At 37.2% G+C, this 144,179-nt stretch overlaps 2 protein-coding genes and 1 long non-coding RNA gene across 3 annotated transcripts; 2 read left to right on the top strand and 1 right to left on the bottom strand.

Moving 5' to 3' along the window:
* The first annotated feature begins 37,158 nt into the window (after positions 1-37,158).
* On the top strand, positions 37,159-120,065 carry ZDHHC17 (zDHHC palmitoyltransferase 17). The gene is made up of 17 exons (XM_072973376.1): positions 37,159-37,358; positions 60,240-60,343; positions 65,453-65,575; positions 73,038-73,115; positions 73,704-73,848; positions 78,885-78,949; positions 79,629-79,791; positions 87,979-88,104; positions 100,464-100,606; positions 101,942-102,042; positions 108,417-108,541; positions 109,185-109,247; positions 111,562-111,655; positions 112,530-112,613; positions 113,792-113,949; positions 114,626-114,720; positions 117,212-120,065. Exons 1-17 carry the CDS (start codon positions 37,266-37,268, stop codon positions 117,348-117,350), a joined length of 1,899 nt encoding a protein of 632 aa, XP_072829477.1. The 5' UTR covers positions 37,159-37,265; the 3' UTR covers positions 117,351-120,065.
* Positions 120,066-123,328: 3,263 nt separating this feature from the next.
* On the top strand, positions 123,329-138,080 carry LOC140700244 (uncharacterized). Its single transcript, XR_012078609.1, has 4 exons — positions 123,329-123,484; positions 131,072-131,148; positions 137,553-137,623; positions 137,990-138,080. It is a non-coding gene; the product is annotated as an uncharacterized lncRNA (long non-coding RNA).
* CSRP2 (cysteine and glycine rich protein 2) lies at positions 124,100-140,796 on the bottom strand. Its single transcript, XM_006197848.3, has 6 exons — positions 140,698-140,796; positions 132,071-132,183; positions 129,165-129,333; positions 125,736-125,865; positions 124,971-125,064; positions 124,100-124,404 (listed from the first exon to the last, which is right to left on the bottom strand). The coding sequence occupies exons 2-6, from the start codon at positions 132,180-132,182 to the stop codon at positions 124,328-124,330; spliced, it is 582 nt and encodes a 193-aa protein (XP_006197910.1). The 5' UTR covers position 132,183; positions 140,698-140,796; the 3' UTR covers positions 124,100-124,327.
* Between the last annotated feature and the right edge of the window lie 3,383 nt (positions 140,797-144,179).

Below are 144,179 nucleotides of genomic sequence, written 5' to 3'. Positions count from 1 at the left end.
ATAATATATATCATATATATGCTACAGTCCCAGTTTTGTCAAGAAAAAGCTATACATATAATACACAGAAAAATGAATGATAAAAAATACAGGAAACTGTTAACAGTACTTACGCCTGAGTGGTTGGAACTTTATTTTTTTCTTTGTTTTTATCCTTATTTTGTTAGTTACCTACCATACAATAAAAACATATTATTTTGATAGTCAGGAAAGGAGAGAAAACAGAACAAAAAAATAAATTTAAGGGATTGAATTTAATCTTTAACTGTAGATTGTAAAGCATCAAGCAGCAGGTTGGAACATGCCACAAACCATGTCCAAGTCCTGCTCTCACTGTGACTGCTTCACCGTGCATCTTTCTGTGAGAAGGCAACTGGTTTCTGATATCACTGAGTCCAAGGCAAGATGAGAAAGGCAAGAGTGCTGTCGGAGTGCATGCTGGCTTCTTCCAGGCTCACACCCCCAGCAGAACCATTCCCTACCCTGCACACCCGACTGAACGGTCTGTGTGCACATCTTCTTCTATAGACCAAATGTTCGTGGTCCCCCCAAATTCATATGTTGAAAACTAACCTCCAATGTGAAGTATTAGGAGGTGGAGCCTTTGGGAGGTGATTAGGTCAGGAAGGGCAGAGCCTCCATGAATGAGATCAGAGCTCTTGAGAAAGAGACCTCAGCCAGCTCCCTTGCCCCTTTCCCCACATGAGGACGCAGAGGGAAGATGGCCGTCTGTGAACCAGGCAGCGGGCCCTCACCAGACACCACATCAGCCAGCACCTTGATCTTGGACTTCTAGCCTCTAGAACTGTGGAATAGACTTTCTGTAGTTTATAAGCTACCCAGTCTGTGGAATTCTTTTCTAGGAGCCCTAGTGATGGGCTAAGACATCTTCACTCATTCTTTCCTGATGCCTTCAATTTCCCTGAGCTTCACCAGTGTCAGGCAACTGTACTAGGCCCTGGAAATATGAAGGTAGAGTTGTTGCTTTCCTGGAGCTCTGTGGGGAGAAACAGAAGAAAGAGTAAAATGACGTCCTAACTGCCACAAAGAGGCAGATTCAGATGCTGCAAGGACTTAGAGGACACCTTAGCCCAGCCTGTAATTACCAGGGAAGGTTTCTTGGAGGAATTGATTTATATTCCAGATTTACTCCAAATGCACATGTCTTTAACCCCTGCAGTCCCACAGCATAGCTTAAAAATTATTTTACTTGTCCGTAGTGAATTCCATCTCCCATTCTGCTTAGGGAATTCCATACCTTCCCCCTCTTTCCTCACATAGCTCACAACCTCCTTATTCTCAGCAGTCAAACTATCTTTGCAGAAAAACTTGTATTCTTCTTCTTGTGTGCCAATCAGAATTACATAATTACCACCTTTCCATGTTTGCCTTTGCTACCAGGAAACTCAGTGTTAAAAGTAGCATTCAATTGCTGTTTTATACCAAATTCTCTGCCTTCTAGATGATTTATGACTTTTAATAACAATGATGTCATGATTTCAATAAGACTGAGGCCACCATATGTCAACTACATATTTTCCAAAACCACTGCTTGCCTATATCTGTATTCTCCTGCCTTCCTATCCCTCAGCCTCAGGGGGAAACATTCAAATTTATAAGTACTTCAGGTGAATCCTGATGGAGTTTCTTGACTTGGCTTCCCAGGCTCTCTATAACCTTGCCATGTGACTAATTCTTGTCTATAGATGTACAAATAACTTCTCTCTGGTGGGCAGACAACCCCTCTTGTCCCAACTACCCAACCTCCTCAACCTTCCCATCCCTATGGAAAAAGTCAGTTTTTCAATCACTTGTTAAATTCTCTTCAGTATTCTTTTACTCTTCATAAATTTGTTGTTCTCTGACTTCAAAATAATTTTTTTCATACATGTATTTTTTCCGATTCTTTTCCATTGCAGCTCATTATAAGAAATTGAATATAGTTTCCTGTGCTCAACAGTAGGTCCTTGTTATTTATCTATTTTACATAATCTTGGACATGCCTTCACTTTGTATCTATTAGAGAGTCTTGATTTTGTCTTTTTTTTGAAAATTATTCTTAACACTTAGATAAGCTTTCAACAGATGAAGTCTATATTTTCTAGTTCTACTTTCTCACTAATTACCCATGTAAATCTATCTTCTGCACCTCACCCCACAACAAAAAGAAGATATATATATACGTATCTTGCACTCATCAACCCTATCCTGAAACCATTCTAAAAAAGATTATACAGAGTGAACACTTTTTAGTCTCATTGTGCTGTAACTTGCTGCATTGATAATGTGATAAGTCTGATGATATTTACTTGTGGGAAAGACAAAGACTATCTCATGGCCTTATTTACACAACCAAATCTGTTCCAGCCACAGATGTTCCTGACCATGCTTTCAGTATTTTACATGAATTCCTTCTTTCTTCTTTTTTAAATTGTGGAGGAGGAAGCTGGAATAAAACAGTGCAGATGTCTATGTAGCCATAATGGTCTCGGTTTCTGTGTTTATAGAAGTACCTCATCCTGGCAGGGAAAACTGCCCCAGCTATGCAGGTATCAGCCCTGAAGCTTTATACCTTTGGCAAATAATGTGGTCTTTCCCCATAATATCTTGCAATGTTTTTAAACTCTCTCAGTTTTAATGCCCTCTTTCAGATGAAGTACCCCAGAGCTCAGTTCTCAGATTTCTTCTCTGTCTATGCTTACTCTTAGTGTAAGCAGATAAGGTAGGGGGTTCCTGGGGACGGGAGAACCAGGCATGACTTTCTTGACATAAGAGAAGCCATTTTTGGCATAAGCCATTTTGTGATCTAAGCCTGGCCGCAATGCTTGCCCTTGAACAGGTCTCAGTAGTAATCATCTTAAGGGAATAAAAGGACAAATGACTGTTTCCAGGGAAGGGAAGTAACAATACCAAAGATAATAAACTAGTTGTAAGCTCAGTTCTGTTTCAGTACTACGATTAGCCTGAAGCACTTGGGCACTCAACCACCAGGTCAACTGGAACCCAAGGGATGATGATGTTAACCTTTTCTGACTCTTCAGGCTTCAATCAACTAAAGCTTGGACTCTGCTGGCCTTTGCCCCAGTTCTCTGCTGAATTCTCCTTTGCTCAAGCGCCTCGTGAATATGCTTAAAACTTCCCCAGCTTTGCTGTTTGGGGACGCACGGTTTTGGGAAACATCCCCGGTGTTCTTCTTACTTACTCCTTCCTTCTCCTGATCTTTGGCTTGATTGTGCCTTTTGGCTCAACACACATGAAGAGGCAAATCCAATTTTCAGGTAGCATTAGGTGATTTGATCTAGTCCTAAGGCTTTATGTAGAGTCCCTTCACTGAGGACTCCAAAACTTATCTATACAGCCTAGGCTGCTCCCTTGAACTCCAGATTTGCATGTCTAACTGCCTCTTTGATATGTCCCGTTGGAAATCTAAATGGCACATTGAACTTACCATGTCCAAAATTGAACTCCTCATCTTCAACTGCCTTCTAAACCTATTCCTCCCACAGATTAACCCATTTTAGCAAAAGAAAGCTTCGCCTTTCTTATCGCTCAGGTCAAAACCAGAGTCATCCTTTATCCTCACCCACATTCAACCTGTTAGGTAGTTTAGATAGAAATAAGCACTGGGCAAGGGGAGAGGGAAGGGAAAGGAACAACCCAGAAAATGGCAATGTGTCTGCATTCAGGAATAGGGACTCCAGAAACTTGTACTTTCTCTAAATAAGGGCCCATAAAAGAAGCCAGTTAAAATCAAAGCACTGCAGCTGCATATGGGAGGGGGCGCTGGTATACCTAGACTCAATGAACCTGCCCAAAAGGGGATGGGCGTGCCAGAGCACAGGGAACCTGAGTTGTCAATCAATCAATCATGAAACCAGGCTCTAAAAACAGGAAAAACAAAGGCACGGCGCCATCTGCCCTCTCCTGGAGAGGCTCGCTCCCAGTTCTTGGGGGTGGACTATCTTTCACTATTTTTTTTAACGTCACTAATAAAAATCTTGCTTATATCACGCTTTCTGTCTCTCGTCAAAAATTCTCTTTTTAGGGGTGACTAAGAACCAAGGCAATTCTTATTTTCCTTTTTCCAGTAACAAACCCATCAACAAATCTTGTTGGCTCTACTTTCAAAGTGTAACAGGACTCCCACCCCTTCTCACCACTGCCATGCCACCACCTGGCTTCAAGCTGCCATTATCTCTTGCCTGGATTATGGATGTCTAACTAATCTCTGTACCTTTGTGCTTGCTCCATACAGTCTATTCTCAATACAGCAGCCAGGACAATCTCTAGAGAACACAAGTCAGATCATATGACTCTCTTGCTCAAATGACTGCAATGACTGTCCATCTCTTTCAGAGTTAAAGCCAAAGCCTTTAGAGTGGCTCTCAGGCCCCTACATGATTTGCCCCTGATTCCCCACCAGAATCTGGACCTCCTCTCCCACTTCCACTTCCTGACCACTCCTGCCACCTTGTTCCTCTTTAAACATACTAAGCACAGTCTCATGTAGAGGTCTTTGCACTCCTGATCGCCCTGCCTGGAGGCTCTTTGCCCCATCATCTGCAGGGCATGCCCTCTGCCTTCTTTCAGGCCTTCATTCAAATATCATTTCCCATTGAAGACTTCCCTGGCTCCATTTTTTTTTCCTAAGGTCCTCCCAACTTCAAAAATCTCATTTTGTTAATTGTGAGTTCAAGCAGGTGAGTAAACAGTTACTTATAGGATTAATACTTACTATAAAGGCAGGAGAGCAAAAATAGCAAAGAATCTTGAACTCTCCAAAATATGACTAAACTGTTAACAAAGCAAAACCCAGTTTATTTGAAGTCACTGTGGTCAGGGAGAACAGTGCCTTAACAGAATCAAGAGGGAAGAGTCAGAGAAGGATTATAGGGGATTTGAGAGGTATAGGTTCAAGGGGATTATGGCAGGTATTTCAAAGTGGGGAACAGATTGACACTGGGCAAGTCTGTGAAATAGTACTTTAGGGATGGTGGTGAGATTCTTGAAGTGAGTCTTGGTTTGATGAGGGAGACTGTTGTCTCAGATAAACTGATTTGCAGTGATTTCCTAAATCAAACAGTGGAGTTGTTTATTGTTGTATGGTTTTATCTTCTCTGGACAAAGTTTCCTGGAACAAATTACTAAGTCATGTTGACACAGGTGGTCTCAGTTCTTCGGCTTTCCAGCTCTATCATATTGATGCAGGTGGTCACAGTTTTCATGAACTTTAGGTTGATACAGAACAAAATAGCTGACAGCAGAGAAATGTTTGATGAAAACTCTACTCCTGGCCTCTCTTGAGTTCCATATTCATATATTCAACCTCCTACCTGAAAATTCTTCTTGAATATATTGTACATTTCTCAGATTCCAAATACAACAAATAACAAATTCCAAAGAGAACTCTTCTTGATAGTCTCCATTTCAGTAGGTGGCGCCACCATCTACTCAGGTATTCAAGTCAAAAACCTTGGCGCCTCTCTTTTCTTCATACCCTCACATGTCTTTTTGGGTGGACTTCCAGAATATATACCAAATTCAACCACTTAACCTCTTCAGTGTTAAATCTCTAGTTCAAGTCATCATTACCTCTTGCCCAGGCACAGATTCATTACATAAAATGTCATACTGATCTTTCCTTTTTCTAGAATATGCATGTTTATTCCTATGTCAGGCTCCTGTTCTTACCTCTCTGTAGACCACTGTTCCTCCAGATCTTCCCATAGCTCCTTCTTATTGTTGAGATTTCATCATTGAGAGCCTTTATTTCCTTAGAGAGGACTTTTCTAAATCACCCCAACTAAAGTTGGCCTCTCTCCCACTATCATTCTATCCCATTGCCAAATTTTATTTATTCTATAGTAGTTAGCAGTTTCTGAAACTACACTATTCCATACTTTGTTTACTTGTTTCCTGTCTGTCTCTACCCATTGAATCTAAATACCCTCAGGGTAGAGATCCCACCTACTATTTTCCAGGCCCTTTATCCCCACTGCTTTGAACAGAACCTGGTACATAGTAGATTCTCAAGAAATAATTTGAAATGATTCAAGAAGAAATTTTCAACAAAAAATAGACGAATAGACAGATAGAAATATGTATTAGTACATTAATTATTTAAAAGGTAATAACCATTTGGTGATAATATAGTCAAAGATGCTAAGTATATAATCTCTCTATTCTCTTTAATGCTTTAACATGCTTATCTCATCATTTAAATTATGTTAATTATACCTTTTATCCAGTGAATCCCAATATTAAATAATGAAATTTGTTTCATGACTGAATTGAGTACTATCAGATCCATAACTGATATTTTTATAGGACTATTTAAAGAGGCAGGAAAAGGAGAATGGTTAGTGATGAGAGGTTCAGGGACCATCAGAATGGTTAACTAAGTAGCTCAGAGCTAAAACCAAATTCACTAGGAAAGCTTGGCTTAAAACTTAAAAACCTCTCTGACTTAATAGCATTTATTTGTTTATTTATACAGAAGCTAACTGTTACAATAACTTTCTGGGGTTTTTCAAATATACTTAAGATACTATTTATTTACATCAGAGTAGTAAAATTGAATTAAATAGCAAAATTGATTAAAATAAAATAGACTCATTTTTTGTATATGCGCTACTCATGCAACGTTAAGAAAGTTGGTTTTCAGTTGATGATGAGGAGGGGCTTCCCCATGCTGTACTCTGGGAAGTAACCCCTGGCTATGGTCTAGTGTTACTGAGTTATGTAAGTCAAGAAAGTGTTGTGCCATAGTGTGAGGAAGTGAATGCCTATGAAGGTTTGGGAAATAAGAATAAAGATGGGTCAGAAAGAGCTGATGGAGAACTCAGGAAAGTTGTCTACTTCATATAAGCTGCAATAGACTGAGAAAGTATTTTTTAAACCACAGAATCGGGCCAGAAACTCCTTAACAAATATTATTTGAACATCTACTGTCTTCCAGGCACCAAGCTGGCAATGAGAATACAAAGATTAAGGGGAAAGGGGAACAAGCGACAGTCCTTGCCCTTCAAATTCTTTTTTAAATTTTTATTTATTTATCTTTTGTTAAAGTATGGTTGATTTACATTATTGTGTTAGTTCCTGGTATACAGCATACTGATTCAGTCATACATATATATGCATACATATTCTTTTTTATTATAAGTTATTACAAGATATTGAATACAGTTCCCTGTGCTATACAGTAGGACCTTGTTTATCTCCTTCAAGTTGTTATTGTTAAGTTACTTTAGAGGCGGAGACCTAAAAAGAGTCCAAATTACATCAGACTTCGTGTCCCAACCTTTGAGGTTTGAAATTTATTCTGAAAACAACAAAAAGCCATTGAAGGATTTAAGCAGCAGAGTAGCACAATTAGCTTTTCATTTTACAAAGAATAATTGGTCTGTCGAAATTTTAGAGGATGATTGTGGATGGGAGGTTGTTGTGGAGGTTAGAGGCAAAGAAACTGAGAAACCCTTTGAAGGCTGCAGCAGTAAACCAAGCAAAGAGATGATGGTGGCCAGGACTAAGAAAGCTGCGCTAGAGATGGAGACACACAGATGGACATACTAAGGATATGGAATTGACAGTGTTTCTAATCCCCAACCTGTCGGAGCCAGCCGACAATCGATCAGGTCCAGAAACCTGTGCTGCAGGACTGAGAAAAGGAAAGACGTAACAAAGAGACGTCAAGACAAGACAAGTTGGGTGAGAGGGTCTCACTCTAGCCCGCAAGACGCTAGGTCAAGAGTGGACCTCGAGTTTATTTCAGGCGGTTCTTTTATATGATTTTAACCCATTAGTTCCTACATTCCTGCACGTAGGCAGGGTTATTGTTTTAGGGTACGTTACAATGTATACTAAGATCATTAACTTAAAGACATCATTATTATTTACTGTTCCCAAAAAACCAGATCAACTGTTCCCAAAACCAGGATCATAAACCCAAAATCATAAACTTAGGTATTGTTCCTCTAGGCTAACATTGTGACTTAAAAACTAGCATCGTGACTCGTGTATATTTAACTCAGGTAATTGTTCTTTAAGTAAAGATCACTAACTTGTGTGCCGATTGTATCTCTCTTTCCAAAGGTCTCTTGTGACTTAATGGCTCAGGATGTTCCTCAGGCACTTAGTGCACCTGGTGCATTCTTCAAAGGGGTGGCGGAACAGAGATTGTTCTGACTCAATTGACCTTTGAGCCGGGCGCCCTGCACTGTGGGAGTTTAGGCCCAACCTTTGTGCTCGGCAGCCTCAATCTCAGAGCCTGGCGCCCTGCACTTTGGGGTTTTACGCCCAGTTTCTGTGCTCGGCAGCCCTCAGTCACGAGCGGCTCCCCGCACCAACCGGTCACTGACCCCTCAGTGAGTCCTTTGCCCAGAGTTGCAAATGCCAATCAAAAGAAGCCAGACTCAGTATAGCCCAGCAGAAATGTTATTCATTGGCTGATGAATGAAAAAGGGAGAGCTCAAAATCTAAAAACACCTTTTACCCAAGAGGAGGGGAGTAAGGGAATTTTAAAGGGTAGGAGGCAGAAAAGCTATCAGGGTTCTGGCAAAGGGGCACAGGTCCCAGGGGCAGCTGGGGCATGGGCAGTCTTCCACGCCTCTGTGCACAGCAGGAATTGTGCCTAGCAGAGGATACAAATCCCTTCCCACTGCCCTACTGTGGCCAGGATCTTAGCATGGTAATGAAGCAAAGGTAACTTTCGGACACCTCCAGGTCCCATCAGCCCAGGTGTTCCTGTGGTCAAATCAGAGCCAGTTCAGGGCAGTTGACTACAGCATATCTCTTAAAACACAGCTGCAAAACATCTCTGTCGAATACCAGGTGCCAATTTTGAAGCAAACACAGATAAATCAAGACAGAGATCCTTTATCTCTTAGGGGCTGGAATGGATGACAAAATAACCCAGTGAATGGTTTCATAAAAGGAAATGCAAAATTAGGGGAAAGGAGGAATCAAGATTGAAGACTGGTTTGGCAGAGAGAAAATGAAAAGCTCATCAAAAGGATTTCAGCTTTTTTTTTTTTAAGTTTTACACCCTGTGGGTTTTTGATGTAAAGTTTACTCCAAACAGGCATTTTAAAGAAGTCACTACTGTATTAATTTCTTCCAAAAACTTTACTACTGTAAGTTGTATTTGTGATTAGAAGTCAGCAAATAGTAAGAAGGTAATTTCCTTAATTACAATCTTCCTGATCATTTAACTTAAGATTTTGGAGCAAATTAATTAACATGTATAAAAATACCTGTATTTTATTTATGTACATTAAATAAACTCTGTGTGTGACTGGCAAATATTTAATTTTCAGATTTTTTTAAAATGTGAAAAAATTTGAAGTCATAGCCATGCACAGTGGTTTATACAGACTCTAAATTATTCATATTAGAAATGTTCTATCCATATTAAAAGTCTTTTCTAATGATCATGTTCCAAAAAATAACCTTCAATTAGACAAATAATTACAGTCAATTCTTTCATATGTCAGCCATAAAACAATTTTAATAGTCTCTAAAATTTTTTTTAAAAGTTTGACTTCTCTTAAACAAAGAAAGGAAACAGAGCTCTCAATTTTATCCTTAAGTATAGAAAAGTAATCACTATTATTGTGTTAAATATTTCCCAGTGCTTTTCTATACCAAGACATGATACCTCAAAATAAGTCTGGGGTTGCATTTATTTATATTTTTAGAAAAGTTTCTAAAGTTTACGAATTATTTCAACTGGTATTTTAAAATGCAAGGACTTTGTAGGTCCTTGCTCATTAAAAAGATTTTCTAAATAAATGTGTACTGACATTAATGTTCACTGTATTCTTAGTATGTAGGCAATATATTGGGGCAATGGTGAGGTAAAGCTCATTAACTTGGAAATAGTTTCAGTTAATCGTAAATTTATAAAATCTGTAAGAAATGAATGCACTTATGGATATGCAAATTCATCCTGAAAAATGGGTTTATTGCCTGAGGGAGTCCTGATTAGGGTAAACTTGATTGCACTAAAATTTTCAAAAGATAGGAATTAATAAGCAGACAAAAAAGGCAAGCCCAGTCCCCAGTATTTAGTTTGTCTCAATCCATGGAGAGTGGGAGCCTACATACAGGACTCAATCTGTGGACAGACTGTTGAGCAGCTCCAAAGTTTCCTATGGGAGAGACTTTTGAAAAGCAATCCCTCCACTGTGAGAAGGAAAGAAACCTGTCTCAAAATTCCATTTGCAAATAAGCACACTTGTTTTCACTTCAGTTTCACTCTTTAAGTTCCTTTAGGGATGCTGAAGCAGATTGGGGGAGGCTAAAGGGATGTCATGGGAGCCCTGGGATTTAGAGAAATGTGCCTTGATTTCCCAAACATTTGTATCAGTTACTGGCATGGTACTTTTATAAAATTATTCAATCTTTCTGAACTTTGCTTTGCTTATCTGTAAATAGGTATAATAATAATATCTTGATCTTAGTTTGGTTATTTGGATCAGGGTTGAATGTGTTACCCCAAAAGAAAATGGGAAAAGACCCCAGTTCTTGTCATACGCAAGAGATAAGATTACACTGAGAGACAGTGCGTTGTGTAGTGAAAGATTTTGAAGGATTTATTTTAAAAAGGAAAAGTACACCTCCAAGAACAGGAGGTGGACTGACCCAGAGAAGGAAAAGCGGTGGTCTCTGCCGGTTCTCTTAGACCCTCGCTTAGAGGTGGTTTGTTTTGATTGTTTGACGGCTCTTACCCCTGGAATGCTCAGTCACTTTGGCCCCTTTGTGTATGTCCTTACCTATGGTAAGGGTACTCACAAAAAACCCGTGGGTGGAGGGGGCTGCTAAACCGCAATGTTAGTTATTTTACAGTGAGCACTGGGTCCTGTCCGGTCAAGTCCTTCTCGCTATGGAGCAGTTGTGGCTGTCGAGTTTTAACCTGTTTGGGTTTTTTTGGGTTTTTTGTTTTTTGTTTTTTTTGCTGGCACTCATTTAGAAGAAGTGCCAGCAAAAAGTGGAGGCAAGCATAACACCATCTTCTGGACCATCCTCCCTCTCCTCCACCTATCTGCCCAGTGCCCCACTTATCTGACTACCTAACAAATGTGTAAAAATGTCTAGAATATAGCAAGCAATGATTAAATGCTATTTATTACTATAATATTTTAATGTCTTAAATACTTAAGTCATTTTGTCACCTCCCCCCAATTTTTACCACTGTATCAATTTCCTATGTTGCTGTAACAGATTACTACGAACTTACTGATTTAAAACAGCAAAAATTTATTATCCTACAGCTATAGAGATCAGAAGTCCAAAATTGATCTCGCTGGGCTAAAATCAAGGTGTTGACAGAGCTGTGTTCTTTCTGAAGCTCTAGGGAAGGACTATTTTTTTGTTTTGTTTTGTTTTTATCCCCCAGCTTCTAAAGACTATCCTTGGTTTGCGGACTTCTGCTTCTGTCACTGCATCTTCTCTGACTCTGACACTTCTGCTTCTCTCTTAAAAAGACCCTTGTGGTAACATTGAGCCTACTGGACAATCCCAGATAATCTATAATCCCATCTCAGGATCCTTAATTTAATCACATTTGCAAACTCCCTTTTGCCATATAAGGTAATATATTCAATTAGTCAAGTTTCTCCACAGAAACAGAACCAACATGAGATTGATAGCTATAGATATAGACCTTATGATAAGGAGTAAGGAGTTAGCTCATGTGATTATAGAGGCTAGCTGGTCCAAAATCTGCACTATGGGCCAGCAGGTCCATGACTCAGGAGAGCAGATGGTACAGATAAACTCTGACGGCAGTCTACTGGAAAATTTTCTCTTGCTCAGGGAGGCTAGTCTTTTTGTTCTAGTCAGGCCTTCAACTGACTGAACGAGACCCACCCACATTATGGAAGGCAATTTGTGTTTTTTTGTTTGTTTTGAAAGATATTTTTTTTTAACATTGTAAATTGATTTATAATCATTTTACAATGTTGTGTCAAATTCCAGAGTTCAGCACAATTTTTCAGTCATGCATGGACATATACACACTCATTGTCACATTTTTTTCTCTGTGAGTTATCATAACATTTTGTGTATATTTCCCTGTGCTATACAGTGTAATCTTGTTTATCTATTCTACAATTTTGAAATCCCAGTCTATCCCTTCCCACCCTCCATCCTGCTGGCAACCACAAGTCTGTATTCTCTGTCTATGAGTCTATTTCTGTCCTGTATTTACGCCTTGTTTTTGTTTGTTTGTTTGTTTGTTTTTGGTTTTGTTTTTTAGATTCCACATATGAGCGATCTCATATGGTATGAAAGGCAATTTGTGTTGATGCATGTAATTGGAAACACTCTCCAATATGACACATAAAATTAACCATCACAACAGATTTCAGGGATTAGGATTTGGACATTTTTGGGGGTAGTAATTACTACCACAAATCTCTCTCTCTTGATACGCATATACTGAGCTCTGTGCTAAGCACTAAATCTATAAAAACAAGCTAGCCCAGCTTCTGCTTTTAAGGAACTCACATTTAGTGAAGAAGACACATAAATTGATAAGTACAATACTCTAGAGTAGGTGTAATGATACAGCTATGCACAGTATGCCATGGTAATATAGAAGAGAGGCACGCAGTTCAGGGGGTGGGAAGTGCAGGTGGAGAAGGTGCGGTTGACAGAGAAAGCTTTCTAAAGGGGATGATGCTTAAGCTGAATTTAAAAAAAAATGTGGGAGTTAGAGAAAGGGAAAAGGCATTGCAGGCAGAGGACTCAACCTGAACACAGAGAAATAACTCTTCCTTTACTTCTGATTCTGCATTCACCTAGTAGCTTTATTATAATTTAACTTCCTTTGAATTTTTTTTCTGTAAGGAAAGAATACATTGGCCAGAGAATTCAAGTGTCTTGTTCTCTTGGTAATAATATTTCTAAGTGTAAATGAATAAATTGGCATTCAGGTGTATATACTGGTCTCTGTGGTGTGGTGAGCGCTATCTATGGGTTACTGACTAAATGACTTCTTATCCTTATTCCTTCCTAACAAACGTACAATTTTGTTCAGAGATTCGGTAGCAGTATACTGAGGGAATGTGGGTCTCTTAGCCTCAGGGGACAAACTGTGAGTGTTCTAACCCATTAGAAATATTCATTCCTTTCTGCTGTGATTGGTTTAAGGAAGGCATGTGACACAGTTGTGGTCACTGAGAAAAAAGAGAAAAGAGAAGTTGGGAAGCATCTGGAAAATATTTTCCTTCTTGATAAAAAGAAAGATACATAGGAGAAGCTCTCAGCTCTTCATTCTTGCTTGCTTTTTTGACTTTATTGTTTGAGAATGGGGTGTTTGGAGCTAAGGCAGCTATTTTGTTATAATGAGGAAAACATTGTTACATACCAAACACAAGAACCAGGAGACTTAGTGAAATCATTGAGCAACTGGACCAAAGGTGCTGGGTGGAGGCCAGAGAAGATGTCACGCTGGGTGCCTTGAGAGGTTATCTGCAGAACAATCCAACTGGGTTAACCCCCTCTCCATTATTTATAAAAGAGAATTTGTCTTTTTATCTTTTCATAGTCTAATATGCCAGATTCCAGGATGATGTAGGGAAAAGAAAGGAAGAGTCCATCCTAAGAAAATATTTTCTAAACCCTTTCTATAGATTACTAAGCTTTGGACTTAAACATCAAGAAAAATCACTTCACCTGACATTTTGTCTCCTTTCCCCCTCCAATTTTTGGAACTCTCTTGTTCTTATCAGGTCTTAGATATTAAGGGAACTCTTTTACTTATAGTATTTTTGCACTTGACCTTTATATTAGGAAGATTTCAACTGTGTATAAAATTGTTGTTTTTTTTAAAGACATACAGAGATGTTTACATTTAGAAACAATATGGTTTAGTCTTCCTTTTGATTCCTTTTGATCATAAATTTTGATTCATGTTACTACATATGAAATCATATCTTCCCTGAGATTGTCTTAAAAATGTGAAGCTTATAATACACATCTTTAAAACCATGAGTTTCACTGGTTTGAGTTAACAGATTAATTAATTCATTAACAAATAGTTAATGAGTAAAAGAACTAGACAATATACCTAAAATGAGTATTCCATTCAGCACCTCCTGGTGTTTTTGAAATGATTTTATCCCCATTAAAGCACAGTAAATGGTCTGAGCTGTTACTGTGCATCCTTGCATTACATATTGATTTATAGCACATTTAAGTAGCAATTATTCTCACTGCTGTGAAGTGCTTGTGCTCTGCTCGCTCAACATGCAAACATTTCAAATTATAGTACATTAAGATGTCAATGACAAAAGAGAACATTCTAAAAATAAAGTGATTTTTAAGCATTTTATAAAATGACTAACTCCTCCTTTACCAGTGAGCACATACTCTACAGTCCTTCAAATGCTTCTTAGAAACTCTTGCAAAATGAAGAGACATATTTTTAATTCTACATTGGTGGGTTAGTTTCAAGAAATAGTGTCTCCCTAATTCTTTAGCATTTGTTATCACAGAATTAGACTTGCTTTTCAGGCAAGGATGAACCTTGCTACACACAAAGATAAACTAATACACACTTTGTTAATCTTCCTGATGATCTTTTCATTTCCATTTTTGGTTAAAGCAATACATTGATCTGATATCTTTAAGCAAGAATTTAGTGATTCTCAGTTATCATTCATGGAATGAAGAAAATGTTCAAAAAGTACCTCTTCTATGTGTCAATAAAATCAATTTGCCACCTCTTTGCCCCCATGACAACCTTGAAAATATTCTCTGAAGTGCCTATGTATGCATCAGGAATTTCACTACCATTTTTGGAGTCTTCCGAACCCTAATAGATTTGATAAAACACTTTCTTTTCTGGATGGCTTATGAAAATATTGTTTAAGGCAAGTCTGGTCGCTGGTGAGCCCAACGTTTTGGATTACCTTACTCAGAGAAAAGCTTTATTAATTTGTTCTTTCAACAAATATTTATTGAGTGCCTGTTAAGGGATGAATGCTAGAGGTATATCAGTGACCAAGACAAAACTGGTGCTCTGTTTTTCTGTGTTTCAGCCTGGAGGGGAGAGGGTGGGGATGAGGCAACTGTCGGGGAAAGAAAACAGCTCGAGTTAACTGAGGGCTTCTCTGGGCTGGCTCCTGGACTGATGACTGTCCACGTATGATCACTTTTAAGCCTCACAGAAATTCTATGAGGAAGATATTCTTATAATTACCCACATTTTACAGATGATAAACTGGGACTTAGAGGAATTTCTAACTTGCTCAAGACTGAAGAGCTGATAATCACCAGAGTCAGGAACTCAATCCCAGTTTGCCTGAATTTAAACTCTATCCATGTAAACACTATGCCAAAATGCCTCTCTATTATCTCGTGGTAACATTTACCAATAAAAGAAAGCACATTTTGTGTTTTCCTTGTAGGGGGAGGTAATTAGGTTTATTTATTTATTTTTAATGGCGGTACCAGGAATTGAACCCAGGACCCTGTGCTTGCTAAGCATGTGCTCTACCGCTGAGCAGTATCCTCCCCCTGTGTTTTTCTTATTTGAGAATAAGATATTTCCTTCATATTTGAGTTGAAGCACTTTCTCTGTGCTTGTGTGATCCATTTGGATGTCTTTGGGCCAAAGTGCTATTCTTTCTCACTGGTAGCAAGTGGGTTGTCATTTTAAAATAAGCCAACCAGAGAGGCCTCTGGTACACAGATTAGATACATACATATATACAAGATTATACATACACACATATATATTGTGCATAATTATATATATAAAATGGAAAAAGTCAACAACGTGTGTGAACAAATGGAGAGTTTCCACAAAGAAATGGAAACTTTTAAGCAATCTGGACACAGTAGAGAAGAGTCACTGCACTTGAAGACATTTGGGTCAATAAACATTATCCAAACCAAAACACAAAGAGAAAGGAGGGATTAAAATAAAAATACATTACAACATCTAAGCCCTTTAGAATAATACCAATGATCTGAAACATGCAATTGGAGCCCAAGGAGGAGAGATGAGAGAGTGGAGGAATTTCTAATAATTTTCCAAAAAAATTTTAAAGACATGAACTCACAGAACCAAGAAGCTCAGCAAACTACAAGCAAGATAAATATAAAGAAAACACACATAGGTATATGATAGTCAAAGCACACCTTTACAGTGCTGAAAGAAAAAAAGTCAACCTACATTAAACCCAATGATTCCTTAAAAAAGAAATACAAAATAAAGACATTTCTGGATAGAGAAAAGATGAGAGAATTTGTTGACAGCTGACCTAAACTACAAGAAAATGGTAAAAGAAATTCTTTGGTCTAAAGGGCAATGATATCAGATAAAAACCAGATCAACAGGAAAGGCATGACTTTTTAAAAAAATTTTTTCTTTATTTCATATATATATAAAATATGTTACATATACTTTATGTATTCTTAGATAGATAGATAGATGGATAGATAGGGACGGATAGATTATGGTAACCTGAAAAAACTAGCAGGAAAATATTATGGAAAATAGAGTCCCATTTGTAAGGGCAAGAAATAATCAGAAAGTAATTTACAGAATGCTAGTAAGAGTGGTATCAAGTCATTATGAATGCAATTTAGGTGTCAGCATGAGTGCCCTCACCCTGGAATCCTGAGTTCCAGATCTGACTGACTCCACTGCCCCCCTTTCCATGTCCTAAATTCTTCTATTCTCTGCATGTTTGTGTCCATTTCTTTATCTCTGCTATGACAATGGCACAAGATGGTCATAGCACATGCTTTCTGTTCCCCTCTCCCATCCCCAGATTATCTTGTACACAAAGATTGTATCAAGTAGCAGAAATTTCACTGTAGACAGGAGCCTGCATATCCCATTTCAGACAACTGAAAATTGATTGTACACCATTCCTGTTCTAAAATGTCTCTTGTTCACCCTGCTGCCAAGGTTTTCCCACTGGCTTCTTCACCCACGTGCCTCTCATCCTTCCACTATTACATAAGCTTCTCTCTGTGTCCTGCCACTTTTCTGATCCTTTTTTTCCCTTCTTTTCTGTTCTCTCTTAAGAGCTAAACCAAAATTTTCTCATGTTCTCATGCAGAGAAGCTTAACCACTCTTCTCATTGCTTTGGCGCTTGTCAACAGTCTTAACATTCATCCCAGATCCGCTTCATTGCATAACTCTAGGGGCCTTGCTTACATTGTAGTCCATATAAACAAGGTTCCCTGGAGCTGTGCAGTGTACAGACAGAGCAGCAGTATGTGGCAGCCCTACTTTTACTTTATCAAGGTATTTTCCTAATCAAAGACTGTTCTGGTGTCAGCTGTTATGCTACTAATCTTACACCTACACTACATAAAAGACCTATAACATTTCTTTCAGAAGACTGAATAATTGGAAAACAATGCTGTATACCTGGGTGGGAAGTCAAATGTAAAAAGGTCTGGGTGTCACCAATTCTAACTGAGTTATAGATAGAGTTTTCTTTTCTTTTCTTTGGTATATGACAATAATTTTATAGTATATTTGAATAATTGAAAGGGAAGGAATAACAAAAATAAATAAATCATTTGGGAAAAATGAGAACAAATAGTAGACCCTGTAATGATCACTAACACATGTTAACTGTCATCTATATAGTCATCGAATTAGCTAGTTTCCCATTTAGCTAGCCAGCTAGCTGGTTAGCTTTGACTTATCTTTTGTGGACATCTGAAGCATCTCTTTTTTCTTTGTTCAGTAACATCTTCCCCTTCTTTAGGTAGAGGGCATCACCACCCCCCCCCCACTATGCATCCCATATGGTTTTTGTGAAGCTGCCAATCATAGGACCCCACACCCTCACCTAAAGGTGGGCATGCAACACAGTCAGTACCAATCAGAGTAAACTGTCCTCTTGACCATGACGATTGGCCTAGTGTTAGGCAAGTGACTCAAATCACTCAGCGTTTTCCCTAGGAATAGTCAAAATGAAGCTGGAAAAAAAAATCCCCTTCTGGAAAAGATAACTGGGATGATACACACCCAAGACTGCTGGCAGCTATGTTCTTCTGCCAGTGGAAAAGGCCCATCTGTCATAGGAGAGAAAGAAGCCAAGCAGAAGTAAGTAAACGTAAGAGATGGGGTGATCAAGAAAAAAAATCCTAGAGGTATTGAGTCCCAGTTTGAATTTCAGAAGCTCCAGAACCTGTCTGGTTCCTGAAGGTCTTCTCTCAAATCTCAGAGTTTTTCTGGTGTATTTCTGGTAATATAGGCATAGCTATAGAGATAGAGTTAGAGATAGAGATAGAGATAGAGATAGAGATCGAGATCGAGATCGAGATCGAGATCGAGATCGAGCTACAGGGAATATTTAGCCTTTCACTGCCTACCCCTTTCCTGGTTACCCCACCCAAAAGAGGAAAGGAAGAGATGCCACCCTGATTGTTCAGGATCCCAGACATGTTGTAGGGCTACGATTTATTGTTGGATGACTTCACTCTTAGCTAATGATGGCGGTTATGGGGAGGTGGTAATGGTGGTGATAAGAATATTAATATTTGTAATAATAGCACAGCAGTTAACACTGCTCCTGTGTGTGCCAAAAGATGCCTAGATGTTCTGAAATTTCTCCCATATGATTTACCTCTGGGGTTGAAGTGGGGCTCAGTGGCTTGGGAAACTAGATGATACAGAAATCATAACTGATATAGAATAAAAGAATCTGAACAGACAAATTGCATGAGTTATTTTAGCCAAATGCTAGGGCATTTTGCCAATGGTGGAACTCTCCAAAGTTCTCTTTTACTGGGAACACTAGGATCCTTCTTATTTGGGGGAAATCTGGGCATTCTATCTTAGTAATAAGCTATCTGAGTTCAATTGTGCACTTCTCAGGGTTATCCTAGGTTACTCAGGGATGATAAGGCCTCTCAGGTGTACCATACTATTGAGACAGCTTCCCATTCTAATTCTTCCTAGCATGCTTTTCTGCCATCCCCTCTCATTCATGTCACCTGTTTTCCCCTCCCTCTTATTCAGGGAGTTTGTGAGTTTTTCTCTAATGAGTTTTTCTTCTGTCTTGGTCATTTATTTACTGATCCATCCATTTATTCAAATCTACATTTAATAAGAACCTACTATATGCCAATTATTGTTCCAGTTGTACACAGGTGCTTTTAGCCTGATAGGAAGACAGACAATTCGTAATTGTTAATCCCAGTCTTCATTTAGCAAGGCCATGGTATGGTGAGCATAGCAATCTTGTCTCAGTATCTCAGTCTTTCCTGTGTTACCTACCTGCTTCCCTCTTGGAGGTATAGCTGGAGACACATTTACTTCAGTCTTCTAGTCATGGGCAAACTCTTGCAACTCCAAACCGTCTCAAATCTCTGCTTATAAAGCAGAGGGAGAACAACTACCCCCAACTACAGGATGCCTTCCTCTCAAGGCACACCATAGTACCCTGGCCGTAATTCCAAAGAAGCTGGCTTTCTCTAGGGCAAGGATAGGAAATAGGGAGAATTACATATTCCTGACTCTGCAAAATAATTCCTACTGCCCTACCAAAGACGGCAGTGGAAGGGCAGTAGATGGAGATATGGACTTGAAGACAAGAGATAGAAATGACTTCACTGTTGGCTATTGAAAATATAATTCCACACATTAAAGTTGCTCTCTTAACATAAAACAGAATTCAGTAGTTTATTTATATTAGTACTTGTATTATCCATGTAGATTTAAAAATGACTAACGTTTACATTTCAGGTTTTTATACACTTGTATGTACTTTCCTCTCATACTTAATCATCATCCTAAAATACCACCTACTATGACAGTGACACCGAGGCATGTAAGGTTTAATTACTGTTTAGTTTTGTAGCAGAATTTAATTGTATTTTCTATTGTTTTGTGGATTGTGTGGTAATGCAAAATTGTGACTGAATTTTAAAATATATTTTACTATAAAAGTAGTGTTTGCTTGCACAAATAGAAAGAATTGAGAAATAAAATTACCCTATTCTTTGCTCTCAAATTCCGCTTCCCAGAAGTCACACCATTTAGTATGTGTCATTCCAGATATTTAAGCATGTACAGTTGTTTCTCACAAATGAGCTTATGGCCACCCACACTCAAACACATATACACATGTACACTCGTACTTGGCTTTCTCCACTTAACAAACTGTCCATGTCATACAGATATTTCATAGTGTGGATGTACTATAATACATTAAACTGTTTATCTATTGAAATACAATTTAAATGATTTTAGATATCCACTATTACAAACATTGCTACAATAAATAATTTGGTAACATGTATCCTTGCAAGCTTATGTGATGTGTCTTAGAAAAAAAATTCTAGAAATGGAGTGGCGAGGTTAAAGAGTGAATGTACTCAATATTTAGATAGATACTATGAAAATGCCATCTGTAAACATGCCAGCCTGTGCTCTTACCAACTGCAAGTGTCTGGGAATGTCTGTTTTAAATCTTTGCCAATCTGGTAGTGAAACACGGTATAGCGTTGTTATTTAAATACGCATTTCTTTAATCATGGATGAGACCTACCACCTTCTCATATATTTATGAGCCATTTGTATTTCTTTTTCTCTGAATTATATTCTTTTTGTGTCTGGATTTTTTTATATTGATGATAATTTCCAAGAAAGGGTGTACATGTTTTTGAGTTTCATATTAAAAAAAACTCTGAAGTTTGTAAAGCATACAGTTAAAATTAGAATTAGATTAATCTGAGGGTTATAGATAAAGAAACAATGATTTTTGATTTGAGGAAAAGCTATCCAGTCCATCTGGGTCCCCGCATTGCAAAGCTGCAGTCTACTTGCCTTTGCTCCATCATTCTTATATACCCAGGAATGATAATCTCAGACATTCACATACTCTTAAAGGCTGCACAATGATATGGTTTATTGTAACCATAAAGCTCATAAATATAAAAATCATAGAGGATGGGTTGACTCAATGCCAACAGAACAGAAAACAGCTTTTCAGAGGTTATGTAAGAAGGAGGTAAGAAACAACATGATTATGCCATGTGTAAAACTGAAAAGCTGGGATTGGCCCTGATCTCAAGTGCATCTGTGAAAGAAACAGGAGGCAATAGTCAAATGCAAAAGAGAAAATCACCAGCACTGGCGTGAGTTCAAATACTGAACCATCACACAGTGACTAAGCAAAGGACCTATTTATCTTTGCTTCAATTCAAGATAAGTAGATTGCCAATACAGGGAACCCCTGAGTAGGACAAACCAGCTGCTTTAGTTTTTGTTTATTTGTTTGGTGATTTTTGGTTGCAAGTGCAGGAGCCTGACTCAAACTAGTTCAGGCTAAATTAGAATTCACAAGTTTACATAAAAGAAAGTTGAGGGATTAACAGTTTTCAAGCACCAGTGAATTCAGGCTGACTCTGAAGGGCTGTGCCTGCTTCTCTCTGCGTGGGATCCTTCTCAGGTGAGCTCTCCCTACAAGGCAGAAGAGATGGTGCCAGCAGTATTAAGGCTTTACTACAGAGCATCTAACAGATGCCAGGTGACTTCCTAAGTACTGAGGATATAAACATAAATAAGACATCATCCCTTTTTTTTTTGATAAAATTTTATAAAAATGTATTATTAGGGTCATTTCCAGAGAATCCATCTCTATCCCCTTTACTTAAACAACTGATTCCTTTTTTTTCTTGGACTATTTTTGTTCTGTTTCTGCATATAGCCGTTATAGTAAATGCCAGAATATATGTCATTTATTTCATTTGCCCTTGCCCAAGAATGTAATCTTTACATTTTTATTAATGGTTGCCTAATTATCTATTGATTCAATGTACATTTTTTCCATATTTAAAGACTACTTTTTTAGAGCAATTTTAGGTTCACAGAAAATTGAGGGGAAGGTGCAGAGATTTTCCATATATCCCATAACCTCACACATGCATAGCCTCCCCCATTACCAACATGCCCCACAACCAATTGATGAATCTACATTCATACATCATTATCAGCCAAAGTCCATAGTTTACGTTACCGTTCATTCTCAGTGTTGTACATTCTGTGGGTTTGGACAAATGCACAATGACATGTATCCTCCATTACAGTATCGTACAGAGTATTTTCAGTGCCCTAAAAATTCTCTGTGCTTTGCCTGGTCATTCCTCACCAGTGCCCCTTCCCTAACCCCAGACAACCCCAGACAACCCCTGATCTTTTTACTGTCTCCATAGTTTTGCCTTTTCCAGAATCACATAGTTAGAATCTTACAGTATGTACTTTTCAAATTGGCTTCTTTCACTTAGTAATAAGCATTTAAGTTTCTTCCATGTCTTTTAATGGCCTAATAGCTCATTTCTTTTTAGCACTGAATAATATTCCATCATCTATATGTACCACAATTTATCGATTCACCTACTGAGGGACATCTTGGTTGCTTCCAAGTTTGGCAGTTATGAGTAAAGCTTTTACAAACATCCATGTGCAAGTTTGTGTGTGTGAACATACATTTTCAACTCCTTTGGGTAACTACCAAGCAGTATGGTTGCTGGATCATACAGTAAGAGTGTGATTCATTTCGGAAGAAACTGCCAAACTGCTTTCCAATGTGGCTGTACCATTTTGTATTCCTACCAGTAACACATCAGAGTTCCTGGTCCTCCACACCATTGGCAGCATTTGGTGTTGTTAGTGTTCCAGATTTTGACCATTCTAATGGGTATGTAGTAGAATCTCATTGTTTTAATTTGTATTTCCCTGATGACATATGTTGTGGAACAGCTTTTCATAAGCTTATTTGCCATCTGCATATCTTCTTTGGTAATGTGTTTAGATCTGTGCACTATTTTTTAAATCAAGTTGTTTGTTTTCTTATTGTTGAATTTTAAGAATTCTTTGTATATTTTGGATAACATTTCTTTAACAGATGTGTCTTGCAAATATTTTCCTCCAGCCTGTGGCTTGTATTCTCATGCTCGTGACATTGTTTTTCGCAGAGCAGCAGTTTTTAATTTTAGTAAGTCTAGTTTATCCATTATTTCTTTCATGGATCATTCTTCAGTATTGTATCTAAAAAGTCATCACCATCACCATAAGCAAGGTCATCTAAGTTTTCTCCTGTGTTATCATCTAGAAGTTTTTATAGTTTTGCATTTTACATTTAGATCTGTCATCCGTTTTGAGTTAATTTTTGTGAAGGATGTGTCTAGATTCACTTTTTGACATGTGGATGTCCAGTTGTTCTAGTGCGATTTGTTGAAAAGCCTATCTTTGCTCTATTGTAATGCTTTTCATCCTTTGTCAAAGATAAGTTAACTATATATCTGGGTCCATTTTGGGGCTATTTTGTTCCATTGATCTATTTGTCTAGTCTTTCACCAATAACACACTGTCTTGATTACTACAGCTTTATAGTAAGTCTTAAATTGGGTAGTGTCATCCTTGACCTTTGTTGTTTTCTTTCAATATTGTGTTATCTATTGTATCTTTTGTCTCTCCATATATATTTTAGACTCATTTTTGTCAATATTCACAAAATAACTGTGATTTGCTGGGATTTTGATTGGAATTGTGTTGTATTTATCTATCAAGTTGGGAAGAACTGACATCTTGACAATACTGAGTCTTCCTATCTATGAACATGGAATATCTTTCTATTTATTTCATTCTTCTTTAATTTTGTTCTTCAGAGTTTTGCAGTTTTCCCCATACAACTCTTGTACATATTTTGTTAGACTATAGCCAGTTATTTCACTTTTTGAGGGGTGCTAATATAAATTGCATTGTGTTTTTAATCTCAAATTCCATTTGTTCATTGATAGTATACAGGAAAGCAATTGACATACATATATTAATCTTGTATCTTGCAATCATGCTACAATCAATTATTAGTTCCAGGAGTTGGGTTTTTTTTTTTTTTGTCAAATCTCTTGTATTTTCTACATAGATGTAATGCCATCTATAAACAAAGACAGTTTAATTTTTTCCTTCCCAATCTGCATGCCTTTTATTTCCTTTTCCTGTCCTATGGCATTAGCAAGTACTTTCAGTGTGATGTTGAAATGGGGCAATGAGAGGTAATATCCTTGCCTAATTCCTGATCTCAGTAGGAAAGCTTCTAGTATCTCATCATTGAGTATGATGTTAGCTATACATTTTTTTGTAGTTTTTTTAAAATCAAATTGAGGCAGTTCCCCTTTACTCCTAATTTACTGAGAGTTTTTATGATGAACAGGTGTTAGATTTTGTCAAATGCCTTTTCTGCATCGCTTGATATTATTGTGTGATTTTTCTTTTGTAGCCTGTTAACATGATGGATTATGTTAATTGATTTTTGTTAAGCCAGACTGACTAGGATAAATCCCACTTGGTTGTAGTGTGTAATTCTTTTTCTACATTGTTGGATTCAACTTACTAATATTTTGGTGAGGATTTTTGCATCTGTGTTCATGAGAGATATTTGTCTGTAGCTTTCTTTTCTTGTAACATCTCTGGTTTTGATATGAGTAATGCTAGTGAGTTAGCATTAGAATGAATTAGGAAGTATTCTTTCTGCTTCTGTCTTCTAAAAGAGATTATAGAGAATCAGTATAACTTCTTCCTAAATGTTAGACCAAGGTACATCATAAAAGTGCAGTTTTCACTTGGAAGTTATATGGTAGTTTAGGGTGAGAGCGCAAATCCTAAGCACAGTGTCCTGAAATTATCATCCAGGGAAAAGGAAGTGCTATCATCAAGGGAAAAGAAACCTGCCCTTGATTTGTTTCAGAGCATTCCTCTTCTGATTTCTACAACATTTACTGAAAAACTACTGTATGACAATAGGCATTGTTCTAGGTGCTAGATAATTAATCAATTACACATGCACATATACACATACACACATATATATGAATAAATAAGAATACATCCATTTATTTCGTTTAAAATTAAAATTTTTTGACATAATTTCAGAACTTTTTTGCAATAACTGAATAAAGAATTTCCATATACCCTTCACCAGATTCCTCAAACATGAACATTTTATTATCATTTCCTCTTTGAGTCTTTCAGCCGTGATGCTCCATTATCCTTAAATATTTCAGCATATATTTCCTAAAAACAAGGACACTCTAATCATTGTTTAGATTAAAATAGGGGAATGATTAAAATAAGTAAATCAGCATTGATGCAAAAGTACTGTCTACTATCAGTTCATATTCAAATTTTGCTAATTATTCCAATTATGTCTACTATAGCAAAACAGAATTCTGGGTCATATGTGGCATACAATTTTTATTTAATTTGGAATATTCCTCACTCTTCCATTGTCGTTCATGACACTGACATTTTTTTAGGCATACAGACCTTAAATTTTGCAGAATGTCTCTCAGTTTGGGTTTGTCACGTTTCTTGATCATTAGATTCAGAATATGATTTTTGGTGGAATTATCATAGAAGTGATGTTGTCTTTTTCTCAGTGCATCATTTCAGAAGACACATAATGCCAATTTATCCCATGTCCCGATTTTTAAAGTACTTAGCACCTAGGACCGATGACAGGCACACAGAGAAATAACTGTGAGGTAGTCTGATTATTACAATATACATGATTATTACAATGTACATGTGTAAACATCTTTTATTCATCGTTCATATTTTCATGGCTTACCTTTTTGCTCCAGCCTTTGCTGCTGCAGCCAGCTATGCTCTGTCATGGTCTTCCCTCAAGTGCACAGAGAATCTCCTGCTTTCGCAGTAGGAATACTCTGCCGGTGCCACCACCCGGTATGCCTGCAGACACCCATTCAGCTATTTTGGCACAGGCACAGACTGGGAAGAGTGAAGGAGTTGCCACTTACTGGAGCAACCTTTTATCACTGAGGGATAGAGCCAGTGACTCAATCATCAACTCTTTCGTGTCGGGTAATTCTGACAATTCTGAGGCACAATTTACACAGCTCTCTAAAAACTCTCAACAGGACAAAGCTCCAGGTGCCCATAGTGGTGACCAGCTCAAAAAACGCGTGCTTGGCTTGGCTTTCTTTCCTTCTATTTACCATTCTTCTCCATGCTCACACTCCTGTCCTCTGGAATTACTTTCACAACAAACTAATTGCATCCAAACCCTTGTATCAGACTCTAGTTTTTGAGGGAACCCAAGATAAGACATTTGATCTCAAGAGCAGACTTAGAAGGAAGAAGTCCAGAAAATGATTCTGAAACTGAATTTTTTGCCAGTCAGACATTTCCACTTTTGGTGGAAAGTATGGGTGGTGATAACCCCTGGCCTGAATCAGCATTACTAAGATTTTTACTGGTAAATGACTGGGATGAATTATAGGTAGAAAATCAAGTATTTGCATATGGATTAAGGATGGTCCCTGAACAGTTTGAAGCCAGTGGTAGTTATAAGGCCTGTAGATTGGCTCATTTTTGTTAAGGGCTCCTGAAAATTTTTTAAAAAAGAGAAAAGGGAAAAAGAAAAAAGGGACAGGCTCAAGTTAGTAGCTTTCAATTCTAGGCAGGCTGTGAAAATCAGGAAGCCTCCAAGGCAGCATTTAAAGAGATGCTTACCCTTTGTGTCCACAGAGCAAACTGTGTTGATAATCAGACCCAGGACTGAGTTGTAAGCTCACATAGCTACAAAGGAGACTGAATATACTGTCTTGACAAGTCTTCTATTTCAAAGTTAGGGCCCTGGAAGGGAAAGAATGGAATCCTGAGACTTGCAACAGTAGCATTTAGTGGACAAGCCTGAGAAATGTCAACCCCCAGATTCTTATGAAATCTGTGTTGGCACAAGCAGCTCCTCCTGCTCTGCTTGAGAATAGCTTCCTTTTCTGTAGACCCTGCAAAAGCCTTGTATGAAGCAACAGGCACATAAATAATGATCTATAAGGCCTGGTTGATATTTATTTATCTGGAGGAACTGAGGAGTGAATCTTGAAAGTGCTGGACCAGGGAAAGCAGAATACAGAAGTGGACAGGAGAGAATTTGCTGACATGAAAAACAGCTGGATTTTCATGACGTAGCAAGGACACCTGGAACTAGTTCTAATATATTGCTGGGATGGCTCCTTGATGCCTGGATAGGATGAAGGCCTATAGCAAATAAAGGAGAGATTCTAGAAGTGCCTTGACTGCCTTGAAGAAGATGTCAAAAGGCTTTGGTTAGAATGTTAGAACAAATTTAAACATTATACCTGAGAACCCACCATCTTACTATGTTCCTTGTAAGGGCCCAGTAGACACACCCATCTCCAAGGCAGTAGGAAATACAGTGGTGAGGGTACCACTGGCATCTTTGAGAAGCTCAGTGGTAGTTGTCCACTGTAGCTGACAGTAAGAGAAGCTGCTCTGGAACTGGGCTCCTTCCTATTAACTAGATTGATAAGAATCCAAAATAGCAGAGGTCAGGTGGTAGCACTTGACTGGCAGAAGGAAAGTATACACAATTGTGATAATGTGCTCCAAGGCCAGAGTGGCAGCTGGGATATCTTCACCCACAGGGCTCTGCGATAATAACTAATAGGCCATGGTGTGTCTCAGGGCAAGTTAAATGAGCATCCACGAGGGTGTTGCTTGATCTGTATGTATAACCAGAAAAAATCAACAGCTGGTTAACAGAACACTGATGACAGTTGTCTCCACAGAAAATTGCAACCCCTCATCCAGTTTACAGATCTAAGTAGGTTCTCAGACCCAATGCCCATCGTTTGCAGGGAAGGCTGAGTAAAGACTCAGCAACACTAGCAGGAGCGTATACATACTCTCCTCATTGTTCTCCGAAAGTACCTTTGCCCATTTACAGAGAAGCTGTACGTGGAGCACAGGGAAACAAAGGCATTTTAAGGCTTGTTGGATACAGGGTCTGAGCCAACACTTATACTAGGAAACCGGCAGCGCTATCATAGCCCCCAGGTAAACTGAGAGTTCCTGGAAACCTGCTGGCCCAAGTCCTCTCAGTGGTCCAGGGGAGTCACAGACCTGCCTTTGCTTATATGCTTCGTTCCCAGTGAACAATTGGAATGGATATAGTTATAACTGGCAGAACCCTCACTGTGTTTTCTTGACCTGTGCAGTAAGAGTTACTACGATAGAAAGGACCAGTAGAAGCCCCCGAAACTGTATACCTTCACTGATTACAGTAATGAATCAGAAGGAATGTAATATCCTCAGAAGAAATAGACTTAGTGCCATTATCAAAGGCTTAAAGGATGCACAAATTTTGCTACCCAGCATATTGCTCACCTACTTAGCCGGTTTGGCCATGGCAAAATCCCAGATCCAACACAGCAGCTGATGGTGAACTATTGTCAACTTAACCTAAGAATAGCCCAAATCACAGTTGCTGTGCCAGGGCTGTTATCTTTACTAGAATATAACCACACAGCCTTTGGCACCTAGTATGTGGTTGTTGCTCCAATGAATACTTTCTTCTCAATCCCTGTCAGTGAAAAGGAGCAACAACCACATTGTAGGTGCCACAGGGACATCGATCAGTTTAATAGTCTGCAGAACATTGTGCTACACGGATGATGTCATGCCAGTTGGATCTGCTAAACAGTGAGTAGCAAGGTGTTTCCACACCCAGTTCTTTGTGCTCCATACCCACTGATTACCATTAAGTGGACAAATGCCAACAACCCTGACCCAGTCAGGCTAAAGCAACCAAGGGCTCCAGCCACCCCAAGATGAAGAACTGGGTAACTCTCCAGGCAAACAGCCTACAACAAGCAGTGAAAAGACGAATATCAGTTATGGCCTTGGCACCATTTACAGTTTCAGGAGCGTTGCTTGTTCCTCTTTGTAGGCATGGCTGTTAAGCTACCACCTTGAAAGCTCTGTGACAGACTACACGTAATGCGGGCTACTAGCAGATCTGAGTAATACACATCCTGGAGTGTGTCAGACATCTCTTATGCCCATTTCATACCCAGAGCTACCAGCTGAGACAAGGTGGCACCTAATGATATCTGCACAAAGTATCTCTTACTTTCTGCCCTGGGGCTTCTCTGCTCTGCAAACATGGAAGTACGAGAGAATGAACACCCCTTGGGGACAAGATGCTTCCTTCTTCTGTGTCTCAGCAAACAATTCTGAATTCAGGGCTCTCAGAAGCTCTCTAGCAGAACAGAGCCCCCAGTGTAAAGGTACAGGTAACCAGCTCAATAATGTACTGTACTGGTTTTCTCCTTGTCCTGTTCTACTCCTAGTCCTATCCGCCGGACTCTTGTTCCCTGGGATCATGTCCCCAGATAAATGACTGTGAGGAAGCCCTCGCCTCCAGTTATTCTTCTTAGGGAACTCAAGCAAAGACAACAAAGTAAGACAGCCTCAAATGTGGTGCTATAGGGTTTCTCAGAAGAAATAACAAGTTCTGTCTTAATGGCTCACCTTAGAAATTTTCCATGTAGACAAAGAGGGAAGAGTGCTCCAGGAAAAGGTAACAGGATGGACAAAAACAAAAAGGCTTGGTAAATTCAGGAACTTTTACGTGTTTCATGATGGGAGGAGCAGTAGGTCCTGCTGGAGGTGGCAGGGAAGCTGGTGAGGCAAGCGAGAGTTAGGGTCAGAAGATTTTGTGTGCCATGCTAGTTAGGACTTCTTTTTGTAAACCATGGTAAAGCAGTTACATTAATCCTTACACCAAACCTTCTGCCTAGCCTGAAGCAATGTGAGAACCAGCTCACCTTCCAACAATAATTTGTGAGTTGTTGTTACCTATGAACATTTAAACATGGATCTGTTCTGAGAGAGCTGATTGAAATTTCTAAGAAAATGGGAGGTGATAAAAAACAGACGTTGTCTCCCTCCCCAAATCCATTTCTTCTCTCCCTCTCTTTCCTTGTTGAGAAGAGCTCTCATTTTGTTTGTGCTTTCTGACCGCATAGTATTGTGTTTTGGGGAGGGGCTTCCTGGACCCAGGCGAAGTCTAAGCCAGGAGCTGGCAAATGTTTCCTCTAAAGGACTAGACAGTAAATATTTCAGGCTTTATGAGCCATATGATGTCTGTTTCAACTACTCAACTCTGCTGTTGTAGTGTGAAGGGCAGTCTTAAAGAATACCTAAACTTTATTTATAGACACTGAACTTTGAATTTCACATACTTTTTCTACATCACAAAGTATTATTTTTCCTTTGATTTTTTTTTTTTTTGCAGCCATTCAAGAATGTAAAACCCATAGCTCACAGGTCCTATAAAAACAAGCAATGGGCCAGATTTGCCATAAGCCATAATTTGCCAATCCCTTGTATAAGCTAATCAGAGTGGTCTCATTTCCTTTGCCAAAGATTGGCTTTAGCATAGACAGACAGGTAAATCCTGACCAATGCAACCTGAAGGGTGGTATTCTGCAAGCTTTCCATGATTTAAAAAAGAAGCACGTGAGAAGGTACAATGCTTTTATTGCCCATTTGTACTGCTATGTGAGCTGCAGCAGCCATGTTGAGATCATGAGGTTTCTTGCCTCTTTACCAAGAATAACAGAGCAGAAGAAAAGAATCTAATTGAATCTTCATAATATTACTGAGCTGTTAAATCAACCTGGGAAATACTAGAATCTTCATGAAATTACTGAAGTTGAATTAACCTGACTTTAGACTTCTTGTTGTAAGAAATAATAAGTCTTTACCATATAAACCACTTTTAGTCAAGTTTTCCATTATTTAAAGCCAAAATTATTCTGATATATAAGGTCCCAAGAGAATAATGCACAAGACATTAAACTGAATAAAATAAAAATTATAAATGCTGCAATGGGCAGAATTTCAAGACAAATTCTTAAGTGAAAAAAACACAGACAAGGTGTGGAACAGTTTGTACAGCTCAAACATCATCTTTTAAGGATATGTATGTATATACCGTAAAATTCTGGGACGACAACGGTTAACCATGATTAACTCTGGGAAGTGTTATTGGAATGAATGGTGAGGGGAAAGAGACAATTTTAACTGTAGGTATTACCTAACTATTTAAATTTTTAAAAGGATGTACAATTGTTACTTTTAAAATTGAAACACTGCTTTAAAAAAGAGAGAAAATTGTTAATTTCTAATTAGGGAGGTATTTTGAATAGGACTCTTCAAGAGTCTGGAGATGGCAGACAGCAATTCAATGCTGATGCCTAAAGTGGAGTAAGGCCCCAGATTCAGATAAAAGCTTTCACTTCTATTTTTCTCTCTTAATGTGATATCTTTAGCTATGGCGCCTTCCCTCTGAGTGAAGCTTAGAGGGTATAATCTAGGAGACAAGAGCTGGGAATACCAGATATCACAACTACAACAGTTTAGCTCCTCTTATCTAAGAGACAGAATATCTAATAAACTGACTTTGGGTGTTAGGACTGTGTCTCATCTCATTCACCACGTGCATTAATGATTTAGAAGTTGGAAGTCCTTCCTTAGGTTTCACTAATAAGACTTTACCTCTCTCGGAATGATTTAGGTCAGGAAGATAAAAGAGAATATTAAGAAAATTGAGAAGAAAAGAAAATAAAACAAAGTATATGGCCTGAGGGACTTAGGATAGAAATCAGGAAGAAATTCCTGACAGTAAAAACTATCACAGACAGAACAGAACAGAGGTTAATTACAGACATGGTGGACTTTTCATTATGAGCATTTAAAAGGAATTATCATCTGTCCAAGATGGTGTTATTATAATCAGAATCATAAAGATGAAAGCGACTTTCCAAGCACACCTATTCTAAGCCTCCTCATTTTATAGATGACAAAACGAAGGCTGAGAAATTAAAGTGACAAAGAGCATACAATACTCAGGGCTTTCCTCCAGTGAAAATTGTCCGTGGGTGTGTGAGTGTGTGTGTGATGGTTTTAAATACTTCAGACAGTTAATGCACATGCAAATACTGCTGGATGGTCATAATTTTGTTCACTATATTATTGGGAGAAAAACAAGTTCTTTGTTTCCAGTAGTAAGTGCTGGTGAGGCTCTGTCAGCTGCACAGTAACAGAACTGAAGAGCATCTTCCTAACAAATCCCTGTATTACCAGTTCTCAGTGTGAGCCTGAGCCTTGCCAGCACCAGTTAAAGAGATTTAGTTGGAGATATGTTTTGGGGGGCTGATGATACCAGTTTGCTTGATGGACATATCAGCACACGTGCTGGGCATGAGGGAAACGAACAACGCATTTTCAAATATTTCCCATGAATGTTTAGCATAGTTGTCTCGGGAAATATTTCTTTCTTAATGATGAAAAAATACATGTCTGTCAGATACTTATAACTGTACCTGCCAAACCCAGCTTAGGGAACAAAGGTAGCCAATAGAAAAAGATTTGCCTGTCACCAGGATTCCAGCAGTAGGGGCTGAAGTCATGCCCTCAGTCCCATGAGATGATGAATAAATGCCACTAAGGGACTCGGATGCAGAGTATGCAGGGACTTTCAGAGCTAAAAGAATCCTGTAACACTTAAAAGTAACTTACTGAAATCTATGCAAACATCACCTTAAAAGATATCCAAATTAACAGGTTATTCTTATTTCTGCATTTGAAGAACATTCACAAAATATAAACACTAGGATAAATTTACATCCTTAGCTACCTAGGAATAATTCTGAAAAGAATTCTTATTCACTGTTAATTGAAAAAGAAACAAACTGGAATGTAGACTAGCTTCTGCTTTCTCATCTCAAGTATTAAGAGGGGATAGATGATAGGGGTGACTTTGTGAAGGCATGGGCTGAGGGGTGCAGAGAGTATTTGTTTAGGATGCTGAAGAGGGAGAAATTATGTTAAGCATTAAAAGAAAATACAGTTAGTTAGCTGGAAAATCAGGACCAGTGTTCAGTTTCTTTTAATAGTCTTTCTTCCATACCACACTTACATCAGGGTAAGCTAGATGACTTCTCAAAGTTCTTTATAGATTAAGACACTAGTCAAGAACTAAAGCCATGATTTATCACAATCAGGGATTTTTTTCACGTGGGGTCCATGGACTATGCTCAGTGAGTCCTTAACCCACTGATATTGATGCCAGATTGTGTGTCTGTATGTTTGGAAATTTGTAGTTCCCAGTGCCTTCTCATAATGGACTAATCTAACAGCAAGCATCCCAAAAGTTGAATTTGAGATTAATTTCAGAGAAAGAAATTAGGAAAAATCATGCAATGAACGAGGTAGCCAGTTATAGGAAGAACAGGGGATTCTCAGGTTCAACAATTTGAGAATAGTCACTAGAGAACCTGATTATATCAGCATATCAAAACCCGAGTGGGTATACAGGAAAACTCTCAAGCGTTGGGGATTTCTGAGATGCCCAGGTGATCAACTAAAACTTCATCACAAATTTTTCTCTCCCTTAATACCTATTCAAAAAAAAAATCTAGAAAATTCACCAATTCAGCAACCAAAAAATGAAAGGGCCATATCCCCAAACTAAAAAGAGAAGTTAAAAAATAGACAGGGACACAAAGGAACATAATATTCTGAAACAGAGCAGAGAAGAATGAATGAGCTTACTTCTTAACTTTACCCTTTCACCCACCTACCTATCTCAAGCTATATGAATAAAGATACCAAGTATCTGAGATTCACACTAATACCCCCAAATTTGCAGAGAAACAAGCCTAATTCATCACCTTCCATTTTTCATTTACAGTTCATATATATATATATGTGTGTATATATATATATATGTTTTTTTTAGTATAAACTGTTAATATTTTATTCACCATGAACACCCCAGGCAAATACTTGTTATATTTGACCAACTGGTGTCAAAAATGCTATGCAGGGTTTGGAGGATTTTTGCCCTAGCTTTACTCTCCAAGTCACCCACGAGCTTTCTGGTTTGTACGTTTCAAAGATGCTTTCACAGCATTTATGAACCCCTCAAACTTTCTCACTGTCCATGACTGGAAATAGCTTCGAGAAAGGCTGGGGATGTGGAGAAAGTGAACTATGCAGCTGACTCTTTATAATGAAAGGGAAAGCTCCAGGGCTACTCACTAAGATGGGAGACGATCTGACATCTGAGATATTTCCCTGTGGGAATGAGATATGAGATATGAGCTAGAATAAACCCTTAGCAAAGATAACATGACTCAGGTTTTCTCATGCAGGCTGTATCTTGCCTCAACAGAGCATATGTCTCCCCGACCATGTACTCAAGATACGGAAAAAGTAAATAGAAGATGAAATGCTCTGTCCTCAAACAGAAACTAAGAGTGGAATCCAAACTGGACTCAGATATGGGGGAAAGAAAGTAAAGACTTGACCCACACTGTATCACAGCAAATGGAAGGTCGGCTAGAGCTACTGAAGCCTGAGCAAGAGAAGACACGGCATGGCAACCATGCAAGCATGTCAGAGCCAGAGAACATATGTAACTTTCCTCAGGTCATAGAAGATGACAGAAATGGGATTCAAACCCAGGTGGCCTGATGTGCCTGGGAAATCTGGATGGAAGAGTGTTTTGTTTACTAAACTCTATGTTGGGGTTACCTATTCTAACTTTTACACAAAACAAATGTTTGATACATAATTATTAAATGGACCAAACAAGAATTCATTTCAATAAATACAACAGAAGAAATGTGAGGTAGAGGCAAGAGTAGTAGATGGGGAAGTCAGAAGGCTTCTAGACAGAGTTCTGTTACTACCTAGTTTTGTGACTTTAACTGGGTTTCTTAAATTCCCCAACCATCATTTCTCATTTGTGAACTGTTGGAGGTGGACTACAAATGGATGATCGCCAGTGCTGTCTTTACTCCAGTAGTCTCTGAAGTTACATATGAAGGCTATATCCCTATGATCTTTCCCTATTCCCTTCAATCTGTCTGGTTTTCACATTTCTTATTCACAATTCTTTTCTAACAAAGTCGATTTTCTTTGTATTTTGTTCTCTTTCAGCAACGATTCTGTATTCCTTCATAATGTTAAGCTAGTCTTTTGCTAATCTATCCACCTACATGTCCATTTCTTGAATATATTCTCTTAAATCTGGGTGTAGGTAAGTACATGGACTCTAGTTGTACTTACAGGGTTTGTTTTGGTCTTACTCAACCTAGCTGAAGCCTCAACTTCAAGATATTTTCCCAAGACTGGCTGCTCTTGCTCCTGATTTCTTTCTTTCTTCTTTTGATAACTATTATTTCAATCCTATAGCAGTGAGCAAGGCAATTTCTTTCCATCTGTTTTCAGTATTTCCTCTACGTTTAAGTTGTAGAATTCTCAGAAGTCACAGACACAAAATATGTCTATAGCCAGGCAGGTAATGAAAAAGTATATTTTCTGGATAATCTAGAAATACAGATTTTAAAGTGAAGTCTCTTGATTCATTGAATTTTGGTATCTGTTTGAAATATATTTGATATGAAACTTGTTTGCTGGCTGAAGTTGGCCTTTATCCTTCCATTTAGGACCTCTGCGAGTCTAGGATCACTGGGAAGGCTAAACATCTTCGTTTTTTGAAAAGTCACCGTCATCCTCCTGCCCCAGTGTTCCTGATACACGCGCATCCACGAAACATTCCTTTCTGTTCTGCATGCCTAGTTTTCTTCACTCCTCTACAATTCAATACTTTCTTTACCTCATCTCCCGACTTTTTCACTGTTTCCTTTTTTTTTTTACTTCGGTCTTTTCTCCATTCCCAGTAAATGCATGGCATAAGGGTAAGGAGGGGCAAGAAGAAAAGTGAAGATTTTATCCATGTTAAAATGTTTCTGAAAGCAGTGGAGCGCCAAAGGCAGAACTCTAATTCTGTCTAGTTCTGCATGCTGGGTGAAAGAGTCAAAACCAAAATTCTCAGTTTGGGCCAGGACCAAAAGAATGAAAATCAGCTCAGACTGAAGTGAGAAAAAGCAACGATGCTGGGAAAAGAGACACAGTTAACAGAGCAGCTTGTTTTTTCCCACTCCCATGCAGCAGCTGTAAAATGCCATGTCTTGGAATAATACTGCTCGCTTGCCAATGATGCCCAGACCCACTTCGCTATTTTATGACTAGGCTACCCAATTACTGAAGGATCCTCTCCTCATGACAGCATCCAATCCTCGGTTAAGCTTCGCTTTTCCTAATACCGCCTCAGAAACAGCGTCCAATCCAGAACTGATCCCCGGTCTCCCTAGACCCTACTGACTCCTTTGGCGGGAACCTAAACCTTACAAAAGACGCTTCAATCTCCCTTTTCCAGGGGTATCCACGTTTCCTCTGGAATGCTCTTCCTCTTGACTTACAAATAAATCTGATGTTATCGAATTGCAGGCTTCCCTGCTGGTGGTCTTTGGCTGATTTGGCTTTAACACGAAACAGGTTAGTATCAGGATCTCTATTGATCATGTTTCGTAATCTTTGCTAAATCGTCCTCTGAGCAGTTTAGGTTTTCACTTTTTAATAGATAAAACCCAAAATAAATGCTTTCTATAATAGTCCAATCAGCACATTTCTAGAGCGCAATCCCCCATCCCTCATGCAGCCCTAGAGTCCGTTTAGAAATGGCTTTAGTCATTTTATCTGGTTCTGATTGCAGCGAATTCAGTTTAAATGACTTCAGTTCTGAATTCCTGAGTTACATGAAAATGTAGCAGATGCGGGTGTGTGGGCTTTGAATGTGTACATTTTTAATGTGGTTACTCTTAATTCAAGATCACTGAGGACAGGTTGGGATCGTTTTTAAAAGGCTCTTCTCTAGGAGATGGAAATTCCAAGCTTTATCCATGTTCTCCTGGGCGCCCCCCGGAGGCATAAATTACAGGATGACCTTATTGAGTGCGGAGGAAACTGCGTCTTTCATCGTCATGAGCGATGCACACCTGGAATCAAGACCGAGCGCCCCAAATCTACTACCTGGAGCTGGGTTGGGTCTCATAGAAGGGGTCCCGGGGTCTCGGAGCGGGACAGTGGGGCTTGCGAGCGTGGGCCACCTCTACTGCGTGGGGGGCGGGGGGAGGGAAACCCTCGGCTGCGCGGCTCAAGAGCCGGGTCCTTGCTCCCGCACCGCCGCTTGGTTGCCCGCGTTAACTACTCGGTAGCCCAGCAGCTGCCTCCTCCCCGCGACCAGAGGCGCAAACTGCCAGGGGCCCGGGTCCGCCCACAAGCGGCGGCACCCACGCCCAGAGCCTTGGGCCTGCGGGCCCCGGTGCAGTGCAGCAGAGCGCGCTCCCGCCCGGGACGGCCCAGCTAGCGCGCACGCGCGCAGGGACCCGCGCCCTCCGAGGTGGGAGGGGGCAGAGGGGGCGTCGCTGGGGTAAGGGGAGGAGGAGGAGGCCGCGTCGCCTCCGGCGGGGCTCGCGCTCGCCCTCGCGCTTGCCCTCCGCCTTGCCCGAGCCCCGCGAGGGTGAAACGCTTTCTCCCAGCATGCAGCGGGAGGAGGGATTTAACACCAAGATGGCGGACGGCCCGGATGAGTACGAGGCCGAAGCGGGCTGCGTGCCCCTTCTCCATCCAGAGGTGAGGAACGGCGCCCAGCGCATTCCTCGCCCTGCAGCCCCCCGACCTTTCTCCGCCGGACTCGTGGTGGGGCGGTGGCCTACGTGTTTGGGGTAGTGGAACGTGCCAAAGTTGGGGAGGGCGGGAGGCAAACCCAGGCCCGAGCGCGGCAGTGAGCGGATAACGGGGGAGGAGATAGCGGGGCGGGCCCGGCCGGGGCGGGCTCTGGGACGCAGTCCCTGGCTGTGCTTGGAGGACAGAGGTGGAGATGTTGATGGTTCTCTGACGCCTCGCTGCTCGCGGGTGCACTGGCGACCGGGGCCTGGTGCTGGTTTGTAACCGCACCTTAAGCCCCTAGTCCTGCTCCAAGCCTCTCGGGGGCGAGGAGGAAGCCAGTCTGGTTTTGATTTTTTCTCTTTTCCTTCACCAGAGTGAATGACGGTATCTCTTTCTCCCATTTAGTTCATTGTTGGGGAGTGTGAAGTGAGAACACAGTTTGTTGGACAAAGTGATGTCCTTCCAGGTTATGCCATAGGCAGCACCGTTGGGCACCTGGTGTCGAATGTCCTTATTTGAGCGTTTGTCCTTAAGCGTTTAAAAAGAGAGGTCAAAACTTTTGGGAGTAGACCCACTCTCACATTAGCTTGTCAAAGTGCGGCGTTTTGGGGGGGAGCCAGCGGAGGACAGTGCAACACGTTTCCCATCACAACATGAGTATCTTTCCATGTAAGTAAACAGTGCCCCGCTCCAGGATCGGCAGCATTCTGCACTTGTTTACAGCTGAGCTAGTGCTAGTTCAGGCCTGGCGGCAATTCTTGATGCATTCCGGATTTTAATGACCCACAGTGATCTGCGGAGAGGCAGCGGCAAAGCTTCCTGAAGAACTCCCGTAGTTTTTATGAGCTTAAGGGATGAAGACAATCTTCGTGTTTTAGTAGGCTGAACAAACATGGAAGTCTCTATCCGGTTACTTTGCATTAGAATGATTCTATTTATTTCTGTATTGGGGGTTATAGCATGCTTGTATTATTTAGTAAAATGTAAATACAAGCACTTATCCTGTATATGTTAATATTCATCACCTTCTCATTCATCACTTTGATTTATCAAAACCAGTGTGGGACAGTTCTTTAGGAATATACCTGGGCCACTCTGAATAGAAAAAACTACTCTGGATTTTTGACAAACAGGGCTGTACAGTAAAACTAAATTTCTTTTTCTTTTTTGGCCAAAGTGGTAATATTTTCAGAATTGGCAATGGAGATATCTTTTAGTTCACATATAGGTCCTAAAAATAGATCAAGAAATAGACAAAGTTTTCAGATTATGCACTGAAAATGTTGCTAAGGAATATTTCTCTTCATGTATTCCTATGGAAGTATTTTAAGTCCTTAAATGTTGATTCTGTGTGTTTTAACATAACTGTTCTCTCTTCATGCTGTGTGAAATAGTACTTTGATACTTTGAGAGTGATTTCAACAGGCAATAAATCCAGTAATTGCTTTGTATAATAGAATGGCCTGTAGACTTGAAATTTAGAGGCCGGTCTTCAGGTTGCCATTTAATAAGACTATTACTAAAAAATCAGCTTCCTCATCATTGAAAGTGGAAGTAGTTACAAATGATATCTACCATTCCTTTTACTTGACAAGTACAAAGTCTGCTTAGTTTGGGTGTTTTGAGTCTTAAGCTCATAACTACCAGGGCTAAGGTCTTTCTGTACTTTTCCTGTGGTTAGTTTTGCATTCACACCTGGTGTAGACCTGGTATAGTTCTACATCCTTGCAGTGTGTTCTTGGGCAAGCTACTTCTCTGAGTTCTAGATTCATCATTTATAATAAATGGGATGAAATAATAACAAATAAGCTATAATGAGGAATAAGTGAGATAATGTATTCTTCTTTGTTGTTGAAATAAGCAATCTTCAGTCTCCCTTGGGAAGAAATCCATTCTCTGCTTTGGTAAACAAATAAAAGAAAAGTACTTTTAACCCCTTTTTGGAGAGAACATAAGACTTTTGGATTCCAATTCTGGATTTGTAGTAATTTGCTAAGTGACTTGAGACAAGTTCTTAATCTCTTAAAGCCTCAGTTTGTTCATCAGAAAGTGGAGATGTTGCCTCATTCATTTGGCTTTAAGGGATTAAGTGAGACTCTACATTGAGGTTCAAAACTGGAACATTGTAGATGCTCAGTTAGTGTTATTCCTTTCTCTTCCACCAGAAGGAGGTCGGTGTTACACATTTATTTCTGTTTGATGAATGGTTTAGAAACTTGTGTGGGTTTTAATTTAGTGGAATATTGCAGGAACAAATTTTATTTTACTTTTTATCTTCAAATTTAACGCTGTGTCATGGAAATAGTTTTTCACTATTCGTTGAACACTTGAATTATTTGTGGGCTAAAGATATTAGGCATTCCTTAAATCTCCTTTTAGTATGCAGACCGCTCACTGTTAAACCCTTTCTTAGGGGATTATGTAATTAGATTAACAATGAAGTCTTCTTTTTAGAGGTGTTTGCTGTGAGAGAAGCTTACCTTTTAATTAATTAAATAATACATTCATTTAGTCAGTCATTTTAACATTTGTTTACTTTGTTTGGGTCAGGCACTGTGCTGGACTCTTGAGACTTCAAGATATTTGTGGTGAATTCTACGAGAAGCAGTATAGGATACTGGGTAAGAGCCAAGATTCTGATGACAAATGGAGAATCTAGGTTCTGCCACTTACTGTCATCATGGTCAAATTACATTTTCCACATTTGTGAAATTAGGTTACTAGTACCTACCTCTTAGAGTCATTGAGAGTACTAAGTAGAATGTTTATAAAGCGGTCATCACAGACCTAGGCACATGGACTGCCACGTGGATCTAACCTTCTCAGGTCTCTGGTATGTGTATAGTGAGTACTGCTGCTGCTACTTTGTTTTCTGACGAAATAGATTATTTTGGTATAATGGAAGAAATTAGAGGCTGTTTAGAAAAAGTTAAACTGATTATCAGGGGATTAGGGTGCTAATTCCAGCTCTTCTACTTGTTAGGTTAGTGGACATTTAAACTACTCTTAGTTTCTTTGCTTTTAACGTAAAGAGAACAGACTCAATAATCTCAAGATTTCTTCAAACTCTTAATGGTCTGATATAGGTTGTGATTTTTCAATATCATTAGATTTGAGCAGCCATCTACTAAATGGATAGAACTATGTTAGGTTATATGAGCGAAAATAGAATAAACAGGATGGCTTCTGCTCTCCACAAGTTAATGGTCCAATTGTGAAGATATTATGCATATGAAACCCGTAACAGAATCCAGATAGCATTGAAATGAGAAGGGCATGTATAGTCTGTAAGTAGGGGTGGATTGCTGTTATCCAGACTGGTTAGAAGTAAAACTTCAGCAGAGAGAGAGAGACTGTATGTTGGTCTACAGATCCAACTGACTTGCTGTCACCAACCTTCCGTTTCGCTTACTAGAAGATCCTCAGTAAGCCTTGTCTGCTCTTTCATAGAACAAGGACACAATATTCCCTTCAGCCAGAGTATTATTATAAAGGTTCTCTGTTTGAGCAAGATCTGACTCACAGCTTTGAGCTGGATTGCCTAGATTATCTAGGGCTTTTATCTCTTGCTCTCTTCCTTACTTTCCTCAATTTCAAAACTTCTATTACTGCCTTTTCTGTAGTGTCTCATTTTTTTTTAAATGGTAACATTTTTTGCTTCAAGTTAAATTTGTCCATATTCATGTCTCATTTTTTGTTTGTTTAGAATATTAAACTGAAATAATACTGTGTCTTCTGTCTCCACAGATTTTACAAAATTATTTTTTGAAGCTTTTCTTTAGTGAAAGTGATTTTACCTTTTTCCATTACTATTTTTTGTGCCCTATTATGTAGTTAGAGATGTATAAGTGTACTCATCTATAAGTTAGCTCATTTGCTTTTAGAAAGCAAATAGAAATTACTTTGAAAATTGTTTTTCTTTTTCTAATTTGTTACTGGCACACTCTCCCTTCAGAGCATGCCTGTCTGGCAGTCTTCAGGATCTGATGCCTTTTTAAATTTAGCAAAAATGTTATACGCCATGTAACTGTAGTTTAGATTTAAAAATACTATACCTCAGGCATAGTAACTACTGAGTCAATGTATATAAAATGAAAATGCAACTAATTGGTGTCCTCCTGAACTGTGGCAAAGTCAAAGTTGAAAATTACTGACGTGTAGAACCAAAAAGATATATTTGGTTGTGAGAAATGTCATTTTACTGTTTTGACTTCTTTGTTTTATTTTGCTCATTGCTTTTATTTAATTTGAGAGACTTATCCCTGAAGTATTAATTAAGAGTGGACTGTGGAGTGGGTAAATATAAGAGGATTTAGGTTAAAAGTGTGTATACTAGTGTCTGGTTGCTTAAGTTAAAATTGTAGTTTTGCCACTTGCTAGCTGTGTGACCCTGGGCAGGTTGTTGAACTGTGTTCCAATTTTCCAGACTAAAACAGGAATATATACTAGCTCCTACTTCATGAAGCTGTTGTGACAATTAAATGTAATAATATATAGAGAGTTCTGTGTCTGACACTTAGTAACAGAATACACCTTAGCTGTTAATATTGCGGTAAGAAGTTAGTAACAGCTCAAGCAATAATAGTATACGTACCTTTAATATTGAGGCAAGTGACTAGGCAGCAATTGGTTGTCTGGGATTTGAGGAGAGGCCAGGCAGAGTACTCTTCATTATAAGACCTTTTTTTAAAAAATATTATTTAATTTTCTTAAAGATATGTGCTTTGATAGGAGGAGTGTTTATTGAGCATCCAGGTATTGTCTTGACACTTTGATATGGCACAAAGTAATGAGGAATACAAAATAAGGCATTGTAATATAATGAAAGATGAACTAGAAGCCTTCAGATCCCTTAGGATAGGTGAAGGTGAGTGAGTGAGTGTGTGTGTGTGTGTGTGTGTGTGTGTGTGTTGTTAAAAATTAAAAATGCATTGTGTACCTCCTTTCCTCTAGAGAATATCCCAAGGGTACGTTAGGGTAGTTAGGGTTGGTTAGTCAGTTAAAGTTTCTTGATGTAGTGTGTTTTTAATAGAACTCCCAACAACCACGTAATCCAAAAAGGTGCTATTTCAAAATCAGGGTTATATGAAATTCTCTTTCAAGGCATTGTCTAATTCTAATATTATTTTATTATCAGATTCTATTAAATAGGTAATTCAAGAATAAAATATCAAATAGTTTAAACTTTGCAGTTAAAAAAAACTGATTCATGGCAATATTATATTTATAAAATATTCAAGTAAAAGTCTCACCCAATGTATTAATTATACATTTGTAGGATGATTGCTTCTGTAAAATTCTCCTTAGGATAGAGCTACTGGCAGCTGATTTGAAAGTAGAGTGAAACTTGAGCTTTCTGTAGTTGAGATATTATAAAGAACTTAATTTAATGAATCATAGACGGGTAACAGAACATTTTTGGGTTTTGTTTCAGTTGTTGTTGAAAACTTGCCAAATGAATTACTCCACTTTCTCGGATTAATAATACTAGATATGATAGAATCTTTCTTAGGTAAATCAGAGGGTTATAGTATCTTAGGCTCATCTTTCTGATTATCAGTAATTGTTGTTGAGGAGATGGAGATGATAGGGCTAAATGTACCTGAATTTTTTTTTTTGTCAAATATCTTGTGTTTTTTCAATCAATTCTTTTACACTAGGAACAAAGTGAAAAATAATTACTAACTGCGATGTTACTGTGCCCTTTTTCAGTTTTTAAAAATAAATTTCTGATTATGAACATTTGTTAATTTATGAAGGTTTTAATGAAGGGTGAACAAAACTGGTGACCAAAACTACCCCCATTCTCATTCAAACAAACAAACAAACAAACCAAACAAACAAACTCTCTGTGAGCTGAGGAAGTTGCTTGTGTTAGTGAGAATCCTTGGATTGTAGATATCATGACCTTTTAAAAATCTTCTTGGGCAAAAGTGGGAGTTGGCACTGGCTCACATAGCCCAGACTCAGGATGGCCAGGGTACAATTGGTTGGACTCCAAGATAACTGGAACCTGAGGTGAGAATGTCACCAAGACAATCCTCTCTCTCCTCATCTCTGCCTTTCAGCTTTATTTTATCCTAATGTAGAGCCTCTTTCTTCTGTGTGATGGGGGCATGGATGCCAGTACTGATATCTCAGATCTCAACAAACCCTTAGAGAGGGACTGCATGTCTTTCCTTATTCCACATTGGAAATGGCTTCGGGTTGTCCTGCTGTAGGTTATGTGCCCACTCCTATGACTGCGGTTGAGGGCCTATAATTGGCCAAGGTCTCTTGGTTGGAGTTGGAGGAGGAAGTTTCCTTAAGGAAGGAATGCTAGCAGGCAAAACTATTTCTGTCCTCTGAACTCCTAATGTGAAGAACTGCTTATTTGCTTTGTTCCAGTCTTCTAGTTTTTTATGTATTTTAAGAGATGCTGTAATTATATTGAGCTCATTGTTAACACTAAATGTTCTACTTGAGCTACTGAATAGCATTCTGTATGAATAATCTAGACCAAGGGTTGGGAAACTCTCTCTGTAAAGACCAGCTGGTAAATATTTTCAAGTTTGTAGGCTATATAGTCTCTGTAGCAACTGCTCAGTTCTGTGGTGGTTGTATGAAAGTAGCCACAGACAGTATGGAAATGGATGGGTATGTTGTGTTTCAAGAAAACTTTATATATAAAACCAGGTGGTGGGCCAGAGTTGACCTGTGGGCCATATTTGCTAGCCCCTGATCAAGGCAATACATAGGAGCTCCAAGAAATTTATGTGAAAATATATGATATTTCAGTGCATTGAACATCATTAATCACTGGTGTGCAGTAACTTCATCAGAACTCGATTTGTGTGGGTTGGGTGGAATACAAATGTGTGTGTGTATTAGAACCTTGTGGAGAACTTTACTAGAATACACATGCTTCCATAGACACCTCTCAAAGTTTCCAATTTATTATGTGGGTTTGTGGTATATATATTTTGAAAAAACTCCAGAGGGGATTCTGACAAACAGTTCCATCCCTTGTCCCCCTCTCTCTGATATGCGCTTGACATGTGGGAGAAGTTTTATTACAGGAGGAGGAAGGAAGCTAATTTGACATTTAAGGTATTGTACTGTGTTTTTCATATTATCTCCTCAATCTGGTAGATAATCACAATGGTAATTGCTAACAGTTATCAAATTATAACTATGAGCTAGCCACTGTCCTAAACAGTTTTCCATATATATTCACTCATTTACTTTTCACACCTTTTTTATACTTCTTTCACACATGAGGGGATCGAGGCATAGAGAGGGTAAGTAACTTGCTGATAAGTATCAGAACTGAATTTGAATACAGGTTCAAACTGCTTGGATCCGTTTGCCCCTTTTGTATAGTGCAGCGCAATGTAATAGTGATGGAATGGAGTTGATGAAATATTATTGGACAGACACTGCCTGGCTCTGATGGCAAATGTCCACATTTACTTGCAAAAATATTTTAAAAGACTTCAATTTTTCGAATAGCTTTAGGTTCACAGCAAAACTAAGCAGAAAGTACAGAGAATTCCCATATATATACCCGCTGGCCCCCCACCTCCAATCTCCCTCCCCCACTGTGAACAGCCTGCACTGGAGGTGGCACATTTGCTATGGTCTATGAACCTACATCAACACGTCATTATTAGAGTCTGTACTTTACCTTAGGGTCCACTTTTGGGTTTTAATAAGAGTTTTGACAAATGTATAGACATGTATCCACTATTACAGTACCATACAGAATAGTTTCACTACCCTAAAAATCTTCTGTGTTCTACCCATTCATCTCTCCCTCCCTGGTAAATCTGGCAACCACTGATCTTTTTATTATCTCCATAGTTCTTCCTTTACAGTAATGTCATGTACAGTTGTCCCTGGAACAACATGGGTTTGAACTGTACAAATCCACTTGTACACAGATTTTTTTCAGTAGTAAATACGATAGTACAATGTGCATCTTACAGTCAACGGCATGTTTGATTCTATGGAATCCTGCCTCTAAATAAAGTTTAGAATAGCACTTGGAACATAGTTAGAGTTAACTATTATTTGTTTTATATTCTTTCCATTCTTTCTGCAGTTTAAGATTATGAGAGAGAATGTACACCATTGTTAAACCTGTTTCTACCTTGGAGATTTTCTCTCCCTTTACTGTAATTATAAATACTCATTAGTCTTCATTCATAATTCTGTAACTTTAATCATGAATAAACTGTAGACATTATTTTCTAAAGAAATTTTGCTTTCTGACCAAACACTGAATATAAATATCCAGGGTCCTCCAGCTGTTTATGTAAGAAGCTAATTAACTTGATTTCATAAGTTCCCATTATTTGTACTTGTTTTTCCCTTATTTGTCTCCTTTTTTTCTGTGGGTAATTGGATGAAGTCCATAAAAAAGGCCACACTTGGGGAAAAAAAATTGCCAAACTAGAATCTAGCCAACCAGACAAAAACTTTAACTTTCTGAAATATTATCCTAACAGCCAGTTTTTTTTGTATTGTTGAATAGTGTATGAATTTTCAAGGAATCAAAAAGCTAAGTTTCAGCATGGGGTTTTGGCTTTTAAACAAAAAGCGACACGTGATTATTGTCAAAAATTTAAAATTTATGCAGAAGAGTAGAAGATGAAAGCATATGTAACTATATTTTATATATGTTTTTATTTACATTTATTTCCTTATTTTTGTTACATAAGTGGTATCATATCGTATAAAAGTTACATTTTTTCTGAGTACACTTTGGATATAGTTTCATCTTAGCATATAATGATCTTTCCAATTCTTTGTAATGTCTAGACTTGTCCATTATGGTAGCCACCAATGATGGGCTATTAAATTTTTAAAAATTTATTTATTTATTATTTTATTTGTGTTTATCTTTTGCTGAATTTATTCCCAGGCCATAAGTCTTTGTTTCTTCTGAGATATCTTTTTCTTCTGTGCAACTTCCTCTTGTGGTTTAGGAACAATCTGCTCTTTTTCAGTGAGGATCATCTCAGTGTGGCAGGGAGAGCTCGTGTAAGGGTTGATCCGACTGTGAGCTCTGTAAGTCTGGTGCCACTTCTTGGGGGCTCTGTTCACCTGGATGTACTCAGTGACCAGAGAATCTGCTTCTAAGCCCTTAAGTTCAGCATTACTCTCTGCAGTTTTGCGCATGTGCCATAAAAATTGAGCACTCTTTTTGGGCCATGGACCTTGCATTCAGCCCCACTGTTTTGCCTGGGCACACCTACCAGCTCCACCATTGTAACGGTGGCATGGTATGCATTGCTGTGTAAAATGACATCCTTCAGATATTTGGTGACTTTTCGGATATACATACCCTCAATGGGCTGGGCAGTTTCACAAGTGTTCTTAAAGTTAAAATGAAGATTTGAACCTCTTGATTTGTATGATTTTGTGGGGTTTTCTGGGTCAAGTAAATAGCGAACCATTTTTTGAGGTTATCACAGGTTGCTTACAAAAAAAATAGCTGTTTAAATTTAACAACTTAAAATAGATAAAATAAAAAATTGAGCTTTTCAGTCACATTACTCACATTTCAAGTGTATGTTAGCCATGTGTGGCTAGTGGCTACCATTTTGGAGAGCACAGAAACATAGAATATATCAGTAATTGCAGAAAGTTCAGTGCAACAGTACTGGTCTGAGTAGTTTTTTAAAAATTTCCTTGACTTTTAAAAATATTTTTTACTGTATAACTTTTTATTGAGACATGTTTTATTTATAAATTGCACGCATTTAAAATGTTTAAGTTGGTGATTTTTCTTTAACTTTTTATTTGGAGATAATTGTAGATTCACATCTACAATTGTAAGAAAAAAATGCAGAGAGATCTTGTGTACCTTTACCCAATTTGCCCCAATGGCAACACCTTGCAGAATTAGGATTTAATACCACAACCAGGAGATGAATATTGAATCAGTGAAAATACGAAATATTTCGATCACCACAAAGATCTTTTGTATTGCCTTTGTATACCCATACCAATCTATCCTCCACTTCTATAATTTTGTAATTTTAAGAATGCTATTTAAATGGAATCATGTAGTATGTAACCCTAAGGGACTGGCTCTTTCATTCAGCACAATACTCTGGAGATTTATCCAGGTTTTCGCATGTATAAGTAATTCATTCCTTTCTGTGACTGGGTAGTATGTGGATGTACCACAGTGTGTTTAACTATTTACTCATTGATGACGTCTGTGTTGCTTCCATTTTTTGCTTATTATAAATAAGGCTGCTTTAACTACTTGTGTACAGGTCTTTGTGTAAATATAAATTTTCATTTCTCTAGGATCAATGCCCAGGAGTGCAATTACTGGGTCATATGGGTTGTATGTTAATGTTTTTAAGAAACTTTCAAGCTGTTTTCTAGAGTGGCTGTACATTTTACATTCCAACCAGCAATACATGAGCAGTCTGTTCTCTCTGCATCCTTACCAGCATTTGGTGTTGGCACTTTCTAGTTTTAGCCCGTTTTAGTAGGTTTGTGATGGTAAGTTATTGTGGAATAATTTGTATTTCCCTAATGGCTAATGATCCTGACAGTGTTTTCATGTGCTTATTTGCCATCTATATATCCTCCTAGGTGAAATGTCTCTTCATGTCTGTATCAGTTTGCTAGGGCTACCATAACAAAGTATCACGTAGGGAGTGGCTTAAATAATGGAAATTAATTTTTTCACAATTCTGGAGCCTAGGAATCCAAGGTTAAGGTATTTGCAGACTTGGTTTCTTCTGAGGTCTCATTCTTTGCTTAACAGATGGCAGCCTTCTTGCTGTGTCCTCAACATGGTTTTTCCTCTGTGCACATGTGTCTCTGTTGTCTGTGTATCCAGATTTTCTCTTCCTATAAGGATATCAGTCCGGCTGGATTAGGGCCTACCCTAATTTTAACTTGATCCTCTTAATAAAGGGCCTAGCTCCAAATACAGTCACATTCTGAGGAATAAGAGTTTAGTGCTTCAACAGATGGATTTGGGGGGACACAATTCACCCTGTAACAGTGCCTTTTGCCAATTTAAAAAAATTTGATTGTTTATTTTACTGGTGAGTTTTGAGAGGTGGTTGTTGTTGTTTTTCAATATCCTAGACACTAGTCTTTTGCTGCTGTTTGCAAATATTTTTTTCCCAGTCTATAGCTTGTCTATTCATCCTCATAACAGGGTCTTTCTCAGAGCATAAGTAAATTTTGATGAAATCCAGTTTATAAATGTTTTCTCTTTATAGATGTACTTTTAATGTCAAGTCTAAGATCTCTTTGCTTAGCTGTAGATCCCAGAGATTTTTGCCTTTTTTTTTTAATAGTTTATGGTTTTAGATGTAACATTTATGTTCAGGATCAGTTTCTCTTTTTGTGAGAATTAAGTTGAGCTTCATCTTTTTTCCCTGTAAATGTCCACCTGCTCCAGTACCATTTGTTGAAAAGCTCATCTTTCCTCTGTTGAATTATTTTTACATTATTGTCAAAAATAATTTGAGCATATTTGTATCTTTTTATTTCTGGGTTCTGTGTTCTGTTTCATTGACCTATGTGTCTATCCCTCAGCCAATACTATGTGGTCTTGATTGTTGGAGCTATATAATAGGTCTTGAAATTGAGTAAACTACTTCTTTCTACTTTATTCATCTTTTCCAAAGTTATTTTAAGTATTTTAGTTGCCTTCTCATATAAATTTTAGAATACCGTTGTCTATATATCCAAAAAGTCTTGCTGGAATTTTTATAGGAATTGTGTTAAACCTGTGTGTTAGTAAAAATTGATATCTTAACCGTTTTGAGTCTTCCAGTCTGTGAATATGATATGTCTGTCTATTTAGATCTTCTTTGATTTCTTTTATCAGTGTTTTGTGGTTTTAGCATTAAAGTACTATATATGTTTGGTTATGCTAGTTTCTGTATTCTCGTGCCCACTTGAGGCATCTCGTCAGAAGTTGTCTACTCATACTTATATTTCTACCTCTTCAGTTTTTGGCTCTACCAGATAATTTCTGCTAGCAAGCATTTCTCCCATCCGAAAAAAAATCCCAGAACCCAAACCATGTTTCCCTTTGATCCCGTTTCTCTTCTACTGCCCTATTTCTTTGCTCTTTTTTGTAGCAAAACTCCTCAAAAGGTGTGCCTGTATTTGCTGTTCCCATTTCCTTGCCTTCCATCTTTTCTTTAATCAGTTCCAGTGTAGCATGTGTGCCCACCTTGTCAATATAACATGAAATCTGTATTGCTAAATACAGTGGTTGGAGAGCTTGTGGTCCTCATCCTTGTTAACTTTTCAGCAGCATGCTATAGTTAATCTTTCCTAGATAAACTTTTTTCGCATTGCTTCAGGGAAATGCAGATCAAAACAAGATATGATTTAGTACTCATCAGATTCCTCCAAAATTAAGAAACCTAGTACATCTAAGTATAATGAAAGGAAAACTCATACTTTGCTAGTGAGAGTGTAAGTTGGTACTGCCGCCTTGGAAAGTTATTTTAATGACAGTAAAGCAGAAGATACTCAAATTCTCTTTATCTAGAAGTTCCATTACTAGGTACTTACCCCAGAGAAACTTGTACAAGTGAGACCTATATGAAATTGTTCATAGCAGTATGGTTTATAGTAGTAAAAAAGTCACTTAATAGAAGAATGTATGTGGTTTTTTCACGTAATGGAATACTATATAATAATTGCATTAACTAAACCAGAACTTTGTGTTTCAGCACAGGTAAATCTGAAAAACATAATGTTAGATGAAAAATACTAAGTACTTAGGTATATTTTTGTATAGTAATTTGTATAGTATTAAGTGGGATTTTTCTTGTCATCTAAGCATTTTTCCTGGAGCTCGAAGCTGAGGACAGTGGCTGCCAAAGGAGCCCTGCAGTATAAACAGAGGTGCTGAACTTGCCGGGAAATGGCTGTGATCTGTACTGGAACTCTGTTACCTCCAGTCTATACAAAATAAAGAGAAACTTTAGAGGGAGCAAGGGATTCTTTGAAGAGGTATCAACCCAAGAGGGAGTGCTGGAGTGTTCATTGTCTTCCATGTGGGTTGCAAACAACTCCTCTGAAAGACGGGAGAACTTTTCAGGAGGGAAACTATTTCTCTGGCTGGATGTCCTCTGGGTTGCAGAAAATAGTTAGGTCTTCCTTTGATGACGTCTGAGTGGAATGTTAGAGAATTCTTGGAAAAGTGTGGTTTGAGTCCCCTGGAGTTATTGAAGGTCCAGAGACTGGGGGCTGCTGCTGCTGCTTTGCTGGGGAAGCGTAAGGGTAAGAGATATGTAAAACAGCCTTACAGCAGTAGAGCCAGAGGAGAGAGCTTCTTCTTTGTGTCCAGTGATACTGAGTTAAAGATATTTCCTTTGGACCAACCAGACATTTTAGAGGCTAAGCTAGGAGAGGAGAGAGCCATTTTGAAAGAAACTTACCAAAGAGAATTGCCTACTGGGTAGAAGCAACTCCAAGGTTATACCACTGCAGAGGAGCTGAGGAGTTTTTAGAGGTGAGCTGAAGAATGTCTCTTCTGCACCAGAGACTGTTACAGAGGGAGGTTCTGTCAAGGAAAACCAGAGCTAGATAGTAGTTTAAATGGTAAAAATGGATTCCATTTAGAAACTATTACAAGAGAAGGTTAGAAGCCCTCAGGATAGAACTGGGTCAGTTCTGCATACAACAAGGACAATTGGAGATTTATAGCCAACAGGCAGATTGAGGGGGTCAGTGGAAGGAAGATACTAAGAGGAGACATCAAGAGTAGGGGGTTCTTGTTAAACCAACTTAACAGGATTCTTGCTGAAAAGATGCCAGGGTGACTATATATCAAGAATAGGAAACTAAACTTAGCAGGATTCTTGCTAAAGCTGGACTGTACAGTCCCAGTAAGGATGGGGGCCAATGTCAAAGACTAGTTGAAAAGGATGTTTAGAAGAGTTTGATTGCAGTTTGTTCAAGGAGAGAGTGTTTCAAAATTCTCAAAATGCTCCATGCGAGAGAGCCAGCAGTTGAATCTATCAATGATTGAGGAAATTTATAACCAAGAGAAAACTACAAACGGCACCTAGTCTGTGTAATATTAACTTTGCCTCTTTAACTTCTCACTTTTTCACCTTTATTCCCATTCTCTCTAAGCAGTATAATGGCTTCCCAAATATATCAAATCTCAAACCCTGAAACTTGTTCTGTAAGTGTTCCCTTATAAGGGAAAAAGATGATTTGCAAAGGTGATTTAAATTAAGGATCTTGAGATGGGGGGAATTACCATGGATATCCAAGTGGCCCCTAATTGCAATTACATGGATCCTTTTAAGAGGGAGGCAGAAGGAGATTTGAACACACACACAGGAGAAACCTACATGAAGCAGACTAGAGAGATTTAAGGATGCTGGCCTCAAATATTGGAGTGATGTCACCACAACCCAAGGAATGCCAGAAGCCACCAGAGCTAGAAGAGGCCAAGAATGACTTCTCCCCTAGAGCCTCCTGAGGGAGCCTTGCCCTGCTGACTCCTTGCGATATTGATACTTGATTTTAATCTTCTGACCTACAGAAATATAAGATAATAAATTTGTGTTGTTTTAAGCCACAGAGTTTGTGGTAATCCATTTCAGGATCAGTAGGAAACTAACACATATACCATCACACAGGACTATAATCATTTGTTTGCATTGTAGTGAGAACATAGTTAACAGGGCAGTTAACTCTACTTGAGGGAAACAAGGAAGGCTGTGGTGACATTTGAATTGTGAATCAAAGGATTTGCAAAAGTTTGCCAAACCTAAAGTGGGATGTGCCTTCTGAGTAGAATAGCTAACATGAACAAAATGATACTGAGGTTTTTAAAGTACATGACTTCTTGGAATGGCTGGTACACAGAAGTATGTGGAAAGCGTAGAAGGGAATGGTGAATATTAAAGCTGGAAAAAGTAAGTTGGGGCAGATCGAATGGTTTTGTATGATTCCTGAAATGTTCTCGATTTATTCTATACACATGATCGTAAGGATTTTAAGCAGGAGAGTGATTGGAACAACAATGTGGACAGATCATTTGAGAAGATATTGTAGAGGCAAAACAGAAAAGGACTGATAAGGATTTGTTTTAAGAAAAGAAGTAGTAAGACTTGATAAATACTTACAGCTGAAGTTTTGGGAGATTAAGTCAAAGTTGAATGAATTTTTAGCTTGGACATTTTGATAGTTAGAAATGCCTTTTAATAAATGGGACAGGAAGGAAGAAGAATATATTATGGAAGAGAAAAAAATCATTAAATGATCTTTTAAAATTAAATACCTAATCTTGTTTTCTTACTTGCTCAGAACTCCCTGGTTGATTCTTTATTTTTAATTTAATTTAATTATTTATTTATTTTTCTTAATTGAAGTATAATCAGTTATGATGTATCAATTTCTGGTGTACAGCATAATGTCCCAGTCATGCATATATATACATATATTCATTTTCATATTCTTTTTCATTAAAGGTTATTACAAGGTATTGAATATAGTTTCTTGAGCTATACAGAAGAAATTTGTTTTCATCTGTTTTTATATATAGCAAACTCGCAAATTTATCCCTTCCCACGCTGTTTCCCCCGGTAACCATGAGGTTGTTTACTGTATCTGTGAGTCTGTTTCTGTTTTATGGATGAGTTCATTGGTGTCCTCATTTTGCTTTTTTTAGATTCCACATATAAGTGATATCATGGTTTTTGTTTGTTTTTTTCCCTCTTTCTGGCCTGGTTCACTTAGAATGACCCTCTAGGTCCATCCATGTTGCTGCAAATGGCATTATTTTATTCTTTTTATGGCTAAGTGGTATTCTATTGTGTAAATATACCACAACTTCTTTATCCAGTCATCCGTTGTTGGACATTTAGGTTGCTTCCATGTTTTGGCTATTGTATATAGTGCTGCTCTGAACATTGGGGTGTATCTTTTTGAATTAAGGATTCCCTCTGGATATATGCCCAGGAGTGGAATTGCTAGATCTTATGTTAAGTCTATTTTTACTTTTTGAGGACTCTCCATACTGTTTTCCATAATGGCTGCTACAAACTACATTCCTACTGGCAGTGTAGGAGAGTTCCTTTTTCTCCACACCCTCTCCAGCATTTATCATTTGTGGACTTTTGAACGATGGCCATTCTGACTGGTATGACATGAAACTTCATTGTAGTTTTGATTTGCATTTTTCTGATCATTGGTGATATTGAGCATTTTTTCATGTGCCTGTTGGCCATTTTGTATGCCTTCATTGGAAATTGCTTATTTAGGTCTTCTGCCCATTTTTGGATTGGATTTTTTGTTGTTGTTGTTATTAAGTTGTATGAGCTGTTTATATATTTTGGAAATTAAGCCTTTGTGTTGCATCATTTGCAAATATTTCCTCCCATTCCGTAGGTGGTTGTTTTGTTTTGCTTATGGTTTCCTTTGCTGTCCAAAACTTTATAAGTTTAATTAGGTCCCATTTGTTTATTTTTGCTTTTGTTTCTATTGCTTGGATAGACAGCCCTAGGAGAACATTGCTAAGATTTATGTCAGAATGTTTTGCCTATGTTTTCTTCCAGGAGGTTTGTAGTATCTTGTCTTACAGTCTCTAAGCCATTTTGAGTTTATTTTTTGTGTGTGGTGTGAGGGAATGTTCTGACTTCATTGATTTACATGTGGCTGTCCCGTTTTCCCAATACCACTTGCTGAAGAGACTGTCTTTTCTCCATTGTATATTTCTTGCCTCCTTTGTCAAAGATTAATTGACCGTAGGTCTGTGGGTTTATTTCTGGGCTTTCTATTCTTTTCCATTGATCTGTATGTCTGTTTTTGTGCCAATACCATGCTGTTTTGATTACTGTAGCTCTGTAGTATTGTCTGAAGTCTGGGACGGTTATTCCTCCAGCTTTCTTCTTCTTCAGTATTGCTTTGGCAATTCTGGGTCTTTTGTGATTCCATCTAAATTTTAGGGTTATTTGTTCTAGTTCTGTGAAAAATGTCATGAGTAATTTGATAGGAATTGCATTAAATCTGTAGATTGCCTTGGACGGTATGTCCATTTTAACAATATTGATTCTTTCAATCCAAGAGCATAGGATATCTTTCCATTTCTTTAAGTCATCTGTAATTTCCTTAATCAGTGTTTTCTAGTTCTCCATGTATAAGTTTTTCATCTCCTTGGTCAGATTTATTCCTAAGTATTTTATTTTTTTGGATGTGATTTTAAAAGGAATTGTTTCTTTACTCTTTTTCTGATTATTTCATCGTTAGTGTAAAGAAATGCAACTAATTTCTGTATTTTAATCTTGTATCCTGCTACATTGTTAAATTCTTTTATCAGCTTTAGTATTTGTGTGCAGCTTTTAGGGTTTTCATGTAGTATGTCATCTACATGTAGTGACAGTTTTACCTCTTCTCTTCCAATTTGGATCCCTTTTATTTCTTTTTCTTGCTTGATTGCTATGGCTAGGACTTCCAAGACTGTTAAATAGAAGTGGTGAGAGTAAGCATCCTTGTATATTCCAGGTTTTAGTGAGAAGTCTTTAAGTTTTCCACTGTTGAGTATTATGCTGGCTGTGGGTTTGTCATACACAGCTTTTTTATTATGTTGAGATATGTTCCCTCTATACCCACATTGGTATGAGTTTTTCTCATAAATGAGTGTTGAACTGGTTGATTCTTTATTGCCTACTGAACTAGATGCCTGAGTGCCTTTGTCTGCTTTCAGCTGAAGATGGGATTTATGCATTTCCTCTTTTGAGATTTATGATTTCTTTACCATACATATTAGCATTTTGGTAATTAAATTTAAATAACTTCTTAAATAACATCTGCCATTAAAGAAACTATATCCTTGAGTGTATTTATTGGCATCTTTCTGTCTAGCACATCAACCTTCTATGTTGGAGCCTGACGATTTTTTTTTAATCCCAAATGGCTAGCCAGTTGTCTATTTATACAATGAATAACAGTGTTTCCCTCCTGGTTCTAATTCTCATTCTTCAAGTTCTCTTCCATTGCTCTGCTTATTACTACAATACTCCTTTTTTTTTTAAATTAATTTGCTTTCTAATATATTGTAATTACTAACAGGCAAGTCCCTACCCTTACCCTTCTTTCTGAATATTCCTGAATTTACTCTTGCATATTTATTCTTTCAGATATACTCTACCACAGAACTGATTCTTGGAGCACCTTTTCTTAATAGAGTACTTACAAAACATCTGTATTTGATTGGTAATACATACAAGCTAGTGTTTGCCTGTATCTTCTGTATAAGTTGGAGTTTTGTCGTGTTGATTTCTTTCAGCAGCAGCTTATGGCAGCTGAGCTTATCCCAGCTCTTGTTCCAGTCTGCTACTTCAGCAGCAGATTTTGGAGGTGCTCTCTTCTCTCCTTTCTCTTCAATAACTCCCAGAGCTATAAAAACCTTTGACTGTCAGTTAGGTACCTTAAGGATCTTTCTAGTGGTATCCTTATTCCAATCAAATCATTGTACGATCCTTAGAAGGGATCTTGGAGGACTTCTAATCTAGTAGTTTTTAAGCTTTTTAAAAAAGGCAGCTGATTTTTTAAAATTAAAGAAATATTATCTAAAGCCCCAGTATCTAAAAAGAGTATAAATAAAGTGCTTTGTTTAAGAAGAGAGTGAATTGAGTGGAGATTAAACCATCAAGCTCTTTGATGCCCTGATTTTGGTCCTTGAGGCACCTCAGTGGAACTCTACTCCAATTTTATTCATCCTCCTCTTTTTACAAATGAGAGACCTGCCTTCCTGTGTTGTTAATTGCCTTCCTGGGTTGTAGCTGAGATAGAGAGTGGCAGACCTTCAATTCAATAGCTTCTCAGTTACAAACTTTTTCTGTTACACCATGCTGCTTCTAATGGAATTACTGCATTCTTTTTTTTTTCTTTCTTTCATTTTTTTTTCTTTTTTTGGAGGATGGGTGGAGAATTAGGTTTGTTTATTTATTTATTTATTTACTTACTTACTTACTTTTAGAGGAGATACTGGGATTTGAACTGAGGACCTTGTGCATGCTAACCACGCACTATACCCTTGAGCTATACCTACCCCCTCTGCATTCTTAAAAGTTGTAATGACCTACATCTGTATTTTAAAATCAGCATTACTTTCCCTTACAGAGATATCAATTAAATTGCTTCTTGGTTCCCATTAAAGTAAGGAAAAATAAGTGTCATTAAATATTTGTATGTTGAAAATTTATCTGATATAGAATAGTAAATTTATAATTAAAAATTAATTCATCTATACATTTATGACTTATTTACATTAACACAATACTTTCTTATTTTATATTTTTTAAAAGTTAAAAACTTTTAAAAGTTGATTATTCCAAGGCCTATTGATAGTGGTGGTTATCTTGATAGTGTTGTCATTTGTCAGATTGTCAAAGTACTAGTTCTAGAGATGTATCAATTTCCAATATGATTGGAAGTAAGAAACATAAGATTCGTATTATCAATTTTTTAAAAATAATAAAACAGATTGGAGATTTGCTTAAACACCATTTTTTTCTGTCTTTTAGTGGGAATACCTCTACCTCCCTAGAATTATTCTAGGGACATAAGTAAGGGCATCTTCTAAAAAATTAGATTTCCTTTGCTAAAAAGTAGAAACAAATAAAAACCTTATAATTGGGATAAAATAAATACTGACATAGGTTTAATTTTTAAATGTTATTGGGAGAAAAAGTCTGCTTTCTAGTACATTTGGAAGATCACACTTGGCAATGTCAGTGTTACAAAATGGACTGTAGATAAACTAAGAATACAGTTGAACCATTATATATATAATAACAGATCTCTGGATATAAAAATGAAATTAAGGTGACATGAAAACATTATAAGAGTAAAGCTTAAAAAGATACTTATTTTTTATTTTATGAATATTTGTTATTTGCCTGTAAAAGCAATATATTTGTCCTTAGTTAAAAAAAAAAAAAAAGAGTAGCAATTTGCCCTAACAGATTTTCCAGCTGAAATAATTTTTAAAGTTATGTTAGTACTTTTTGCATCTTATTTGTCCTTATTTAGATTTTAACCTAGCTCTTGGTTCTGATCTTTGACTTATGTTTCTTACCTATTTTGTCCTTCCACTTTGGATTATAAAGGCCTGAAGAGCAAGAAACTGTATTTGGTATTTGCATTTCGATTTGCAATACTTCTCCAAGCCATAGTGGAGCCTGGCATAGAAGGAAAAGTGAGCGATACTAGTGCTGTCTGTATTTAAAATGTTGAAGTTTGGTGATGAATGCTGGAGAGGGTGTGGAGAAAGGAGAACCCTCCTACACTGCTAGTAGAAATGTAGTTTGGTGCAGCCATTATGGAAAACAGTATGGAGCGTCCTCAGAAAAGTAAACATAGACTTACCATTTGATCCAGCAATCCCACTCCTGGCTATATATCGTGAGGGAACTTTAATTTGAAAAGCTACATGCACTGTAATGTTCATAGCAGTACTATATACAGTAGCCAAGACATGGAAACAACTTAAGTGTCCATTGACAGATGACTAGATAAAAGAAGCAGTGGTATAGTTATACAACGGAATACTTCTCAGCCATAAAAAAGAATAAAGTAATGCCATTTGCAGCAACATGGTTGGACCTAGAAATCATCATTCTAAGTGAAGTAAGCCAGAAACAAAGAAAAATACCATATGATATCACTCATATGCAGAATCTTTAAAAAAAAGCAAAAAGAGGATACTAATGAACTCATCTACAAAACAGAAACAGACTCACAGACATAGTAAACAATCTTATGGTTACTGGGGAGAAGGGGGTGGAAAGAAATAAATTTTGGGAGTTTGAGATTTGCAAATTTGAGCTTCAGATTTGCAAATATTAGTTACTATATATAAAAATAGATTTAAAAAATTTCTGTATAGTAGAGGGAACTATATTCAATAACCTTTAATGAAAAAGAATATAAAAAATATGTATATGTATGGCTGGGACATTGTGCTGTACACCAGAAATTGACACATTATAACTGAGTACTTCAATTTAAAAAAAAAAAATTGATGTTTGGGTTTTCTTTCCTTCTTTCTTTCTTTTTTTTTTTTTTTGCATTGGTTTTGATTTTTAAAAGGTAATTCATTAAGATTTTTTAAAATCTTGGTTAGGGAGTTTTTTGGCACCCTTTTAAACTTTGCACTGGCCTTACCCTCCTTGCTTAAGGTCCTAAGTACATTGTAGACTGCTTTGTTTGTAGCAGGCTCTCAATACATATTTTGTTGGATGTATTATTCCATTCTGCTTGTAGACTGTGACCATTTACTGTCTTTCAGATATCTTATAGTCCTATAGGAAAATAAGAATCAAAAAAGTTATTTTCCCTATGGTAGGGGAGAATAAAATCAGAAAAAAAAATAGAAAGAAGAAAGTGTTACTGATCTGAAAGGTGTCTTTTCTTCACTTTGCACTACTTAGAGCATAGAGAAGTTGAGAATTGGATTTCAGTGGGGAAATTAAATAGAAAAAGTTTAAAAAAGTTAAATGGGTAAATCTTATGTATTGGTTTGCTTTGTCAATTATTTAGAATCTTGCATAAACCCAGAATACTATACCTGTCCATGTTCAAATTTAACCAGTTCTTTTTTAATGGAGCTCAAGAACAATCTCTCAAAAAATTACTTGGTAAACTGTATGCATTATGTGTGTTGTGTTGTGAATCTTGATTTTATCTATTTTCTTCTGCTAATGTAGATTTATGATTATTACAGTAGTATTTTAATGTTGACTATGGCATTTTCATAAGGAACTTAGCATCTAATTTGTTCAAAGATTAGGTACTAAGCAGAATTTGATATTGTGAAACTTTTAGTTCCCTGTCATTTGAAATTCTCAGATTGGCAGTCTAAATGTATGGCTCAAACAAATCACTTTTGGAATTTCCACACAAATTAAATGGCTAATCCTCCAATGAAATATCATTAAATTTGTTTTATTAAATATCAGTGATCAAGAGACCATGAATTATTCTAAGGATTTAATTCTTTCCAAATACCATGCTATGCCCTGTCCTTCTATTTGTATGTGTGTGTGTGCATTCGCGCGCGTGCATGCGTAAGAGAAAACTATCAGAATTAGAGAAATTTGAGTGGATAATAGTAGAGTGAAATATGCTCAATTTTTCTGTTTTCATATCAAAGAAACAATTGTATCTTAGTGCTGTGGTATATTGAGGAAACTGACTATGCATAGTAGATTTTGATTTTAAGTAGAAAAATTGCACACAGCATATAAGCTTTAAGTGGATGTAATCTATGAAACTTTTATATAACAATTAGTTTCTTTAAGGGTGTTGACATCTTTAGAACTACTCAAGCTGGTTTACATTTTATAGAGCTGCCCCATTGTTCTTTAGTCACCCTAAAGATACTTAACAAGCCCTCAGTATGAAGGAGTGTAAGAAACGGTAATATATGAGAATAATAGAAGAATAATATCTCTGAATTCTTTTCTTTAGGACCTTAGTTGTTATTTGGCATGTGACGAAATTTTTGATATAGAGTGTAAGAGCTAGGGATTATGTGGGAATAATAGAAAAGTTAGTCTGAGGGAATGAGAGTTGATTGATGAAGTAGGACAGTTCTGTGGCGCTAAAGATGAATTTCAGTTACTAATTTGTCAGTAATTTATAGTCTTCAAACTTGTCCGTTTTGAGAGTGTAAGGGGTAGATCTATTTGAACATGCTTTTTCTCTAAAGAGTACAGACTTCAGCAAAAAAATCATTTAAATAACTAGCATTTTTCAAACAGCAAAAAAAATAGTAAAATACTAATGTTTCTGTACCTCTTTTCTCAATTCTTACTTCTGCGTGATTTTTTTCTTTAATAGGAAATCAAACCTCAAAGCCATTACAACCATGGGTATGGTGAACCCCTCGGACGGAAAGCTCACATTGACGATTACAGCACATGGGACATAGTTAAGGCTACACAGTAAGTTTTTTGTTATAGTTGTTTTCTTCTTTGACATCTATATTTTAAGTGAAATGTGAATACTTCTGTTTCTTCCTCCTTTTGATGTTCTCTCTCTGTTGAACATGTGTGTGGCCTTCTAGCTTCCCAAGAAAACATCTGAGCTTTCCAAAGCCCCTGTGGGTATCTCACTCCTCAGCTTTTGCTTGAGCTTTTTGATTTGTTTCTTGTGTGTCACAACTGTTATCCATCCTCTCAAACTACTATGATGTTAAACTATTCGACAACCCCCACCCCTCAGCCCCACCAGAGTGAAGCTTTTAATGAGTCTGGGTGAGGTCCAATAGATAAGCCTTTCAGATGGACTCTTCCAGTGGGAATGAAGCTTTGAGAGAACTCCATCCCTATTCTGCTCACTCTGGTATCAGTACCAGGAATACAGATTTACTTTTCAAGGCTGCTGGGGAGCAGAGAATGGGACTATGATACTTTACAACACCACAGAGTCCTCTGTGCTTCCTGAAATTCAGCTGATTTCTTGGCTAAATGTTCTTTGGGTTGCTGAAAGCCTTTCCAGAGTTCTGAAAAAAGTTGATTCTGCCAGTTTTTCATAATCTTTTTGGAAAAGCAAACTTTTGGAAGTCCTTAGTCCACTGATGTCACCCTACTTTCTTGAATGTTACGTATAATAAAAAATCAAAGCACATTGTGTCAACTGTATTTAGCAAAGTATACTGTTCTACATTCATTTTTCCTTTTGAAACTTTGCTCCTTCTGTCATCTCCTTTCTCTTCTTTGTTATTAATCTGTCTCACCCTAATGCATCATTTCCATCAGCACATATATACTCCAACATCTTTCATCTTAAGAAAAAAACAACCATCTTACTTTATTCCTCATATATGCTTCTAACTATTCTGTTTCTTGAAAAGTATCTATGAATGCTGTCTATCATTTCTACTTTTTAAAAAAATTTTTTTTATTGAGTTATAGTCAGTTTACAATCTTGTGTCAATTTCTGGTGTACAGCACAGTTTTTCAGTCATACCATGAGTATACTTATATTCATTTTCATATTCTTTTTCACCGTGAGTATCATTTTTATCTTTTAAAACATTTATTTAAATTTTGAAGCATTTCAATCCTACAGGTAAATATATAGAAGAACATAACTGTCAGATTAAGCAGATGCTAACATTTTGCTGTAATTGCTACAGGTTGCTCAAATTACTTTCCCTTATCTCCCCAAGGAAACCTCTCTTGAAATTGCTGTAAATCATTCTCATGAACATTCCTATACATTTCTACAGACATCTATAGGCAAAATATGCTATTATAATGTATGCTTAAAATTTACATAAATTATATTCTACTCTACAGATCCTTTTGCAACTTGCTTTTTAAAATAAAAACAAAACTATATAGCTTTCGTGATGTATCAGTGTTGGTAAATGAGAGCCTAATTTGTCCTGTGTAACTGCTTTGTTGTATTCTATCATTCTTTACTGAGATATACTTAAAATTGTTTCTACTTTTCCTTTATTTCAAACATTGCATCAGTGAATGTCTTTCTCCCTGTTCCCCCAAGTACATAAGCAGGTGTTCTTCTAGGGTGAGCAACTCAGTTGGAATTTCTGGCTTGTTCGCTGTGTTCTTTTTCAACTTTACCAATTATTGCCAAATTGATTTCCAAAGTGGCTATGCCAGTTTATAGTTTCATCTGCAGGAAATGAGTTCTTTTTTCATCGCATTTTTGCTAAATCCTAGTTTTGTCACACTTGATAATTGTTACCAGTTTGCTGGTTGTGAAATGTTTTTTCTCTCTTTTGATTGGCCTTTTTCTGATTATAAAAGGTGTTGAATATATTTTCTATGTTTATTGGCCATTTGGGTTTCTTCCTTTGTGAATTACCATTTTAAATTTACTGATTTTGAGTTCTTTTGTCTTTCTGTAATTGGTTTGTATGTATTATGTATTTTGATGGTGTCTGTGAAGAAGTTAGTGGGATCTGTGTTCCTTTAATGCCTTCTAAGAGTCCTGTCTACTATTCTCCCAGCCCCTTCCCACCCCGAGTCAAGTCATGCAGCTCATGATTCAGCACTCCTCTCCAGTGTGTCCAAACCCATTTTTTTCTGCAGCAATGTGCTGGAAATTCTGTGGAAACCTGGACTTCCACAAAGGCTCTCTCATCTGTGGGTGACTGTCTAAGACAGTGTTGTCTGGAGCTCCCAGACAATGGCTAAGAGGGGCTAGAGTCAGTGCTTGAGTTACTGCAAGGCTCACAGCTGGGACTAGATCTGAATGCCTGTTACCCAAAGCATGGGTGGGTGAGACTCCTTCCAGCTCCCTTGGCCTATGGTGCTAGATCCCATAGCTCCCACCGTGGTCCGTGGATAGGTGCTGAGTTATTGTTGGAAGGGGACAAAATGATGGATGTCTTATTCTATCATGATGCTGATGTCACTCTGAGGCCCATTTGTAAATACTCTTCTTTTCTCTCCCATTTGTTTAATCTTGTATAGTGCCACATTGTTTTACTTATTTCTTAGTTTTCGAAATTGTCTCAGATATTCTTTTTTTAATTTATTTTTTTCTTATATCTTTTTTCTTAATTTATATATTAATTTTTTTAATGGAGGTACTGGGGATTGAACCCAGGACAATGCATGCTAAGTGTGCACTTTACCACTGAGCTACACCCTCCCCCCATCTCAGCTATTCTCGACCTGTTACTCTCACAAATGAATTTTAGGGTTCTACTTGGAAAGTTCATGTGATATTCATTTGGGATTTTAATTAGGCTTTCATTAAATTTACAGATTAATTTGGGGAAATTGGGGTATGTATTTCTTTAGGTCTTACTTTAATATCTTTCATTAACCTTTCTTGTAGTGGGAGTAGTATAACTGAATACGCTTCTTCATTATGATTTTAGATGGTTTAATATTTTATGTTACAATGATATGGAAATCTGGCTCTAAATTAATTTCATTTGGATACTTGGTTTTAATGACTTTTGGCTGAAAGAAAGACAAATCTCACAAAGATGCATAATTCCCAAATGGAAGAATTACAACATATGCTGTATTTATTAAGTCATAGTAATTATTTTTTTAGGGCTATACACTAAGTAAAGATTTTACTGAGCTTTACCTTGTAAATATACATTTTCTGATTCTAGGCTTGCAAACTAATCAGGTTTTGGCATTTTTGTAATTATAGCAAATGGGTTCACATATGTTAGAAAATTGTTTCAAAATTTTTCAGTGTGTTCGCATAAGAAAATTTTTACAGTTGTAGTGTAAGCTTTTTCAGAAACTATATTATATAATGATGGAAACATTTCCAAGCATAAAACTGTTAAAAAAAGTTCTCATTATAGTAGATGTTTTACTGAAATAAGAGTCGTTACTTTCTCACTGTGTCTGAAGTATTCCCCTTGCCTTGAAGGGGAACAGACTAAACATCTTTATGCTTCTTAAGAATACAATGGACCATTGAACAACACAAGTTTGAACTGCTTGGATCCACTTAAATGCAGATTTTTTTCCAATAAATGAGCACTTGTTTAATCCACAGATGTGGAAACATGGATATGGAGGGCCAACTGTGGGTAAAGTTATATGTGGATTTTTGACTGGAGGAGGGTTGTTGCCTATAACCCCCATGTTGTTCAAGGGTCAGCTGAATATGGTTGGTAGCATACTAGTCACAGTTATTTGCCATCACTGCCTCTGCCCTCCTCCCCAGAAAAGAAACACTTGTCTTTTTTGTTAAAAGGAAAATGCGTACTCACTTTTAAATGTTAGAAAAATAATCAACAACTCTTTGTATATAGTTAGGATTTTTATCATCACTTATTCTAAGTGTGAGGTAGAGTTTGCTCTTTGAGGTAACAGGCCTCGTCACTTAACTGGGTACATGTAAACAATTTTCTGAAAAAGAACGAAGAACTGAAGGTACTGCTGTCATCTCCTGTGAATTGTGGAACTCTTGCTCTTCCTTTAGGTGGATTACCTTGTGCACGTTTGAGTGTGTGTGTGTGTGTGTGTGTGTGTGAATATGTGTACACATGCAGGACAGAGAGAGTATAGTGCAGCAGTGAGACACTGCAGGCTGTATGAAATACTAGTGAAGCTTCACTTCTTTCTCTGTTAGCTAAAACATGAGTATAGGTAGTTTTAGTATTTGCTTTTAGTGTCCCATTATTGTGCCACCTTTCTCCCAGCCTCTCCCTGTGGTGTACCTTCCCATTTTGGAGACCACTCTGATAAAGAGATTACAAGTATAGTCAAAGCCCATTTGTTCTTGTGTCTCATATTTCTGAGGATCCAATATTTTGTTTAGGATGAAGTTGATGGTTTCTGAGGCTCCATGATAGATTCGTGATGGTTTATTGTACTATTTTCTCTACTTTTGCTTATGCTTGAAAATTTACATAATACAGAGTTTTAAAAAAAATGTACGCTGCTACACAATAACTGAAAACAAAGGGAGGAAAAGGTCAGGCTCTCTGCACGTACCTTTCTTCTTTATCACATATGGACATCTTTCCTCAAACTCTCCCAGTAGACTTTCTCTTATATCTCATTGGCTTGAACTCAGAAGACTCTTCCCCCACTTTCCCTATTTCCCACCCACAGACTCACTTTTTTATTTACCTTCAGGATATCAAAGCTAAATTTGTAAATAAAGAATCCTGAGATTGTAAAACATCCTTTCTTCTTGGCATTTTTCTAAATCATTTATAAATTCTGTGTTGCTGCTGCTTTATGATTTAATATTTTTAACGTAATTGTATGTATTATTATAAGCTACCTTAAGTGTTCTGTGAATAAGTGGTGATATTAATAAAAACAAGCAATGGGTAAACATTTTATTTATGGTATCCTTTTCTCTTCCACTTTATGAGATATTGCATTCTTATAGATGAGAAATTTAAAATTGTGAAATGGATTAGTAAGAACTATTGGAATATTGGTATTTTTAAAGTAACACTTTTTGTTGAGAAAGCCATCTTAATTTCCACGTATCAAAATGGAGCATTAATTTCTTTTGGAAATGTTACTTTCACCTTCAAATATCTTGTCAAATAGTAGTAACTATCTCATATTGTCTTTCTTTTTAAGATACGGAATATATGAACGCTGCCGAGAACTAGTGGAAGCAGGTTATGATGTACGGCAACCAGACAAAGAAAATGTTACACTCCTCCATTGGGCTGCCATCAATAACAGAATAGATTTAGTCAAGTAAGTATTTCTGTATTTTTAAGTAATTAGTTATTATAAAATTATTAGAAATAATTATAAAGTATATAATTTCTAAAATTCATTATTTTTAAAATGTAGATTCTATGTGCCTTTTTTCCTGAAAAAAAATTGTTTTTAACATTTAGTGAATGCTTATTATTTGCCAGGTACTGTTCTGAGTGCTTTTTCATGAATATTTTCTTAAATCTTAGTTCTTGAAACAACCCTATGTGAAAAATAACAGTTTTTACTGCTGTCCTAATGATGTAAAAACTGAGGCATAAAGAGGTTAAATATGCTACCAGTGATACACAGCTGATGTTGGAGTCAGGACTTTAACTCAGACAGTCTAACTTGCAGCTCACATTTTAAATATGAATTCTAGGGGGAAAAGCTACAAAAGGAAAGAGAGGGGTTACAAAGATAATATAGGTAATAATAATCTCACACCAGCTTAAATGAAGAATATTTTACATACTCAGTAAAAATTACTTTTATTAGTTACTGTTAATCTGCTTATTTAACAATAGTAGGTAGTAATTAAATAAGCAAGAGTCAGAATGATAAAATCTTTCTTAGTAAATCCAGTTTAGTAGTCTCTGACAATTTGGAAGTAAGATCTTTAGATAAAGACATGAGTCTGATATGAACTGCTTGCAGATGTGCTGTGAGTACAGCATATAGAGTTTAGAGACAAATGGGATGTTAATGTCAGGTAAAAGAATTTGCCCTTAGAGTACTAAAGAAAGATTAAGCAAGTAATAACTAAAGCATTGAACTCCATGAATCACTTTCTTCCAGAGAATGTATTTCCTTTTATTTGTTCTTTGTGTCCTTTTTGTATTTCTAACCTTCCTTCTGCATTCAGTATGGGTCTCCTAACATCTGAATTCTGTTTTTGTTTGTCAGAAAATGTTTTTACTTCCACCTATATTTGTGAAGGAAATTTTCGCATGGTATGGAAATCTAGGTTGGCAGTTTTTGTTTGTTTTATTTTTGTTTACCCATTGAAAATAACGTTCCACTGTCTTCCGGCTTCTGTTACTTTGAGAAATCAGTCTAAGTGTTGCACTTTTAAAGGCTTTTTCTTTTTCTTTTTTCTGGCTGCTTTTAAGATTTTTTCTTTGTTTCTGGTTTTCTGCAGTTTCATGATGATGTTTCTAGGTGTGGGTTTCTTTTTATTTATCCTGAATGAGACTGCAAGAAATTCTTGATTCTGTGGATTGATGTTTTCATCAGTTCTGGAAAATCTCAGAGCTATTACTTCTTCAAATATTGCTTCTGCCCCATTCTCTTTTTGCTCTCCTCCTGGAACACCAGTTAAACGTATGTTTGACCTGTTCATTGTGTGGTCTTTATCTCTTACTCTTTTCTCTGCTTCATTCTGGAAACTTCTTCTAATTTATCTTCCAGTTCATTTATTCTCTATGTGTAATCTGCTGTTAAATCTATTCAACATGTTCTTCATTTTGTTTATTTTTTAGTTCTAGAATTTCAATTATGTTTTTCAAACTTCTGTTTTTTGATTCATTTGTAGCTGAAATTTTCCATCTTGTCTTGTATACTTGAACATATAATTATTATATAATCTTTGTCTAAGAAGACAGCATTTGGAATCTGTGTGGGTCTGTATCTGTTATGTTGATCCTTTGTGTGCCTGATAATCTTCGAATGTATACTAGACATTGTGTTTGAAAACTTATTTGTTGAATAATTTGAGGCCTAAGATGAGAAGATCCCATTTGTTTCTGCGACGTGCAACTTTAATTTAAAGCTTTAGATTGTCTGGATCACTCAGATGGCTAAAGACCATGCTACAGCCAGGGTTACTTCTGGTTCTTCATTACTCCTGCAGTGCAGCTTTTTGGGGTCCCAACCTTTATTTTGCTTTTGTCTGCGTAGCTTGCCTCTTGGCCAACTCTTCTGCATCAGCAGTTGTCTCTAGGGCAGATGGGGCCCAAGCGGTTTTCTAACTTCTCCCAGTTTTAACCTTCTCCTGAATCTTTGCCAGGTAAATGCTCTTAATCTTCTTAGGCTTTGCTTTTTAGGAAATGTTTCTTTTACTTCATTGAGCTTTTTAAAGTTTTCTTTAATGAAAGGGTTGGCTCAAATTATCTAGCCTTCTATAAGCCTCTGTATTTTTTCAGTTAGTGTTATTTTAATCAAAATAGTATATAAACAATTTTAAAAATCAAATAGTATTTAAAGGCTTACAATGGGAAACAGCAATCCCTTCCTACCCCCTGGGTTCTGTACCCCAAAAGTAATTATTTTTAATACTTTGGCTGTTTCTTTTAGTATTTACTCTTGTATTTTATATTTTATGTTGCTACTTTTATCTACAAAGCTGTCTATACAAATGATAGCAAATGATTTTCTGCTTTTTTCATTTAATTTATGTATCTTCAAGATTTCTCATATCAGTGCACCTAGAGCCACATCATTCTTTTTAAAAAGCTGTATAATATCCAATTGTATGGACGTAATTTTTTTAATGGTTTACCTACTGATGAACATTTAGATTGATTCTAGTGTTTTTACTACTTCAGTGTTGTAATTAATACCTTGTTCACATACCATTTTGCTTATATTCATGTATGTTTGTAGGAGTCTCAGAAGTAAGAAAGTTGGAAGGATGAATTTTGAATCTTAATAAATGCTGCCAATTTTTATGCTATTTCTTAATTTATATTTGACTTTATATTTTGGATAACTAGGTATTCTAAGTCACCTACCCCACTAATACTTCTCCCCTCCTCTGTTACAATTTTACTTAAATTACTATGCAACGTTTAAATTGTTGGAAGTGTGTAAATTTGTACTGATAAGCCCAAAAGTGTTCCATGATTATCTGTTTTTTTCTGTAGAATTGTAATTTTTATCCGAAGTAATAGTTGTTTCATTTTTTTTCTATTTGTTTAACTTTCTATGTATTATAATTAATTATTCCCATACTTTTAGACAGAACTGTAAAACCCATCTCTGTATGCAAACAGTATTTGATAATTTATCGGTTCCTTTTTTGGTGGAGGAGGGAGTATGAAGTCATTCTTGGCTTTCTCCATCTTTCTGTTCCAGCCCAGACTGTTGCTCTTTAGAGCGACATATAGTCATTGTCTTGAGACTTACCTTTGCATTCATTCTGGGAAATCCCTTTGTTCCAGTGTTAGTCTCAGTTTCCTGGATCTCACGTTTTTGTCTCTGTTGGTTTACTCCTTGTTTTAGTAGCACACATTTTCTGATAACTTTCCACGAGAAAGAACTTGGGAGGTAAATGTTTTGAATTTACTTTCTCTTCTGCCCTCACACCTTATTTGTTGTTTGGCTGAGCATACACTCTAGATTAAAATTGATTTTCTCGGAATTTTAAAGCATTTGTTTTTGTTGTTGTTTCAAGTGTTACAGTTGAGACACGTTTGATCTCATTCTGTTGATCAGAAAGATCACATTTGTCTTGTGTTTAAAAATAAACAAGGAACTCTGAAGTGAGAAATACAGACAGAAAGTCTTGACATTCGTTGCCTGCCTTACAGTTTTTTCCATCACTTATGGACAAGTGCGGTTACAGAATAAAGTCAGTAATTATAGAGTAAGTTAATAATTACAGTGTCTGCGTATATTATATCTTCTGGGTGGTAAACTTCATTTCTTACAATACATAGTCTAGCAATTTACTTCCCTAAAACAAACAATGGTGAGTAAATGCAGTTTTTAGTAATAACTGGTATTTATAGCCTCAAGATTAATTTTTACTTCTCTTTTGTCTTGTTTATTGAAGTATAGTCAGTTACTTTTGAGTCCAGAATTACACCCTATTTAAAAGCTGTAGTGTATTACTATTTCATGGATGCTGGCAGAAGATACATGACTCAGGTAGACACAAAGGACCTTATTCTTCATAGCACAGCAAATAGCATGAACATCATATTTGTGTAAATCCCTCTTGCTCCCTGCATCCTATGGGAGTGTCTTGATATGGTCCAGATGGATGCAGTACATACAATTAGATAGTCTTTGCTTTTATAGTATATGGAAAGCAAGGTTGCTCTTTGTCCCAGAGGGAGATGTTACCTCATCTCTCAGGGTGGCCTGATGCAAACACATCTCTCAGAAATGGCCTATGTAAAGAGTAGTCAGGACCTTGTAGTCTTCTCATGTACTCAGCAAGACTTATGGGAGCTCCAGAGACCCATGGAGAAGTGTCTCTTCTAATAGTTATGTTCTCTCAGGATGTATTAAAAGAACTTATTGCAAGCAAAGTAATTCCATCACTTTCATGATTTTAAGATATAAAGTCAGTATAATTTAGAAAGGAAGAGACCTTCACCCAGCCTGGATTGTTTATATTCCTAGTGTTTTCAAGTGGAAGTCTTTCAGCTGTTCTTAGATTTATACCCTAATGTAGTAAAATAGAAAGGACAGGCCCAGGCTCTTGTCTTTGGCAGTCCCCTGTTACCTCAGGATTCTTCATTAACAACAGCTAATAATGCTTGTAGTCTCTGATTCAGTTTGATTTCAAGTCAAGGCTTTCATAACAAATACATACATCAGAAATTGACACAACATTGTAAACTGACTATACTTCAGTTAAAAAAAAAACAAATATGAGGCTTTGTTTAAAAATACAGAGCTTATAATTTATGAGAACACACTGTGTATGGCTTATTCTTCTTCCCTGGCAACCAGCATATATGTTTTTTTTCCTGATCCTGACTTTGTGAAAGTTTACATTACTGTGTATTGCTATGGTTCTTTTTATTTATTTATTTTAAATTCAGATTATGACCATTAAGTAGCCACTTTTAACCTGAAAACTTGCCTTTTTAGTTTCGGGAAGTATGCTTGTGTTGTGCCCCCAAGACTGCCTCACTTTCATTTTCTCTGTTTTTTCTTTCAGGAACTTTTATTTGTCAGATACTGGGATCAACCAGATTGATTCTTTCTTTTTCTTATCTTTATTTCAACTGCCTTTTATAGCTATTGTACTTTGAGGAGATTTTCTTAATTTATCTTCTAATCCTTTTGAATTTCTAATTTTATCTGTTACATTTTCAATTTCAAAGCATTCTTTCTTGATCTCTGCCCCCCCATTCCTTTTAAAAAATACTTTATTCTTATGTCATGAATATATTATCTTCTCTTATTGTTTGGAGGTTATTAATTAGAACTTTTGTTTTTTAAGTTTTTCTTCTCTATATATTATCTGTTTATTTTGGGCTTCTTCAGTTTATTTTGATCTCCTTCAGTTTGAAGCTTTCCTCAATTATCTGGTCATATTTGACCATTCATATTCAGGGAAGACATAACAGAGCTGATTGGAAGTCACAACAGGAACTTCCCAAATGTCTGTTCAGCCTGTAGACTTTCATTGTTAGATTTTCAGTACAGTGTCTCATATGATTCCGTGATTTAATTCCCTGAGTCTCAAACTTCTCTGTTGAAGATGCACTAAATACACCTTTTGGCAAACACTGAATGGTTGATTGTTAAAATCGACATAAGCCAGAAATTACGATCATACAATCAAACTTAGAGGCACAAGAGTGAGCCTGCACTTTAAGAGTTTGAATTATTTGAGTAGTCACTTTTTAAGATTATAATACACAAAGAATACTTGTCTAACACTGTCAGCTGCTTGATTGCTTCCATGTCACTGAAATGCCTGTTGTGATGCTAAATAAATACTCACTTTCATTAAGTTTCATTATTTCTAAGAATGTAACTTAGAAAACAACAATTTTTCAGCAGTTTATATAGACTTTGAACCAGTATTTCTGTTTATAGTCCAGTTTCTTATTACTTTCTTTGGAGGTAACTATTGCCTTTAATCCCATAGCCTTTCTAGGGTTTTATAACATATTCTGGTTTGCTTCTCATTAGTGTCCCCCTCTGGAGACATCTGAGTGTTACCTATTTGCTTATAATTTTCAAATAATTGTTGATATCTCTTGTTCATGGATAATTCCTTCTCAAAATCTACAGCTCATTAGTACCTGCAAGAATATTTCTTGATAATAACCTTACAGTATTACAAGGAGGTTTGAGTTTAAAAATAAGAATTATATGATCTTCTCAGAGTTTTGTAGTTTTCAGCTAGGGTCTTCAAGCTACAAAAAATGATGTGTTATAAAAATATAACACTTCTCTTTGAAAAGCTTACAGTGAAAAGGTGGTAGGAGTTATTTTTTAGCATGCAGGAAAAAAAGTTCCCCTATCCTTGTGGAAAAAAGTTGTACTTTAGAACTAGTGGAAATCACTTATTGCCGTAGTCCTAGGAAGGATTTGAAAGGTGAATAAAAATAACTCTCAGGAACAGATATTTTAACTATAAAGAAGGTAATAAAATTGCTTTAAAAAACATTCCAATTGGAATTTTTAAGAAAATATTTCCTATTAAAACTGTTCTTTTGCTGTGCTATACTGCTCTTTGGGCTCAAAAAAACCATTTTTTAACTATTATATGATGTCTACTGGATGCCTTAAGAAGCAATTTAGGAATATTTAAATGTTTGTGTTCAAACTGTTGTCTGATATTCTGGACTTGAAATATTTTAGTCTGGAAGTATTTTAGTTACTTCATACTATTCCATATGGTAGAGTGGAGTTGGGCCTTTCATTGCATAATGCTTTAAAAGTACCGTTTTAACAAATACTTATATAAAGCAGAAAATTTCTGAATCAAGCTTGTAAGTATGACTATATTAAATGTTTAGAACTATGAGCATTAAGAGTGAATGCATTCATGATTCAAGGCAGTAATCAGAATAGTTTAAGAGCCTCAGTTATTCAGATACATCAGACATTTGACATCAGGTGCTTTGAAATCATTGTATTCAAGATTCATTACATCTATCAATCCCAAAGCAAACATTATATAAGCAGCTAGGTCCTGTTCATTTTAGAGGTTCTCAAGATGTTATGACATTAATGTAGTAAGCAACAAGGTTGCTCTTTTTAAAGCAACACAGCTTCAAAAGCATAACAAATAGGGTGCCATAAAGAGCCTTTATGTTATAGTTTACATTTATGAAATTATTTTTCATGTGCTGTTTTATTTAACCCGTAGTAATCTTGTGAGGTAAGTAAAGCTGAGCTTAAAAAGCTGAGCTGCTACCAAGGGTCTGGCATACTCTATAAGGTTCTGATTCCAAAATTCTGTCTACTGCTGCTGTCTCATCCAAATCTTTGTGGTTCTCTGACTGCCTTCTTTTTTTATGTGATTGTTATTTGGTATTGGTATTATTTTTTGTAACTTAAGAAAATTATTTTCTGTTTACTTCTGGAACAAAAGAGTGATGTATTTGATATAATATCCTACTAAATATATTTTTAAAACTCACTGAAGACCATTTATTGTCTAGCATGAGGTCTAAAATGAAAAACATTTATTTCTTTATTTTTCACATATTTCTTAAAATTGAAAATGAAAACTATCTGAAGTATTTAAAATTTTGTCTTATAGATACTATATTTCGAAAGGTGCTATTGTGGATCAACTCGGAGGAGACCTAAATTCAACTCCATTGCACTGGGCCACGAGGTTTAAATTTGCTTCTGGATTTTTTTTTCTTTGGTTCCTTTAATAGCCTATAACTAAACAACTATTTTTTCCCCCTTTAAATGATGTGCTAAAGTGAATGGGAGAACTTGTTATGCCGTAGTTAATATCAATAATGTACTAAAATGTATTGCTGTCCACTGTTACCTGCATTGGAAGCAAAGTTTATTTTCCAAAGTGTCCTTAAGGAATTAACTATGCTGATATTAATCTGGTTAGTTAGAAAATGGGATTAAGCTTTGGGAATACTTTTTCAGCCTATATGTATTACAGCAAAAAAAGTATCAAGTTCATGGGACAATTAAGGTCATATTGGAACAGGATTACTAGAGTATAATAACTATTTATTACATATTTAAAGAAGTTACGAGTATCTATAAATTTTCAAAGACTTTTATGCCAATTAAGACTTAAGAACATAATATCCTAAATGTACCTTGATGTATGTCTATTTTGAAATAATGTGAAATAAGATTTTTGTAATTTTTCCACCATTTTAAAATCTTTTTCATTTTTTTTAAACTTCTTTTCAGAGTTACATATTTAAGTGTTTATTCTTTTATGTTTTAGGCAAGGCCATCTATCTATGGTTGTGCAACTGATGAAATATGGTGCAGACCCTTCGTTAATTGATGGAGAAGGATGTAGCTGTATTCATCTGGCTGCTCAGTTTGGACATACCTCAATTGTTGCTTATCTCATAGCAAAAGGACAGGTAAAAAAATCACAGTGGTGTAGATTTTAATCAGATATTCTTAACTACCTAATATCATTGGTGTTAACAAGTGTAACAACCTGGTGATATTTAAATAGTACTTTCTAGTGGGTGAAGAGAATAAATAAATAGGTAGGTATTTTGCTATTGAATTATTTAATATAGTTAACATAAAAATATGAAAAACAGTCATGATCCAGATAATAATCCATTAAGTTGGTTTTTTTATTTCTAAGAGTGATAGAGATGAATGCTAGAAAGTAAGAGAAAATTTAGATATCTTTTTGCTTCCCTTAATCACTTCTTTTGACTATATCATCTGAATTCATTTAAACTTTTTAAAACATATTACTGGTTATTTTCTATATTAAGTCCCTCTTGAGGGAGATAAATGCCTTAAGATCATTTTCTCAGTTCCTGCTGTGTAAAACACTGCTTTTTACATGGCAGAAAAATTCTCATAATGTAAGTGTTTCTTCCTGACTCTTCCTTAATATGTAGTGACTATAATCACATTAAATATTGTCAGTTTATGCGTACCATATCTTTGTAATAAACGTATTTTGCTAAAAGTAGTATCACTCAATTTGTCTTTCATGAGTTTTCTCTGGTTGTACTTAAACATTAGTTTTATAGCTAAGGATCTCATCATAAGAGTAAGACAGATGATTTTAGTTCATTGCTATTAGAACATACTTGTTATTTTAATTTAAAATAATTAGATTTAGAATTTGAATAGTATTTATTATGAATCCTTTAAAGTGTTTATTGTTGGCAGTGCTCCAGTGGGTGTTGTGCACTGTTGCTAAGGAAAAGAGGCATAGGCTGGTTAATTTCTGGAAGGAGGAGTTTATTTTCTATTACTGTGTTAATAGACTGCCCCCTAAGTCTAATGGCTTTAGAACAGTAGGAGCCATTATATTTCATGAGTCTCTAGGTTGACTGAGCTTGATTGGGTGGTGGTTCTTGTGATAATGGCTGGGGGCTGCACTTGTCTGGGGGCTTGACTGGGCTGGAGGATGCTTGCATACCTTGTACCTTGATAAGAAGGGCTAAAAGGCTGGGCTCAGTTGGCTTATTGGGACAGCTAGCCCTCTCTGTTTTTCTCCATGCAGTCTCAGAACTTCTTCTCCACAACTCCCCTCCATGTGTTCTCTCTAGCATGGAAACCAAACTTCTTACATGGTTGCTCAGAGTTCCCAAAAGAACAAAAGCAGACATCTGACTTTTTTAAGGTCTTGAACTGGCACAGCCACATTTCTGCTCCATTCTGTCAGTTAAAGCAAGTAACAGGTCCGGCCCATGTTCACAGCCATGTGGGAACACAAGGATGTGAACACTGGAAGGTGAAGTTTATTGGGAGCTATCTTTGGAGACCAGCTACCCCAGGGGATCATCCTTGTGCTCCCACAGTTCATTCTGGACTGGAGGTTGAAGCAGTAGATGGCGTTATTGCACATGACATCATCTTTAGTGGCCTTCTCTAGTGCAGATATTAAGTTTACAATATACATTCACTTTTTTCTTCTAGTTTTTAACTAGGTAAGAAAAGTGTTAAGTTTTGACTCTTTTTGTTAGCTTATTGATTTTGGAATTTGGATGTTTCAGTAATCATTTGAACTCTGGCATAGTATGTAGGCCATAAAATTCTTAAAGAGCAGAAATTCTGTCACAGTTCCTTTTGTACAGTAAATGCATGGTAGTGTTAATACATGTCTGACAGATAATTGGCTTTCTTTTTCAGGAGTAAGTTTTTTTTCCTGCTTATGAAAGTAACACATGCTTACTGTTAAATATTCAAACATAGTAGCAGAGTATGACTTAGACAGTGAAATCCCACCTCTTCCCTTACCTCCTCCCTCTATTGAGAACACTTTCTTTAACAGTTTAGTATATATTTCTCTAGAACTTTTTCAATGTATGTGCTAAAATACTACCACTAAAAGCACTTTACAGCAGTAAAAGAAAACTGCTCTAATGTGCTTTATATCATACTTTAAATGCGATCCAAAGTCGTCCTGTGGCTTACAGAATCATGTGTGATCCAGCTCTGGATACCTCTCCATCTCATCTTCTGTCATCTCCCTCTCACTCACTGTGCTGAACCACACCAGTCTTCTGGCTGGTCGTTGAACAGCTTTGGTGTGCTGTTGTCTTAAGGCCTTTGTGCTGGCTCTTCTCTTCTGCTTGGTAAATTCTTTCCTTAGTCACATGGTTATCCTTTTCTCTCTCACTTCAGTCAGATGTTTGTTCAAATTTTATTAGTTCTGATTAGTTCCCAGTTATAAGCAGTAATAAAATCAGTGTATTTTTAACTTCTTCTTTCTCTTCCCTGTCTTAACACTGACATTAGTCCATAATACTGTTTTTCTTGGTGTAAACTTTGTTCTGATATATAACTACATTTCTGTCACTTGACTTTTCAACTTTAAGTAATATCCTTTGACTCATAGCTCTTGCAGATTAGACACTCATTATACTTTCTTTTCAGTCTTTTCCCACCCTCCCTCATTTGTTGTTAATTTTATCAAATTTACATTCTTAGGGCATATAACATTGCCATTTAGTTTGTCATTCTATTCTTCACAATAGTTTCTTTTTAGTTACACTGTTAAATATATTCAGTGCTCACTGCCAATTCTTTTGGATGATTTTCAGGAGAAAAAGGGGAAAATGCTAAGTTATGGAGCCCTGTTGATCATGGAATTCCCATGAGCTTTTAATCTGGGTTTGTTAATTCTTCCTAATAGAGAATACTCATACGTCCAGGCTGAACTTGGAAAAGAAGTACCAAGTTTTAAATCCTGATCCAAAGAGAGAAAAGGTTGAATTTCATTTTTTTTTAGTACTCTAGAGATGTGGCATAATTTTTAATTTTTATTTTGTTTGTTGATATTTTAATACTATCACTTTTTAAAAAGGATATGAAAAGACTCACAACTAAAAAGGAAGAAATTTAAACATAAGAATTTACATGTTTGTTTTAATTGGACATCAAATTTAATTGAGCTTTCTTGAAACCAGAGCAGTAAAGGAAGTAAAATAAGTTTCATTACTTAGCTCTCATATAAGAAACAAGGAAGTTTACCATTATTTTCAGAGAAGATTTTTTTTTTTTGGAAAAAAGTAAACATGTATAATGTAAATATTGAGTGAGTTACATGTTTCCAACAACACTTAATAGAAATTTAGAAATAGATTTGTAATGGATAAGGCATAACATTTGATTGTAATATTCATGAGAGGGACTAAAACTAGTGACATCTTAGGATATGTGTTGCCACTTGTCTAAAGTAGTGGTTCTCAGCTCTTTCTGCCCCAGTATGCTTGGATAATGTTCATATTTGAGACGTATTCCCATCTGTAAAGATGCCTTACAGGGAACTGCTATATAGAGTTATGAAATGTTTTGCAGTGTACTCACTATAACTCTGTCCTTTCTCCACTGACTGGTGAATTAGGTAACGTAACTTGGATTAGGACTGCTGGTTTAATAATCCATAGGAATGCGAGGTGGGGAAGGGAAGAAGAGGAAACTTAATACATATTGAATGTCGTGTTCCAGGCTCTAGACTAGGTTGCTTTACACACATTATTCCATTTAATCATCAGAAAGATCTTATGAAGACAGTATTTGTATTCACATTTTTAGATAAAAAAGCTGAGGCTCAGAGAATTTATTTTGGCAGCCTTACAATTATTAACTAAACTGGTGGATCTAGGAATTCAAAACCATGTCTATCTTATTCTAAAGTCTATCTGTGCCTTTCCCAAACCTAGAAAAGTAGATAGATAAACATGTCTTGTCATTTAACAAATGGTTTTCATTATCTGTCCTGTTGGGCACTGAGAGTACAAAGATGAATTTAATTTTGATCCTCAAAGAACTTCTTTTCTAGTTAATGGGACAGATAACTTAGGCACATAGGAGAATCAGTCCAGATTGGAGTGGGTCAGAAGAGAGAATTTTAGGGGGGAAGTGAAACTGATAGAATCCCTAATACATCAGCATGTCTTGAAAGGTGATTTGGCTGACCTGGGAAGAGTTTTGGTTGAATAGGTGGTAGTTTTAATTCTAATTTGCTTTAAAAAAAAAAAACTGCAAAAGGGAAAGAAAAGTACCACGGAAAGCAAAAAGTTGGGTAGGAGGGCAAAATAATGGTTTACTACATAATTTTGTTGGGAATGGTATTCATATATATTTATGATAACATAAATATCAAATATTTATAGGACCAGAATTACAGTAGATCTCTTGAGAGGAAAGAATAAGAAAGGTGCATATTTGCGATGGGGTAGTGAGAGGAAAGAGAGAAATTGTCACTTTGCTTAATGAGGATATGCCATACTTAGGATAATACCTAAAACAAAAAAAATCAAAAAGTAGCAGTTCCAAGTATCTTATTTTAAAGATGTGTAAGTAAAAACAAAAATAATGAGCTAAAAAAGGTGAAAACGATGGGGAATAAGGCAGATAATTGATCACGTTGCTTTTTTACCACAAACTTTGCAGAATTAGTTAATTCTAAAAATATTCATGCATAGTAATAAAAAGTAGACAGACTTTTGAGTTCATTAAAATTGAAATTTTTATTGAAATTTTATAATTTATTCTTTGTTTTGAAAGGCCTGGGAATAAACAGGGTTTTATTATATCATGAATTAGTAAAATAAATTTTTCAGGGACTTAAATAGTTTAATCTTTCCTTTGTGAGTGAAAGATGAAGAGTAGGTCAAGATCTCTAGATGACAACATTGAAAGTCTAAGTGAAGTTTAAAAAAGGAAAACTATAAATATGTTAATTAAGTGTAATTAAATACATATTTAATATATGTAAATTAGATGTTTATATACATATTAATTAAAATACTTAGTGATATCATTTTACTTTAAACTTAGGAAAGATAAAGTTTTATAAATCACCTTTGATTGTTATATTGGCTTCTCCTGTGATATGTGAATTACATTTTTCTAAGTGAATTTGGTAGGAACTTAGAAGTTTTTACTGTCTGACTTTTTCTTTTTTCTCTATCAGGATGTAGATATGATGGATCAGAATGGGATGACGCCTTTAATGTGGGCAGCTTATAGAACACATAGGTATGTAACCATATAAAATACTTATTCAACCATTTTCAACATAATAAAATGTAAAATAAGTGATTAAAAAAAGCAGTTTAATGTTATACTTGCTAATATTTAAAATTCTTAATTATGAGTGCATAGTATGTAACATAAATTACCCTTTTGGATGTTTTGAGTCTCTGTGTTTACATTTAGCTTGGTAATTGTAGTATTCTTAAGCTATTCGTCTTTTAACAGTCTCCAAGGATAGAAGAAAATGTTACCTTCTTTTTAAAAAGTAACTGATTTTTACATGATTCACATATTGGCAAGTTTAGCGTTTTAATTACTAAGTTGCCTTAAATGACTTTGGCACAACCTAGACTTATATTTAAAATTTTAATTGTTTAATTATATAGACATCAATGACCTTAATCCCTGGATGAAAAATAGTAAATGTCAGGACCAAGTTTACTCTCTCCAAACTGTCTTAAGTTACATGGTGTCGCGAACTATCTTAAGTTACATGGTGTCGCACAGACTCGATACTTCATATTAAAATATTGTCCTATTACTGATTATAAACTTGTTGAATATAGGTTAGAATAGAAGTGTTCCAAGATGGAATGCAACCACAATCAGTTTAGTATCTGTAATGATTTCTATAATTGAAATTAGGGTTGTTGTTGTTGTTGTGTTTTTTTTTCCTTTTCAGTGTGGATCCAACTAGATTGCTTTTAACATTCAATGTTTCAGTTAACCTTGGTGACAAGTATCACAAAAACACTGCTCTGCACTGGGCAGTACTAGCAGGGAATACCACAGTCATTAGTCTTCTTCTGGAAGCTGGAGCTAATGTTGATGCCCAGAATGTCAAGGTAAAATTGTCCTATATTAATTACGCTATGTGCAGTGTGGTTACTAAGATGGGAATTCCTTAATAAAACTTAGGGATTTTTTTTCACAGACAGTCAAAAGATGGTAGAAACTTCTTACTTAAACCCAACCCTTTGCTTCCGTGCAAGAATTTGTTTTGAAAGACTGATTTATTTACTTTCATCTTTTAGTATTAAAGTAATTTTTAGATTTTGGTGACCTTTTCATTAGTGAATTGTTACTCACTTTTGGAAGTTATATAATCTCTATTTTTATAGGGAAATAGAATCATTTTCTGGTTTCTTTAAGAAGATCATTAAAAAGAATCCCAAATTTGTAGTTAAACCACAGTATGCTTAGTAGCTTTTACAAATTCTTTGACTTAGCTATTTGTTGTCTTATTTTTTTTAAAGATCAAGACCTTGATAAACACCTTTATGATGTTTATAGGAGTACCCCTCCCCCACAAATGCTGGACTGATCCAGGAAGAGTATGCCAAAAAAGTATACAAAATTATCTAAGAGCAAAGCACAATTAACATTTATACTCTGAGCACACAGAAGTCTGTGGACATTTTGTGAATACTTGCAAGAAAATTCTATTGATAGCCTTAAATTTTGCTTACTATTCTCATTTTTAAAATTTCGGGATTCACCATGTCTTTCAGCACCAGACTCTGTGAAATGACTTTAAACTTTTAAGTAACATCTTTTAATAACGTGCATTCATAAATAACTTTGTGCCCATTGACAGATGTTCTTTAATTTGACTATAAACCGTAGTATTTTCTGAGTCATGCTTCTTAAATTTCCAAGGGATATGTGCTAATTAAATATGAAAAGGGTTCGAGCCAGATAATGATCTAAAATGGCAATCAAAAAGTAGGTTATCTCCTGCTGGATCAGGGCATCTGTTTAGGTTGCAATGAATAGTTCTTTCTCTATTTGATTACTCTGAGAAGAAAAGGTTAAACTACTGAAATAAAATAGCTTAGACTGGTTATATGGGGCCTAATTTATTTAAGATTATAGCCAATTTTTAGAAATGAGTCTAATTAAAAATATTTAGTTAGAAGTAAATATCAAATATCTTATTGAAAACTGTAAGAAATTGAGAAAACCATATGTTATCTTTCTTTCTTTTTTAAAATTTCAAATCTTCTCTCTACCCAGTGTGATCAGAATGGTCTAATACCTGCCAGTAAATGTTGGAAAGAGGAAAGTCAGCTTGCCTCAGTTACCGTAGCCTGACATGTGCTGGGCATTCTAAATATTTATTGACTGAATGGAGATTTGTGTGGTCTTGAGCTTTACCTCTAAGCTAGTTTTCATGATTGTGCTGGCATACGTCTCTGCCACTTCTGAAATTATAGAGACACTTTTGCTTTTCTAAATGTTCTAAGTAGAAAGCTCTGAAAAGTTCATAATACTGTGATTAGTAAATCAGGTTGACCCCAAGGCCTAAAGGATAAGAAAAGAGGAGATTGATTAAACCTGATCAATATCCCCATAAGAAAAAAATTAATGAGGTTACCTTATATTTTATTATCTGGATTGCTTTAGAGTGTTATTTTTCTTCTCTTGGCTACTAGATAGCCATTCCTAAAGTGATCATACCCTAGGAATGCATTTCTAGTATTTAGAGTTTAGTTTTGAAAAACTGGAACTTACGGCAAATAGTGAGTCTCCAAGATTTTGCCAAGAGCCATATCAGTGTATTGAAGTTGTAGTAATGTCAGAATTATGACAAGATGACCACACTGTTCTGGAATTTAAACTAATAGTGAATATTTTCAGAGTGTTTATTTATTGGAAGATACTTACTGAAAATATCTTTTCAATGCGTATAAAATTTTAGATAACTTCTTTTTGATCGTGACCTTTAGGTATTTGAGGTGTGGTTTGTAAATTTAATGCCTTTTCAACTTGGCACTGCACATTAACCATTGTATAAACTTTTGATTAGTCTTTTTAAAAAAACTTTTTTTAAGTTTAAGCAACTTTCTTGTCATATAATTTCCATACAGTAAACTATACATGTTTCAGATGTACAATTTGATAGATTTTGATAGACATATACACCTATGAAACCACCACCACAGTCAATATACCTAATATTTACATCTCTCCCCAAGCTGTGCACATTTCCTTCCCACCCCTTTTATGTCCTGGTAATCATAATTATTTTGTTCTCTGGGTCTGTGAGTTTGTTTCTGTTTTGTAAGTAAGTTCATTTGTGTCCCTTTTTTTAGATTCCACATATAATATGGCATTTTCCTTACTCTTTCTGGCTTACTTCCCTTAGAATGATGAACTCCAGGTCTATCCATGTTACTGCAAATGGCATCATTTTATTCTTTTTTATGGCTAAGTAGTATTACATTGTGTAAATATACCACAGCTTCTTTATCCAGTCATCTGTCAATGGACATTTAGGTTGTTTCCATGTCTTGGCTATTGTAAACAGTGCTGCTGTGAACATTGGGTGCATGTGTCTTTTTGAATTATATTTTTCTCTGGATATATGCCCAGGAGTGGGATTGCTGGATCATATGGTAAATTTATTTTTAGTTTTTTTTTTTTTATTGATACCTATGTGTTTATTAATATTCAGTTGTACATAGTGAATACATGCCTTCTATATACATATTTGGATTCAGCAAAACTCAGTACAGAATGTGAAGGAAAATTATGGTTGAATATATCTATCACTGGGGAAATTGCAGTCTCCAAATAAAACCTGTCTAAGTCTTATTAAGTAAGATTGACCTGACTTTGTCAATGCATAGTTTTGCTTTTTTTTTTTTTTACATTTTTTATTGATTCATAATCATTTTACAGTGTTGTGTCAAATTCCAGTGTTCAGCACAATTTTTCAGTCATTCATGGACATATACACACTCATTGTCACATTTTTTTCTCTGTGATTTATCATAATATTTTTAGTTTTTGATGGCTTTTCTTTTTTGGTAGAGGGAGGTAATTAGGCTTATTTATTTATTTTTAGAGGAGGTACTGGGGATTGAACCCAGGACCTCAGGCATACTAAGCATGCGCTCTACCACTTAAGCTGTACCTTCCACTCTTTATTTTTAGTTTTTTGAGGAACCTCCATACTGTCCTCCATAGTGGCTGCACCAGTTTACATTTCCACCAACAGTGTAGGAGGGTTCCTATTTCCCCACACCCTCTCCACTGTTTATCATTTGTGGACTTTTTAATGATGACCATTCTGACTGGTATGAGATGAGACCTCATTGTAGTTTTGATTTGTATTTCTACAACAATTAATGATGTTGAGCATCTTTTCATGTGCCTGTTGGTCATCTGGATGTCTTTGGAGAGATGTCTGTTTAGATTTTCTGCCCATTTTTTGATTGGGTTGATTAGCCTTAGTAAAAGAAATAATCTATAATGAATTTAAAAAAAAAGGTAATGGTAAGAATAGAAATATTTCAAATGATTTAAATGGCTTGAACCTTTTATTTTTAATGTTTTATAGGTTCAGCACATCAATTACTTGGTACCAGGATGGCATAAATCAGAATGTAGTTAACTAGCTAACTAGTACAGTGCATGTGACTACCTTCCAGAATCTACAGTGCCAAATAATTCAGCTAATTATTATACCTGTAGAACTTTTATTTAAATTCATGTATTTTTGTCACTTTCTTTTTATTAGTGTTTTAATTTTATCTGACAAATATAATCAAGGTTGGCCATTGAGAAAAATAAGTTATTTTAAATGTAATTCCCTGGTAGCTCGGGAGTAACATTATTTTTCAAAAAAATTTTATTGAGGTACAATTGACATATGACATTATGTGAGTTTAGGAGTACAACATAATGATTTGACACCTACACATTGCAGAATGACCACCGTCACAAATCCAGTCAACATCTGTTATCATATACAGTCACAAAGTTTTCTTTTTTCTTGTGGTATGAACCTTGAAGATTAACTCCTAGCAGCTTCTGGATATGCAATACAGTATTATTAACTATAGCTGCCATGCTGTACATTACATCTTCATGACTTATTTATTTTAGAACTGGGAGTTTGTACCTTTGGCCCCTTTCACCCATATTCCCCACTCCCCCAGCCCGGTACCTCTGCCAGCCACCAGTCTGTTCTGTATATCTATGAACTTGATTTTTTGTTTTGTTTTGTTTTGTTTTTAGAGTCCACATGTAAGTGAGGTATGGTATTTGCCTTTCTCTGTCTGACTTATTTGGAGTGACATTATTTTTAAAGAAAATAAAGTCTAGGGAGTTGCTTCAGTTGCTCAGGGAAGATTTATACTTTTAGAATAAAAATAATCTTTTTAACCACACTGGTGAAAAAAGTAGATTTTTGTTTTAAAATGGACTTCTTATGTAATTAAAAGGATGAAATAAGTATCAAATGCCTTTTCTACTGGAATCTGGCATTCCTAATAAGCTGAAGTCTAGTTACCACCTTTTAGTAGAAACCGTTCATTCATTCAACAAATATTTGTTTAATGCTGAGAAGTCAGTGTTTAAGATAGATGAAATCCTTACTCTCCCAGAATTTACATTGTATTGAGGAAATAGACAATAAGTAAATTAAAAACACATACACAGGCAAATGTGGTTGAGATGAGGGCTAAGGGGGGCCACATCAGGTGAGAGTGATTGTAAATGCCTCTGAGGAGATGACATTTGCTTTGAGACTTGTCTGATAAGGGATCAGTTCTGCAAAGATATGTGGGAAACAAACTTTCCATGTAGAGGAACCTGCAAGTGCAAGACTCAAGGCCAGGAGTACGCTTGCCATGTTAGGGATGCAAAAATGACAGCCTGCACCAAGCAGGGAGTCACTAGGGGAGGCAGGTACCAGATCATACAAGGCCATGATAAGGAGCTTTAATTGTATTCTCAGTCATGAGAAACAGTTGGAAGAATTTATGTAGAATGGTTATATAATCTTTGTGTTTTAAATATGTTAAAAAGATTACTTTGGTATATAGAGATACATTGAATAATGAAGAAAATGGAAGGGATAGAGGAAGATCAGTTAGACTCTTAAAATAAATCAGGCAACTGATGATGTTAGTTTAGCCTATACAATTGTAGGAGCAGGAATGGAGGGAAATGAATGGATTTGGAAATGATAGTTTAGAGTAGAAATGAAAAGGTACATTAGGGTGAAAGAAAAAAACTGATGATTTAGGTTTTGGTTTGAATAACTGAATGTCTATATGGAGGTTGTGAAGCTCTGAAGGAAACAGACTTTTTGAGATGAAGGCAGTAGGAATTGGTTCTGTCTTAGTCGTATGTGAGTTGAGGGGTGCCTTTTAGCTATATGGAATGTCAAGCTAATTAAGTAAACTTAAATTGCTGCACATTTTGAAATGAAAAATTGATTAATTAAAAACAACAACCTGGATGGTTTGTCCTGGAATTTGGCAGATAAAGTTGATTTATAGTTGTATATTTTTCTGTTTTTCATTTTAAGTCTTAAGAAAGTCTCATTGATAATCATGAATCATACCAAGAAAGATGTAGCCTGTGAATCTGGATATGGCTTTACTTGCTAGTAAAAGTTACATTCTTCAAAGAGTATGAAAAATTATACTTTATGTTATATAACGATTGATTGATCCTATTTCTTCTAAAATAGTTATTTCCTAAGTAAAATTAAGGTTAAGTTTTTTAGAAATCAGCCTTTATATTAGCTAGATGTTTATCCTTGTAAATTAGTTATTTGAGTAAGGGATTCAATTACTTTAATGCATAAACAAAGGATTCTTCTGTCAAAATAAGATAGAACTTATTTTGGAGACAGTTACTATTAGATGGTAAGTTAAAATGGCTACTTTGATCCTTTGAAGGATCAGGAATGGCCATAAACCTTAGATTAGAGATTCTTAATCTAGGACCCACCAGAGGATTTTGGTTAGGGGGTGGGTCCCTGGACTCCTGAAATTGTTATTAAAAAAAAGTACCAGCGCTTTTCTGGGGAGAGAGTCAATGGCTTTCATCAGACATGACTCAAAAGAGTGTAAAAACCATGGCCCTAGATAATAGTTACATAGAATAAATTGAAATCTTAAGTAATAACAGTAGAGGGGAAAAATGATTTAGGATACTGAGATTTTAAGAAAAATGATTTATGCAGTAATCTTTCTTCAGGGTAGCATCTCCTTTGTGAATTAAAAAAAAGTATTTTACCCCCCCTGCGCATGTTTTTGTTTATACAGATAAATTTAGATGAACTGAGTTTGGGGAGAACAGTTAATGTATAGCTTATACAAAATATGAAATTGCTGATCTTTGTTAATTAATATATTGAACGACTCTTACATGGTTTCTTGAAAAGAGGTAAGAAACTGTTATCAGAAAATAGTTTTCATTACCTCTTAAGTACCTGACCTAAACGGTCTCCAAGGAAGAATTTTCCTTAGTTTTAATAATGAAATTCTGCTTTACATAGCGAAAGGTGATCTTCCACCCTCCACCTTCCGTAATGTTTATCTCATCAAAACCCTTGAAGAGTTTCTTTTATTGCCAGTTAGTTACACAGTCTCTAAATACTCCATGATTCTTGTTGTTATTATTGTTGTTATTACCACTTACTATTTTGGTGACACATGGAGTGATCAGATATAGACCTGATTTGGAACCCTGGTTTTAGTATAATTCTTTAAATTAATTGCTTGTTTATTTTACCAGCTGAATAAAAGAACTATGCAAAAGTAGTCAGATGACTAGAGGAGTAGTTCAAAGATTTCTTAAAGCTCCCTCCATCTTTTTATCTAGGCAATCCTTAGGTGTCACATGGCCCTCTAGTGGAAGGGATGCTCAGCTGGACCGAGGCAACTGCAGGATATTCTCTGGGAGTTGTTACCCAAGGGATTGCTTTTATTCAGGTAATCTTTATAGTTTGGATTAATTAGCTGGTTCTGACAACCTAGGTGATAGAATTGTGGACTAGGTAGGAGATGTTTTAAAGCAAATATCCCTATTTGTGGGAAACTCACCTTGATTAGCCCATTTCTTATCTAATACTGTTGATCTTTTTATTAAAGGATTGGTTAGGCTTTTTGTTTTTATTGTTGTGTTGTTATTGTTGTTGCCCTTGATGGTAGTGGTGTGTTTATTTTTTTGTTTGGTTCTTTTTATTTTTCAGTGTTTTTTTGTAATTAAATAAACTGTACTTCATACTTGATAAGTAATTATTCCTCATAAGTAAGGCACCCAAGGCTCATTTCTTAATTTTCATCTTGTTTTTAAAAATAAAATTTCAGTATTTTTTCTTTAAGTCTTGAATTTTGGCAATTTTCAGTCTTGAATTTTGGCAATTTTCATTTCACTTTTCTATTTAAAGAGGTAGATAAATAGTGGACAATATTAAACAGAATAGAAATGTGGGTATCTGACTAACTTGCAAAAGGAGAAATAGGATTTTAAATTAATAAAGGAATAAAGAAGCATAGATCTAGAATTGGGGGTGCTTAATTCTTGTTGCTTATTTCCTTCAAAGCATTTTAGTTCTATTCTACTCCTTGCATTCTTTTTTTTTTTTTTTGAGATTGAAGGGAGCTACAAATCTGTAATATGAGTTTAACTATTTGTTGTTACTGCTCTTGTTCTCTCTGGAGATTTCTAGATGATTGAATGAATTTCACATGATCAAGAATGCCAGTAAAGCAGTAGTAGAAGAGGAGGTTGCCCATTCTTTTTCTTCCATGTTCTCCCCTTCAGACTTCTGTCATTACTGAAATTAAGCTGAGAGACTCCTAACAGTTTACTATTATAGCAGGATGGTTTGTAGCAATAATTATTACTAATGAAACTCTTAAAGAATATGAAATAACTTATAAAGTGAGTGATAGCCTCTGATCCAGCAGGTGCCAAAAAACCTACTTTTTGATTTACTTTCTAATATAAGTGCAAGCAAAAACAAAAATTATAGAATAATATGAGTAAATACATTTTCTGATTGTACCTTGAATGGGAAAGCATAATAAGTAATACATTGTTTAGAGTCTTTTAGTAATTTGTAAAGTCAAAAGTAAATTTGACTTTGCCAAATGAAAAACAGTGTTAATGAATTAATACTGCAGTCAGTTTATTTTTATGGAAGTGCTTTAAACGTGGGTAACAAATATTCTGTTTTCTCTTTCATTTTTTAAAATGTGAATTTCTCCTGCTTATATTATCAGGGCGAATCAGCACTTGATTTGGCAAAGCAGAGAAAAAACGTGTGGATGATCAACCATTTGCAAGAAGCAAGGCAAGCAAAAGGATATGACAATCCATCTTTCCTTAGAAAGCTCAAAGCTGATAAGGTAAATTCATGACTGAAGATTTTCAATATGTAGTCTTTTTAAGTAAAATCCATAGGCATACTTTCTTTTTTAAGTATCCTTCCTTCCTCCTTCCCTCCCTCCCTCTGGATTGAACCCAGGACCTCGTGCCTGCTAATCCTGAGCTCTGCCATTGAGCTGTTACCTTCCCCACCATAGGCATACTTTCTCAGCATGAGTATTTACAGCCTTTAACATTGGCATTGACCAGTGTAATCTTTAAAATAATATTTCACCCAGAGTAAATGAAGATAGATAGCAAAGTTTAAGGATGGATATTTGTGAACTTGTTTAAATCTCTGTAAACTACTAACATAAACTTTAATTCATTAATTCAACTGGCCTCTGTTAAGTAATAGATAATAAAAGTTTTTCCTGTGTAAGTGTGTTTGTTAGTGTAGTAATAAATTGTGAAAAATCTTAGCCCTATTACATATTTTTAAACTACTCACAACTCTAGCTATAATTAAGTTTCCATTCTTTTTTGATATAACTTTTATTAGAGAGAGAATCTTACTCACTTCTCTATAGAAAGCTCATTTTAGATCTTCCGTAGAACCTTCAGTTCTAAACTGTATGACTGTTGGCTCAGTTGCCTAATTGTATAATTTCAAAACTAAGAACATTTTCCAAAAAGAGGGGGTCTATATTTCTTAAAATTTTATTTCCTTAAAAAAGGAAAAATTAGGTGACTGACAATTTTTTTGTGTGCTTAAACAATTGACAAGATATTTGCTAACTTGTCAATAATCAACAACGTGAATAACATTAAGCCTTGTATATCTTATGTGTCTTATTCAGACTGTTCTAGTGGTAATACTGTTTGTATAAAGTTAACATTGATCTGTCTGTTCCCAGAACAAAATGATAAATTTTGGATAAAGGGAAACGGACTTGAAAGCACGCCTCATTTATTTGTAGAGTTCAGACTCCCTTAATGACCTGAAAAATTCATTCGTCTATTTCTTAGACAGCAGAAGAATCAGATTTACAGTTTATAAACTTGCCTATTTTCAGCTCCATATCTGAGAATAAGGAGCATTTCTTCCATGTCAACACTTTCATTTCTATTAGATACGATATTAAAAGTGGTTATTTAGTTAGTTTGATGTTGCTTTGTCCTCTCAAATTTAGAGCAGTTTTGCTCAGCAGAGTAAAAAATGGCTCATGTCTCATAATAATGAGGCTACTAATAACTGTGTCTTATATTAGTTTGGAAAGTCTCATAATCTTTATGCTTTTGTTTTGCATAGTATAAATATGCTGAAGGGTATTTTTAAATATATTTACTTTGTAAATTCTAGATGTTTATAAATGTATAAAGTTATTCAGTATAGTGATAATGAACTGGATATTAGGTTTATGAGTTTGGATATGGTTTCTTTTTTAAAAGAGAACCTCATTAAAAAGTTAAGCACAATTTTATTAACATTTGTATATTATTGTAATCAGTTCAAAAGTTTGAATATTCCTGATTTTTTTGGTTTTGTTTTTTGCTGTTAGTAATTTTAAACATGCATTTTAAAAAGGTCACTAGATAAAAATATATGATGTCTGGAGGCTTTTGAAATTAAGTATTTGTCTTTTTGTAGACTATTCTCTTTCCATCTCACATTAGAAAAATTTAAATCATGAACATGACTTGATTTGCTAGTCTGTGAAATATGTTCTGTATTTAAAACAAAACAAGAAAATAATGATGCCTGGGACTCAATAGCATTTTACTAAAAATAAGTCATCCCAAAAGGAAGAAAATTATTTTTGGACAGTGATAATAGGCAGAAATTGAGGGGATCTTGATCTTAGAAAACTATTTTAAAGGCTTTTCAGTTTCTAAGGTTAAAAGATTTTAGGTGGATTTATGGTTACATAAGTGTTTCTTACTAGTAAGTTAAAAGGAAATCTCTAAATTAGTATTTCCCAACATTAAAAAACCTACAGTCCCTTTTGTTAACAGTAGGAATTTCACATATATTACTCTTTAATGTTGTTAATTGATTATGTGAAAGTAAATCTGGAAAGATGGAGTGGATGTATTTTTCCCTATTCCTTCCCACTAAGTACAACCAAAAATCCTGGACATTATGTACAAAACAAATATAAGAAGACTCTGGAAGATGTAGAGAAGAAGGCAGAGCAAGTAGGGAGCTCAGGACCCAAAAATGACATGCTGGTGAGTTCCCTACATTTTCTTTTTTTGCCTCATATTTCCCAGAAGAGGAGCTGACAAAGCCAACAACCTACAATCATGAATGTGTACAGACAAAAAAGGTCCCAGCAAAAGACTGCTTTTTCAGTCAAAGGACCATAAAGGAGGCAGCTTATTTAGCAAGACAAAAACTTTTAGAAAATAACTTTCAACTGCAGCCAAGCACCGTGGAAAAAACTGTGGCCCCACTCTGATTCACACCAGTGAAGGCCCAGACCTCCACCCTTACCAGGCTGTAACTATGTGTCCTAACTTCTCTCCTGGCATGGTGACAGAGAAGGTGGAGTAGAGAGTTGGGACTTTCTTTCCCACTGGATGTTAATGAGCTCCCATCCCCTGCTGTATCAGTGAAGACCACATAGGAAATAGTAATGAGGCACTCTAACCCTCCTAGCCAGGAGGGTACCAGTACAGGTATAGTGGAGAGCTGGAAGTCCCACTTTTGCCCATCAGTAATAAGAAAACCCCTCCTCTGGTGCCAGTGGAGGCCAACTTGGGATCCTGGACTTCCACCTCGCCTAGCAATAATGAGAAGCTGCCTCACTTCCCTCCCCCTGCCTGTGTCAGTGGAATCCACCTAAAAGAAAAGGTTTAAATGAGATCCGGTGTTTCATAATACCCAAAATGTCTGGGTTTCAAGTGAAAATCATTCATCATACTAAGAATCAAGAAGATCTGACTGAATGAAAGGATAATCAGTAGATGCCAACATGATGACAAAAGTGGTCAGAATTATCTGACAAAAAGATTTTAAAACAACCATCATGAAAAGCCTCAGTGAGTAATTATGAGCATGCTTGAAACAAGTGAAAAATAGAGGTTCAGCACAGAAATAGAGATACAGAAATAGAATATAAAGAAGAACCGAATGGAAAATTTAAAACCAAAATAAGAAAGACTCAATGGATGTACTCAACAGAAGAGAAAGGACAAAGGAAAGAATCAATGACCTTGGAGATAGAACAATAAAAATCACCCATTTGAACAACAAAAGGAAATAAGCTAGGGGTGGTAAGGGGAAGAACAGAGCCTCAGGGACCTGTGGTTAATAACAGAATATCTAACATTGGAGTTCCAGAAGAAGAGGAGAAAGAAAATGGGGCTGGAAAAGTACTCAAAGATACAATGGCTAACCCCCCCCCCCAAATTTGGCAGAAGACAAACCTGCAGATTAAGAAGTGAAACAAACCTTAAGCAGAATATAAACTCAAAGAAATCCAGATCACGGAATCATAGTCATACTTCTGGAAACTAAAGACTGAAAAATAAAAATCTTGAAATCTCCTTACCAGTAGGGGTAAAACAATTTAAAACAACAGTGTGAATTTCTCATCAGAAACCATAGAGGCAGAAGGGACTGTCCCATTTTCCAAGTGCTGAATGGAAAGAATTGTCAACTCGGAATCCTATATCCAGTGAAAATATCTTTCATGAATGAAGGAGAATTCAACACATTTTCAGATAAAAGAAAACAAGGAGAATTTGTGGCCAGCAGACCTACCCTAAAAAAAAAATGACTAAGAGAAGTTCTCTAAACAGATGGGAAATTATAAAAAAGAATCTTGGAATGTAAGATCATGGTAAGCAAAATTATAGGTTAATATAGTAGACTTTCCTTCTCATCCTACATCTTCCAAATTATGCTTGACAGTTGAAGCAAAAATTGTAATACGGTTTGATGTGGTGGATCTAAGTGTATGTAGGGAACATATTTGAAACAATTTATGATATAAGCAAGGAAAAGTAGAGGGACATAAAAGAAGGTGAGATTTCCACACTTCACTTGAATTGATAAATGATGACACCAGTACACTGTAGTATGTTTATGTTTATATAATACTTAGAGTAACTACTAAAAAAGCTATACAGAGAGACTCAGACACACTAGATAAAATAGAATTCTAAAAAGCCTTTCAGTAACCCACAAGAAGGCAGGAAAAAGGAAATAAGCAAAAACATAGAACAAATGGAAAATAAAAAATAAAATTTTGGATTTAAACCTTAGCATATCAATAATTAACTGTAAATGGTCTACATATACCAGTTAAAAGACAGGTATTGGCACTGTTGATTATAAAGTGAGACTCAACCATATACTGTCTGTAAGAAACTCACTTCAGATACAAGAATATTGACAAGTTGCTTATATAGGCAAGTAACAGCATGGAAATGGTATGTGTTACCCTGATACCAAAACCAGATGAAGATAGTACAAAAAGGAAAACTACAGGCATACCTCGTTCTATTGCATTTCACAGATACTTCACTTCTTTACAAATCGAAGGTTTGTGGCAACCCTGCATTAAGCAAGTCTGTTGGTGCCTTTTTTCCAACAGCATTTGTTCACTTTGTGTCTCCATGTCACATTTTGGTAATTCTTGTAATATTTCAGACCCACCACCAGCAAAAAGATTATGACTTACTAAAGGATCATCTAGTTGATGGTTAGCATTTTTTAGCAATAAAGTATTTTTTTATTAAAGTGTGTACATTGGTTTTTTAGACAAAATGCTATTGCACATCTGATAGATTGTGGTATAGTGTAAACATAACTTTTTAAATTGAATTATAGTTGCATACAGTATTATTTCTGTTGCAGAGGTACTATGTAGTAATTTGACATCTGTGTGCATTATGAAATGATCACCACATAAGTCTAGTAACCATTTGTCCCTGTACAAATTTATTAAAATATTGACTATATTCCTTACACTGTGAATTACATCCTATGTCTTATTTATTTCATAACTGGAAGTTTGTACCTCTTAATCCTCTTCACATATCCCCTGCCCCACCCCAATCTTCTCCCCTCTGGCAACCACCTATTTGTTCTCTGTGATTCTGAGTCTGTTTTTGTTTTGTTTGTTTGGTTTCTTTAGATTCCTCATGTAAGTGAGATCATATGTAAGTGAGATCATACGGTATTTGTCTTTCTCTGACTTATTTCACCTAGCATAATACCTCTAGATCCATTCAGGTTGTCACAGATGGCAAGATTTCCTTCTTTGTAATGCTAAGTAATATTTCATTGTATGTATAGTATAGGTTACATCTTCTGTATCCATTCATCTATCAGTGGTCACATAAGTTGCTTCTGTATCTTGGCTTTGTAAATACTATGGCAGTGAACGTTGAGGTGTACATATTTTTTTAAATTAATCTTTTTGTTTTCTTCGGGTGAATACCCAGAAGTGAAATTGTGGGGTCATGTGGTAGTTCTAATTTTAATTTCTCAAGGACTTTCCATACTGTTTTCTATGGCGGCTGTACCAGTTTACAGTTCTACCAACAGTGCAAGGATTCCCTTCATATCCTCACCAACGTTTGTTATTTCTTGTCTTTTTGATGATAGCCATTCTGACAGGTGTGAGGTGGTATCTTATTGTGGTTTTGATTTGCATTTCTCTGTTGATTAATGATGTTGAGCATCTGTTTATATGGCTGTATGTGTTCTTTAAAAAAATGTCTATTCAGTTCTTCTGCCCACTTTTTAATTGGGTTGTTTTTTGTTTTGGGGGCTTTTTCTTTTTTTTTCTGATGTTGAGTTGTGTGAGTTCTTTGTATATATTGGCTATCAACCCCTTATCAGATGCATCATTTGCAAATACCTCTTCCCATTTAGTGGGCTGCCTTTTCTTTTTTTCCCCATTTTTTGTTGTTGGTGTTAGTTTCCTTTACTGTGGAAAAACTTTAGTTTCATGCAATCCCATTTGTTTATTTTGGGTTTTGTTTCCCTTGCCTGAGAAGAAAGGCTCCCCAGAATATTGCTAAGACCAATGTCAAAGAGCATACTGCCTATGTATTCTTCTAGGAGTTTTATGGTTTCTGGAAAACTAGTCCAGTTTAATTCATTTATATGTAGCTGTCCAGTCTTTCTAACACCATTTAAGAAAAAGGTTCTTTTTTTTTCCTTCATTTTATATTCTTGCCTCCTTTGTTGTAGATTAGTTGATTGTGTAAGTATGGGTTTCTTTCTGAGCTCTGTTCTCTTCCATTGTGTATGTCTGTTTTTGTGCCAGTGTCATACTGTTTTGATTACTGTACCTTTGCAGTATAGTTTGAAATCAGGGCATATGATACTTCAGCTGTGTTCTTCTTTCTCAAGATTGGTGTGACTGTTCAATCTTTTGTGTTTCCATACAAATTGTAGAATTTCTTGTGGTAGTTCTGTGAAAAATGCCATTGGCATTTTGATAGGAACGACATTGAACCTGTAGATTGCCTTGGGTAATATGGTCACTTTAACAGTATTCTTCCAATCCATGAGAAGGATATGGTTTTCCATTTGTATGTCATCTTCAGTTTCTTTCATCAAGTCTTATACTTTTCAGAGTACAACCTCTTTAGTTAGATATATTCCTAGGTGTTGTATTTTTTTGATGCATTTGTAAATGGGATTGTTTTCTTAATTTCTCTTTATCATAGTTTTTATTAGTGTATAGAAACAACAGAGCTTTGTTTATGAATTTATTGTAACTATCCTGCAACTTTACTGAATTCACTTATTAGTTCTAATAGTTTTTTGGTGGTGTCTTTAGAGTTTTCTCTTTATAGTATCATGCCATCTGCAAACAGTGAGAGTTTTACTTCTTTCTTTCCAATGTGGTTTCCTTTTATTTCTTTCTCTTGTCTCATTTCCGTGGCTAGGACTTCCAATACTGTGTTGAAAAAAAGTGGCAAGAATGGGCATCCTTGTCTTGTTCCTGATCTTAGAGGAAATGCTTTCAACTTTTCACCATTGAGCATGATGTCAGCTGTGGGTTTGTTATATACAGTCTTTATTATGTTGAGGTGTGTTTCCTCTCTACCCACTTTGTTGAGAGTTTTTATCATAAATAGATGTTGAATTTTGTCAGAAGCTTTTTATGTATCTACTAAAGTAACCAGATGGTTTTTATTCTTCAATTTGTTAATGTAGTATATCATGCTGGTTGATTGGCTGTTAGGGTGACCTTGGTTGGTGGGGGTGCAGTGCTTGAGGCTAGTGCTGCCCAGCTAGTGGGGCAAGGTCCCCAGTGCTAATAGACTAGAGGGAAGATTCTGAAATGGTGCTTGCCAGCCGTGGTGTTATCTGGGTGGAAGGAATTCCTCTAGATGGCTGCCCTCAGCTTCCTTATCCCCAGGGAGTCTCTTATTTGCCTCCTGCTTCTCCAGAGGACTCTCCAAGATCAGCAGGTGGATCTGTACCAGACTTGTTTCAAAACACGGCCTCTTTGTCCTGGGACTTGGAGCATGTGATATTTTTCCAGTGCCGTTTAAGAACAGTCTCTGTTTCTTACAGCCCTCCAGCTCTTCTGCACATGGGCTTTTCTGGTTTTCCAAGTCGGATGTTCTGGGGGCTTTTTCTCCTTGTGCAGGACCCCTGGGCTGGTGGGCTGAGGCTCATCCCTTCTTCTTTGGGAAGGACCTCTACGATTGTGATATTCCTTCTATTTGTGGATCACTCACCTTGGGGGTTTAAGCCCCAATTATATCATGTCTCCGCCCCTCTTACCTGTCACATTGTAGTTCCTTCTTTGTTTCTTTAGTTATGGAAAATCTGTTTTGCTAATCTTCAGATCATACTCATAGACAGTTGCTCTGTAAGTAGTTGTAATTTGAGCATGTCCTTGTGAGGAGGTGAATTCAGGGTTACCCTACTTTGATATTTTGGCTACCTCTCCAAACAAAACTTTTACTTGCTTTATTTGTTACTTGCTTTATTCTGATATTCACTTTTTTGCAGTGATATTGAACTGAACCTACAATATCTCCGAGGTATGCCTGTATATACCAATATTCCTCGTGAATATAGCCTCAAAAATTCTTAACAAAATATTAATAAATAGAAGTTGGCTATATATAAAAGGAACTGTGACCAAATTTGGTTTATCTCAAGGATGCAAGACTCATTTAATATTCAGAAATTATTCAGTGTAGCCTATCAGCAAAAATGAAGAAGAAAAATCTCATGATTTTATCAATCAATACAGAAAAAAAAATTTCATGAAATCAATATCCATTCATGATAAAAATCAGAAAAATAGGAATAGAGGAGAATTTTCTGAATTTTATAAAGAGTATGTATAAAACCTTCATGTAACATCATACTTAATGGTGAAAGACTGAATACTTTCCCCCTAACAAGGCAGGGATATTTATATTATTGGTTTTTATTCAACATAGTGCCAAAAGTTCTAGCTAGTAAAATAAAGCAAGAAAAGGAAATTAAAAGGCATATAGATCAGAAAGGAAAAAAATAATAAAAAATCCCTATTTGTGACTGATACGATTGTTTATGTAGAAAATCTCAAGGAATCTACAAAATAAACTCCTAGAACTAATAACTGAATTTAGCAAGGTCACAGGATATAAAGTAAAATATAAACATTTTAAATTTCTATTTATTTGCAATAAACATGTGGACACCAAAATTGAAAGTACAGTACTGCTTAAAATCGCTCAAAAAAAAGAAAAAGATTTAAATACTTAGGTGTAAATACAAATAAAGTACTTGTATACTGAAAATTTTTAAATGCCAGTGAAAGAAATCAAGGATGATCTAAATAAATGAAGAGACATACTGTGTTCATGAATTGGAAGACTCAGCATAGTAAATGTATCAGTTGTTCCCAAATTAATACACAAATTTAATGTAATTAAATAGTTCCAACAAGATTTTTAATCTGTATAACCAAGGTTCTTCTAAAATTTATATGGAAAGGCAGTGGACTTAGAATAGCTAAAACAATTTTGAAAAAGAAGAATCGTATGCAGTTTTAAGACCTGCTGTGTAGCTACAGTAATCAAGATTCTGTGGTGTTGCTGGAGGAATAAAGCGGTCAGTGGAACAGAATAGAGAACCTGGAAATAGAACCAGAGAGATATGCCCACTGGCATTTGACAGAAGTGTAAGAGTACTTCAGTGGAGGGAAGACAGTCTTTTTGATAATTGATCCTGGGACATTTAGATGTGCAGAGGCAAAAAAATAAACTTCTACTTAAAGCCCACACTGTATTTTAAAAAATTAACTCAAAATGGTTAAAGACATAAGTATAAAACTGTAAAAATCTAGGGCTAGGCAAAGAGATTTGAAATGAAAAGCATAATCCATAAAGGTAAAAGTTGATCATTAGGGTGTCATCAAAATTAAACCCTTTTGTCCTCTGCAAAACCCTGTTATTAAGATGAAAAGACAGACTGGGAGAAAGTATTTACAAGCCACATATCCAACAAAGGACTAATTTCCAGAAAATATAAAGAACTTTGAACACCCAACAGTGAAAAATCAAATAATCCAACTAGAAAATAGGCTAAAGACAAGAGGAGATTTTTTTTTTCCAAAGAAGATATAAAAATGACAGATAAGCACATGAAAAGACGTTCAACACTATATTAGTGATTAGGGAAATGCAAATTCAAAGTGCAGTGACTTACTGTTAAGCACCTATCAGAATGAAATAAAAAGTTGTAAGAACACCAGATGCTGGTGAGGATGCAGAAAGTCTCAGATTGCTGGTGGATATATATGTAAAACAGTACAGCACCCTGGAGAATAGTTTGGCAGTTTCTTTTAAAAAACTTAACTTGCAATTACCATACAACCCAAAACTATACTCCTAAGCATTTATCCCAGAGAAATGAGAACTTATATTCACACAAAAATCTGTATGTGAATGTTTATAGCAGCTTTACTTATAATGGAAACAACCTCAAAGTCCATTTTCAAGGAGTAAATGATTAAACAAACTGACACATTCACACCGTGAAATATTCCTCAACAAAAAAAAAAAGGAATAAACTAATGGTACATGCAGTGAGTGAAAAGCCAATCCTATAAAGTTACACACTGTATAATTCCATTTATATAAAATTCTTGAAATGACAAAATTATGGAAATGTAGAACAGAATAGTGGTTGGCAGAGGTTAATATGGGGATGAGGGGTAGGGTATGAGGGAAGTTACTGTAAAAGAACAACATGAGAAATCCTGGTAGTGATGGAAAGACTGTGTATCTAAATCATGGCAATGTCAGTATCCTGGATATAGTATTATACTGCTGTTTTGCAAGGTGTTATTAGCCATTTGGGAACCCTGGATAAGGAGTACTTGGGATCTGTCTATGCTATTTATTAAAACTGCATGTGAATCTACAATTATTTCAAAATAAAGAGTTTAATTTAAAAACAGACTACTGAATTTTAGAATCTAGGTGGTGAGTATACAGATATTCACTATAAAATCCTTTCAAATTTACTATATATTTGAAAAGTTCCATAGTATAAAAGAAAATGGATTTTTTATATCTACACAAGCAGTGCATCACCATTACATCTTTGTAATATTATAATGTGTATGTTAAATAACAACTTGGAAGAAAATCCGGAAATCATATGTATATGTATTTATCCAAGTGAAATGAACTTGTGTTCACACAGAAAGTTACATGTGTTTATGATGACTTTATTCACAATCATCAGAAACCAGAAACAACTCTTAATCCCTTAGCTGGGGAATGCATAGCCAGACTGTGATACACCCTGTAATGAAATACTACTTGGCATTAAAAAAGGAACTACTAATACACATAACAACGTAGATAAATGTCAAATGCATTCTCTGAGGAAAGAAGCCAGATTTAAAAGACTGCATTCAGTATGATTCCTTTTATGTGATATTCCGGCAAAGGAAAAAATAGAGGGATAGAAATCAGATTAGTGTTTGCCAGGGGTCAGGCCTCATGGTGCAGGTTATTTCACAGCTCAATAGCACTGATCTGTGTCTTGATTTTCATGCTGGTTACACAACTATGTATATTAATCAAAACCTGGAGAACTGTACACAGAAAAGGGTGAATTTTACTGTGTGTAAATTTTATTTTAATTTTTAATAATGTGGCCATTGCTGGGGAAAACAAGTGTCTTGACTAAAAACAAACCAAATTAAAGATAATTTTAGAAAATATTTTTTATATGACACATGTCCACCTTTTCTCCCACTGATACCCACCTTTACCAATATGCTTGCTCCTCCCAGTTGTAAAACCCTCTCTAATATCTGGATGTAAAATTCACATATACTAGAGATGAAAAAACAAATTGAAAGGATATTTTACTTTAGCATAAAGTTAAACTTCCAAGTTGATACATTTAGTTACTAGTCTAAGTTAAAATTACACATTTAATTCAGAAAATGAATTACAGTGGCTGAACTGGAGAAGACATGGTCATTTATATGAAAAAAGTGTTTATTTTACTAGAAGCCAACAGTATGAAAGGGATGCTAAATAAAGTATAGTATAATCTTGGCCTTCAGAAAGGCATATATTCAACGAGCAAAGTAATGTTTACATCCTGAGCTTAATTAGATCATTGCTGGAATATCTTACATAGTTTTATCACCTGAAGTGACTCAAGAGACTGAATAGCTGCCTATAAATTTGTAAAGGATTGTTACATAGAAGAGGCAGTTGACTTGTGATAATTGTATCTGAGGATACAATTGTGATAGATGTTACAAGGAAGTAGATAGGCTTTATACTTGAGAGTACTTCCAGTAATTAGATCAGTACAAAAATGAAATAGAACTGCATCTGAAATACTAAGTATTCTGCTTTGATATGTTTTCAGAACCACATAATCTCCTTTATGGACTCTGAGATCCTGTAGATTGATTTTATTCTCTGTTTTACTTTAAGGCTTTAATATACTGTTTCTGTGTATCATTCGAAATATCTTCTCCAGGCTAAGCATACTCAGGTTTCCTTGTCTGACGTAGCTCTTAGACCTGCAGTCATTCTGGTTGCCCTGGTCTCCTTGGTTATCAATGCATGTGTTAAAATGGGGTGGTATTTTCATGAGCTGTTTTCTAGCCCATCCACTGTGTTAGAAGGTGGTACTGCTGTCTTCTGTATCTGACTATCTGGACTCACTCCTACAACTTCTGATCTCATTTTCCACACCAAGTACTTTTAAATTTTTATTTAGTGCCACTCTCTAGAAGACAGAGACTAACACCTTGAATAGTATCTGCACACAGTAGGCAGAATCAATGAATTTCACCCCTGTTGTACATTTTCACAGAGATTATAGTGATTCACATTGAGGTTACTTGAAGCATGCAAAACTTTCCCTCTGTTTTTTTCTATACAGGAATTTCGGCAGAAAGTAATGCTGGGAACGCCTTTCCTAGTTATTTGGCTGGTTGGGTTTATAGCAGACCTGAATATTGATTCTTGGCTCATTAAAGGGCTAATGTATGGTGGCGTTTGGGCTACAGTACAGTTTCTTTCAAAGTAAGTGTGTCATTTTTTACCTATATTTTTAACTGAACATGAAAGAATGTAGTTTGGACCTGGCTGTATAAAATTACTGTTTTGTATATTTAGAACACAGCCTTTATGTAATGTGTTTGATCTTAATGTTAAAGAATTAAATGTTAATGAATTTAATGTTAAAGAATTTCAGCAGATTTATGTCTGAAATCATTTTTGTTAAAAATGACTCTAAAGGTGCTTTTAGTGACAAAATCTAACAAATACTTTTTAAGTCTAAAATACAGTTTTAAAACATTTCTGTGGAAGTGGACTTGAGTTTTTGAACTGTAAATGTAGTGTATGCATTGCTTATTTCTAGGTGACGATAATGCTTGAGCTTACCTTTCTATAGGAATTACATTGTCTTTGGTCATAGGCAGTATGCAAGAAAGAGGTTTGATTTTAGCACAAGGAGTCTAAGCATACAAAGTAGGCTCCGTTTTCAAAACATTTTCTCCTCCCTCTTTTTTCTTTAAACATTGTGATCATTTCCTTTTCTTCCTATCCTTAGCTGTTCATCCAGCACATCCCCATTTCTTTAGTACCTTGTTTTCACCAGAATTTCAAAAAAGACTTCTGAAAATAACTCACACAGAGATGAGAATGACTAATAATACACTAATACGTCAATTCTCAGAAAGAGGCTTAATTCTAGGTACTTAATCTCATTTTAGTGTTCTAAGTGTGCCTCAAAGGCTATTATAAATAGAAATTCACCAACGCTTCCTACTTAGCCTACATGGATGGTTGATCCTGTTTATGCTTAATAAAATTTACTAGCATTTATTTTTCCTGAATTCTAAGCACTGTAAATAATTACCTTTAATTCCTCTCAATTAGCCAGTTCATTCTCTTTGAAAAGATGTGCTGAAAACTTAATGGGAGTATGTAGGTAAGGAGAAATAATGATGAAACTTAGAGAAAAACTTGAGGATTGCTGTGGGCTCATTAGTTAATATTATAACATGTCTTTAGTAGTAATATGCTGGGTGGTAGAGTTACTATATACACTAAAGTGAGTTATTGACTTAGAGAATAGGAGTACATTGAAATTCTGAAGTTGAAAAGTACATAGAATTTAATTTCAATTCTTGATGAATTAAAGGAGCTTCAGATTCTTGCTGAGCCATTCAGCTGTGAATTCATTTCTTATTGATTACTATGAAAACAGCCTTAGTATTTAAGCAACCTGAACTTCTGGATTTTGATTAAGAGCTTACTATGAAGAATGTATATAATTTCCGTTTAAATAAATAAATATTCATTTTTTACAATGAAATAGAGTTCAAATTTTATAAAACTTATGTTTTACAGATCCTTTTTTGATCATTCAATGCATAGTGCATTGCCCCTTGGAATATATTTGGCAACCAAATTCTGGATGTATGTGACATGGTTCTTCTGGTTTTGGAATGATATCCTTTGGTTATAAAGCTCTTATCTAAAGTAGTTTCTGTTTGTTATTTAGACAAATGTTTAACAATAATTTAACATTAGGACTGAGCTACTCACAATATGCTTGCTACAGTAAAACAGTACTAGAAAAATACTAAATGTGAGCTAATGTAAATACTGGTTTTAAATGTTTCATATTTAATGAATTGCTTTTGAAAGCTGCTTTTAATAACAGCATCAATAATAGATACCATTTATTGAGTTTTTAGGGGCATTTTGTTAAATACTTTGTGCTAATTGAGTACACATGCTATATGTTAGTACTGTTGTCTCTATTTTATAGATGAGAAAATTTAGGCTTAAATAGGTTAGCTAGTGTCCTTGCCCAAGGCCACACAGCTAGTCTTTAATAAGCTGGGGTAGAAACGTGTCTTTGATTCTATAAGACAAGTTCTAAACCTTTTTACTAAACTGTGATTTTCAACGTAAAACTATTTTCTCTAAGTGTTTTCTTAATTTCACAGCTTGCTGTTTTGCTGTGATTGGTAACAGTTAATTTTCTTTTTTGCTTCATGTAAAGCATGTGATGCTGTATCTTCAAATATTTGCTAACTTCAGCAAATTATTTCAATGTAGTATACTTTTCAAAAGTAATGTAATTTGAATGTCAGTGTGTGTGTGCATATGTGTGTATCACAGAAATAAGGCCAGTGTCAACATTTGATATTTTTAATAGCAAAAGTTTAATTCGTATGTCTGTTTTAGTATAATAAAGGTATGTTTCATAAATGTTAACCAATCATTTTTTAAAATATTACTATAAAAATATGTAAGATATTTTAAATGGTATGCAGTATTCAGTGACTTGTTACTGTTCTGAACAGAATGTTAATTAATATGTGGACTGTCTCTCTTGCTGACCTCAGCCTCTTTGCTGTTGCTTCTGCCACTTCCCTCATGCAACTCAGGAGTACATATGTAATTGAAGCTGATTAGACTAATTTTGAAAAATACAGTTACAGTCCATTTTTATTATTTGCAATAGTTGTATTCTATAAAGTTACTGTAAATGATGAATTATTAAATATTGAACCCATTACTCTTAGGAGAAAAAGAAGATTAGATTCCTGCAAGGCTCTGGTCACACCATTTTTGTCAACCATTCAGTACATAACCTTGTTTTACATATGTTTCTGTTTAAACACCAAATTTAATATTTATCGTTGGTTCATTAACATTGAACTCACGGCCAACAGCACTGTAACCCATGCCAGAACAAAGCATATCTAACACATACATTTGCTCTGTGAGGCACAGCACAGCCTTCTTGCTGTTAGGAACGTCAGATGACACTTCAGCGCTATGCTTGGAGACCATTTTTAAACAGCAAGTTCATACAAATAGGAAATAAGAAGTCAGAGTATTGCCTTGGAAATGTGTGCATTGGGCAACTTGTGTTTCTTGTTGCTTTGCACATATTCACAAATGACTGCGTAAGTGCTGTGAATATTTATTTAGAGGTTACAAATAAATTTTAGCTAGTAAGTATGAGGATCAACTGTATAAATATTATTTTAGTTTCTCATGTTACCCAACTTAAGTGTTTTGTGGTGATAATGAGTTTTATATTGATATAAACTGTTATAATAAATAAGTTTTTATTCTTTTCTACTATTCATTAAGTAAGTATTACCCCATATACATGTTGCATTTGTTCAGTGCTTTTTTGGTTTATAGTTCTTTCAGATATATTTAATTTGGTTCTCAGAACAGTTCTTTGAAATTAAAAAAGTAAACCACATAAATTGTAATGCTATTTCTAACTGATGGAAAAATTGAGGTTCAGAGAAGTAGTGTGTCTTGCTCACAGTTACATAGGTCATAATTATCAAGACTCTGGTATAGAACCCAGCTCTTTGAAGTGATACAGTTTATCTTCAAATGTCCTAAACTATGAACATAATTTTTAAGTTCCTAAATCTTCTTGGAAAGCAATTTGGCAACCTGCTGAAACAGCTTTTAAAATACCCTTTGATCTCTTAATTATTCATAAGTAAATAATAATAAATAAGATCAAAGATTTATTTACAAGGATGTTTACCATAGTACTGTAAAGAAAAAAAATGGAAAAACAACCTAAATGACCATCCTGAATAGGAGGATAGTTTTATCAGTTATGCAACACCTGACGCAGGGTAATACGGACATTAAAACACTTTTCTAAGACTTAACAATGTGGGCTTAGGATATAATACATGAAAAAATACTAAGTTGTATTTACAGAGAGATTCTAATTTTAAAATGTGTGAAAGATAAGAACTGAAAATGAGTACGTGCAGTTTTAGCTCTGGTTATCTCTGGCTGTGAGATTCATGAATGATTTTACTTTTTTTCTTGTGCTTTTATTTGTTTGAAAATTTTGTTCGTTGACCATACTTCTTTCATAATAATCAAACAAATGTAAAATCCACTGTCATAACAGTCAACTGTTACTGTGTTGACATCACTTTTGAAATAGATTATTACGAATTTTTTGTCTAAAAAAATTATTTTTCAATCAGACTTTAAGTTTATATAAGTTAAATCAAGCTTCTTAAGATGGATGTGAAGAACTTCTGGAACTGGAGGTGATTACATACGTAAAAAGGAAAACAGTGCAAAATTACCATTTTCACCATTCTCTCCTATGCATTTTCCTTTTAAGCATTTTTTTCCTATAGTTTACTATTAGGACTTCTTCAGTTTTATATGTATCTCTCCTGGTTTCCTTCTCATGTTTTCTAAGCTTTTTAATACCTGTCTTTAGGAATCCAATCATCACCTTCTGTGAATTTCAGCAATATTTCTACAAATATTCTTGTATATCTTTTTTTATGCACATGTGCAGGTTTCTCTGAAGTCGTTAAAGATATTCTCTTATAAAAGTTCTTACTTCATGTGTATTTGCTACTGTGTATAATGAATGATGTATCTTTCTGCTCATTAGAGAACTCATTGCTCCAACACACCTCTTTCCTTTCAGTTGCAATATCAGCCTTGGCGTTTATCATTTCCTTTATTCAGTTGGTTGATCTACTTGCCTGTGCCAGTTCTGTATTATCTTATTACTGTAGCTTTGTTATTGACTCGTGATGTCTGGTGGGCCAAGCTTCCCAACTTTGTTGTGTCTCAGGAATATCTTAGCTCTTTTTGGCCCTTTATACTGTAAGTGTTTAGAATAATTACATGTTTTAGAATCAGTTCCTTAAGCTCCATGGGATGCCTCTTGCAGTTTTGATTGAAATTCTATTTAAGCTCAGAATAATTTAGAGAAATGTGACTTCTTTCTGATATATAAATCTTTGCTGTTACAGATTACTCTCAAGTGGGTGGCTTAAACAACAGAAATTAATTTCCTCACGGTTCTGGATCAGGATGCCAGCATGGTTATGTTCAGGTGGGGCTCTCTTCCTAGCTTACAGACAGCCACCTTCTCCCTGTGTCCTCCCGTGGCAGGGAGAAAGTGAGAGAGACCTCTTTCCTTTCCTCCTCTTTCCTTTCCTCCTCCACAGTCCACAGTGTTGGGTTAGGGCCCCACTCTTTTGACCTCATTTAACCTCACTTATCTCCTAAAGACCTATCCCCAGATATAATCACATTAGAAGTTAAGACTTCAACATACGAATTTGAGAGGGGGTGGTGCATGATTCAGTCCATGGCAGAAGGCCGGAGAGGGATGAATGAGAATTCTGACTTTGTCTTCTCATCTATATTTCCTTTTCACCACTCATAAGGGTGGAGGTGGGATTAAGAACCACCCCAGGGAGCCTGTCTCACCAGAATCTTCTTTCCTTGACCTCCAGTTTGAACTTTATGGTACAGTGTGGCTTGTCCTCTTTCTGAAGTTGTCCCTGGTATTTTGTGGTGCAATTGGTTTGTTTGATTTACTGGTTTTGGTTCATTTTTGGGGGTGTTATGGTAAGTTAGAGCTACAGTTTACAGGAGGTATCAAAATAACATCCAAGTAGATTGAAGAGTTAAATGGGAAAAAACTCCATGAACATTTAAATGAAAACATTGATGAAAAATATTTATTTCCATTTTGAGGATGTTTAAGCATAAATGCATAAATACAAATTAAGACAATAAAATAATGCTGCTCTTGCCTTTAAAACTGGCAACTTTTTTCCGTTACTCAATGCTAATACAAGTATAGTGATCAATGAGTATGTGCTGCTAGTGGGATTATAAATTGGCGTATATCTTTCTGGAAATAATCTGACAGTATAAAAATATCACGATTTTAAAATGTTAATACTCAAAAGATACTCTTCCCATAATATGTAATGACCCAGGATATTCTGCTGAGCACTTGGAAGAGGCAGAAGAGCACAGGTAGTAAGTGTCTAGGTTCTAATACCAGCTTGACCTCTAATCCATCCTATGACCTTGGACTGCCTGATTACCCTCTGCCTCAGTTTTGTTATGGGGACATCAGCAGGCTTTATCATAGAGTTTTTGTGCGGCTTCAGTGCACATAGTTGGTGGTAAATAAAGTTATTTGGTTAATGTTTATAAGTACACTATGATCTCAATTATGATTAAAAATACAGAATACCAAAAATAAAAGGAATTATCTGTAGGTTGTGGAGTTACTCTTTTTGTCTTTATACTTTTTAGTGTCTTCTAATTTTCATCAAGAAAAAAGGTTGTTTTAAACCATTACAAAAAACAACCATACCAAAAATACGTTTCTGTTAAATGTTTGAAATTTAACTTATCTGACCTATTGATAAAGATAAGTTTAAACTGCCATTTGAAAAAAACTAATCTCTTTATCTTTAAAAAACAAGCAAAGAAATTCTTTATGTTCATCTGATATTTAATTCCTATCCCTTCCAAATCTGTAGTCATTTAGCTGCTGATTCACTCCCTGCAAATTTATAATACAGACTGTCAGAACCTGATACATCTACTTAAATGTTAGCATTTTTTGAAACTGTTATAGTAAGTAACGATACTGCCCCTGAAAAATAAATGGCACGGTTCAGCATTCTTTGGACATACATTTACCCAGCTTTCTTCTTTCTTTAAAAATCAAAGTATAGTTGATTTACAATGTTGTGTTGGTTTCAGGTGTACAGCAGAGTGATTCAGTTTTTTGTGTACATATATGTGTATATATATATATATATATTCTTTTTCAGATTTTTTTCTATTACAGGTTATTACAGGTTATTGAGTATAGTCCGTTGTGCTATCAATAGGTCCTTTACCCATCTTTACTCTTAAGAGATTTTTAGCTATTAGAAGAGCCAAAAATTGGACTTTTTCTGTTTATTCTCTGCTGACTGTACTCATGGATTTGGGGGACTTATTCCCCCATTCTTTATGATGGTGAAAGTTGGGAGTAAATAGGGGACTGGAGAAAGAAGAAACACTTCCGTGTATGGCAGGTGATAATACCTACCCTTTTTCTTCTCCCTTTTTTCCCCCTCCTGTATTTTAAACAGTTATTTAGGTTTTGGTATTTACCAAATATAGGATTGTTTCATTCAAGAAGCTATTCTTTCTTATTTGTGCTTCATAAGAAATGTAAAGAGTATGTATACATGATAATGCCCAAAAATTTTACAGAATTTTACAGGGAGGGCGCCATTATCACAGGAAATTTTGTGGACAGCTTTTGTGCCTACGTAAAATCTTGAAAATGGTATTTGAGTTTTCTGTATATTTTGTGTTTGAGAAATGTGTTGCTCTAGCAACATTGCTTTATTTTTCCTAGTATTATTGAAAATAGTCTTTGATTCTTCACTTATAAGTGCCTAGTAACATTTTTTATATCTTCATTAGGAAGAAGAATGTGAACATAGAAACTATTTCTGTTTTAAGAAAGTTTATAAATACCTTTTCTAAAATTAAGGTCAACTTGAATGTGTTTAAAAAAGGCAATGAAGAGAATGTAAAAGCAGTCTTTTAAGTATATGGGTATAATATCTAAGTGTTTGATAGAAAATATAAAGATTTTAATGCATATAAATAAATTAATATATTAATAACGTTGAACATGAGAAATCTCTTCATTTTTGTCAAAAGAAATAATTATCATTTAAAAATAATATATTCACTGACTTATAAAAAGTGTCAGATAAGCCTACCCTATACGATTTAAAGTTTATAAAGAAATCACATCTTTTACATTTACTTATGAGCACAGTGGGAAAATGTATTTATTTTGATGTAATAGATAGACTAACTTATAGATGTCATCTATTTTGATGTAATAAATAAACCATCTTGGGTTTTTTTTTTTTTTGTAGATTTGTGTGTGTGTGATGAAATTTCACAGATTATAAATTTACCTATAATAAAAACTAGTTTTCATTGCCTCTTTAGATTCCTTAACTTTAGGCACATCTCAATTTTTTGTTTATCCATCTTCCATTCCTTGCCAATAGTGTTGCACTTTTCTACAATTTTGGAAAATCTTGGAAATCAGATCCAGGGATTATTAAAGCTACAGAAGAACAGAAGAAAAAGGTAGCAAGATACAATCTAACTAGTCACGTGTGTTTTATTGCCAGATTATCAGTATTTATAGCAGATATTAGAGGAATACAAAGAAGGAAACTGTGTTTTGGACTACAAGGACATTTCAAACCAAACTGAGATTGTGTGTATTTGGTGCTCACCTTTGGTGCTTTGTGATGCCTACTCTTACACTTCCATGACATTTCTAAATTTCATGTTTCTCTCTCTAGGCTACATAAGGAGTGCTGCCCTTATGTTCCAGAATTCTTTAGACACAACTGCTAATTGGCTTGCCTGGTTTTCTTAGTGATAATCCAGCTTTGAAGGTCCAGTGCTTTATTGCACTTAGGTTTATATTCGTCTCGTAACCGTCAAAGCTGTATAGACTAGTTCTTAGGGAAGTTGACTTAGATTTATTCTCAGAGGAGCATTCCCATAACTAAGTTAGGTTGCTTTTTCGTATATCCAAGGAATAAAACTCCTGTATTCATACTGTAATGAAATAGCAGAAGTAAGTGGAGAGATATTTATTATTTTCAGCTGAAAACGGTTAATTAAAATGAACATCATGTTTATTGATACTTATATTGGTGTCACAGTGGTTGGTGAATATTGTTCAGTTTTGAGTAAAATTTATTTTTTTAATTCACAGACAATAGTTGAACTTGCAGAGACAGGAAGTCTGGACCTCAGTATATTCTGCAGTACCTGTTTGGTAGTATTTTTTTCTTTATTCTTCCCTCTCTCTTCTTCCCCTAGCAGTGGTATTGTATAGAGAGTTTGGGAAACCAGAAGTTTCTTTCACTGAGCACATTTCAGGAGCCTCCCACCCCGCCCCCCAAATGCCTTTTAGACCATGATACAAGAGCAAGATGGTGAAAAGACGTGTCCTTCCCAGTGCTCATTCCCCTGATGGTGGCCCTTAACTGCACTTGTGATTCAGTGGTGCTGTTCATTTGTATTCGTTCTTACTCTCTTTTTCTCACTTAAAATATAATTCAAGTAAGAAACTAATAAAGTATTTAACATCAAAAGTTTACTATGATTCCCTAATATACTGTTATCCTAATTACATTTTAAGAAAATTTATTCTTACATTTAAAGGTCACAGTGGGAAATCCATTAGATAACTATTAAGACAACATGGCCTCTAAACTGGTTCAACTAGAGCAGTTATCTGTCTGCAGTAGAGTGTTTATGCAGCTTTGAGCACTGTTTTACCACTGATGGTAAAAGCTGTCATCTTCAACCAGGTCATAGATAAAGCTATATATGAAATTAAATGGCATTTACTTATGAAATCAGGTATAGTAATACATTGTTTATTATTATAGACATCTACTTTCTATAGAATATTGCTTTGTGTTTTAATGATTTTCTGCTTAATTTTTATAATTAGTTCCTGTGAAAAATGTATGGACTGCCACAATGCTTAAACCATGTTTTCCTGCATGGAAGTGGAAATATCCCCAAATCATGCTTGAAACTAAATGCTCTTTTATACCTTTAAGTTATACACTGCAACTGAACTGATGTCTTAACATTTGAATGATAATAAAATAAATTAAATAATTGACTTAGTTTAGGATTCTGGAATGAGTTTTTGAAACTGAGCTCTAATTCCACAGATTCTTTTAAGTTGTTTCACTTAACATTTTTTTGACTGAACAGTTACGATTTTGAATGTTCAAAATACGTACTGCTTTATTTACTCTTGATAGCAACTTTAGAGTACTGACTAGATTCTTTTGTATTTTAAGCGTGCTTTAAAAAGGTTTTTGTTTCTGTGCTTTACAATGGGGAATTTACAGAATTAGTATTAACATTTGGGACATTTTATACTTAACTATTCTGTGAAAATATTCTGTTCTGCAAAGTCAAGTGTATTTGCCATATGGCAAACGAATTGTAGAGTTGCTCAATACAGATTCATTAGTAAATAAATATCTTATGGTAAGAACAAGACTATCTTTGTCATCATAGCAAAAATTTTATATTATTGTAAGCTGTGTACTTCTGGATAGATAATTTGGTTTTATAAGGCAAAAAATGTATCTTATTTATTATAAAATGATTCATATTGACAGAGGTATTTGTCATTATACGGGTATCCTTCACTTTGAAAAACACACAAGTCCCTAAGAAGCACATGTATATCAGGATTTCCTAAAAATGAATCACTCTTTAAGTGAACTAAGGAGACTCTTTTGTTCAGGAGCCTTGTGTCCGTTTTTGCTTAGAATTCATTGACAAGTGTTGTCCAAAGGGGAAATATAGGTAAGAGTGGGAGGTAGGGGTAGAATTTGCTGTAGTCTATTTCTTTCTCCTAATAGATTTAGTATCATATCTGTGGTGAAGAATAACATCCTTTTCTTTGGTGCACAGATTACTTTAGTACGTGTAAGAAGCACATAGTCCATCCATGCCTTTTTTTAGTACCTCAAAATAGTATATAACCTTATGCAAGATGTTGGGGAAATGTGAGTGCTTTTATTGAAACACCAATGAAGGATGTTATAAATTTTGTTTCTGGTAAGGGTTAATAACTAGCTCTTGTCGTGTATCCAGCATTGGGACTAGCAGCTCTTTGAAGATCACTGATGACTTCTTGTATTCAGTTGGCTGATTTAGAATAATGTAGAGAAAAACATTTCACAACATTTAAAATAGTAAGGCATCATAAACATGAATTCTTTATTGCCTATCAAGAGGCGAATGCATTTTATATTTTTGGCAACAAATAGTATGAATAGGACTGTCTAAACTTCCCAGGCATGTTACAGTTTCTTAGATAAGGTCCTGCCTTTTAGCAGGGAGAGTGCTGTACCTTAGTCTGAGATCTCAAGAGACACTGAAAGATAAACAAGAGTGATTTTTGTTTGGTTTTGTTCCTTTGGAAACCTTGGTATAATCCTTTTCCAAAAAATACAGTTTTATTTTTTTCATAATTGTATTTTTAGAAATAAATGTTCAGCTTTCCTTTCTTAGATATAGTGCCTTTCATAATTTTTTAACATGCCTATTAACAGATACGGAAACCAGTGAGGTCCAAGCATTGTGGTGTGTGCAACCGTTGTATAGCGAAATTCGACCATCATTGCCCATGGGTGGGGAACTGTGTAGGTAAGTTTTATTAGTTATTTCAAAATACATTGTTCATGTAAGTTACTCTAGGTAACTAATGAAATACAATATTAAATTAGATGTAGAAAGTCCATTCTTGCACCTTACAACACCCTTCTTTCCCCCAATTATTTTCTGGTTGGCAAAACATCTACTCAGATGTGAGAGAGAGGGAAAAAAGTAATAAAACACAGTCCAGAGAAGATAGATACAATTTCTCCATCAGTTCTCCCTGTGTCTGCTCTTAACTGCTTTCTCCATTGAATAACAGTGAAATTGATAAGGAGGCAGGTAGTTTTGTCCTTTAGTTAAACTGGAGAAAGTAAGGCAATTAAATTTGAATGGATGTACAGAGGCAGAGGAGGACAGATAACTGCATACGTCGGTGTTCAAGGGTGGTATAGTCCAAGGAGATAAACTCAGCGGTCTGAGAGATGGCCTTGGGGATTTTATAAGATGACAGGAGGGAAACGTTACAAAGATTGTGTGACTCTATTGGGGAAAAAGCCTTTAAAAAGTTGGATTATAAAGTTTATAAAAGTAAAGTTAAAATAGGGTTATTTTAAACCTCAGAAGCAAACAGCAGAATTAAAATTGTGGTTTATTTGGTTCATTAAGACTCTTTTGAAACTTCAGAATGAGTATCATTACAGTCACCACATCTTTGTGTGTAATTATAAGCATTCTTTTGTTTTAAGGTTTTTATTAAAACATTTATTTCCTTGAAGAACATTTTCTAAAATAAATAACGTACATGATTATTGTCCAAGGTGTATCTCGCTCTTGGCATTTTCCTACCCACATCCTGCCCCTAGGTGCATTTCCAATTATTTTTTCTTAGCTGAAAAAAATTGCTTCTGTGTTGTTTTTTTAGGTGCAGGCAACCACAGATACTTTATGGGGTACTTGTTCTTCTTGCTTTTTATGATCTGCTGGATGATTTATGGTTGTATTTCTTGTGAGTACAATTAGTTTTTTTCTCTTCTTAAAACAAGTGTTATCATACTCATCCTTTACGATATTAACAAAAAAATAAGATAATTTTAAGCATCTTTTAGCTAAATATTATGGTTTGGGATACTTCACTACAATGAAGCATAAAGAAAAAATAGATACAGAACTATCAAACATGGTTAACCTATAGTATAAGCAACAGAATTATCAGTTACTTATCTTTTAATAGGCTTTGAAAAGCTTCTGGGTAAAATACACCAACGTTTTTCACATCACATGTTTGCTTTACTCTGGAAGTTTATAGATTTTATGATTGTGTTAGTTGCTCTTTCTCACCAGACAGCTGGGAAAATATAGTTGAAGTTAAGTTTGCATAGAACTTGAAATATTTTTAAGAGTAAGATATAATTATTTCCTATTAGAGAATATTTAAAAGGTTAAGAATAAGTTGTCATTCACTTGATCATGTGGGTGATGTATCTTAGAGAAAATGATAGGTTTTTATTGCATTGAGAACATAATTTGGAAAGAATTTAAATGAAGATACTAGTTACTGTCCTTCAGGGCTTGGTGGTACTTAGTGTAAGTCTTCGATGATTTTCTAGTCCTCCTACTCCCACAGATATTATAAATAATCTCTCTTATTGAAAAGGGAGGCTTCTTCCTCAAATAGAGATTAACAGAGAGAAAGATTCGGTCAGAGATCGTGACCTAATTTCTGGCCCAGTAAACTTGGAAGAGAGTATGATCCTGCTAATAACAGTGGTTCTTCATAGCAGCAGCTCTCAAAGAATAGATTTTGTTTTGGAAAAAGCCCCCCTCACCAGGGTGATCTTGTTGTGTTATATGCCTCCCCTCCAAGGAATTCTCACTTACATCTCTCATCCTCTTTGTATAAAGGAATTTTTTTTAAGTATTGTATATATGCAGTATGAATCAAATAAAAACTGTATATTGTTAAAGTACTTTTTTTTTAAGATTGCTGCTTTTTCCATTTCTGTTTTTGATATTATTTTTCAGGAATATATAATGTCATTATTTAAGAATATAAAAAGATTTGCACTGAAAGTCATCAGTTTAAATTCTTAGGTCATGTTTTTTAAGTGGTGCCTACCACAGATGTCTACACGAGGTGCTTGGATGATTACTGAGTAAATGTGAGTACTTCTGCTCTGATTTTAGACTGGGGACTCCACTGCGAGACCAGTTACACCAAGGATGGATTTTGGACATACATTACTCAAATTGCCACGTGTTCACCTTGGATGTTCTGGATGTTTCTGAACAGTGTTTTTCATTTCATGTGGGTGGCTGTGTTGCTCATGTGTCAGATGTACCAGGTATGTGCAGGGGCATCACTCGTTCTTCAGTGTGCTGAGAACTCTTCAAAATTCACTCCTCGCTTAAAAGATAACGGTGTTTTCTCTTTGTGTGTGATCACTCCTGCTTTTCATAATTCAAATTTTTTGAGAATTAAAATTTTCAATTTACTTTTCCTTCCTTCTTCCCTCTTTCTCTCCATCTCTCCTCCTCCTTCTTATTTTATAAACTTTGAATTTTTAGTATTACTCTTGGCAAAATATTTTTTCCTGATTTACATTAATCTATTGGATATATGTGTGAGCTTTAGATTGATGGTAGCATTAATTTTGTGTTTGTTTTAATAGTAGTAGTTTATTACCTACAAATATCAGTATTTATTCAACAGTCTTTTTTTTAATTAGGTTTTTTTAAAGTTCTTTTTTAAAGGTGATGATGGAGAGGTCATATATACGTAATGTCTCTCCACCTGCACAATAATTAACCTGTTTTTAAGTATTTTCCCTGTTAACTGGCTACTTTTCACAGAGTCAAATGATACTGTGTAAACTAGTTTGATGATCTGATGGAGAACCGAAGCAGACTTCATTATCATCATCGTCACCATTTTCTCTCTATCCTGGTGGTCCTCTTGAGTATTAACTTACTTCACATTAAATATTCAGAGTTAATGGCTTGCTTTCTCTTACCTCTCAGATATCATGTTTAGGTATTACTACAAATGAGAGAATGAATGCCAGAAGATACAAGCACTTTAAAGTCACAACAACATCTATCGAAAGCCCATTCAAGTATGTACATATTTATGAATTTAGTATATTCTCTTGACATATAAAGTTCCTTACCAACCAAACTCAGCAAATATCTAGTGAATACATCAAAGGGAAGTGTTGTCTTTAGGTACGGCAATAAGATATGAAACAGGGAATACTTCTTTTACTTAGCAATGTGTAAAATAGCTTATAGCAAACAAACCGAATGCCAGGGTTTCTGCCAGCCACAGCACTGGGTGGTTCCCCATAACTTAGTATTCACCACATTAACTGTGTATACATTTGTGACACTCTTTTTTCTTAATTGTACAATTCAAACTTTATTGACCTACCAACGTCTAGTATTTGTTCTTTAACCTTCCCATCAATTCATAAATTTTCATTCAAAAATGAATGTATCCAGAAAATTGAATTAAGATTTTAAAAAATGCAGTCGATTGAAATTCATTATTTAAGGAAACTTCTCAGGCTCTGGAGCCGCTACTTTTTGGTTCAGATTGCTTATTTTATTTGCCCTCTGAATGACACAAAATTTTCCACATGTCTCATTTTCTTTTCTTTAAATTGAAATATAATTGATGTATAACATTATATTAGTTCCAGGTGTATTAACATAATGATTCAACAGTTGTATACACTGCAGAATGACCACAGTAAGTCCAGTAACATCCATCACCATACATAGCTAGAAAAAATTTTTTTCTTGTAATGAGAAATTTTTAAGATCTACTCTCTTAGCAATTTTCAAATAAGCAATACAGGGTTAACTGTAGTCACCATGCTGTACATTATGTCCCCAAGACTTACTTATTTTAGACCTGGAAGTTTGTACCTTTTGACCCCCGTCACCCATTTCACCTCCTCCCCTGCCCCAGCCTCTCACCTCCACCGATTTACCTGAACTTTATTCCTATGTGTGTGTATCACATTTTTAAAATATATTCATCTATCACTGGACAGTTAGGTAGTTTCCATATCTTGCGTGTTGTTAACTAACGCTGTAATGAACATGAGGGTGCAAATACTGTAGTGTTTTTGTTCCCTTCAGATAAATGCCCAGAAGTGGAATTGCTGGATCATACGGTAGTTCTGTGTTTAGTTTTTTGAGGAACCGCCATACTGTTTTCCATAGTGGCCGCACTAATTTACATCCCCACCAACAGTGTACGAGAGTTACCTTTTCTCCGCATCCTCGCCAACACTTGTTATTTCTTGTCCTTTTGATGATAGCCATTCCATTGTGGTTTTGATTTGCATTTCCGTAAACATTAGTGATGTTGAGCATCTTCTCATGTGTCTGTTGGCATTCTGTATGTCTTCCTTGGAAAAATGTCTGTTCATTGTCTGCCTGTTTTTTAATTGGATTCTTTACTTCTTTGCATTTGAGTTGTATGAGTTCTTTATATATTTTGGATATTAACCCCTTATCAGGTATATGATTTGCAGATATTTTCTCCCATTCAAGTAGGTTGCCTTTTCATTTTGTTGACAGTTTCCTTTGCTGTGCAGAAGCTTTTTAGTATAACATAGTCTCAGTTGCTTATTTTTGCTGCTGTTGCCTTTGCTTTTGGTGTCAGATTTTGAAAATTTCATCACCAAGACTGATGTCATGGAGCTTATTAACACCTGTGTTTTCTGGTTGTAGTTCTTACACTCAGGTCTAATCCATTTTGAGTTAGTTTTTGTATATGTTGTAAGACAGTGGTCCAGTTGAGTTCTTTTGCTTTTGACTCTCCCGTTTCCTCAACACCATTTATCGAAGAGATTATCCTATTCTTTTATATACATTTTTAATTTGCATTCAGTCTGAAGCCAAGAAACGGTAGTTTCCTAATTTTATGAAATATTTAAAACTTTGAGTTTTACTAAAGCTTCTTGTCTACTACCTTCAGGCTTTTGTGGTGCTGTTAATTGTTGCGGCTTCTTGGAAACATGCAAACCTTTTTAAATAAAAGCAAAAATATGAGAATCAGTTGGGAAGTTTTAAGAATTCTACCATAAGCAGAATAATTATGTAAGATTTAAAACTGACCACTTTTACGAAGGTGTTCTTGAAGTCCTAACATTCTGGGAACTTTTCTTTGACATTTCTTTTTCTTAAATTGTTACTCTTGGGTACAGTGTCATATTCATGCTATTTATATTATTTTGTCCTTTACTTTCTCAATTTTGGAAATAGTTTGTCTCCTTGCCAAGGAGCCACCAGTGAGGAAAGATTTTATCAAAAATTGCATAAGACACAGGAATGAAAGAAATGCAAATTTGAATAACTTTAAGATATAATTGTGCTGCCCATTAAATTGGCAAAAGAGAAAAATTGGTGCTGTCAGAGCTGTGAAGAAACATGAGTGCCTATGTATTTTATAGAGTTCTAAGCAGGTACTTTCTGGCAACCTGAGTTTTTAAGTTTAGAAAAAAATAAATTTAACACCAAAGTTATATTAAACTCATATATTAAGTCGTTGTACTAATGGACTTTCTCTTTTTCTCTTTTTTGGGGGGTGTTTAGCCATGGATGTGTAAGGAATATTATAGACTTCTTTGAATTTCGATGCTGTGGCCTCTTTCGTCCTGTTACCGTGGACTGGACCAGACAGTATACAATAGAATATGACCAAATATCAGGATCTGGGTACCAGCTTGTGTAGCAGCATCTTTATCCTCTGAAGCATATTGCTGAGCGGTGCCTGAAAATTGTGTCTGTCCGTGTCTCTCTCACACTCGAATCCACATCCTTTGAACAAATCGCATGCTATACGTAGGGCTAACAGTGAATTTTACAGTCTTTTTTTCAACACTTTTATTAACAAAAGTAAACATGGACAGAACACACTGCCACTTCTGGGAAGATTAAAGACCTTTAAAAGAATTTTAATGGTTCTTAATGTGGGAATTCACAACATACTCAACTTTTTGGTTTTGTTCTCATAACATTTTTCATGAAAAAAGAGTGAATTTATTCTGTTGACAGACATGGTAATGGTATACTGGTCAGAAACGTTCGATTCAAGCTAAAACTAAATACATGGTATACAGCTAAATTTTACGATGCGATCTACTATTAGTATTGCATTTAATTCCAAGAGAGTTGTCTTAAATTGCTTCAGACTAGTATTATGTACATTTTAGAATGTACATGTAAATACTGTGATGAAAATCATGTGGTTTTATTAGGGATCTACTGTAATGTGTCTTTAAAGGCACAAGGAAATAACATTCACCAAAAAAATGTGCTAACGATATTTTATTGCTATCAGCTGTTGCAATGCTGATTTATTTCTAGTTCAGTGAAATAATTTGTAGTAACCTTGCTCTAAGGTTTTATGGTCTGATAATAAAGCACTTGCATGATTATAGTAAGTCATGTTATTTTGTTCAACTTAAAAGCCCTACTAAGTGCATGATACACCTCATAGAATGTATACTACTAGCAAACACTATCCAGTAAAGCATAAATTAGAATTTAATTTGATGAGCAAATAGTCCAGGTTTTAATAAGAGTTGAGCTACTTTCAAGAAAAGGCAGAACAAATAAGTTAATGCAGAATTCTCAGTAATAGAGATGAATGGATATACTGCAAAATAAGTTGTAGACAAAATAATGGAATTTAGCTAAAGATGGAGCATGATCTCTGTACATATAGCACATGTGAATAAAAGAAAAGCTAACGGTATATTCTGGTTTTTAAAAAATGATCCATCAGAAAGTATTTTATCCCCAAGACTGTTTCAATTTTCCCAAATATTGAATGTTTTGAAATTTGTTAATGCTGTCTGAAACAATTTCAGAAAGATTTTCTTACTGTTAAACGTGATGCACTGATCAATTTTTGTTACAGCATTTCCATACTCTCATGGTAAACTATTAGTCACTGCTTCCATAAATATTGTTTACAGAGTGAGATTTGGTTTAGTCCTCTTTGCTGTAGCAAACTGTGGTTCGAGCAACCTGTGGGAAACCTGTGAGAGGGAATGGGCTGGGGGAGGGTGGGAAAAGGGTGGTCAGACTGATGACAGATCCTAGACCAGTGTAAAGATTGTGTATCTGTATATAAATAATTTATCAAATAGTTTTCTCTTTGTGTCTCTATGTGTTAGTGTATTTAAAGCTGCTCATTTCATTCTATCCAACCAAAAAGAAAAGGGAGATAACTAATGAGCTTCTAGTGATGTTCAATATTGCTGTTAATAGGCATTATACCCTGCAAGTTCACTGCATGTCTGATGCTTGGTAAAATTAGTATTCTCTGTAAAATGCAGATTACAGGTATTAAAGCAATCTAGTGGTACACCCGCCCCTTGCCTTAGTAAGAGGAGCAGTGAAAATGTATATAGTTGATGTTCAGTATTTCCAAGTACCATTTTTATATAGTAGTTTCTTTGACCGTAAGCCACACATCAAAAAGATTATCCTTAGTGTATGTGAGTGTTTTAATATTAGAAAATTGGCATACTTTATTTTTGAAAAGGGAAGAGATGGGTGTGGGGTGGCAATAGCATTGTGCCATTTTGTCATAGAATGTACAAAATTGGTTAACTTTACAAATGTCTCTGCTAGTTTTGACTAATTGGGGGAAATTTTAGATAATTTTTAAATTCAAAGTTATTTATAAAAGGCTAGAATTTGTTTTAATTTTTTGTATTTTGAGCCACTTCACATAAAGACTCAGTTGCAGTTTTTATCTAATACGTTTTTATTAACAGTCAACTACAGTGGTTGTTTTCTCAGAATTTGGGTGAGAGTGTTGTTACCATGTTCTTTCTTTGGGGTACAATATTCTTTTCAGTGCAAAAGAGATGTCTTTCAGTTAAATAGGAAAAAAAAAACCACTCTTGCTGTATAAGTACATGGAAAATATTAGCAATGTTAATGCTTTAATACTAACCATCTCATAGTACCAGTGAATCTATAACTTAGAAATGGTCAGATGGTCAGGAGCCAACTATGCAGCAGCGTACTGTCTAATTATTTTGTTACCTTGTATGTGGAACCAGTTTTAAAAAGTTGTGTATGAAGATGACCCTTTGGGGAATAGTTCATTTCAGCTTAATTGGATACTTTTAGCAAATAGAAACTTATTTCTCAGTTCTGAACATGGATTACTTCTTTGGAATTTTTTCCTTATGTTTTTGTTGTTTCCAGGAATTTATTTGAAATATTAATAAGCATAAAACAGCATCATGGATATTTTTATTTTGTATTTTCTTTATTTATAACTGTGCCAAGTGTTATTTTGCTACTTACTGTGTTACTCTGTGGAAAGAAAAACCTGTAAAGTGTTTAATAAGTTAGCTCTCCTTACATAAATTAAATCTGTCAAAATTTTGTAAAATATTAATCAGAATAAATATTGACTCTTAAATGTGTGTTTGTTATTTTTCGCAGTTCACTTCAGGAAATTGATGAAACACTGGTAGTGGTACCAATGATATGAAAAAATTATTCTGTATTTTTACATCTGGGTCAACTAGGAATCAAGTGGCAAGACTAGAAATTGGCAAAAGTAGAAGCTGGTGGTAATACTCTTTAAAAAAAAAATCTCCACGTCTCTGTGTGTGATTAATTTTTTTAAATAAGAGAATAAATTTTTCTTTAAGAATTTTGGATTCCATGGGTTTAATTAGGGTCCTCAGAGACTATATGAATCTCTTAAGATTTAAACCTAAATATGTCTAGAAGACTGCAGTAAAATATTGGAAAATGAAACCTACCAAACATTGGTTTCAGTTACTTGAGAAGTTACGCATGACAAAGAAAGCTTTATTTGGGGATTTACAAAGGAAAAATTATAGAGGAACCCTTTCCTGTTGTTCAGATGATTGTTAATGGTTTCATTGATTGGTTTAATTAATACCCAGTGGTATTAAACAAATATTTTCAGGTTGGACTAATACTCATTTCATAATTATTTTACTGTATGGTAAGTAATGCCTCCAGAGCTGTGTAGAACTCTGGTAACAATAGTTTGAACAGGTTATCTCCCACATTCTAGTTTTCACCTATAATGTTTGACTTTGGACCATTTTTTCTATGTCTCAACTTTTTGAAAATAGAGCGTACAGTTATAATTATCTGCTTTAATATCCTTACTTGCTAATTTTCATATGCGTATGTTAGGTCTGGGTTGGTTTTGGTAAATTTTCCTTCATCATTATGGATCGTATCTTCCTGCTTCTGTCCATACCTGGTAATTTTTGATTGAATGCCAGACACTATGAATTGAGTACTGGATGTTTTTGTATTGTTATAAAAATACTATAAAAATACCAGAGCTTTGTTTCAGGATGCAGGTTTTGCTGTTAGGCAAGATCTGTAAGGCAGGACCAGAGCAGTGTTCAGCTTAGGGTTAATTGTTCCCCATTACTGAGACAAGACCTGTGTATTCCATCCCAAGCTTCATGAATCCCGTTTCCCAATCTCACGGGTGAGAATGGGCACTGTTCCTGGCTCCATATGAGCACCAGACACTGTCCTGAATCTTTCAGATGTTTTTTCCCCATCATCTTAGGTAGTTACCTCACATGCATACGCAATCAGAACGCAGCTCACCTGATGACTTGCAAGGTGGGGGTTGGGTGGTGCTCTGCAAATTTCTGAAGTTCTTTTTCTGTACAGCTCTCTCCAGTCCCTACAATTCTAGCTGCTGTGGTTTCTCTGGACGCTCAGCTCTGTCTTCTCAACTTGCAGTGTGCCCCTGTATTCTCCCTCCTTGCATTATAGCTTGGAAACTCTGAAAAGAGTAAGCTTGCTAATCCTAAGACTGGTGTCGTTTTCCCCGTAACTGTCTTTTGTTGCCTATTGTCAAGCGTTTTGAAAACCGGATTTTTTCATGTAATTTGTGTCTTTGGTTTTTTTCAAGTGAGGATGAATCTGGTTCCTGTTACTTCAATTTGGCTGTACAATTTGTCTGAATTAATTTTTTTTAAATTTTAACTTCTAATATAGAAAATGATAGATTTAACTGTCAAAAAAAAAAAAAACCCTTTGGGGTCCTTAGTATTTGAAGAATCTAAAGAGGTCCAGAGACCCAAAAGTTTGAGAACCAATGGTCTAGGCCAACATTTCCCAGTGTTCCTTGAGATATTAGTGGTTCCATGGACAACAAATTCAGTGCAAGGCTTTCTTCAAGTTAAAACAGACTTCTTAACCATAAGATCTCAAAGCCCTCAGTAGGCTAGTGTGTACTGTGAATCTACAGGAAGATAGATAGGTAGGTAGTTATGTAGATAGATAGCTCCTTAAACTTAATTGATCATGACTTTCTAGAACTGGAGTTGCCAGCAGTCCTCCCTGAATGTACGAGACCACCACAAGGGGCTGAAAATGTCCCAAGTGGGTCATTTTTAAAACGAAAAGAACTTCTTAAACAAAAATATTTGCCATGAGGAAATTTAATACCACATTTGGACTCTGAAGCTAGCTTACTGACTTAAAAACAAATGATAAAAGTGACTCCTCCCAGAACAGAGCCTGCCCGAAGCCAAATTCCATTTCCCACTCCTAGAACCACTAGAAGCTACTACAGTTTTGGAGCAGCAGTTTTGCCATGGCTCCCAATTTAAGAATAATTTTAATTTTGAGTGGGGGCCTAAACCTTATCAGGCAGAAATTTCTAATTATCAGGTAACAACTCACGTAAAGCATTTTTCTCTCAGATACCTGGTGGCATCTCCAATACAATTTGGGAAACATGGTAGGTATGGGAAGTGGTGGCTGTGTGGGAACGGATTATATAACATTCTGGTTGTCCACAGCTGCCTTTACAAACCACCAAAAAATTTAGTGGATTAAAATGGTATTTTTGTTCACAGATCTGCAATTTAATCAGGACTCAACAGGAATTGCTCACTCCACTCCACTTGGCGTCAGCTGGGATGGTTCAAAAACTGGGGACTGGAACAGTCTGAATGCTCACTCATTCACACGTCTGTTGGTTGATACTGGCTGATGAGGTGGATCTTAGATGAGGTTACGGCTGCAATACCTACATGTGGCTTCCCCATGTCGTCTGGGCTTCCTCAAAACACCAAGGCTGAGTTCCAAGAGTAAGCATCCTGAGAGAAAGAGGCAGGCAAAAGCTGTAGTCTTTTCTAATCTAGCCTGGTCCATCACACTCTGTTAGTTAAAAATGAATCGCTAAGATTGACCTTTATTCAAACGGAGGGGAATTAGACTCCATCTTTTGATGGGAATATCAAAAGGATTTATGTGCATGTTTAAAACTACCACAGAATGAATCAGAATTTACTCCATAATTCTTCTTAAGTTCAGCCTAGTCCCTTTGTCAATTAAATTCCGCAGCACGCTTAGCAGAAAGGCCCTTCCTTCTCCCATGGTGTACTGTGCCTTCTGAAACATGTGAAGTGCTCAAGGCTATGAATTCTTTCCCCTAGTATACCCTCAATCAACTTTTTCCCACTAAGTTTCTGCTTTTATATATATAAATATATATCATACATAACACACCCCCTTTAGCTTTTCAAAATAAGTAAAACTATGTTAAAATAGGCTTTAGAAGATTAAGATGTGTGCAAAGACTTGGCTGATTCAATTTTACAAACACGTTACAGACCCATTTCACACTTACCCTGAAAAGTAAATGGTTGGACTGAATCTTTGGTAATGAACTAAAAGTTCCTGGAGAAATAATGAAAATATTCCTTACATGGTCTAATATTCCTTTTCTACCTGAGCCAGCTGAATGTGCCAGGACAACACAACATTCAGCGCTAATTCTGCAGAATTGAAATCTGTGAGAAAAATCACCCGTTTCGAGGATTGGTAAGTAACCATCAGATGAGAGTGGGGGGTGTAAAAAGTTAAAGTCACGCTAAGCCTCAGATTCTATAGCCGTCTGTAGGTAACTGCCATGATCTTTGGGTACAGATAAATCAATAGAATTTTTAAGTGTTTTGTTTAACCGTGTGCGCACTCCCAGGTCAGTGTGCCTTTCTGAGGAGCTTGTTAGAAGGAATTCTGTGGCCCCCACCCCTAGAGATTCTGCTTTGTAGGGCTGAAGTGGGGCCTCAAGATCTGCCTTTTTAACACCCAGGTGACTATAGTGCGGGTGGACCTGGGGCCATGCTTTAGGAGACTGCTCCCGACAAGAGATGAGTAAACCACCAGGCTCGAATCGAATCGGGCAGGCAGGCAGGAATTCTGTGCAGCTGAATGCCAGCTGTGAAGAGCTGGGATGGCCGTACCGTTGCCTAGCAACCCTCGCTGGGGAGGCCAACTTGCCATAATGCAAACATTAACCTAGTGAGTCAGCTGCGTAATGAGGTGGACTCTCTTTAACCAATAAAAATGCAGGTGGGGACCCAAAGGATTTTCCACTAACCAAGATCACAACAGCTCCTCCGAAAGGTTAACTGAAAGAGACACTGAACACCCAGATCAAGCTGAAGTTTTATTTAAAATGTAAAAGACATGGTTTTTGACATGCTGATGAATAAAAGCAAAAGGCCACAGTGCTCTCTTCCTAGTCCGCCGGCCTATCCAAGTACAGGGCAACATACAGTACTTAAGTACTGGTAGAATTTCACAGTAGTTTAGTGTTAGATAATCTGTGCCTGGATTTTGCAGAGATTCTCAGTGTGTGATCTCCATTCTGGGTTTGCACCTCTACTGAGCATGGACAAGGGCTCCTGCTCCTTGGCCATAGCCAAATCCCTTGGGCCCAAAGTTCTTCGCATAGCATCCTACAGAAGAAAAGGGAAGAATTGGTACAAGTCCATTAAGCTTTGCCAGCAGCACTGCTTAAGGCCAACAACAAACCCCTACAAATTAAAACTACCTCTGGCTATGCCAAAAAGAGTTCAACTTATTCAAAATGTGAAATGTGCCAGGTAGTAACTGTCTTAAAGCTGCAGAGGCAAGTCCGGGCATTCTGGTTCCACAGTAGTCAGTTCGTGGTCCTGACTGGGTTATAAGTATGCAAATCAGGTCAGGCGAGTTGTATGTTTGTCTACTACCTTCGTATATTCACATGCTTTGCTTAAAACATTAAGTTGAAAATTGTGTTTGTAGGGGAGTTTTACAGGACCAGGAACTTAACTCACTATCATCACAAATGTTCTGTGGTTTCCTCTCATCTTGTGAGCATCTCTAGATCTTGTATTTTCAAATACCCAGTGGCACTATCCTACTTTTCCCTCATTTTCAGAGTACTTTTGGTTTTGTTTTTGCTTTATGCTGGTGACATTTCCTTCTCTAGTAGCCAATGCAGGATATTTATCTGGGTAGCAATAACTGAAATTAATTTTACCTTTACAATAGATTTCACCTTCTTTCTCAGTCAGAGTGGTTGACTCAAGACTCTTCCCACACTTGGCACATCGGAAACAGTTTTTGTGCCAGGGCTGGAAGAGAGAAATGAGGAAGTCTGAGAGGCCGTGTTCCTGCAGGACAGGTTAGATGTGGTGGCAGGTGGCTCAGGAAGATCGACCCCCAAGCTCCTGACTGCTGCAGAGCATCCCCACCGGAAGACTGAACTGGCCCCTCCAGTGTCGACATTCTTGGCTGCCTGCAAAGGGCTGAGTTCAGACTTCATTCCAGAGGATGTGGACTGGGAGCTGCACCACGGATGGGCCACTTCCCTAGCTGCTGTCGCACACCTCGCTGCAAGCCCAGCGTGCTCCTCTACAGACTGCCTCCTTTATGGCCGAGAACCCTGCAGCTCCAAGAGGTGAAGTGGTGAAGCGACTTTTCCAAACCAGGTGTCCTGACTAGTTCACTGCCCCCTCTCAATCTCACTGCCCCCCCCACCCCCCCACTACAGTGAAAAACCTGCAGAGTCCGGATCTGTTAAACAGCCTGGCCTTTTTAGTGAACAACCTTCAGGAAGCAACCCCACCTCTGAAAACAAGTTCCTTTTAAACGAAGATAGGAAACAAAATGAATGATTCAGATGGAAATTGGACTAAGAAAAAGTTTGTAAGACGGAGCCCCCGAGTGGACTGCGCAGGGGTCGGGGGAGAAAGGGAGCGGAAAGTGAAGTCATTGACTGTCACTACTTCAGGCCGGCACTCACCTTTCCAGCTCCAATAATCTTCTCGGCGGCGTATACGGAATCCCCACATCTGGAACACTTCTCAGCCCCTCCGTATTTCTGAGCAAATTTAGAAGTGTTTGGATTTGTTGTGGGCCTGTGAGGTTGAACACTTGTGGGAAAGAGGAAAAAAGGAATTAGGCAGAATTTTCCAAAGAATCATTGTAAGTCCACAGGCAGGCACGTCGGAACGCTGGTATCCCATCCCTAGGCTGGAGGCCTCCGGGCCAGTGCAGGGGAAAGAAGAAAGAAGAAAGAAATCTCAGGGGTGGGCCAGTTACTATTTTAACCTGTTAATGGGCTCACTGTAGTTACAAAAAGACAAACTAGGCCCCAGACTTAAATATGTGTCCCTCTGAGTCTAAACTCATCAGAATCCATTGTGCTAACGTCTCCACTAAACAATCATGCTGTGCTTTATGAAAACCTGCCACGGCACATATTTTCACCCCACATTCATAGTATTATTATCATTCATATTACCCCTGGAATCACAGCTGGCTTTTTACTTCACAGGAGATAGAAAAATCAGTGGTAACTGAAGCAGTTAAGTTTCTGCAAATAGGTCAGATGGCCTACACAGTAATTAAGAAACTGAAGCACGTGTTATAGATCACTTAATTTCGCAGGACATTAGGGGAAAGTGTCAATAAATTACTTTTTTCACGCAAAAGTATTTTAGAAAGTCTGCCTATTACTATGTGACCTTTTTATCTTTACTTTTTCTCTGCAGAGTCTTGTTTTCATCAGTATTTTCAGGTCACTAGGTAAACCATATTTTCCTCGCTTTCTGTAATGTTTTTTCATTCAATATGTAGGTATACCCTGCCATGCCGAACACCATTCTGGGCTTTGAAAAGATTTAAAGGCTCTTGTAAAACCTTACAAGCAGGTTGAGTAGATAAGATATGACAGAAAACAGCACTCAGCAAGAGGTGGCGAGGTGTCAGTTTTTCCTACTAGAGAAACACTTTTGTCCTAGTTAGGTTTTATTAGATGTTACATACATACTTAAAACATTAATTTAGACATGCTGCCTTTTCATAAAGCAATTTATCAAACTCTTCACATGTACCTTCAATGTCTTCATCTCCAGCATCTCCACTTTTTGGTTATTTAATGGTTTCCTACACTTTCACCTAAGTTAATATGTATCATTTTTTGAATCATGTTTGACATGGCCACTGGAAATTTTATTCCAAGCAACAAATACCGATTCGCAGTACTAATTCACGGGACTGGATTTTCCCATTGTCCCTAATATGGGGCTATTTTTTAAAAAAACTCCGCAACCTATTGTATACCTCCAGTCAGCCCTCTTTACCCATGACTTCTGCATCCATAGATTCATCCAATCTTGGATCAAACATATTCAAGAAAAAAATTCCAGAAAGTTCCAAGAAGCAAAACCTGAATTTGTCACATACCAGCAACTATTTCCATAGCACTTCCATTGTAATACATGTTATAAGTAATCTAGAGATGACAGCATACCTGAGAGGACGTGTGTAGGTCACATGCAGATACTACACTGTCTTATATAAGAGATCTGAGCATCCTTGGATTTTGGTATCCATTTGGAACCAATCCCCCGCAGATACCAAGGGACTCCTGTACTTAACTTTCAAAAGTGATCTTTAAAGAGCTATTCATAATGACATCCAATGCTTGCAGTTATGAGTTTCCCAAGAAAAATTTCAAAACCTGCCAATCATACTGAGAAGAACTTCATATGGATTACCTCCTACCTCCCTTCCGACAACCTCGTTAAGGTATGGTTAACTGTTACCTCACAGGACAGAAGAAGAAACAGGGGCCTAGATGTCAAATAACTTGCTGAAGGGCTGGAGAATTAGTAAACTGGTGAGCCTGACCTAAAAAATGGAGGTCGGCTTCGGTGAAAATGCTGCCTCTTCAAGAGACCCTCCTGAAATCGCTGGGTCCCGGTAATGACCACCTGCCACACAGGGCGGTCCAGACCACAGGTGCTCCCAGAGTTCATTAAGAACAGCTTCCCTACACGGTCCTGCAGGGTGAGTGGCATGTGGCCAGGCTCGAAAGGGAAGAGGCAAGGGCACAGATGGACACAGGTCAGCACAGAGGGCTGGGCAGTCCCTGGAGAAGGTGGAGAAGCAGAGGGAGATAGAGAAGAGGGTCCACCGGTCTTTTAAAACTATGGCAACCACCGATTCACTTTTCAGGCAATGGATGAATCTGGTTTTGTTTGGGAGGAGTGTGTACAGGTGTATGTGTCTTGAAAGGTTTCAAATAAAATCTTGGGAAACAAGAATGGATTTTAACAACTTGGAAAAGGAGAGCAGAACAAGAACAATGAACTTGAACAAAGTCCAAGGTAAACCGGGCTCCTGCAGGTGCCAGCACACAGCAGGGAGTGAGTCTGCCCTCATACGACTGAGGCACCGCAAGGAACCAACGCTCAGAAAGTGACCGGAAAAAATGCAGGACAGAGAGGTGCAGCGGAAAGAGCACGAGTCTGGGGACCAGACGGATGGAAGTTCAAATCCTGGTTCTGCCACGTATCTGGGTGACCTGAGCCTTAGTGTCCTATCTATAAGACAGGGACAAAGTATCTAAACTCAGAGTCACTGTGAAGATTACATAGAATGAACATAAATGTTCAGCAGACATAATTATTTCAGGCTTACCGTAATGCACTGTGCCTAAGATCATAAGCTTTGGAGTTACACTAGGTTAAGTTCCAGGCTCTACAATTAACTAACGGTGTGACTTTAGGCAAATGACTTAATTCTCACTGTCTCAATTTATTCTTGAGTGAGATGAGCAACATCTCATAGGGAGTGAGGATCACATGAATTACTGTGGATTACCGCATGGTGTCCAGTCCACAGTAAAGGCACAATTAATGGTCTTGTCCAAGGAAAGGCCATTGTATTAATTACAACAATTTTGGCCTCTTCAATGTAAAATGGATATGAAAAATGTGAAGTCCTAAGGAGGGAATTATTGGGTCAAGAAGTAAGAATTTCAAGCTAGAGAAAAGTAATTTCTTGGTGGGAAGACGTTCTTGTTCTTACATGGACGGAGTGAGCGAGGAATTTTCACTGCTTCATTACGCGTGAGATTTAAATGCATCTCATGACCCTGATACTAACTTTCTCAATCATTTGACTTCGTGATGTCTGGTCTTTGAAGTGCTATGAAGCGGAAGTAAATGTGAGCCACTCGCTTCTGAGAACATCACGACTCCCTCATACACCTCAGAAGGCCACAAGCCAGGACCAGAAATCACCGGAATCATCAATAAGAATGCTCGTCAGCTCCAAGTGTCAATTATTTTAAGCTAGAAGTCTGGAAACACCCAGATTCCCATTCACCAAGCAACAAGAGTTGCTACGACTCATTTCCGAAGGTGGCACAGCCCTCACTCACCTCTCGGGCTTGATGCCCAGCCGCTCGCCACGGTCCATGCTGAGCGTGCCGGCGCCCTGGCCGTACCCATAGCCCTTCGGCCCGTACTTCTTCCCATAGCAGGACTTGCAGTAGACCTCTTCATCGTGGATTGCCACCGTTGTGCTGTCTAAATTTTTCCTGCAAACCACTGAGGGGTGGGAAAGAGAGACTTTGTAAACAGGTGCCCAATACGCCTTTCTCCTTACAACAATGGTGGCCCTGGCACAGGCTCTCTCATATTCCCGGTTCATTCTGTGGTTCCCAAAAGCCCCGGGACAGCATCTGGGTGGCTCAGCTACCTTTGAGGACAATTTGCCTTCCTCTAACTTCCTCTGGTTGTTCCAGAAATACATCCGAATTTTAGCATCCTGAAGCCTCAAACTTTTTAGTATGACCTGCCTCTCTGGCCGGAGGGAGAGAAGTTTCAGAGATGGCTATAATTACGGAACAAAAGGAACAAAACCTACACTTTGCACCCAGACCCTTGCTCCCAACCCTCAACACTCCACTGTTTCATCCAAGTATTGTTCAACAACAGAAGGGCAGGAGCCCCTTGGGAGAGCTGTGTCTGCGGCCTCTCTTCCCCACAAAGCACCCCCTGGGATAAAAACGGTTTTAAATCCAGAATTTCAAGTTTTCATCACTAGTCTCAAAGAGAAAAAGCAGTATTCTTTCATCTCGCCACCGGCTTCTCCAGCAGGACCAAGTATGTATGAAAATCGTCAAGTGGTTTAAAGTCTGCATTTGTTTTCTCTTCTATCCCAAAGGGGAACACATTCTTTCTTGATGGATTTCTTACCACAAGGCATTTCCACGTATCCCACTTCATAAAACTGCCAAATGTCATCATGTTTTATCCAGACATTATTTCACTTTCTGAAACTTCAATTAAGCTTGAGAAAGAAAGCCCTGGGAGAGAGCTCGCTGGTAGCACAATCGGGCAGCAGGAAATCCAAGATCAAGATGGCAGAAAAGGAGATCCTCCCTCCCTTATTTAAAAGAGTGGGAGAAATGAAAAGAGGAAGAGGGGGAGAAGGGCTGGGGGGCGGTGGGGGGAGAAGGGCAGAGGTGACTCGTGGCTGCTTTAGAGTTAGATGATGAAGTTTTATCTCAGACTGACGTCCCCGCTGGTAGGACAGAATGACGTCATCTACTTTTGAACCTTGCTGTTGAGGTTCAAGTAGCTGAAATACATTTTCTTAAAGACACAGTTAACCTAAAATTTTACACTGCTCTAGAACAAACATCCTTAATAGACAATAATATATAAAAACTTTTTATTTGAAAAAAATTTTTTTAATGGAGGTACTAGGGATTGAACCCAGGACCTCGTGCATGTTAAACATGCGCTCTACCACTGAGCTATAACCTCCCCCCAAAAATACTGTTTGTTTTTAAACTCATGTCTATTAGCCAAAGGAAGTTTAAGGATATGAAAATTTTACTGCAGAACGACTGCCCTCCTCCCAGGCCTTGTCCCTTTTCTCTGCAGTAAAATTCTCCTACGTCTGCAAATTACTCCAAGTTATTTCCTTAAAAGGCGTTGGTCAGCAGAGACAAATAATTAGGAAGGAGTAATAAAAATGACCAGTAAAGAACCTGACATTTAATAAACACTGACTTTATTATGGTGAAGACATCATGGCTTAACCTAGAGGAAACTAAGCACAGTTTCTCCAGTATTTGCTTTTCCTCTTTGTTCACATATTCTCTTGGTTACAAAGCTGCTGAAAAAGAGATTCCCTAAAAAAAAAAAAAAAAAAAGAATTTCTAAGAGAAGAAATAGTTAAATGAAATCTGAGAAATGCTAGCTGTTATGCGGGCGCACAGAGCAAACATTCATGTTGTGTTTTTATTCTTTGTTGTCTGTTTCTGGTCATGTGCAGAGCAGTTAAACTATAAAAAGGTCCAGACGCCTTGAATGCTGGTGCTCAGAGGGAGACGGACAACGAAAATTTGAGAGGCAAGTGTTTTCTGAAGATTATTCTTTAGCGTAACCAAATTTATTTTTAAGCTATGCAGTTTCTAACAGTCATTTTCACTGTACACTACTCTAGAGGCGGATGGGTGGGGGCCTCACATAAATCCTTGAAGAAAAGTTTTGTCATTTGGATCACAAGATGATTAACTGAAGTGGCTGCTCTTCCTGTTTTAAGACTGACAGCTGAGTCGTCCTGAGAGCGAATCTGCAGGGAGAGGCGAGAGGGGGCCTCTCTCCTGTTCCTTTTGTCTCCTCAGCAGGTACTGAGCATCCTTCGAGCAGAGCAGACCAGCATGTGCTGTTTGGTGGCCTGCTTCCTGCCTGTGAGACACTCTGGTAATTCTCCATCTATAAACACCAGGAATTCCCAAACCGCCGCTATGGGGTGTTCACATCCTAAGTTCCTTTCCCTCAAATTAAGGATATAGACAACAAGAAATAACTCTGAATGTTCACTACCAGTGAAGACCGGGTTGGAACTTCGAGACATCTGAATTTCAACTGACCGTGCAGCATGCAACCGGCAAGGAGGTTTCAAAGGGAAGGAGCCGGGACAGCAAGAGAGAGCTGGGCTGGGAGCGGGGCAGTCCGTTCATCCGGAAATCAGAGCCGAGCCCCTAGGATGTGCCAGGCCGAACACAACTCTGAGCCCTTGGGGGAGTGGAGGAACACAGATACGACAACAAACACAGGGAAGTCCGAATGGAGGCTGCGAGCTGGGGTCACCCCTGCGGTCCTTGCTCTTGGCCAGAGCACGTGCAGTGCCCAGGAGGACAGCAGCCAGAAAGCACGTGTGCTGCTGAAACCGTGTTTGTTAACAAAACCACAGGTTCTTCCTGAAGGAGGTCAGCTGGGGCTTCTGACACACAAGTTCTGCCGGGGGTCCAGCCCCGGGGCCACTTACTGCACAGGAAGCAGCAGCGGTGGAAGCTGCGGCCGTCACACTGCACCTCCTCCGCGTGGTACACGGTCCTCCCGCAGGCCCCGCACTTGTTTCCACCTCCCCAGACGGGCATCCTGAGGGAAGAGAGGAGCATGAGAATGTGAGTCCAGCTGAGGAATGCCTCCCAAGGTCCTGGAGAGCTGTTTAAAGACGGCGCTGGATTCTTTTTAACCTGCCCTCCTGCTGCATCTCCAAATGGCCCGCATGCCTTCAAAGAACCTGCTCTCACCTCCCAGATCACAGCTCTTTCCTTAGGAAACCGGCTGGTCGCGCACACTAGAACCATGCAGGTCGCCAGGCACAAAACAACTGTGCTGCTCGAATCCACGGGAGTTAAGAAGGAAGTGTGGGGGCTGGAGAGGCAAACGCTGCCCCTCACACTCAGCGAAGAACTTACACTTGGGTGGAGGTTTCGATCACATACTTAATTCATCGTAACACCAGCAAATTCTTATCATTTAACGTACACAGCTAGGACACACTTTCTAGGGAGGAGGAACGTGTTGGATTGCCCAGCGAGATTAAGTTTTAGTTTTGTCTGAGAGTTATGCCAGGGGATCGCGGAAATAGTTGGTTCCCTGGCTAGAACAGCCGCATGCATGGAGCCTTGCTGTAACCACAACAGACACCCACCCAGATGTCTACCATGTCAGTTTTCGTGCTTCCCTAATCCCAGAGTCCTCCAGCCCCACCAACAGTTGGTGTTCCCTCTTTGGTAGGCCCGTCGGTCCACACGAATATGCTACCAAGTTCCCTTCCTGGCAAAGCGAACTGTTTGTTGACTGTGTCTGAATAACCCCTGAGCAACGTGGCCCGATGAGGTGGTGGAGCTGGAGGTTTACATCGTGAGCCATCTTGCTATGACATGGGGCCAGCAGGTTCTAACCTCAAGGGATCCGTCTATCTGAACCAGTTTAAAATGCCTCATTGTGAATGGCTGACGAGCTCACAGGCCTTTGCCGGAACAGCAAGTTGTCCTGCGAAGACGGTGTGTTATGTCTGCCCTGCCCTGAGTGGTATCTGGAAACAGTGAAAGAATTCCTTTCGTCCCCACCGTCACGTTCAGACTTCCCTGCAGTAAGTGGTGTTCGCAGCCTTTGTCTGTGATGCCTCCTCCCGTGAGCTGCTTGCCTCTCCAGGAAACAGCTGTTTGAGAAGGGTGAGACCTCCTTACTTACTCAAACCTGGCTAGAAAAAGAAGGGACAAGGATGGCTGCCAAGCAAAAGACTGAAGAGCCTTCAGTCCTTAAAAGGGGGCAGAGAAAATTCCCATCGCACTGCCCATTCTATACCATTAAGACCATCCAGAACTGAAGGCATTTCCCATCAGAAAGTGTCATCATATCCCGAACCTGGTACCTTACATTTTCACATATTTACTTGGGAGCAATCACCAATAAGGAGCCAGATTTCTAACAAGACTAACGCTATCCTGGCTTGTCTTTGAATAACATTTAAAAATACATTTTAAAAAAAAGCTAACTCATCACTTCACTCTCTATTGTAGAGCAGCTTGGACTTTTAAAAAAAGGAAGGCTATCTTCCCTTTCTTTATGTAAAATAGGGTTACTTAAATTCACTTCTTTTATGTCAAGTCTAACTCCTATTGTACAGGCCACGCCAGCCAAACGTGGATCATATCATCTTCTTGGGAAATACGTATCCAAGTTCGACAACATTCAGCTCACTATGTTAAAAGCTTCTTCCCCCCGAGGGTGGGGACCACAGCTCTGTCTTCCCCCACACCATCCACCAGAGTACTTGGCATCTGTCAAAATATTGTCTTTTGTTTTAAAGAATCCTTCCTTTTCCAGCTATGAAAATTCCCAGTTCAATCTTATGCTTATGAAGACAAAGGTAGCACTGCCTTACACTCTGTCATATTCTTGGATTCTCAGTAAAATTTCCAAGTCATTAAACTTTTCACAAGTTCCACTCAGCTTACAGGCTTTCCTAAGGATTTCTGAATAACCCCTTCGGTGGCCCAGGCTGGTGGGGTAACAGAGCATCCTCAGAGAGCTTCAGTGGATTTATGTTGAATTTTTTTAAGCTGGACAGTGGGTAATTGGATGTTCCATACATGATGCTCTATTTTGTATGTCTGAAATATTTCATGATGGAAGGGACGGAAGGGAGGGGGAGAGGAAGGAAGGGAGACTGGTTTAGATAGATCTGCGTTAACCACTGTGATAACAGTTGTACAGCCCTGGGCTTTGCTTATCTGGAAAAAAAAAAAAACGGGAGAAAGGTAGCTCTCTCCACCTCACAGAGACATTGTGAAGATAAGACAAGGTAAACAAACGCCTTGGCAGACACCCAGGTACCGGTAGCTTGAAGATGGAGGGGGCATCTCGGACTGTCCGGCCGGCTGTCAGTACCCCAGACCAGCTCAGAGCAACAAACAGAATAGAGAAAAAAGGGCTCATCAGTCGCTCATAAACCTTTTCCTGGGACATCACAGCTCGCTGCAAGCACGACGACAGTTCCACTTGTGGTGATAAGACATGAAGTTCAAATCTACACTTTCAGGGTGACCCCCTGTGGATGTTTGCTGGATTTGGCAGGGGGAATGGGACCATCTTCCATTTCTGTCACTCTTGGCATTGCTATGCGTGTGTGTGCATATATATATGCATATATATATAAACCCAAAACCAAGGCTTCATGTTTCCTACAAGCCCTTGGCGGCTCTACTCCACAACAGCTGACACTAATCAAAGCAGACTGGATGTGCACAGAGCAATCTGGGCTGCATGCCTTCCCCGACTCTATGTGTTAATTTACAGAATAGCAAGAGGAGAAATAAAACCCCATGTTACACACACCTCTTAAAAGAGGCCAACTCCGGGCTTGTCCAGCTTCGTCTTGTTCTTTGGTTTTCAATGCCTGAAAGAGCTCCACCACTAGGATTTGTCCACTCACTGTGTTAGATTAAAAAGCTTGGTTGACATCTCCACACCTATGTGCAGTTTCCTTTTGCTGCTTCTCCCTAGTCTGAGACACCACCCGGCATTCCTAAGACTTAGCCCTGGAAGAAAATGACTATAGTCTAAATCTGAGTCACCTTGTGGTAAAGTTAGCTCGTTCTCTGGACAACCGACGAGAACACAAAACGACCACAGGGATCATTCTCGCCACCGGTGCTGCGTGTACTGCCTTCGCTTAGCATCTGAGTGACTCAAATCCATGAATTTCAAGTCTACATGTCGCCACTTGCCATTAAAGTTAATCGCTCTGATACCAGAGGTTTGGAGTGAATTCATCTATAAACCCAGATTCTAAATGCTTCCAGAAGCTTTGACATTTCATGACTACACACAGGGCTTTGTTATGATACTGGAACCTGGCTATAATCTAATTTCCCAAAAGAAGAATCTACTCTAAACCAGTTTCATCTTGAGCCACATCCAGAGGGGGAGTCACTTGTTACGAGAAAATGTAAGTGAATAGCATTGTCCCCAATTACAATGACTTGTAAAGAGGCCCGAGTCTGGGAGCTGTAGTTAACTGGAAGTTAATCTTTACCCAGTGCCCATCCTAAACCTTTTTTTCTTCTGCAACCCAAACTATCTGCTTAGTCTACTTCCGTTTTCTGAGTGAGCACTGCTGAGCAAGGACAGACTCTCCGTGTCTCAGTGATGGGCTCCATGTCCTGTTTGGCTCCTTCTACCAAAGCCTAGTCTTTAAGCTGGCCTTTAAGACAGCTCAGCCTCAGGGGAAACATGGATTTTGGAGTCAATACAGTCTCACTTTTCAGACGTAAAATGAGGATAACGGTACCTTTCTTACAGAGTTGTGAAGAGAATGAGATGAGAAAAATGCTTACAGTCGGCACTCAATTATCAGTAGACTTTATCAGCAATATTTAGCAATGTTCAGTCTTTGTTTTCAACACTCACCTTCTCCTGCCCGTCTCAGAGTCCATCCATCCCTCCATCCCGCCCTCATCCCTCCACATCAGGAAAACTGACTTACCTCCCTCCTTCCTTCCCCAGCTAAACTCCTGGCTTCATTTCTCAATTTCGAGTAATTCTCCCCAGGGTAGGAGCAGCTAGTAAACACTGTGTAACACTGGACTGTTTATGAAGCTCTCCTATAAATATATTAATTCAACATTTTATAAGCCACATCTTGGGTGAGGAGCTGAGGATAAAAGGGTAAAAGAAGGCTGCCCGTTTCTCTGGGAGTTCTACTTTGGTGGTAGAAATAGGTCAACAAACAATGGCGATATAATACAGCCCATACCACAGAAGCACGTAGAAAGGGCTTTAGGGAGTCTGTATGGTCTATTTATATAGGGATGTCAAAACAGCTTCATCTTGTTGACTGACCCACAGTGGGTTCCTGGAACTATGTTGGAAAAGATTCCAGAGTTCAGTCAAGGTTCTGCTTTAAACATTATTGTGATTAATAACGTCCTTCATAGAAAGTGCAGTGCACATGCTGCCTCTAAGACAGTCCTGGGAACAAAGAAAGAGTGTGGAGCTTAGAATTAGACAGACATCAGTCTGAAAGTCAGTTATCAGCTCTGTGATCTCGGCCAAGCTCCTTAATCTTTGAGCCTCAGCTTCTTCAGCTGTAATTTGGAGATGGATGACGAGAACTCTCTCAGTGGATGGTTGTAAGGATTTAATGAGATAACATTCGTAAAGTACCTGGCAGAGAGCCTGGCCTCCACAAACGTTGGCTTCCTTTTCCTGCAAGAGCCCCGGTGGTTCTGAATATGGTTACCAAACAGGCAGTGTTAAATTAAGCGACTTGCTCAGGTCACTGACCTCCCAAGATGCAAATCTAGGCTCAGCCATTCATGGTTAACTCCAGGACCACAAGCGGTCCCCCAAAGTTAAGGGTTGGGGACATTCAAACCACCTGAGAGTCATCAGTCCTTGAGAATATCAAGTCACTTACACACAGGAACGCCTTCCTCTCTGCCCACTCTCCATCCATCCAACTAGCAGTCGGCAAGTGTCCTCTATTCGCTCATCTCACACCCCGATTGCTACTTTCAACAAAAAAGCACTCTGCCAGCCCTCTCTGCTGACCAAAATCTATCCTCTTACCGAGGGCCACCTCCCTTCTGTCTTGTAAGCTCTGTTGTACTCAGATCAGCCTCACCGTTTGTTACAAGTTCTGTATCTGTTACCACTCTTGTCTTCAACTTGGAGGTCAGCAGAATCCTTGACAGAGCTTTGGAGACTACCTGCCAAATCACACACTGTAACTGGAACGCAACTGCGCCAGCAACTCGGTCACCCTGGCCTCCAGCATCTGCCACGGCAATCCAGTCTGTGCAAACTACAAGATATTTAATTATTCAAACGATCTAATGCTTGTGTGATTTTTCCATGGAGTCAGACTGAGATTTCTATGCTAAGACATCTGTTTATTTGCCAAATGGTCTTAGGCTGGCAACTTGATCTGCTCGTTTTCTCTTTTTAAAAAGGTTTTATATCGTAAGGCAGTTTTGAGACTGAACAATATACGTAAAGCACTTAGAATACTGCCCGCCACACGGTAAGTAACAATAACTAGAAATACATATATAAAGCTGACTATGCTTATGTTAAGTAGTTTACTTATATTAACTTACCTAATCCTTGTAACAACTGAGGTAGGCATTAACCATTATCCTCACTGTATGGGTGAGAAAGCTGTGGTACAGATACATTAAGTGGCTCATAACTGTGAAATGGAAACAAAATTACCAATTCCACTTAAAAATACCAATGAAAATTCAAATGGACTGTACTGAGTTTATTTGACTGATGTTTCACTAAAACTAAACCACTGCTAGCAGCACAGACGTAGTAGTGACTAACTGCTCCAGCAGTTCTTAAATTAGGTATTTTGATCCTCTCTCCAACTTTTCTCTTTTGGAAGAGGTGCCACCACGAAACCTTCTTTCCCATGGTGAACTGGGAAGTCGTAAGGCCCTAATGTACCACACGGTGTGTCCTCTCCTTCTCGGTCAAGGTACTGTTGGCATAATGAGATGGTGAACAGAACAGCAAGGAAACTGATGTCCTTTGCAAATGAGTTACAGTATATTTTATACATCTTTCGGTTCTTCCTCTAAGACTTATGCTAAAATTTAAGTTTTCTTTTCAACAATCAGAACTTGTGCCTGGCTCCTCCACCATCCAGTTTGAGAAAACTCCCCTAAGTCAGGAGTCTTAACCCGGGGTCCACAGATTCCTTGAAATTCTGGGCATTGGTAAACTGGGTACCCTGTACTTTTTTATGCACTTAAAAACAGCTTTGCCAGACTGCCAGAAAGTTCCACGACACAAAAAAGTTAGGAATCACCATCCTAGGTAATCCAAGTGTAGGAATCTCCCCCATCCAATAGAAGACAGGGGATGCCATGCAAATACCAGTCCCAGAAATGATACAATTGAGGAAACCTGTGAACTTCTTCTGCAAAGGGGGGAAAGTGGGCAATACTGTTCAGTCTGAGTCAGCGCTCCCCTCCTGGAGGAGCCTTTCATTAATAGCCATTTCTCCCTATGTTCAACCAAGTGCAGAACGGAGTCTCATTACAAAGAACCTCTCCTCAAGCTGCGCTGGGCTTCCTGCAAGGAACAGCATGCCTTCCAAGAACGCCTGCAAGGTATGTGCTGTTACATCCATTTTACAAGGTGAAGTAATCGAGGCCAGAGAGGAAAAGAGCTTGCCTAAGGTCATCCAAATGAGTGGGTGCTGAAACTGGGATGTGGATTTGGCCTCAACTGGCCAGTCCTGTCCTCCTCACCATGCTATGCCTCCTCTCCCACAGTGGGCTTGCTCTCCCCCGCTCATCTGACTGACCTAATTTTTGACAGAGAAGAAAAATTAGAGGCCCAGATCACCACATTTTGTGGCGGCATTGAAGCTGGACCCAGGCTTCTAGAGCTCCTCATTTATTACTGCCCCCTCTACTCTATGCCATGGTTCTTACTGTTTTAGTATAAAATACAACTTCCTCAAAATCCAAGTGATTTGGCAATCTCATCAGGACAAACCTCCAGTGACTACTGCTTTCAGCCCAGTATTTAGCATATAGTACTATCAATATTTGTGAATACGCTTGGAGGAATCCGTTAAAAAACTCAATAGAAACCTTGGAGCAAATCTGCTAATGTATCTAATGCCTGAGTCCAATTAAATCTGTGTGCTCTATAATTGCAACCTTACTCATCCCTTCATTCACTGAGCCCATATTGGCTCTGGTCCAACCTAAGCCAAGCACTGTTAAGTTCCAGAGACCGCACGGGATGCTGTCTCTACCTAACTTCACCCTGAAAGAGCAAAGGAAACTAGAATCCAGAGGAGAAAGAGCTTTGAGAAATATTGATAAAGTATCGGTGGCAATCAATTTGAGAGGGCAATGAGCAAGGAGACAGTAGGGGGAGACCACAGAGGACATCATAAAATCGGTTCTAGTTTGGTATGCAGTTTTTAAAGTATGTGAAATTCACCCTTTTAGAATCTATTGCTCATCTCTTTCCTGAAAATTTAAGTCAAATTATAGCCAATTTCGTGGCTGCTCTACTCGAATTCTTGGCATTTTTTTAAAAGTAGAGCTTTAAAACAGGTTAATTAGAAAAGTTAAGAACTAAAAAAAAAGAAAGAAAAAGAACTTGAGACCATTTTTAATGCCCGAGTTTAAAAAACTACCTAAAATAAAAAGCGTTTATAAAATGAAAATGTGCTTGGTCTGCAGACTGCTAATAAAACAAGTTAAACATCTTGGATAACCATTTAAACAAATACCGTTCAACAAACGTCCTGGCTGGGGGGAAGGTGGGGGTGGGGCGGACGTGGGTGTCTCCCGACTCAGAAAACCCCCCTCCCTCGCCCTGGGGGCTGCCTACGTGGAGCTTGGGAACAGAGGATGTGATTTTCAGGACCTGTTGCAGAACTTACAACCAAACATTCTTGCTTTCCCGGTTTGTACCTGAATGGTAGAAAGTTCCGGAAAACGCCGGGAGTGCTCAATATGACGTTTCACTGCTGTTTCTTCAATATTTAAGGTTTGGTGCTCGGTGGGCAGAGACCACCAAACAATAGGGGTACCAGGAGCTCCGCACCGCAATAGGGGAAGGATTTTGCGTTTGGCGGGCTGTGGGAGCCCCCACCTTACCTGCAGGGCTACGAACCAGCTCCCTGGGAAGGTCGCCCTCGGCGGGGGGCACCAGAGACCCCGAGACTCGGATCCCGCCCCCCGCTACCGCCTCGGCTAAGAGAGAACGCGCCCCTGGAGGAGGGGGCCCAAGGCTACTAAAAGGGGGATTAGCAGCCACCCGAAACTCTCGACCCCACCTCTCTCTCTCCCAAAGAAACCGGTAAGGAGGTTATTTCTCTGCCCAGCGTGCCCGAGATCTGAGAGCAGGGCTGGGGCGGCCACGCGGAGCTGGGCAGGTGTGTGGAGACGCCTGGCGGGGATCGGGGCGCGGGGGTGAGGAGGATGGCTAGGGGTCCAAATGGGGACCGCGATGGGGACGTCGGAGATGAGAAGGGGCGCCGGCAAGGCTGCCTGAGAATCCCGGGAGGCTGAGGGAACCCCTCACCCCCGGGTTGGCGACGATGCCCCCACCTCCGCTACTCACTCTGATCGAAGCAGGACCACGCACCGCGGGCACAGCTAGCGAGGACTCGAGAAAGCGCAGCTGGAGTCTGGGAGCCGCAGCGCCCTGCGCGCCCGCCCCTATTAAAGCCCCTGTGGGCGTGGCCTGTGCGCCCCGCCCCCACTCCGCCGCGCCCCGCCCCGGCGCGCCTGGCGGATTCCCGGACCCGCTGGGAGCGCTGGGGACGTCTGGCGGGAGCGCTGGTCGCCGCCGGGCTCCGGGTAAGGACCGAGAGACAAAAGGCAGAATCCCGCCTCTTCCTGCGGCTTCCCGCCCGGCCGGCATCTTCCCACGTCCCGGGACCGCTCCCTCCCGCTTTACTCCTCTAATTCCTCTGCCTCGTGACAGGAGGCGGCGGTTTCTACTAGTGACTAGGATTTGGGAAAGGTGACTTCCTCACCCTGCAGGGAGGCCGGACGGCGGGGCTGTCCCGCTGGGAAACAGCCCCCGCCGCCATGCGACGTGCCCTTCCTACCGCGGGCGCCAGTTCTCCTTCAGGAGGGGACACTCCAAGGTCGAGGGGGCTCCAGCACTAGAAAATCGGCCAAGTGGGGGTTTCCACCACCCCTCCCTTGCCTTATCCTTATAAGTAAACTCGACGTGATTAACTTCCCCAGTGGACAAATAGTCTCTGGCCCGATTTCCAGCTTCTGGGAATCGGCAACCTTCCTGTTCTTAAAGAGCAAAATTTCTCATCTAGACTAAATAAATGACGTTACAAAAACGCCTCATTACCGAAGTGTTTTGCTTTTCCCACCACCGCTGCTGCGGGGGCGGGGGCTGGAGCAAAGTGACCAAGCCGGCCAGAAACGGGGCGCCAAAGGGCCTGGGGTTAAGTTTGTTGATGTCAGAAAAGCCCAGGAACGGCAGTGACAGTCCAGGGTACGCCATACCTGAGCTACAGGCTGATTTATTGTTTTAGATGAAAAGAAAAATAAACAATGCTATCTCTCTCGGGTTCATATTGTAGGCCTACTGATGACCTCTGTGCCAGAAGTGATGATCCCTGACAATTGATATTTGAGAGAGTGGGGAGCTTTTCAAAAAGGGCTGTGCCTAGGGGGTCTCCCTCAGGCCACAGATGCGGGAGCCTTCTTTAGTGCAGAGCTTCTCAGCCTCCACACTACAGACGTTTGGGGTTGGGTAATTCCTAGTTGGGGGGGCCTGTTTTGTGCTTTGTAGGATGCCTCCGCCCACCAGATGCGAGTAGCACCCCTCCCTCCACATTGTAACAATCAAAAAGTCTCCAGACACTGCCACATGCCTTCTCGGGGGAAGGGGACAAAGGGCTTTGGTTGACAGCCACTGCCCTGGTGTATATCTGCATGACAAACTACAGAAGTGGCTTATAATATCATTATTGTTTTATTTTATATTCTGGGGCCAATCCAGGATAAACCCATTATAAGAGCAGCCTTATTCTCTGTCCACCAAGTACTTAGCGAAAACACAGAGTGGTGATTGATATCTCCTGATAGTGTGGCAGGAGTCTGGAAGCATTCCCGCCTGCTGTGAGCTTTGCTAAATATGGGCAGTCCGTATTTTCATGACATCAGCTAATGTCACAGAGGCTTGACTTCTTGGGCTGACAAGGAAATTCTGCCGTTCAGAGTCTACATTCACTTTAGCTCTGCTGCTTACAGTTACTTTTTTTTCTTACATTGGTCTATGTTGTGTTTCTACTGAATGAAGCTATCAGTGAATTTCGCTACCACACTGGTTTTCAGCAAACCATCATCTGTTCTCTCCTGCTGTTGGGTTCTTGATGCCTCCAGAACCTGACCTGTTTGCTTTCTGACATGTTCATGTTGTCCCTAAATTCCACAACCACATCCTATCATTTGGAGTTGGGCTTGCTTCTGACCTACAAGTATGTCTGCTAGCTGTCCCTCTGTGTATCTGTGTATATTTTACAGTGAGTCTGAGGATAACATACAACATTTGATTTTGACTAAATCTGTATTTGTATTTAATTATCAACATTTTAAAGTATCTTATTTCTCTTTAAACTGTTGTCTCTTTTCGTTATAAATGTTAAGAAATTCTTTCAGTTTATTTGGACAGAGCGGTGCAAAAGAAACAGCATGAGCTTTGGAATCAAACAGACGTTGTTTCAACATACAGCGCGGACGCCTACCAGCTCTGTGGGCTTGACCTATTACTTCACTTCTTTACATCTGTTTCTTTATCTATAAAATGATGATATCACACACCTTGCAGGATAGTTGGGAAGATTAAATCAGGTGATGTATGTAAAATCCAACTATAGCACCCAGGACATGGTAAACAGTCAAGAAATGATGATTGTTACGTTAAGGAAGGATATCTTGATGTCCTCCTCTGCCCTGAGAAAGAAATAGAAATGGGGCTTTGCTGAGCATTCATCTTATGTTGCTTACTGAGAGGTTTGGTGGTAAGAAAGTAGTAAGTATTTTCCAAAACAATTAATTAAGAGCCTGCCAGTAGAAAGTAAATTGTGTGCCTTGGGAAAATCTAGTGGGAGAAATTTGCCCTCATGAAGAAGAATAAGCTTTTCTTAATTCCATAGGGTCCTAGTCTGTTTGACCCCTTCAAACTTATATTCTAAGAGGCAAAGTTGAAGGTTAAATGTGTCCAGCAGGATGTTTCTTTTTCCTAAGAAATGCACTCTGTACTTATAACAGCTCCTTCAGTCTCTGGAACCCATTAACCAATTCTGAATCAAAGCCCTTTGTCAAGGTCACTGTCCTAAGGCAAGTTGAACCAAGGTTGCCTTTCTTCATGACCTTGTGCTCCAAGGCCAGATTTTTCAAATATTTTTATTCTCTTTATTTCACGCTACTTTTTCTTAACAAAACTCTGGACCAGATGAATGTGAATTAAACACAGGGCTCCTTTGTTTTATTTTAGGGCAAGGATTCCTTCCCAGCAGCCAGCTAGATGGAGAGAAATCTTTTACTATATGCTAAATAAAGGAAAAAATAAATTCTCATTTTGCTAATCTACATGCTTAATAATAAAAAAAAGAAGCAGCTGTTCCCGCCTTATTTCTTAGCCAAGATTTAGCAGCAGTGGTGGGAATTAAAAATTACTCATACTCAGCCCTAAAACTCTGTGATGCATTTTCTGGCAGAGAAAATAAGTTATATACACTTACATTTTGAAAAGTAGATTAGTGTGTCTTTGTCTCGATATTTGCCGTGGTTGCTTTTTTTAAAAAGTTGCTTCAAAGTCCACTTTCGTATAACCTGCATTATTTCTTAACCTTTTCTTTAGTGAGTACCATTTCCCTTCAATTCTATTACCTCCTGTTCCAGCACTCTTCAGGTTTTCTTTTCTACCAGAGCTTTCTTGCTTTTCTAGCTCTGCTTATGTTTCCTTATTACAGCGGAGTTTTTCTAGCTCTACTACTATGAAGAATACCATTAGCCTTAACCGCCAAGTCAGTCCATTTCATCCATCTTAACCCCTGCAATGCCCTATTT

Source organism: Vicugna pacos, chromosome 12 (genome assembly GCF_048564905.1).
Source record: "Vicugna pacos chromosome 12, VicPac4, whole genome shotgun sequence".
Classification (NCBI taxonomy): Eukaryota; Metazoa; Chordata; class Mammalia; order Artiodactyla; family Camelidae; genus Vicugna; species Vicugna pacos.
Note: the sequence above shows the minus strand (reverse complement) of the source record. Positions and strands in the feature narration are given on the sequence as shown.

Coding starts and splice junctions, on each gene's coding strand:
- ZDHHC17 (XM_072973376.1), top strand. CDS start 37,266: ATGCAGCGGGAGGAGGGATTTAACACCAAGATGGCGGACGGCCCGGAT. Junction 65,576..73,037: donor AACAGAATAGATTTAGTCAA/GTAAGTATTTCT, acceptor TTTGTCTTATAG/ATACTATATTTCGAAAGGTG. Junction 88,105..100,463: donor GAAAGCTCAAAGCTGATAAG/GTAAATTCATGA, acceptor TTTTCTATACAG/GAATTTCGGCAGAAAGTAAT.
- CSRP2 (XM_006197848.3), bottom strand. CDS start 132,182: ATGCCCGTCTGGGGAGGTGGAAACAAGTGCGGGGCCTGCGGGAGGACC. Junction 125,065..125,735: donor AGATTATTGGAGCTGGAAAG/GTGAGTGCCGGC, acceptor TCTCTCTTCCAG/CCCTGGCACAAAAACTGTTT. Junction 124,405..124,970: donor AGGTGAAATCTATTGTAAAG/GTAAAATTAATT, acceptor TTTCTTCTGTAG/GATGCTATGCGAAGAACTTT.